Source organism: Staurois parvus, unplaced genomic scaffold (assembly GCF_062004578.1).
Source record: "Staurois parvus isolate SC_StPar_1 unplaced genomic scaffold, SC_StPar_1.0 ptg000124l, whole genome shotgun sequence".
NCBI classification, from domain to species: domain Eukaryota; kingdom Metazoa; phylum Chordata; class Amphibia; order Anura; family Ranidae; genus Staurois; species Staurois parvus.
This window is the reverse complement of record NW_028317920.1, coordinates 418087-562265: the sequence shown is the minus strand read 5'-3', so window position 1 is coordinate 562265 and position 144179 is coordinate 418087. Positions and strand designations below refer to the sequence as shown.

General features: G+C 43.8%; 4 protein-coding genes and 2 pseudogenes across 15 annotated transcripts in view; 3 read left to right on the top strand and 3 right to left on the bottom strand.

The window, feature by feature from the left end:
* LOC149467065 (uncharacterized) overlaps nucleotides 1-22634 on the top strand; it is a 53609-nt gene extending 30975 nt beyond the window's left edge. For 5 of the 11 annotated variants that reach the window (XR_016312023.1, XR_016312019.1, XR_016312020.1 and 2 more), the window contains exons 3-7: nucleotides 2250-2319; nucleotides 3057-3255; nucleotides 3328-3416; nucleotides 3499-3713; nucleotides 21295-22634. Coding sequence is in view for 1 of the 11 variants with exons in the window: in XM_089672265.1 (XP_089528391.1) it covers nucleotides 2039-2063; nucleotides 2250-2319; nucleotides 17082-17191; nucleotides 21295-21413 (324 nt within the window). In the remaining 10 variants the exon portion in view is untranslated. The other 6 variants (XR_016312022.1, XR_016312025.1, XM_089672265.1 and 3 more) reach the window with 6 other exon arrangements.
* LOC149467066 (U2 spliceosomal RNA) lies at nucleotides 14061-14223 on the top strand (annotated as a pseudogene).
* A 22195-nt stretch (nucleotides 22635-44829) lies between the features above and the next one.
* On the bottom strand, nucleotides 44830-87967 carry EIF4E3 (eukaryotic translation initiation factor 4E family member 3). Of its 2 annotated transcripts, none has more exons than XM_089672249.1 (7): nucleotides 87576-87967; nucleotides 60108-60180; nucleotides 59465-59563; nucleotides 59232-59288; nucleotides 56575-56641; nucleotides 54416-54571; nucleotides 44830-47670 (listed from the first exon to the last, which is right to left on the bottom strand). In XM_089672249.1, the coding sequence occupies exons 1-7, from the start codon at nucleotides 87650-87652 to the stop codon at nucleotides 47624-47626; spliced, it is 576 nt and encodes a 191-aa protein (XP_089528375.1). In that variant the 5' UTR covers nucleotides 87653-87967; the 3' UTR covers nucleotides 44830-47623. The 2 variants fall into 2 exon arrangements, with proteins under 2 accessions (XP_089528375.1, XP_089528374.1); XM_089672248.1 differs by lacking the exon at nucleotides 87576-87967 and adding an exon at nucleotides 74688-74899.
* Nucleotides 84297-84413, bottom strand: LOC149467064 (U2 spliceosomal RNA; annotated as a pseudogene).
* LOC149467062 (putative G protein-coupled receptor 173) lies at nucleotides 87523-96487 on the top strand. Its single transcript, XM_089672247.1, has one exon. It carries the CDS (start codon nucleotides 87804-87806, stop codon nucleotides 88896-88898), a length of 1095 nt encoding a protein of 364 aa, XP_089528373.1. The 5' UTR covers nucleotides 87523-87803; the 3' UTR covers nucleotides 88899-96487.
* Nucleotides 96488-100632: 4145 nt separating this feature from the next.
* On the bottom strand, nucleotides 100633-140131 carry LOC149467061 (uncharacterized). The gene is made up of 2 exons (XM_089672246.1): nucleotides 139866-140131; nucleotides 100633-102778 (listed from the first exon to the last, which is right to left on the bottom strand). The coding sequence occupies exons 1-2, from the start codon at nucleotides 139947-139949 to the stop codon at nucleotides 102557-102559; spliced, it is 306 nt and encodes a 101-aa protein (XP_089528372.1). The 5' UTR covers nucleotides 139950-140131; the 3' UTR covers nucleotides 100633-102556.
* Nucleotides 140132-144179: the final 4048 nt, after the last annotated feature.

Below are 144179 nucleotides of genomic sequence, written 5' to 3'. Positions count from 1 at the left end.
CAATCTACGGCAGCCGTTTGGCATATTTAAATGACTGTTCATTGATGCTCTGAAAGACGCGAGTGTCCATTTGGTATACATTAGCGAGGAATTTAACTGCAGACTGACATATTGTTCATTTTCAACACTGTCACGTTGTGTTCTTGCCGAGCACATTTTAATTTCTTGATCAGTAATCAGGCAGAAGTTTCTTTTCAGCATATTAAAGACTTATCTGTGGCTTTCTACAGAGGCCAAAAATACAAGGGCATGGCGCCATCTTGTGACACAATGTGGGATATCACTCCATCACTCTTTCCTAAAGTGTGGGATGGGGGCCATGGCAGGCTCACATGTTCACTCTGGATGGTGCAAAGCAGGTGTCAGTATTAAAGCAATATTAAACCTCAAAGCAAATATTTATTATATTGAAGCTTACCAATTCTTAGATGTGATGGCTGCATTAGTTTCCTTTTTTAGACTTTTTCTATTTTCATCTGGTGATCCAGCAAGTAAATCTGTTGTTTTTCAGTAAAAGCTCTCTTGTAGTTACAGGAATGAGAAAAACCATGTAACACTGACATGAGTTCTTACAATGATCAGCTTTTATTTATGTAAAATATTTGTCCCAAAAAGTAAAAAAAACTGTGTGTTGTAACTGATTAGAAAGTAATAGCTGGAGTTCAGCTTCAATTTTTTAGTGTATCTAAATCTAATAGTCCATCTAGCACTTCCCTCCCCTCAGACTAACAATGCTGCTGTCCAAAGGTGCCCGCTGTGCTCCTTCATCCAGAGTGATGGCACTCTAATACAGAAGGTGTGTTACTGACCAGATCACCAGGTTAAAACAGAGGGGAAAAAGTCTAAAAAAAAAAAAAAATGAATGCAGCCACCACATCTAACGACTGGTAAGCTGTAATATATTCCATTTTTTGTTTGGGGTTTATTACTGCTGTAAAAAAAAGAGGACAGATTCTATAAAAAAGGGCACGTCTGCTCCAAAGTTTAGATCTATGCCTGTGTGCAGAGGTGCAGTGTTATCATGTGTCAGTTTGTGTTTCCTTTTGTGAGTTGACATGCGTTATTGATACATGTTCCCAAAGCATTTATTTTAATTAAGATCTGGAGTGGATAGAGTTAATAGCCATCGACTAAGACAGCCTTTTCCAACCTTTTTACCCCTGAAGAACCCATAAAATATTTTTCAGGTCTCTGGGAACTCCTGCTAAAGCCTATTAAAACAGCGATCGGTTGAAAGAAATCCTCTTATATTGGTGTTTATTTGGAAGAATACAACCCTTACAATGTTGGTCTGAATACCATTCCTAGGGTCAACATACACATTACACAATAACCATACAATCTTTATACAATCAAACCAAAATTATGTAATATGAGGACATACCTAACATTCCAATAAATTTTTATCCAATCAGGCAGGCCCTTGCACTAAAAAGTTGTTGGTAGATCTAAAATCGATTGTACAATCATATTGGTGACCCTTTCAGGTCGGTAAAAAGATCAATGGTGCTAGCTCTGCCAAGTGACATTTGCCCTACAACTATGCAGGCACCATCAAATGGGAGGTCAATCAGACACAGCTCAAGAAACCCCTGGACACCTCTGGAGGAACCCTAGCTGAGAATGTCTGGACCAAGGCATCCAAGCATTGAACTCCCTGTTATCCAAGCATCAAAATGCATGTTATATGGGTTTTGATGCATTGACATTGACTTTTAAACTGCAGTAAAGCTAGACATGTTATATTTTTCTGGCAGTGGCGCTCAGATTGGGAGAGGGAAAGGCAGCAAAAAGAGCCAGTTGGTTGCACTGCTTTTTTCAGTGTTAACAAAGAATGTGATTATAGATGAATAGAGCAGAGTGTCAGAGAGATTAGCTCATCAGTCTGCTGCTTTTTCTTTACACTGTCCTGTAACAGGCTGAGGAAGGAAAAAAACCTGTAAGTGTTGTTGAACTGCAGTAGAAACAAAAATCAGGTCTCCTTCTCTGCTAGACCAGACTGAGCTATGTGGCAGAGCTTTGAAAATCCCAGGACCGTATGGACAGAAATACAGATTTTTATGGTAAGTCAGACATCTCCCATATATATATTTTATCTGTGAATTTAGCTGGAGTTAACACTTGAATTGTTAACTGGCTGTATTTTGTGATTTCAGCAGTTCTTTATTATTTGCAGTATTCTGCTTTGTTGTAAGGCCAGAGTTCTTCTTTAAAGGATAATAATCAGTCTTGTTCTCATCCCACATTAGCCACCAACTGTCCATTCAATGATGAAGAGTGCTCGCTGGACGTGAGTGATGTCACCAGCATAATCTCAAGGTAAATTATCGCGCAGAAGTGACAATTGTCGCCAGGGAAAGACGTGTGAATTATACTGTTATTAGCAGCCGCCACACACCTCCTAAGGAAATTTTACCATGTAATTACATTAAAGTTGACTATGTATTTGATTTGTTCTGTGGAAAGGGATACTGTAAGACAGTGATGAGTGATCGCCCATGCAGACACGTTTCTAAGACACACTTATGAATACATTTATAAACACGTTTGTCCATGGGAGATATTTTTACAGATCAGTATCTATTATCTAGAGACAGTAATGCGTATCATACTTTTTCTTGCTTGGGCACAGGCTTACCCAATAACACATGGAATGAGATGAAATGCTAAGAGCAGCGATTTACTGTAAATCAGCCAATCAGATTTCACCATTCTCGAGTCGGATAAGTGAAGATGAATTTTGGTTGCTATTAAGAACTGTACATATTGATCTGAATTGTGAATGTATTAAAGTAGAATTCCACTTTTATTTTTATTTAACATTCAAGAGACGAGCATTTCGTGCTTCAATACGTATGTAAATGTGAATGAAGGGTGGATTGTACCTTGAACACCGCTGGGTATAATTTTACTAACTAATCATGTGTGACATTTAAAATATTTATCTATGGTCCAGAGGTGTTCCCTGCAGTAATACTTTTTCATCACTAGTTGTCCTCAGTCTTCTGGGGGTCAATGACGACTAATGTGTTTCTCCCCTCTTCCTCAAAACCCAGGGTGCCATGGACCCACCCCCTGGGAAAGTATCATCATGCAGCCTGGGCTCAGAGCATAATGCACTATGTTACATCATTACACTAAGCACTGTACAGCAGTAAGGACTGCCCTTGCAACATCTGAGTGTCTGCACCCAGTAGAAGACCAACAAGGACTCATGACCTCAATGGAATGCTTAGTATACCCTTGGAAAAAAAGGTATATATAAAAAATGCTGGTGGTATGTCAGAAAGGTCGTTATCATGTGCTGAAAGAATCCTTCTCCTACAGTTCAGTTTTGGATACAATTGATGAATAATAACTTGCCTCTGTACAAAGCTACATACAACAATAGGGGTTGCCCGAGGAAATTTCAAAAGGTATGCTTCTGCTGGCTAAATAAATTCTGCACGGCTACGCCAGTGGACACCTGACCTTATTTTTTGTTTCTTTTTATTTCAGCTCAGTATATTTCTGACTGATATTCTAATACTTTAAGGGCCAGTTCACACTACATGCAGTCCAGTGTGATTTTCTTCTGCATCAAAAATGCATGGAAAGTAGGTTATATGGTTTCCAATGGCATAATTCACACCAGTGCTGTCAGTTCCAGGGCGTTACAGTTCCAGAACAAGAAGAACATGCTGCATTTTCCCTGCACTGGACTGTATTGAAAGGTAAAACGCATCAAAAACGTACCGGAATGCATTAGAAATGCTCCAGACCCCAATACAATGACAAAAGACAGGAAAAAAAAAGAGAAAAAAGTATTTGAAAAAACTTAGAGCATTAAAAAAAACAAAAAACACACCAGAACACATCAAAAACACATTATTATTATTATTATACAGTATTTATATAGCGCCAAAAGGTTTGCCCAACATTGTACATTATAGTGGGGGACAGAACATGAGACAATACAGTAACAAAACAATCCGCGAGGGGTTCGAGGGCCCTGCTCTTTCGAGCTTACAATCTAGGAGGGAGGGGATAGTGGTACAGGAGGGGATGGAGTGGTAGGAGGAGTGGAGGAGATCGGCTGTTAAGTGAGGGTGGGGTAGGCTTCCCTGAAGAGGTGGGTTTTCAGGGTGCGCTAAAGGTGAGGAGGGTAGGTGACAGTCTGATGGATTGGGGTAGGGAGTTCCAGAGGATAGGGGAAGTCCTGGAGAAGTCCTGCAGTCGGGCATGGGAGGAGGAGCCCAGGGAGCTAGAAAGTAGGAGGTCTTGTGAGGAGCGAAGAGTATGGGTTGGGTGGTGTTTGGGTATCAGGTCGGTGAGGTAGTTTGGGGCAGCGTTATGAATGGCTTTGTATGTCAGTGTTAGTATTTTGAATTTAATGCGTTGGGCAATCAGAAGCCAGTGGGGGAATGACAGAGGGGGGTGGCAGAAGCGGAGCAGTTGGTAGGGTGGAGGAGTCTGGCCGCTGAGTATAGGATAGTCTGAAGCAGGGATAGCCTGTGTTGGGGTAGGCCGGTGAGAAGGGAGTTGCAGTAGTCCTGAAGTGAGATAATAAGGGAGTGAACAAGTTGTTTAGCATTAAAAATGCGCATGCAGAAATGCATCCGGAACTGATCTGGAGTGCATTTTTATTGTATGAGTCGACCTCAAAATCTAGTATCTCTGCATCGTTGTCCTTGTGCTAGAGCCAGGCACATGACACTATTGTATTTATTGATACAGTGGTTTTAGCTAATCGTTTACTTTGTTTTTTCCCCTTGCTGGACTCTGCCCTGCGTGGACTGGTAGTCCTTTGTTATTTTGTATTTTTGTATTGCACCTTATACAAATCAATAAAAAAATGCAGGTGGAGCTTTAGAGATGGGTTGGGAAGATAGAAATCTCTGGTAAAACTCTTGTCCAGCTACTGAATAAAATAAGGAAAGGATGGGGGTACATGCCCAGTGGCTTATATAGAGGAAACCAATGACAATCAAACTAAATTTCTAGCCTACCTAACCAATTGTCCCAACACAAGAGTGGTTTGGCTAGCAGTACCTGCTGGATACATATACATGAGACTGTCATCCAATCCAGCCTAAAACAGCCAGATTATGTAGTGACTTCCATTTTATAGGACTATTATCAGCCAAATGTAACAATGCAACACATATTGGTAGTCACCAACAGGTGCTGTGGAAAGGAAACGGGCAAGATTCATTAAGTCAAGTAAATGTTTTAACAGGGTACATACCTTTGGTGACCAAAGATATACTGTGATACTGTGATTGTTGCTGTATTCAAACCTTTAAGGTTAGATTATAACGTCTGTATGTCCAAGCCTCATCCAACAGCTATCCAGCACCTGTAAAGGCAGAGCACTTAATAAACATGGACGGTCATGTTGGCTAAATGTTCCTATTTATGTCAGTGGAGAGGAATTGGAAACAATTCCAGTTAGCACCTGTTTTTTAGCATGTCAGATTGATGTTTCCCATGAGTGTAATTGACCAACAGGAGTCTTCCAGACTCCTTAAGTGCCTGTTCACATATATGCGGATTGGATGCGGTTTGAACCGCATCCAATCCACATGACATGTGAAATACCATTGTTTCCTATGGTGCCTGTTCACATATGTCTAGTGCTTGACAGGTTTGGATTCAGTGTGGTTTGAAAAGAGTCATGTGCGATTTCTGAGCAGTGGCTTGAGGTTCAGGTGCGGATTACAGGCTATTGACTTCTATGAGAACCATTCCTAAACTGCATATGTGTGAACAGGATAAGATCCTGAGCTAATCCTGTCCTGAACCTGATGTAAACCTGACATGAACCTGTGAACAGCTACTGTATCAATTAACTGTGAAACCTGAGCTTCAATCCGCACCGCACGTGTGAATTTGCTCTTGGACACTTTAATCCGTTTTTGGTCTGGCACTCCTTTTTGTATTTCTAAGTTGTTGGGTGCCCAGTGAGGGGAGCTTGCCTGTGTGGGAGTCACTTTGCCAGGGCTTATGAGCTTGTTTACATTTTCCTTTATCTGAATGCATGTACAAATTGTTGGTCTGGCCAATGGTGCAAATTTTGGTATGAGGCCAGTAGTCATCCCCATCTAGAGCAGTGGTTTCCAAATTGCGGCCTGTACAGCCCTTTCCTTGTCTTTATCTGGCCCATGGAGCACTTGTCTTCCCTCTAATATGAGCCACTATTGCTCCCCTTGACATGAACAATGAGGCAGCAATCCTTCCACTGACATCAACATTGGGGCATAATTTATCCTACTGATGAAACAGTATTCCTCCTAATGACAACAGCAATGGGATGCTATTCCTCCCAATGACACCAATAATGGGTTCCTATTCCTACAGTTGACACCAGTGATGAGGCACCATTCCTCCCAATGACACCAGTGATGGGGTCCTATTCCTCCCACTGATACCAATGATGGGGCACTATTCCTAACATTGATACTAGTGATGAGGCACTATTCCTCCCACTGAAAACAATTATGGGGCACTATTCCTCCCACTGAAAACAATGATGGGGCACTATTCTTCCCACTGAAAGCAATGATGGGGCACTATTCCTCCCACTGAAAACAATGATGGGGCACTATTCCTCCCACCGACACCCAATGATGGGGCACTATTCCTCCACTAATAACAATGATAGGAGACTATTCCTCCACCCACCAAAGCTAGGGTATTCTCTACTCCCACTCACCACAGTCGTCCCCCCTTCCTCCCCAAAGTCTGAAGGACAGTAAATTGGCACTTTGTTTTGAATTTTTGGAGACCCCTGATCTAGAGCAGTGGTTGTAAACTCATGAGGTATAGAGAGCCTAAGCTGTGGCCCTTGACATTGCCAAACACCATCATGTTCAGCATCAAATACATAAAGTACTACAAAAGACCATCAGTGGACATACCACAGAAAATGGTCAGAGACTGTGGACATGCTACAAGCGTGCTTGGAGACTGGGGACGTGGTGCAGGATACAGACAGAGTTTGGGAACCTGCTACAAGAGACTGCTAGACATCAGTGCCATTGCTGTCCCTTTACAAATCAATTCTCACATTACTGACTGCTGGGGTCAGCAAGTACCAAAAAGCCACATATGGCTCTTGTGCCACAGGTTTGGTATCAAGGAACTAGAGGCTGTTTTTTTTTTCTTACTCACACCAGGAATTATTTTCTACAGGTAAATTAATTTGCATTTAATTGTGTGTTTCCTGGGTGGTTGCAGCAATTCAGTCAGCCCCTGTGCTGTACCTCTTCCCTGTAGATAGTAGTTAGTAGCCATTTTGTTCTGCTGGAGCTAGGCAAATATCCATGAGAATGAAGCTTATCAGCTCCCCATGAGCCAGTATCTCATGAGTGCTATTCATGTCAGATTTCACGTTTCATGAATATTAGCTCTTTTATATCGCTTCCCATTGTAGCGAGTCCTTGTTCCTCTTCTACCGCGCTGCCAGGCGCACAAATCCTGCGCTGTTTGTGATGTATTATTTAGAAAAAGCCCTTGTTATTGTTTAGTCAATACGTATAAAAAGGCTTTGTGTCCTTTATCGAGGTTCATGTTTAACAGCGCGGTCTGTGGGAGCCGCGCACGTCTCGAGCACCGACTCCTGCAATTGTCTGGCCCGTGCATTTGATACTATTGATCTCCTGCTAAAAGATGTTCCTTTTCCTTTTGGGTTTTAAATCTTATTCAATTATTCCCCTGGAGCCGATAGGTCTGAAGCTCTCTTAGCATTAACTCGCACAGCAAGGGGAGCGTCAGGCGGCTGTGTAACCTGGCACCGAGCACAGGGGTTACCACACTCTCTTATACCTCTGGGGGCCCCGGCGGGCTGAGTGTGAAAGACGATCACATGTCGACGTATCTCATGGATTTCTCTCTAGCTTACACCATCTCATTCATCCAGAGACATTGAAATAAAACCAACTTTCAAAGGCGGAGAGTACTGTCTCTGCTTTATCAAAATGTCTGTGGTGCATGTTACCTCAGAAGTCCTGTGTTGCCCATAGCAACCTGAGCTTCCTGTGTAATCTTCCGTAGCAGAATGTGAATGGGGGAATCCGATCTGTTGTTATGGGCAACACAAACTGTGTGGGGCAGTTCTTCCTGTGGAGTTTCCAATAGCAGAATATGAAATCTACTTTTTTTTGGCAGAATGTGAAATAAAACTAACCGTCAAAGGTGGAGGGTACTGTCTCTGCTTTATCAAAATGTCTGTGGAACATGTTACCTCAGAAGCCTTGTGTTGCCCATAGCAACCTGGGCTTCCTGTGTAGTCTCCCATAGCAGAATATGAAATAAAACTGGCAGAGGGTATTGTCTCTGCTTTGTCAAAGTGTCTGTGGAACATGTTACCTCAGAAGGCCTTTGTTGCCCATAGCAACCTGACCTTCCTGTGTATTCTCCATAGCAGAATGTGAAATAAAACCCACATTCAAATGCAGAGGGTACTGTCGCTACTTTATCAAATTCTCTATGGTAAATGTCACCTCAGAGGGCCTGTGTTGCCCATAGCAACCTGAACTCCCTGTGCAGTCTCCCAAAGGTGAGTGTGAATGGGGGAATTCAATCTACTGCTATGGGCAACAGAGATTGTGTGAGGCAGTTCCTACCTCAGAAAATTTGAATAATGACAGTATGTTTTTTTTGTTTTTTTTTTTACAAATAGCCATTACTGCATTAAAATGTATCTAAAGCCAAAAAACAAAATTGTATGTATAGGTATATCCGCTTACCAGTCCTTAAAAGCAGGGGCTGTGGTACACGTTACCTCAGAAGGCCTGTGTTGCCCAAAGCAACCTGTGAACTCCCTGTGTAGTCTCTCATAGCAGAATGTGAACAGTAGAATCCAATGTGTTGCTACGGGTAATAGAGACTGCATGAGGTAGTTCCCCTCTGAAACGATCATTAATGAGGATATGTTTTTACCTCAGAAAATTAACCTCCCTAGAGGTCTGATTATGTCCATATTTCTGTGCTCAAAGCGGTACATTTTTTTTGCATGGAAATATGTATTTTTTTAATTGTAGGCCTGTAATTTTTAGGAATAACTCACTGAAATCTGTCCGAACAAGAGTCTAGTAAACATCCCGGGTATGTTACAATTTGAAACACGAAATCATAAATTATAATTTAATAAATAATCATTAAAAATAATAATATAATAATAATACATTTAATTCAATAATATAATCAAACCAAAAACACTGAAATTTGAAATATAGCGCCAAGTTCGCACATCACTGAGCAAAGTCGCAAAATCGTTTTCAGTGTCTGATGATGAATTTCCCCCACGAATCATTATCACTCAATTCTGCAAGTGGTTCTAATTTACTATCGCTGTTCTCTAGCTGGTCTAAAACCGCTTTTGACCTAAAGGGACGCTTTTTGGACGCCATGGACATTTCTCATTTTCCAGGCAGAAAGAACGGCAAAAATGCAGGCAGGGCACAGGACAAAGCACTCGGGACAAAATATATGTGAAATGGTTGGATACAGTAATGTTTTACTCTGTGATTTTAGTGTATTTAGTGAATGTCACTTTTTGTCATTTTCAAATTTCCCGCTAGTTGCGTCCCCCGTACGTCCCGACGCTCGCAGGGGACAGAACCCAGATGACAGATGCTGGCATCCACTGGAGGACATTGCCGGGGACACTGCAGGAGGGACATCGCGGGAGCGCAGGACAAGGTAAGTGATGAACAGATCCCGGAGCAGTGCCGCATGGTAAGCCCGAGTGTAGCTCGGGGTTACCGCTTTTGGTACTGAAACTTTACCCCGAGCTACACTCGGGAATACCGCCAGGGAGGCTAAAGTGTTACTAAACCCCGGACCCTGCATTCACTATATCTGGTCTCCCACAGAACACACTGGAAATGCAATTATTTTGGTAAATATAAACTGCTAAATACCTTTTCTCATCAGCGGTTAGAGCAGTCTTGTGACTTCTATCAGTGTCCAGCACAGCACTGGATAAAGCTCGTAGGAGGAGTTTTCTTCCTGCATTAGGAGGATCCAGAACCCCTGTCTTGACAGTGCTGATTGGCCCTGTGCTAATCAAATGCACTCTCCCAAGAAAAAAAAAACCCTCCATAGCAATCCCTCCCTACACACCAAACCGAGCATGTGCAGAGTGTCTCCACATGATATGTCTTATCAGGAGATCAGAGGGGGGCACCGGAAGAAGGGGAGGATTGGAGAAGACAGGAGCAAGCAGCGATTTTACACAGTGCAGAAGATTAACCCCTTAGGTTTCACAGCGAGTATAACAAGCATGCTTTGCTGCATATACAGACTGATTTCACTGTTGTGGGTTTAGTAACACTTTAACTTTTTTGGTAACAGGAATATTGATGCACCAATTTTTTAGATAAATAGCTTTTACTGCATCTAAAGCCAAAAAAGCAAAAATTGTAGGTAAAGGTATATCAGCTTACCAGTTCTTAGAAGAGGAGACTGAGGTACAAGCTACCTGAGAAGGCCGTGTTGACCATAGCAACGTGAGCTTCCTGTGTAGTCTCCCATAGCAGAATGTGAAATTCAGCTGGCAGTGGGTGCTTGACCAACATGTCTGTGGTACATGTTACTTCAGAAGGCCTGTGTTGCCCATAGCAACCTGAACTTCCTGTGCAGTCTTCCATAGGGCAGCACAGTGGCTAAATGGTTAGCACTTCCGCTTGGCAGTACTCGGCGTCGTTGGTTCGAATCCCAGCCACGGCACCTCCTGCCTGGAGTTTGCATGTTCTCCCTGTGCCTGCGTGGGTTTCCTCCGGGTATTCCGGTTTCCTCCCACCCTCCAAAAGACATGCTGGAAGATTAATTGGCTCCTGTCTAAATTGGCCCTAGTATATGAATGTAAGTTAGGGACCTTAGATTGTACGCCCCTTGAGGGTTAGGGCTGATGTGAATGTACAATATATATGTAAAGCACTGCGTAAATTGATGGCGCTATATAAGTACCTGAAATAAATAAACAAATAAAATAGGAGGGATACCAGTATGTTTCTATGGGCAACACAGACTGTGTGTTCTTTTCCCAGAAACTTTGATTAATGGCAGTATGTTTTTACCTCAGAAAATTAGCTATTTGTTGACAGTACAATTGACGCATGAATATTTGTGACAAACAGCTTGTACTGCGTCTAAAGCCAAAAAACAAAAGATGTATGTACAGGTACCTGTATATCAGCTTACCAGTCCTTATATGAGGTGACTGTATTACCATTCTTTTTTTCATTCAGCCAGAGATGGTGAAAGAAAACCAACTTTCAAAGGCAGGTACTATCTCTGCTCTAAGAAATGCCTGTGGTACATATTACCTCAGGAGGTCTGTGTTGCCCATAGCAACCCAAACATCTGGTGCAGTCTCCCTTAGCAAAATGTAAATCAGGGAAATCCAATCTGTTGCTATGAGCAACCCAGACTGCGTGAGGCACATTTTCCCTTGGAAACTTTGATTAATGACCGTATTGTTTGCCTCTGAAAATTAGCTTTTTGGTGACAGGAATATCAGTGCACATTTTTTTGTAATAAATAGCCTTTTCTGCATATTTAAAGCCAAAAAGCAAAAAAAAAGAGTTGGCTGAGGTACATGTTACTTCAGAAGGCCTTTGTTGCCCATAGCAACTTGAACTTCCTGTGTAGTCTTCCATAGAAGAATGTGAACAGGGGAATCTGATCTGTTACTATGGGCAACACAGACTATGTATGAGGTAGCTCTTCCCTCAGAAATTTGATTAAGGACAGAATGTTTTTGCCTGCGAAAATTAGCTTTTTGGCTACAGGAGTATCAACACACATAATTTTGTGATAAATAGTTTTTACCGCATCTAAATCCAAAAAACAAACATTATATGTACAGATATATCAGCTTACCAGTACCTAGATGAGGCAGCTGTATTATCTTTAATTTTTTTCAAGCCTTTTTCCTTATTATCACGAGCAGGGCTTTCTTAGAGCCATAAGCAGATGCTTTTCTCTATCAAACCTTAATTTAGATCTTATAGTGCATTTCAAGATGATTCGACTAACTGCCATTGCTCAGGCCCTGAAGAAGGGGGAGGCTTTTCCACTGAAACGCGTTGGTTATATCTGATGCCATTAATCAATAAACTTTTTTAAGTGAATTGAAAAAAATGGTGCTGCGCAATACAATTCCCTTGTATTCTATCCAGGTGTATAGTCAGGTGACAGCTGCTTCCTTATCTTAGATTATCATATATGTAAATTTTGGGTAGCGCAGGTGGTTCATATACATACTTTTTTAAGTGATATGATCTAGGCATTCCAAAATATACATCTTAGGGCTCATGCACTCTAGGCTTAAAAAAATGCTGTCTTTTACAGGCGTTTAGATGTTTTTTTTCTGCCTGTAAACGCACCCTCCATGTTAGTTGTGTCCATGTACACATACACACTATATTGCCAAAAGTATTGGGCCGCCTGCCTTTACACGCACATGAACTTTAATGGCATCCCAGTCTTAGTCTGTAGGGTTCAAAATTGAGTTGGCTCACCTTTTGCAGCTATAACAGCTTCAACTCTTCCATGAAGGATGTCCATAAGGTTTAGGAGGGTGTCTGTGGGAAGGTTTGGCCATTCTTCCAGAAGCACATTTGTGAGGTCAGGCACTGATGTCGGACGAGGAGGCCTGGCTCACAGTCTCAGCTCTAATTCATCCCAAACGTGTTCTATCGGGTTGAGGTCAGGACTCTGTGCAGGCCAGTCAAGTTCCTCCACTCCAAACTCGCTCCTCCATGTCTTTATGGACCTTGCTTTGTGCACTGGTATGCAGTCATGTTGGAACAGGAAGGGGCCATCCCCAAACTCTTCCCACAAAGTTGAGTGCATGAAATTGTCCAAAATGTCTTGGTATGCTGACGCCTTAAGATTTCTCATCACTGGAACTAGGGGGCCAGGCCCAACCCCTGAAAAACAACCCCACACCATAATCCCCCCTCCACCAAACTTTACACTTGGCAAAATGCAGTCAGGCAAGTACCGATGTCCTGGCAACCGGCAAACCAGACACATCCATTGGATTGCCAGACAGAGAAGCGTGATTCGTCACTCCAGAGAACATGTCTTCACTGCTCTAGGGTCCAGTGGTGGCGTGCTTTACACCACAACATCCGACACTTTGCATTGCACTAGGTGATGTAAGGCTTGGATGCAACCATAAAGCTCTTTACGCACTGTTGTTGTGCTAATCCGAAGGCCACATAACTTGGAGGTCCATTGACTCTGCAGACAGTTGGCGACATCTGCGCACTGTGCGCTTCAGCATATGCTGACCCCGCTCTGTCATTTTACATGGCCTACCACTTTGTGTTGCTGTTGTTTCCAGTTGCTTCCACTTTGTTATAATACCACTAACAGCTGACTGTGGAATATTTAGTAGCCAGGAAAAGTCACAGATGGACTTATTGCACAGGTGGCAACTTATCACGGTACCACGCTGGGAGTCACAGAGCTCCTATGAGTGACCCATTGTTTCATAAGTGTTTGTAGAAGCAGTCTGCATGCCTAGGGGCTTGATTTTATACAGCTGTGGCCATGGAGGTGATTGGAACACCTGAATCCAATGATTTGGACGGGTGTCCTAATACTTTTGGCACTATATTGTAATTTTACAGGCGTACAGTATTAGAAGAGGAACATTTACAGGCAGAAAAAAAAACCAGCGCATTCAGGAGCAGATCTTTTGGATAGAAAAAATGCTAGACATGCCTGAACACATGTAAATGTGTCTAAACATGTCTAAACGCATCTAATGTTCCTAAACACTAGGTGCCTTTAGCAGTTGAGTGTTCATCCATTCCAATCGCCAGAATAAATTAATATTCTGGACAATGAAATGAATGAATACCCAAACTCTTGACGTGCCTAAACGGGTATACAAAATGCAGTTTTAGGCATGTTTTTAAGCAGTTTTTCTCCTGCTAGGAGCTGAGCAAACTCTAAGTGTGCATGAGGCCTAAGGCCTGGCTCACATATATGCGAGTGGTTGTGGATGCGATTCCCACACCACCAACCACCTGCAGTCAAAGCACTGTTTGAAAATTCACTTCGCTTCTCGGCCTTTTGGCTAAGATCAAGTGTAGTATCTGTTCTTATCAGTGTCCAGTAGGGGTGCTCCACAGTCATTCTAGCTTTGCGGGGATGACTGGTTGTATAGTACCCCTGCTGGTATGATGGGGGTCCTGAAGGCTAGTATCGGTTGGAACAGAAACCGAGGCGCCCACAGGCTGTTGGGGCCCGGGAGTAATTCCCCCGGGAAGACCGGAGGGGCCCAGTTCCTCCTGATTTGAACGGATCTACCTTGTCTGGCCAGGGGCCGGGAAGGCAGAAAGTCCGCAAACCAGTGCCCCCTGAGTGGTCGCCTCAGGGGTGCTCTTAGTAACACTTGGGTGTGGGACCCAAACGTCTGAAAAGGCACATGGTCACTGTGTTCAAACACTTTTTCTGCACAGCGCCCTCGGGACCAGGCCTTCTGGCTAAGTTCGGGGCAATTCTTGCTACAGGCCTCAGGGCCTGGTTTGTGCACAATTGGCACAACCACTTTTTATTTATTTAATTTATTATTTCTCCCACATTTGTCACTTTCACTCTTATGTGTGTGTTTTATTTCCTCACAGGATGGAGGGTGTGGGTCCTCGGGCCTACCCTGAAGTCTAGGGGGAGGATGTGCAGCCTTTTGGTTCCTTCCTCCCCTGTCCCTAGGGGGTTTTCTCTTCGGGAGAACCCCCTGGCCAAGTACTGAGTGGCTGGCTTCGGCTGGCCACAAGGAACGGTGGTCCGCTAGGCCTTTTGGCTAGGTGGACCAAATGGGAACCTTGTCCCTGTCAGGAGCTTTGTGCCCCAGGGGATCAGGGTAGAGGTCCATCCCCTTCGGGGAAGACCAAAGCACACCCCTAAGTGCACTTTTTTGTATGGTGTTTTGTACTTGCACATTTTTTGTGAACACGTACGGGTTTTTTCGTTTTTCGCACGTTCGCGGACTTAAAAAAAAAAAAACAACTGTTTGAAAATTCACGGGGCTGCCATTCATTTAGAAATGCAGCGCATTTGCGGGTGCAGAAACCACAGGAAAATCACATGGTGCAAAAGCAGCATGTGATTTCCTGGCCACTGTATTTTTAGAAAGGAGCAGGAACCTCTTTCCTGTAAGAAACGCAGGCACGACAACCTATTCAAATGAATGGGCTCCCGTGTCTGCGCAGACGCGGGCTACAAACCTGCATAGGTGTGAACCAGGCCTAAGAGATGATCGTCTGCTGAATGATTTGTTTATTGTGATAAGAAAGATAGCAATCTTTGGCCTCGTTCACACCTGCACTATGACTTTTAGATGTTCTAAATGCAGGAGAAATGATCTGGGAAGCAGAAACTACATTTTTGCTTCCGAGTTCAATTTTTCGTGCATTTAGATGTTCATGTTTCAGATATATTTTCATGCACATTTTCATTTTTAGGCATTTTCATGTGCTTGGCAACGTTTAGCCCCATGAACACTGGGATGATCGGGGCTCTGGTGTTTAGCGGCAGGTGGAGGACACAGGTGCACCATCCAGCCCCATTGCTGCCGACAGCCTATAAAATTCTATGAGAGTCTGACAGCTGCTGCGACTGGACAGTGCAGCTAGTGGTACCTCTATTACGGCAGTATGCACCCAAGGACGAAAGCACTGACTCCTTGTGTTCTGGGCGTTTGTCTCTGGGCGCACACTGCACTAAATGTAAGTACAGCTATGTGCACCTTCCAGTCGCAGCAGCTGTCAGCCTTTTATAGAATTTTATAGGCTGCCGGCAGCAACGAGGCTGGATGGTGCACCTGGCAAGTTTGACAGGCTGCTGGCAGTAGGGCTGGGCAGTGCCCATATGTCCTCCCAGCACACTTATAAACAGCAGGAGAGTCAGAACACAGTTGCTTAAAGTGTTTTATTCACCATCGTGGGGAAGTGGCCAGTGTAGTGGCACGAAATACTTTGACAGTGTTTTATACTATTCTGTGAGCAATAAATATTGAAACAATGAAGAATCCATTTCTCAGCTTTTCCTTCACATTCGTCGCCTCTTCTGACACTACATTCTAATTTTTTGGGGGGCTCAAAGACCTCTCCCTGTATCCTCCATCCATGGGTAAATGCCAGAGCCCCATGCACCAAGGCTAAACACCCCGTGTGCATGAGGTCTAAGGGTGTCTAATCAGATCTTGGTTGAACGGAATTCTATTTTCTCTAATTGCAGGGAAACACAAAGGGGTTGATTTACTAAAGGAGAATAGACTGTGCACTTTACAAAGTGCAGTTGCATCCTTAAAGTGCAGTTGCTCCAGAGCTTAGTAAATGAGCAGAAGCTCTGCTGACTTCCATCATCCAATCATGTCCAAGAAAAATGCTAGGTTTTTTTTTTTCATTTTCACTTTTTCACTTGCACGTGATTGGGTATTCTTTGCAAAGTGAATCCTTAACCTCCCTAGCGGTCTGATTATGTGAGTATTTCTGTGCTCAAAGTGGTACATTTTTTTGCATTGAAATATGTAGTTTTTTTATTGTAGGCCTGTAATTTTTAGGAATAATTCACTGAAATCTGTCCGAACAAGAGTCTAGTAAACATCCCGGGTATGTTAAAATTTGAAACACGAAATCATAAATTATAATTGAATAAATAATCATAAAAAAATAATAATAAATTTAATTCAATAGTATAATCAAACCAAAAACGCTGAAATTTGAAATAGAGCGCCAAGTTCGCACATCACTGAGCAAAGTCGCAAAATCGTTTTCAGTGTTTGATGACGAATTTCCCAACGAATCATTAGCACTCAATTCTACAAGTGGTTCTGATTTACTATCGCTGTTCTCTAGCCGGTCTGAAACCGCTTTTGACCTAAAGGGACGCTTTTTGGACGCCATGAACGTTTCTCAGTTTCCAGGCAGAAAGAACAGTAAAAATGCAGGCAGGGCACAGGACAAAGCACTCGGGACAAAATGTATGTGAAAAGGTTTGATACAGTAATGTTATACTATGTGATTTTAGTGTATTTAGTGAATGTCACTTTTTCACATTTTTAAATTTCCCACCAGTTCGGTCCCTGTACGTCCTGATGTTGCAGGGAACGGAACAGATGCCGGGATCGGCCGGAGGACATTGCCGGGGATGCTGCAGGGGGGACATTGCGGGAGCGCAGGACAAGGTAAGTGCAGAAGGAATCCCGGAGCAACGCTGCAGGGTATTCCCGAGTGTAGCTCGGGGTTGCCGCTGTGGTGCTGAAACTTTACCCCGAGCTACACTTGGGAATACCTCCAGGGATGTTAACTCATTTATTAAGCTCTGGAGCAACTGTTTTTGCAGAGTGCAACTGCACTTTGCAAAGTGCATAGTCTATTTGCATTTAGTAAATCAACCCCAAAGTGTGAATGGCGCCATTGAAAAAAATCATTACATGCATTTAAATGCATTTAGAAATGTCCTCTAAACTCATATAAGGGCAGTTTGACATTCCCAGTGTGAGTGAGGCCGATCTGAACAAGCTAAGGATAGAAGCTAATTGGGTACTGTGCACAGATGCCCCAGTTTTAGTAAATTACGCCCTTTATAGTTTTACCAAGGATCTGCTTCCTTGAAGAAAAACGCCCTTCATTGTATATTCATCAAAACCAATTCCCACTTCCATCATTCCAGCAGTATTATACACACATTAAAATTTATTTTTAACCTGGTGATTCTGCCAGTAACATCCTAGCAACAGGGCAGGACGGGTGAATGCTGGCTATGGGAATTTTTCAGGCAGGCTTCTGGAGGGGTGAAAATGGTTTAAAGCAACAGCAGATACATTATTTAATATTGTTCATAGAAGCACAGTTAATTTTTATCCACTGGCTGCCCTTAACTGCAAAAGTACAACGTAGTTGCCAACTCCTGGCTCTCCCTAAAGGTCCCCAGTGCCTATTTAATGTTTTATGTTTTTAGAATTTTCTCCAGTTATATAACACACAGGATCCCCACCTATATGTTAGTACCACTCTCTGTGTCATTACAATGTGACTGCAGGGCACCGTGATGATGCCCCCTCAGTGGGCGGATCCATGACACCCTGTACTCAAAACATGAATGAGGACATCTTGTGGCAAAGAAGAGGTACTGTGGGGGAGACATCTCCTAAGTCAGCCTTTCTCAACCAGGGTGCCCAGGCACCCTGGGGTACCTTCAGGCTTCTTCAGGGGTGCCTTGGCAAAATGCCCAAAAATTGTATACAAGTCAGCAGGTGGATCAATTCTGCCTTTTAGTACACAAAGCCACAGGTTTTCATTGTGAAAACTGCCTGCATGCTAACAACCAATGACATCATCAGTTGATAAGGAGGACGGACATGGGGTGAATGCACATCATCCTTGTTTGCCCCTCCCCTGCCCCTCTCCATCGCCACTGGAGTCACATTAGCTGAGTGATTGAGAGAAACAGAGCAACACATTGAAATACTAGTCAATACCAGTGTGCAAAGGTGTATTTGCTTTGGAAGAATAAATCACCTCTAACGTTGGGTGTAGTGGATGTGTGTAGAATAGCTTTTTACATTTTAGATTGGGGTTCCTTAAGATTGTGCAGAATTTTAAATGGTGCCTTGAGTGAAAAAAGGTTGAGAAACACTGTCCTAAGTGAACGTGAGTACTGCAAACAGAACGGATTTAGTTTTTCACAAGTGTTCGAAGACCCTTTTCTATATGAAACAAATTCCTCAATAAACATAAGCACCCTTAAAATTCTGTTGCCCCTCTGCACCACAATTGTTTTTGTTAGCTACAGATTCTATTAAGACAGATAGACTATTGGGAATGGGTACATGAATTTATCGCAGGAGTTGGCAGTCACTGAGGCTCAGTGTTTTAGAGCATCCAAGAAGTTTAATTGTGGAGTGGTTGGAGCCTGATGGGGAACTCTGACAGGCTAGTTGTCCATCAGGTTGGACTTGTCACTTGTGTGGATGCAGGAATCTGTAAGTGTGTACCCAGCTTTAGTTGGCATACAGAGATGATCGAGAGTTATCAGGGGGGTGTTGTGTGTTAACTGTCTTATTGTGGAGAGGTAAGCTCGAAAGAGCAGGGCCCTCGAACCCCTCGTGTACTGTATTGTTACTGTCTTGTCTCATGTTCTGTCCCCCTTGCTACTGTACAGCGCTGAGCATACCCTTTGGCGCTATATAAATACTGTATAATAATAATTGTGCTTTTTATTTGCTTCATTGGTTGCTAGGACGTAGGCTGCAAGCATCTTAGCAACCAATGATGCAAGTCTGAACTTGGACAGTAGGCCTGATGGAAATGCTGGGAGACAAGTTCCCCATCAGGTGCCCCTTCCTTCAACCGTCAGAACACACTGATCAGCGCTGCAGCAGCTATTCCAGGAGTCAAATGGCTTTGGTCTAATGGGAGGGCTACACACAGATCAAAATTCGGCCGGTTCTTGCTGAACAATTGGCCTCTGTTGAACAGAGAAAGATAGACACAGTCGAAACTTGACTGTTCCCTGATGAACTGGACAGATTTCAATCAGTGTGTCTTAATTACCTCTAGTTTTTTTATCTGCATGTTGTCAAAGATTTAAAAAAAGAAAAGCCTGTTCACTTCCTTTTCACCAAAATTGACAAACAGTGATAAAAAATTGTTAGGTAAAGTTTTATGGAAGAAGGGACTCATTTTTGCTCATTTGACTCATTTGCCATAAAACCTCTTTTGATCTTGTCTTCTCTGATCCCCCCTTCTTCTCCTGTACCCAATCCATCTGCTGATAGAACAGAGCCTTGGAGGCAAGCTGCACATGCTCATTTTGGTGTCTATTACTAGAGAGGTTTTTTTTTCTTGGGAGAGTGCTTGTGATCAGCACAGGGCCAAGCAGTACTGTTCACACAGAGGGTCAGGGGTACTGCAGCCTCATAGGACAGTCAGGGGAGAATGAAAACTTTGCCTACAAGTTTTAACCAGTACTCTGCTTGATACTTATAGAAGTCACAAGACTGCTCTAACTGCTGATGAGAAAAAGTATTTAGCAGTTTATGTCTACTAAAATAATTGCATTATCATGTTCAGTGTACTGTGGGAGACCAGATAAAGTGTTACTAAACTCAGGACCCTGCATTCACTATAAGTCACATTGGCAATTCAGACCCTTGCAGCATCTCACTGGTGACACCTTGCCAGCAGCAGAATTAAAATACTACAGCTACAATTTACCCAATGGATGTCCCTCCTTTGCTAACAAGCGAGATTGTTTCAATCAGCGAGAGAGAACGGTTGCTCCTTTGCTGTCCAGAATGTTGCAAAATCTCAATTACTAGCAAGTGAGTGGCCTTATAGGAGAAAGTTAGTCAACTCATAGTGATTCTTTTAATAGTGATTGTTTCTATGGCCCTTAGGAGCTGTGTTGCATTGTGGGAGGTCAAACAGTTGACATGGCAGCAATTTTCAGGCTTCAGGTGACCTATGACCCCTGACTCTTACACCCCAGTCACATCGGGGGCAACTTGGCATGACTTGCAAATCGTATGCCAAGTCGCACCCTATTGTCCGCTATTAGAGTGGTCATATCGGTGCGGTTCCGACTTGGTCAGAGCTGCACCGATTTCTAAAGTACTGCATGCATTACTTCTGTTGCGATTTGCATAGACATCTGTGTCAGATGTCTTGCAAATTGCAACTGAAATCGGCTGGTCACCCAATTTTTTAATCGTGCTTCTTCACTGTAAATCGCACAATTTTAAAATCGGCTTTGATGTGACCAGGGGCTTAAGCTGAAGAGTCATGCTCAAACATGCAACAATTTGCTAAGAACTTGACTTGAGGCCAGTCCTTCTGAGCTTGTACGATCGACAGCCCTCTGAACTCTATAGGAAGAATATAAATCATTTATAAGTAACCCCACAATTATAATTGAAAACTGAATATTCAGATTCTTACAAAACCCATGATTCATTTTGCTTAAAAAAGCCTGACTGTGTAGTGATTGAATACAAAGATGTTGATTATATACAACGTTGTAGCACACAAATATACTCCATAAAAGTTATAAAGTACAACAAATTTTTGTTAAGCTTAATAAACCATTTATCCTTAGCAACTTAATTAGAAAACTTTTGTGGTGCTTGAACATCGATGTTGGACCAGGCTTGGCCCCCAGGCTGACAAACACTTTGAATTGTATGAGATTTTGCAAGGCTTTGGGTTAAAAATGTCTTGGCAGATATTAAATCTCCTTCAACAGGTCTGTTTTGCTGTGTTTATATTGTGTTGTGTTTACCTCCAGGTAATTTCCATCCAGCAACTGACTCAGAGCACAGAAGTTATAATTATGTGTACAAAGTCACTTTTGTTACATGTCTGCGGAGCTTAACGTTTTGTGGAAGAAGATCCTGGTCTAACTAATGTCCCTTTGTGCTCTTTCCTAATCCTCTTGTTTATTGTATACCGCTGAGAAGAAAACACTTAAAAGCTTTGAGACACCATCCTTATTTTCTTATTGTATTTATGTGATAATTAATAAAGAGGTTGTTTGACCTGTCTGCTATACCTATGATCTAAAAAGGCATGTGCAGCCACTGGCAACTGACCAAGGGAGGTGACATTAATGTAGGCTTTGCTGCAGTTATTATCACCTGGCACTCAGAGAGAAAAAACTCATATGTAGGGTTTACATATTGGCAAGAGCCCTGCTGCTTAATGGGCATAAGACCATACCAGAGAACGATGGCAGGTCAGACCCTTTTTAAGGTATAGATGCACGGTCTCTGTTCTTGTTGCTCGTCCCTGATGCTTCTATGACATTTATATGGTGATGGGTCCTCTAGTACTGGGGGGGAGTCTGGCACACTCAGGAAAAAAAGGGCTGTCAATAGCTTGACTTGTATGATACCCGGTCAGTCCCTGCTCCTGCATCTACATTGGTGCAGTGGGTCCTGGGTGCAGGACAATGCCTGGCCTTATGTGGCGAGAGTATGCAGGCAGTTCCTGGAGGATGAAGGAATTGATACCATTGAATGGCCCCCATGCTCACCTGACCTAAATCCAATGGAGCACCTCTGGGATATCATGTTGCGGTCCATCCGACGCTGCCAGGTTGCACCTCAGATTGTCCAGAAGCTCAGTGATGCCCTGGTCCAGATCTGGGAGGAAATACGCCAGGACACCATCCGTTGTCTCATTAACAGCATGCCCCGATGTTGTCAGGCATGCATACAAGCATGTGGGGGCCATACAAGCTACTGAGTACCATTTTGAGTTGCTGCAATTAAATTTCAGCAAAATAGACTAGCCTGCTGCATCATTTTTTCACTTTGAGTTTCGGGGTGTCTTTGAATTCAGTCCTCTGTAGGTTGAAAATTTCATTTCCATCAAATGATGGGGCATCCATACATTCCTAACACATTTCCCCATCCATATCAGTATAGATATCCAGCATGATATTTTCCCCCATTGAGATCTGATGTGTTTTCAAAATGTTCCTTTTAATGTTTTTGAGCAGTGTATTTCCTAGATTGAACTCAACCAACATATTCAGTAAGTGATGTAAAAATACACATTGGTCCATTATGTGCTATATGTATATTTTTAGTTTTGTTCAATAAAATATTGTATTTTTGACTCTAATGGTGTTGTTGATTGATATCTAGAGAATCCCACCCTTCTTTTATTTTTTATTTTTATTACAAGTCAGGAAGTAGGGCCCCTCTCATGCTGGAAAGAAGCTGCCTGAATTTAAAGAATACTTGAGCATAAATGCCTGATGCCCTTGCATCCATACATCCCTGTGCTTCTGATTGGAAGGGGACAGCTCTGTTTTGAGAGCTTTGATGAGCAGAGTAGTTTTGAAGCCACTTTCATAGAGGTGGTCAGCTCTCCTCAGCTCTATGCCATTCTGTCTTGGAAATCTATAGCTACTTGCTGCACAAGTGCAGTTTGGCATACAAAACCAATTAAAATATAATTTGATATCAAATAATGGGTTGTGTTGCACCAGCGAAAGTATATCGGTTCCTGGGGGATATTGACCTTGGAGCTTGTTGATAATGTTAAAAGAGCACATGGGCCAGGGTTCTAAATGGGTAAGTTTCCTGTCACGTACCTTGGTTGAAGGCCGAGTTGACGAGAAGGCTTCCCTTCTGGCTCTGGTCCGAGCACCCCTGAATGTGGTGACAGAGGTACAAGGCTCAAAGAAGCACAGATGCTGATAGCTTGATAGCAGGTGATTGCCACCGTCAGGGGTGTAGTCAAGGTGAGCCATGGTCATACACAGTGAGACAGCAGTGTGGCCAGGAGGCAGGCCAGGGTCAGTACCAGGTTAGCAAGCAGAGCGAGGTCCAGTAGCAAGCTGTGGTCAGCACCAGGAGATCAGGTAGAGAATAGTCAGAGGTAAGCCAAGGTCAGCACCAGGAGATCAGGCAGAGAGTAGTCTAAGGCTAGCCGAGGTCAGAATCCAGAATCCACAGAGCAAAGTCAAGAGCAAGCCAGGTCAGCAACGGAAGATCAGTCAGTACAAGCAGGAACACGGGAACATGGGTCACAGGAAGCTGAAGAACATCCAGCAATTAGTACACAGCAAAATCTCCTTTAAATAGGCAGCTTAGCGCCAATGCTGGAAGACGTGCATGCAGATGTGCGAGGGTGCATAGAAATGCGCCTACGTGTCAATGCACGCTGGATATTAGCCTGGGCTTGTCTGCGTGCTGGAACACGTGAACAAGCTTTAGCTTAGATTGTAAGCTCCCAGGATCAGGCCCTCCTAACCCTCTTGTATTGAACTATATTGTTGCTGTGTTGTCTCCCGTTATATTGGAAAGCGCTGAGCAAACTGTTAGCGCTATATAAATCCTGTATAATAATAAAAATAATAATAACTGCACGGGAATTAGCATTAGCTGCACGGGAATTACAATTAGCTGCACTAGTTTCCTGACATTTCCATTTTTCACATGAAATTAGAAAACCTCTTTCAAGAATTACTGTACAGGGACCACTATTTGTATCTAAGCTGGTCACATACCACTACCCCAGCTCAATTACTGAAAACAACCCTCCATGTGAAAGAACTTTGTTTATGAGGTTCCCCTGGTTCAAACCAGAAAGACCTTAGCTGAGCTGGTCTGAACCAAGAATATAAGTGCAGCTCCATACTGAAACAGGAGCTACCCATCCTTGAGATATGACCTGTTGTCTGTAAGTGTGATTTGCTGGAAGAGCCTTCTGCATTTGCTTATTTATTTATCACAGGTACTTATATAGTACTGTCAATTTATTCAGCACTTTACATATTTATTGTACATTCATATCCATCCCTGCCCTCAAGGAGCTTACAATCTAAGGTCCCTAGCTCACATTCATATACTAGGGCCAATTTAGACAGGAGCCAATTAACCTACCAGTATGTCTTTGGAGTGTGGGAGGAAACCCATCCAGTCATAGGGAGAACATGCAAACTACGTGCAGGTAGTGTCCTGGTTGGGATTTGAACCAATAACCGTATTGCTACTATGCAGAGGTACTAACCACTTAGCCACTGTGCTGCCCTTAATGCTGCCACTTAGTGCTGGTTCATTGACACTTTGATGGTATGATTTGTATTAACCTTAATGGATAGGGCTTTTAATGCGTCTAGCAAACAGCTTTGTTAGGAATATCAGCAAGGACATCTGAATTTTGCTGCTCTGTGGTAGATGGCCCTTGCGTTTTCCCCTCAGGGAGCAACAGATACAGTGACAGGAAAGTAAAGTGAAGACCTCAATCATCAGGCAAGAGTACGGTGTAAGAATAAACAGGTTTGAGGAAGGACACAATGGAGGTTATTTACTAAATTTGGAGAGTACAGTTGGTGCAGCTGTGCATAGAAACCAATTAGCTCCCAGATTTTATTACCAAAGCCAAAGCTTAATGACCTGAAGCTGAAGTTAAAAGCTGATTGGCTACCATGCAAAACTGCACCATATTTTGAGCGCACCAGTTTTAGGAAATATCCCCCATTCTGGAGGCACTATACCACAAACAAGCAGTAGCCAAATACAACAGGAACCTGTGGGCAGGTGTCATAACCAGAACAAACCTCAGAGTACAGACAGTAGGATTCGGACACCTTTATAAAGCCACTTTCCCTGCATACTGAACAAAATCTGCTGCTGAATGATGTCACAGCACATGCTGGATCCTTTAGCAAGGGTGTAAAGAGAAGAAGAATGGCATAATGGAGATAGCTGATAGGAGGGACTGCTGCCTGCTGATGGTAACACAGATGATGACCTCATGGTGTGCAAGAGGCCTAGCTTATTATATCTATCCCTCATCCTGATGACAACCAAGGTGAATATTTTTTTGGAAAACAAAATATGAATGTGATATATTAAAATCGGTACAATTAATAAAACTAGAAAAAAAAACAAAATGAGAGGGACAAAATTAGTCAACTATCATTTAAATATAAGGCAGGCCATAGATGATGCAATTTTCTTTCCCGTAACCACGGGTTGCAGGAAAGAAGATTGCTCAATTTCCCCATCAACACAACTAGTGTTGATGGGGGAATCCTTCCCACAAAGTTATTGTGTTCTTCTGGTGAAGGCGGGGAGGGACCGTCCCTGCTGGGAGAACACAATGATTATTGCTAGCAGCCATACCTGCTGACAATAATTGCATGCCAAAAATCCAACATGCTGATTGTAACCAAGTCGATCGGTGGATCGTCTTTGGTATAATCAGCCTGCCCATTGATGGATCCCTGTTGAGCCAGCAGAGATTCGATCCATCTATGGCCAGCTTAAAGCTGTCACAAACTTTTACAAATCAAAATAAGCATAAGATAATAATTACAGTTACTTTAGAGGTTACTTTCACAAAGACCAGTAAATCCAGAGATGTAGGCATCTGAAATTATATGCAAATCTCAAAAGTCAAAGTCCAGTTCAGTCCGAAGGCCCGGGGTCAGTAGGGGGCCTCATGAGATGTCCCTGGTACCTTTTTCATAGACTTTTTTGAGTTTGGACAAGGACACAGAGGCCCCATGATCCCCTATTGCCCGGGGGCCCCATGAGTTGTCAGTCCGCCCCTGCTCTAAAGCCTTCCTGCTGGTTGTTAAATAGCCAATAGGGTGTTTCAGGACACAGGGTCAAGTTCAAACCTACAGGAACAGTTGAGCATTTGATGTCCACCTATATCTCCAGATTGATTCATCATTTTGGTATGCAATTCTCAACACTTATACATTTTGCAATCACTTTTGAATTGCCCCTGTTTTGACAAGTGTATTTTAAGGATATATCAGTTACATGTTTTTTTTTTTTGTTTTTACATAAATGCATGCCACATATATAAGGTATATATATATTTGTATACAGGTGTGTGTCTAACTTTGTGAACTGTGTGACAGAGCTGTTGGAGCTTGCCACAGACAAGGGGTCGCATACCATGACCTCCGTTCTGTTGATTTAATTAAATAGCTGAAGGATGGATTTGGTTAGCTCCAGGCACCAGCAAAGAATCAAAGGTTTGTTTGCACGTGTTGTTCTGCAAGAGGAAGAACAGGGACATTTTTATAATGTCTCAAACAAAATTAATTTTCATACACAAAACATAAGTCTTTCCAGCCGGGCCCAAGGGGCCGATCCCAGGCCGCCTCTCACAATATATCACTGTGATCTTCCGCTGGATTATTAGGTTTCAACTCGCAGGGAAGAGAACACCTGTTGATCAATTCTTATTTAGAAGTTTTTCTGTGTACATATATGAACAATTGTATGTGTGATTTCTATCAAGGATTGCCCCTGACCCACCCAAGCTCCACCTTCTGTTTAACCCTTAATTTGAGGATCAAGCCCATAGCTTTTAGAATGCAAAAAATCATGACTGTTTTTAAAACAGATTTTTTGGTTGAAAAACAGCACAGTCAGTGCCATCTTAACAGCATCATAGCCCTCTAGAAAAAGTAATGCACTGGGGCCCCTACCAGTCTGCATTAGGTGTCCCCCATCAGAGTGCCCCCTTACATCAGGTGTCCCCATCAGAGTGCCCCCTTTATATAAGGTGTCCCCATCAGAATGCCCCAATCCATCGGGTGTCCCCATTACAGTTTCCCCATACTTTAGGTGTCCCCAGCACAGTGCCCTCATCCATCAGGTGTCCCCATCACAGTGACCTCTTACATCAGAGTTGTGCCCCCCCCCAGTACTAACAAATCACAAATGCTGCTCCCACCTGCAATGAAAACAGCTTCTCCTTACTCTCCTGCACTGAGACTGAGGTGAGTTCTCAGTCTCAGCACTGGCTCTCTTACGCCTCATGCAGCAGGGAAGAGAAAGCTGTATCCTCTCTCCAGCAGAAGCAAGCCACTGCACCTTTTGACAGGAGTGACATTACATTTACTCCTGTCAAAAAGGAGCACAAGCGGCCAAATTCCCGGTGCACCCCCCCAAACACAGCTCCTGGGAACCCCTTGTCCTGGCCCTGATCATAGGACCCCTATGCATCTTAGGCCCCTAGGCAGTGCTCAGGTGTGCCCATTAATTAAGACGGCCCTTCAGAGAGTTCCTATTTCACAAAACTGGCTAAAGCAGTAGTCCTAAAAAAATCCCCTGCCTGGATGTAGCGTTCCAAGGTCTCTTATTCGTACTCAGTCTTACTGACCCAGGAGGTAGTATGCCCTGCACCCATCGTAGTTCTGGTAGCAGTGTTCTTAACATAGAGCTATGGCCTGCCATTAAAAAATACGTCCTGCAACACTTAACTATAAGTGCACCTGCACTTACAGTTTTCTCCAAGTTCCACTGCAAAGTCCCTTTTTTTTTTTGAGCCTGCAAATGCAGTCCACTTTCTGTGATGGTGTGGCATCAGTGCTGCACTGCTCCTGAATTCAGAGCAGAGTTGCCACTCTCATGTAGGTTGTGACTGCTTGCACTACAGTGGGATAAAAAAAATGTTGCTTGTTGGGCCTGTACCTTGCCAATCATCACCTGCCCACATCTAGTCCTGCCCACTGCCCTCTGAGTTTGCAGCACTGTCACTGAAATGCCTGCACTGTGAGCTGCAGTGCCTGAGAGGGGGAGCATGTGAAAACGCAAATGAAGGAAGATTTGGCTCAGTCAGGGAAGAATAAAGAAAATGTTTGACTTTATGAGGCTTGTCCATCATTTAGTAGCAGGATTTGGTACTTGTTTAGACTGTTATTCAGAAGCCTTTAAGCAATGTGTGGTCTTTTCAAATATTTTTAAATAAACTGTACACCTAAAAAAAACAATCCAATGTAAATACTTCAATATGTGTTAATGTTTTTAATACCTTGTTTTGTTTAGTTTGTAAATACATGCTGTATGTATATTTGTTCAGCTATATTCACTTATTACATACACAGGGCTTGATTTTTCCTGCTTTGAAGAACTACACAATGGTTGTGTTTCTCACAATGCAAAACGAAGAATCCGTGCTACTCTCTATGTGGCTGATATCTTTGGACTAAAATGCTAAAAGACTGTAAATTGTTCACGCGATAAATTGTGTGAAAATTCACTTCACTTATCCAATCGTGTGAAAAGACAAGCCTTGTCTGCGTATTTCATATACACATGATTAGATAAGTCAAGTAAATATTCACACAAATTATTGTGTGAACATTTGTGTAGAGGTTGAAAAATACAAAGTCAATGAGAGAGCTCTCTCTAGAGTAGGGGTGTCCAAACTGCGGTTCACAAGCCGCATGAGGCCCATGACCACTATGAATGTGGTTTAACACAAAATCGTAAACTGCAGAGCTCAATCTCAGTCCCGTGAAGGCCGAGACTGAGCTCTGTAGTCACTTTTGCAGCAGTTGTTTTCTTATTTTGGGTCAAAATCCTGCAAAATGCTATTTTGTCTCTTTCGGTCAGTTGACCACGTCAACTGCGTTTGTGCTCATCAGACAACATTTTCCTGGAAACTGTATCTGCCGTCATAACCATTGATACTGTACCTCACGACACCGCAAATAAATTGGCAACTTCAATCACAGAGGCACCACCTAAGTGGGCATCAACAATTTGCCCTCTTTGAACCTCAGAAAGCTCTGACAGGACTTCGTATTACTAGCAGTACAGGCAGTGAATGACGAAAGTGAGACTTCCCACCTGTTAGCAAGGTGTCTCATCACACAGTGGAAGCAAGAGTGTTACATCACTTTCAAAGTGAAACATGGTGTCACTTTAACACCTGCAAATCATGTAGTGTTGCCATTTGCTTTGTCTAACACCTATATACAGTAAGTGATCTTTAACTTATCTGCCTGACTTTTTCTGCTCATCAGCCTTCCTTATTGTTAGTGTATTTTTTGTGTGGCCCAAGACCATTCCTCATTTTTTTTAATCTGGCCCAGAAAAGTCAAAAAGGACAGTCCTGCTCTAGTGGTTAATTTGCAATTTTCTATATTCAGAACAATAACAAACATGAAAAAATGTAAGTAATTTTAAATGTGACCATAAATAATAATCTCACTAAAAATACATTTTATTAGCCCTTTATTATATTTATTGAGGCCACTGGCAAATGGTCACACAGTTCCATGGATGATCTCTTTGGAATTCTGTCTCAATGCAAACAGGACATTTCATAAACACAACTGCAATTTTTAAGTATTGTTTAGAGTAGACTACTAATGCTATCTAGAAACAGAGACTATACTTAAGTCAGAAATCTACTCAAATTCATTTTAATACACATTTTATATAATCCACTGCACATGTGAACAATGCTGCAGCCTCATTTCCCATAGTTCTGTGCTGTGCAACTTTCTCTCTGAGAAGTATAGGGTGTCAGAGATCAGAATTTGGGGAAAGTTTAGTTTCATTTAGACATTAAGAGTACCAATGTAGCACCCTCCTAGTGTAGTGTAGGCTGCAAGGTAAAGTTAGTTGGCACCTCTGATTACAGTGGAGCTGGGGTTGATTATTTAGAGCTGCTCAGTGTCTCATAAGCTGCTGCTCTGACTACCTCCCCCTGTGATCTAAGCTTATATTAGGAGGAAGAACAGCCCAACTATTTACAGACCTCCAGACAATCCCTGGGGAAGCATACCCAGTAGGTGGAGAGAGAGAGAGAGATCCTGGGTTTAGTCCTGCTGAAGGAGATCCCTGTGCAGGAGCCTCTGCCCCTGAAGTGGAACACTTGAAGGAGTCATCAGCAAAGCATAAAGGTCCCAGCAAGGCTTAGGTGGGGGGCCTAATCATAAGCTTGAAGTCCTAGAATCAAGTTGGGTCTGGAGGAGCTCACTGGAGAGAGCAAGGAGGAAGTTGGTGGGAAAAAGTCCACCCATCCTATGGTGATGGGAGTCTGCATTGCCCTTACTAATAAGGGCCTGGTGAATATTGGTAGGAGGAAATTGATGATCCTTTGGCTGTGTAAGTAAATGACCCCAGTGCTGGAAAGTCAGTGACTATGTGTGCCTTTTGTCTCTGGAAGGAGTAATAGTCGCCATCAGCGTAGAAAATTTGTGGGACATTCCCTTTTCACAGATTAGCAATACTCTATATTTAAAGTGTCCTCAAGTTGTTCAGTTTTGGGGTATCCTATGCTTCCCTCATCCCCATCTAAGTTCCAATTAAAAAAAAAAAAACAACTCCTAGATTGCCAGTGGAAAAGTGAAGAAAATGCTGTGTGCCTGGCTGTGAGTGCTGTAACTGGGGGAATAGGACTAAGTTCACCAGCAGTTCCCTAGGGGCTGTGCTACCCCAATAACAGGATAGAAATTAGAGATACCCAGCAGGTAGACTATGTTACCTTAGGCATTTAAAACTGAGCTCCAAGCAACCAGAAAACACTTTAATTCAATTATGTATTCATTAGAAAATCAATAATTGTATTTTACAATTTTACTTATGGCTCATTAACACCAACCCTGCTGGGCTGCCTTGTGCAGTGTTACTCAAAGCAAAGATAAGACAAAAAGCCTTGATATGGATAGGGCCTGTTCACACCAACATGCTGCATTGGTGTGTGCTGTGATAAAATGATGGAAGTGTATGTGTGGCAATGTGTCCCAATGTTCTGCTCCACTTAGAGTTCCTTATAGTATCATTTAAATCAAGTTAAAAAAAAAAAAAGCAAACACTTCAATCCATTTAACAATGCATTGCAGTGTACTTGTACAATGCAGACTGGCATCCAGTGCTGTGCTCAAACAGGCCCTTATAAGTGTCTAAATATTGAGATCAGTGTTCTCTAATCCCCTGGACAGCAGCACTTAGACTGGAAAAGATGGGGCAACACTCAACCAATAAGGCTTTACTGCTTTACAGAGTATGTTAACATGTTAAAGGGGTATAATTATATATATATATAAAAAATAAAAAATTGCAGAGCTATTGATCCTGTGAAACCGCATTTCCATTTGTTCTGTGAAAATGGAGGCATAAATGATAGTAGGCTGCTTTATCTCCAGATCAAATGTTATTCATTTCTACAAATCAAAGTGAATCATGAAATACTGCACTATGGCCACTAGTAAATAAGTATGAACAGGCCTGTCCCTTACCAATTGAGAGTATTAAATAGAACCTGTCACCTAAAAAGCACCTATTATTACTATTATAAAAATGGAACTGTATTTATAAACAAAATCCTTCCCCCACCCAAATCCTCCACTATCCTGATCTAATTTGTAAATGCAGTGACAGATCACAGATGTTGGCAAATGCACCCTTGCCAAAAGCTGCAGTGTTGAGTCCAGGGGTGGGCAATGTCTACATTCTTTTTATTATCAATGCAGTCAATGTTTAAAAATGAGGGACAGACATTTGCCACGGACAAATTCCACAAACCTGATACCGATCCTGAAATTCAGGACGGTTGCCAACCGCATATAATTATGCAAGAGAATTGTAATTGCTGTGAAAAACAAAATGTGTTTAATCCATTCTCTGAAATGCATAAAATTGGATCAAATTATATACATTACTTGGCGATTCCCACTGTACTCACTGGATAAAATAAGAAGGCATTCAGGCTGGTCAAGGTTAAAATTAAAAATTTCTGATATCCAGTCCAATAATAATAATAATAGGGATCTGTGAAGAGTTTATAAAATGCCTTCCTGCTGTCTGCAAATGCCTGGTCTTTGCTGATATGCCAATTCATCATCATGGGGATAGCTGTTCTCAGCTCTGGAATATTGATAAATTAGAAAATGATGAGATTGCACAGTGAGAGCCCTTAAGAGACGGCGCTGTCCTGCCAATGATTGTTTGGAGCATTTAGTACAAATATGATTCCTTCCTGCCGTTTCATACAGTGATAATGTTCCTTTTTTTGCCCTCTGGAAAGCCCTTAGCAGGTCTGTTTTTATTGTTTATTTGCATTTTAATTGTATAGCATCTATAAGGTCTTGGGGGAGGGTGATGTTTTATAATTTTTCCACTAGATGGCAGCAATTGATACCTTTTCATTACAGGATCACTGTAGATAGAACGTTTACCTTCATTGGCTTAGAGAGGAACTTCGCCCGACTTCCTAAAATTACCACTTTCCCTCCAGAGCATTTACCCCCTTCCTGACCAGGCCATTTTTGGCGATCTGACACTGCCTTACTTTAACTGACAATTGCATGGCCATGCAACGCTGCACCCAAATGAAATTTATGTCCTTTTTTTCCCCACAAATAGAGCTTTCTTTTGGTGGTATTTGATCACCTCTGTGTTTATTTTTTACGCTATAAACAAGAAAAGACTGAGAATTTTGAAAAGTATATTTTTTTTTATGTTGTGCTATAAAATGTATCCAGTAAAAAAATAAAAAAAAAAATAAAAATTTCTTTATAAATTTAGGCCAAAATGTATACTGCTATATGTCTTTACTAAATAAAATTTAAAAAAAATCCCCATACGTGTAAATGAATTGATTTACGTGAGTTATAGCGTCTACAAATGGTGGTATATATACATACTGGAATTAAATTTTTTAACTGTTATACTGGTAATGGCAGCAATCAGTGACTTACAGTGGGACTGCGGCGGGAATTCTGACACTGGGGGCAACTGACTAACTGCCATCCCAATGACACTAATACAGTGATCAGTGCTAATAAATAAAAAAAAAAGCGCTCTAAAACTGTACTAAAGATACTGGGCAGGAAGGAGTTAACATCTGGGGCAATCAAAGAGTTAACAGTGTGCTTTACAACATGTGCTATGTGTGCTTTACTTGGTAAACATGCTGCTGTGTATTTCTCTGCTGCATGTCTGACCATATAATTGACTTTAAAGCTCGTAAGACGTATGCGGCTCAAGGACGTGCCTAGATGGAATACACCTGCCTAGATGGAATGCAGTTTAATTGGATCATTTAGTTCAGTCATCCTATTCAAACAACTTAAGATTTACCAAAATTATTTATCAGATTGTAATGTGCATTGTTTGCCTAAGGCAGCTGTCCGAGGAGTGGTGGCTGAAGGTTGGCACTTCGTGCAAATAGGGACTGGGTATGCAAGAATGAACGTGACTCTGGCTTAACCAGCAGTTGGAGTTAACATACCAATTATCCGCTGGATCCATCAAAATGTGTTTTACTTTTTCAATACTGTCATTGTATCAGATAACTACAATATTAAACAGATGAACACTGCCATCTACAGGCTGAAAGCTTGTTTTGTCAATGGAGCCCATTTATGATAACCATGTCCTAGTAAAACACAAGATTGGGAACACTACAATTGGTTCATAATTGTCAGCAGCAACCAGAGCCATCAGTGACTGCTGGGATTGATAACCACCACCAATGCACCAAAATGTTGGGTTGGAAAGGGGGGGCGTACAAAAAGTCAGACATTATTAGATATCTCCAACACAATACCGTTTTAAATGTACAGATTGCAGAAGGCATGAAGTTAAAAGGTGTGTGTGTTTTGTAGCAACTATCTTCATCCTGCGCTGGAGGTGAGCAGCTCCTGCATCCTGCAGATATAAGGATCCATAAAATGATGTGGCAAAATTTTAATAGTATTCCCTGTGAGCCCATGGCACCCTTGACACTTTCAGCATACCATGACCCCTGGTTTAAGGCCTGTACACACCAATGCGGTGCATTACCATCCATTCTTTTGGATGTGTTGCCTTAAGATAAACCATTTAGCCAGGCCCTAGCCCTTTTTGGTCCTATTTAAGAATATATTGAAAACGCAGTTATTTACCCATTAACCATTTCCAGGACAGCTTCACATAAGAGATAGGCTCCCCGCAGGAAACACCCAATCCACTTTCTTTCCCATAAGCAGCCTCTCTCCATAGGAGACCCTCAGTACAGGAATAAAACCGAAGGCCTAGGATAAAGCATAACGATAACAGTAGAAACAATACATGTCCAGTCCATGGAATGACAGAACGCCAGTGTATAACTATAGAGTAATTGGGAGGGAGCTACGCTGTCCTGGAAATACAGTCAACATGTAAATAACTGCGTTTTCCCAGTCATCTTCCAGGACAGCGTCACATGAGAGGATTGCATAGGAATACGTACATTAGGGGGGGGCTGCTACTTGCAGGACCTTCCTGCCAAACACCTGGCCCTTATTGGCAATCAGGCTCAACCTGTAGTGCCTGGCACAGGTGCTGAAGCTGGACCATGTTGCGGCCCTGCAGATCTGTCCGGGGGAGGGGGCACCTCTCTGCCCAAATAGCTGCAGTGGCCCTAGTCGAGTGCGCTTTCAAGCCAGGTGGTGGTGCCAGTGACGCAGTTTTGTATCCTTCAGAGATAGCTTCTTTTTTCCATCTTGTGATGGTGCCTTTAAAAGGCATTACATCCCGTCATTGTAATAAAGACGAAGAGGTTGGATGAGAGTCTCCATGCTTTAATGCACTCGATTAGGCATCTTCTTACATCAATTTTGTTGTAGCCTCGATGTTGCTCGGGCTCCCGTAAAAAGATGGTATTACAATTTCTTGTGATCTATGGAAATGGGACATGACCTTTGGTAAGAATGCTGGGTCTGTCTGGAGGATATTCCTGTTCAACAGGATTGTGTAATAAGGCTCTATTACTAACAGAGCTTGCAGTTAGCTGACTAGGGCTATCAAGAAGGTGGTTTTAAGGGTCTAGTGCCTGAGAAAGCATTTGCCCAATGGTTCGAAGGGCTTCTGTTGGAAACTTTAAGACTGTGCTTAGATCCCAGAGAGGGTATTTTGGCACACGCAGGACTCTAGAGATGGCCCTCAGGAATCTGACCACCAGGGATCTTCCACCAATTACAGCTCCAGGAAGTTAGACAGAGGAGCTACTTGCACTGTTAGTGTGTGTATTGGCAGCCAAGTTCTTATCTGCCCCATCTTGAAGGAATTCAAGTACTTTATTTAGGATAGGAGCTCCTTGTGACTCGTTCCTCTTTCTCCAGAAGGAAAATGTCCTCCAAATTTTGTCGTAAATGGCAGTTGTAGACTTTCCATCCGTCCAAGATGGTGGCTACTCTCTAATAAGCCTTTTTTTAGCTAGCCTGCTCCGCTCAGAAGCCATGCAGTCAGAGACAACATTTCTGGGTTTGGGTGTATCACTGTCCCCTGCACTAGTAGGTCGTACATGGGTGGTATAATCCACAGGTCCGTTAGGCTCAGTTTCCTCAGGAAGGAGAACCATGACCTTTTGGGCCTGAAAGGAGCGTTCCAGATAACTCTGGCCTGAGACTATCTTCTGTACCACTCTTGGTAGTAGTGTGAATGGTGGGAAAGCATAAAAGGAGGTCCCCCTCCCATGGCTGGCCCAGTGCATCTGTCCCCATACTCTGGGGGTCTCTGAAGGCAGAAGTACTTTCCTAGTTTTGCATTCCTTCTGCTGGCAAAGAGATCTATGGAGGGAGTGCCCCTTGTGCTGCAGATTTGGGCAAACGCTGTGCGGCTGAGGCACCATTCTGACTGGTTGATTTCCTCTTGGCTCATCTGGTCCGCTAGCAGATTTAGGTCTCCCTTCAGATGAACCACCGTGACAGATTTTAGGTTTCTCTGTCCAGCTCAGGAGAGTTTCCACCAGTTCCATTAGTTTTGGGAACCTTGTGCCTCCTTGCCTGTTCAAGTATGCAACAGCTGTCATGTCGGACAGGATCTGAATCTCTTTTCCTTCTATTTTCTTCTGAAAGGGCATAAGCTCTCTGAAAATTGTCAGTAATTCCCTGAAGTTTGATTACCTTTTTGCGGTTTCCAGATCCCACTTGCTCTGGGTCAGGCAACCCTCCGTGTGTGCAACCCACCCCCGCATACTTGCGTCTGTGGTGATTTTTGTTGGGTTGGATTGCTTTCATCTTCTCCCAGATGTTTCCCCACCACTCCAATAACCCTCACTTTGTGCACAACGCAAATTCTGGCAGCCAGAGACGCTTGGCTGCCATCCCAGTGGGAAAGGACGTGATTCTGTATCGTTCTGGAGTGTAGTTGCACTTATTGTACCCCCGGTATGGCTGCCATCATAGCCGACAAGCTTCATGGCATTTCTGATTGTGCAAGTTGCCATCCCGCAGAGACTTCTTGTGTCTTGTTGTAGTTTAAGCGCTTTTTCTGGAGTCAGGTATCAGCAGGTGTTGGTGGAGAATATATCCCAAATATGTGATTCTGTTGGAAGGGACTAATTGATTTCTCCATATTTATTAGCCACCCTAGTTTTTCCAAGAATGATATTGTATGTTCCACATGGCATTTCAGAGCTCTTTCCGTATCTGCAAACAAGAGTAAGTTGTCTAAGCAGGGGACAACGTTTATCCCTTCTAGTTTCCACTAGGATTTTCATAAATATCCTTGGTACTGAAGATAGACCTTTATCAGGATAGGAAGGTATACGTCTTTTAGGTCTATTTATGCCTTGAATACCCCAGGCAGAATGATTTCTTTCGTGGTGTAGAGTGTCTCCATGTGGAATTTTTTGGGTTTTACGAATTCGTTCACTTTCTTTAGGATGAGTATCGTTCTGTATTTCCCAGATGTCTTCCTTCTTAGAACAAAATGGAAGTAGAATCCTCTTCCCATCTCTTCCTCCTCTAGCTGACTCACCACATTATGTTGGAGCATTTCTTCCAGGAGGTTCACAAGTGCATCCACCTTTCCCTCCTCCCTTGGCAGTGGAGTGATGAAGAACCTGTGAGGGCAGAGTTGTAAAAAATTCTATCCTGTAGCCATTTCGAATTGTGTCTAGGATGAATGAGTTCTAGGTAGTCTGTAGCCATTGCGTATGCAAGTGTCCCAGTCTTTCTCCCACCTGGCTCCACCAGTAACTTGGACTGAGTTTTTGCTTTGTCATGGTTGGGGTTGAAGAGGAAACCTCCCTTCTCCTTTCCTCTTTGGAGACCCAGCCCTTCTGTCCCTGAACTCTGGCCTCTCATTGCATGTTGCCTGTTGAGACAAATACATTTGCATGCTGCTTGCCTGCTGGGGACTGGAAATCCTGTCCTTTTGTCGGCTGACCTCTCGAGGACCGAAGTCAGTTTTGGCCCAAAGAGGAGCTTTCCCTCAAAGGGCAGGGCATAGAGCCTGGATTTAGAGGCAATGTCCTCCTGCCAGAATTTTAAACAAATAGCTTTTCAGGCTAAATTTATCAGCACAGTTGATCTTGCTGCATATTTGGTTTCAGCCGACGGATCTGCAATGAAGGCCACTGCTTTTTCTAAAACCGGTAGCGATTTAAGGATTTCCTCAGCTGGCGGACCTTGTTCAAAAAGGTGAGAGCGGAACTGGCCCAGCCATACATCTAGGGTTCTGGAAATGCAGGTTGTTGCTATTGCTGGTTTAAAGTTTACTGCAGATGCTTCCCATGCTCTTCTGAGAAACGTGTCAGCCTTGCGGTCTATTGGGTCCTTTAGGGAACCTCTGTCTTTGAAAGATAGATCCGTGGATTTCAAGATCTTTGAAAGGGGGGCAACAGGTTTCGGGCAAGACTCCGACATAAAAGGCTATTTCCGTTTAAGAAGGAAGATGCATCTAAGAAACAAAAAACATTCTTCCCATTGCCTCTTTATGGTAGACCATAGGGTGGAATGGAATGTGTGGCCGCTTCTCTTTTGTAGCCCCACATATAGCTTGTCGTGCAGAGAGATCCGGTTGTTCCTCTTCTAAGTCCAGAGTATCGTAGATTACCTCAAGGAGGCCTTCTGTATCTTCTACTGGATGAAAGGAACCTTTGCGACCTGTGATCCTGGACTTCTGTCTCGCCTTCCTCTGCATTGGAAGTGCCAGACAGTTCCTTTTCTCAAATCCTGTTTCCTCCTAACCTGTAGAGAAATGCCTGAGGTGCTGGGTTGAGGCTTGTCCAGGGCTGGTTCCTGCATCTGTTCCCTAAAGTTCTGAAAGGTTTTGGACATCTCCTGCTTCTTATCTTTTAGAAAATCTTTGCAGGTACCTCATTCCCTATCTCACAGAAAGCCTCCTTTTTCTCTTCAATCCTCCTGTGGGCTCAGCTAAAAGGACAAGGAGACACAAGGTATAGGCCTCCTGTAAGCTGGGGGACACTCCCCACAATGCACCCACTGGCAGACCTGAAATCCCCACAGTGCTGGAGAGGATAGAGGTGAGAAGAGGGGGAAGGAGAGCCTTGTACCTTCTCTGAGATTCAGATAGGAAGAGTATGAGGGGTATTGGGGGGGGGGGGGGTCATGGCAGCTGACAGGCTCTATCTTGCTGCTGGCCTCCCCTAGCTCAGACAGATCTGCCTTCATTCTATCAGTATCCCCACCCTGTGTTTGAAGGGGGGCTCTGTACCCCCCCCCCCCTTGGGTCCAGATGCTCCAACCTCCCCTCATAGCCATAGTGGATGAAGCATCCATAACATGGAGCAAACTTACGACCCACCGCCCATATCCAAAATAACGGCGGTCCGCTTCCTGTTCAAGTGCTGGAAGTGATGCTTGCAGGTCCTGGAAATTATGATCCTGGGCATGACATCATTAACCTGCACCTCGTTAGAAATGTCGGCATGCAGCAGAGGAAGGTAGGCTTTGCCCCACAGGGTAGCGGTCCCTTCTGAACAAGTCGGCAGGGCAGGCTCTATTGTCCCTGGACAGCCACACAGGATTATAAAGAAGGGTGCTGTCTCCCCCAATCAAGAAAACCGCTTTTTAGGGAACCCTGGTTAAGGGTGCACCCCCCGCCTTGCTAAGAGGAAGGAAGGGATAGCCCCATCCAGGATGCCTCTGTACTCTACCCAACAGCCCAGAAAATTAACAAAAATTGAGTAGTTTCTGGGCTGGAGGAAACACTAATATCGAGGGTCCCCTGCAGAGAGCAGCTACTTATGGGAAAGAAAGTGGATTGGGTGTTTCCTGGGAGGAGCCTCTCGTGAAGCGGTCATGGAATATTACTCAGGCAATCTGTTATATTGTTCCTAAAAGTACAAACTAGAAATTGCTTATTATTATTCAGTGTTTATATAGCGCCAAAGGGTTTGCTCAGTGCTGTACATTACAATGTGAGACAGTACAGCAACAATACACGAAGGGTTCGAGGGCTCTGCTCCTTGAAGCTTACAATCTAGGAGGGAGGGGGATAGTGGTACAAGATGAAATAGCTGTGGGGGATGGAGTGGTAGGAAGAGTGGAGGAGATCGGCAATTAGGTGAGGGCGGGATAGGCTTCCCTGAAGAGATGCGTTTTCAGGGTGCGCCTAAAGGTGAGGAGGGTAGGTGACAGTTTGATGGATTGGGGTAGCAAGTTCCAGAGGATGGGGGAAGCTCTGGAGAAGTCCTGAAGACGGGCATGGGAGGAGGAGACCAGGGAACTAGAGAGTAGGAGGTCTTGGTAGGAGGGGAGAGTACGTTTTGGGTGGTATATGGATATCAGGTCGGTGATGTAATTTGGGGCAGTGTTATGAACACAATGACCTCTAACTGCTGGTACTGTACTGTGGCATAATTAACCTAAAAACAAACTCTCAAAATCAGATTTGGTTGGGTTCTTACAATATTAGACAGAATCCTGACAGCATTTTAATGTAAACAGGAGATGCTGTAACTACCTGGTACAATTATATTAAAAAACCTGTAAATGAGCATATAGCATTTTTGGCAGCATATAGTACAATAGTGCATAGACACTACTTGCAATGCACTGAAAACACATCCATTGACAAGGCGTTTGTCTGCATCACACCAACAAGCATTACCACAGCCGTGTGAATAGGTCTCTAACACATTACCAAGACAGCTTGAACCAGCACAACCCCCGAAATTTGACAACACCAAGAGCAGGATAAACATTTAAATGGAAAAAAAAAGAAACCCCACACAAAATAAAAGCACACACTAATGTAGTTTTCTCTTTAACCACTTGCTGTCTGACCGCTGTATATCAAACGGCTGGATGGTGGCAGTCCAGCGGAAGGGTTGCCGTTCATAAACAGCACCTCCCATTTTGGACTGCGCGCTCCCTGGCAGCACCGCGATCCGGAAACCGCTGTCCTCCAGCCACAGTGGAACAGATAGTCGTACAGGACCTCTGTGCGAGGTCCTGATCATGTGATCACCGATTGGCCAATCAGTAATCACACGCACAGTAGTAAGCAAGATGTCACTTCTTACATCATTGCTTACTACATGTGAAATTTGTGAATGATCACAGAGGTCACATAGTACAAGGCTATTCACAACAGCCTTGTGCCATGTGACAAGCTGTGACCAATCACAGCTCACAGCATTTCTCAATGGCTGCAAGAATGCAGCCAGAGGGGAGAAATGATTGCTTTTACAGCCTTGATGGGTGTAAAAGTGTTAATAAAAAAAATCACCCCCACATGTAGTAGTGTCACCAAGGTGACACTGTACTGCTAGGGTGACAGTATGTAGAAAAAAAACTTAAATTTTTGGTTCTAAACAAATTTGGGTTTTTTACTAAAAAGAAAACTGAATGTGCCAAGATTTATGATGAAATATTTGCAAAATTTTATAAGAAAAAAAATTCAAAATTTTTGGACTTTCATTTATATAGCAAAAACATAAAAATCCAAGCAGTTAATAAATACCAAAATAAAGTAGTCTAGAAAAAAACAAACAAAAACCTAACAAATTCATATGGGTACAGTGTTGTATGACCACGCAATTGTCAAAGTGTAATGGCGCTGAAAGCTGAAAATTGGCCTAGACCAGTGGGTCGCAACCCCTTTGGGGGTTGAACAACCCTTTCACAGGGGTTGCCTAAGACCATGGAAAACACATATTTCCGATGTGTAAAGAGCAGCTACTGTGTAGAAAGCAGCTACTGTGTTGAAAGCCTCTGTATTGGAGGTAAAACGACACTTCATGAATTATAATTACTGGGTAAATAATTTTATGGTTGGGAGTCACCACAACATGAGGAACTGTATTAAAGGGTCACGGCATTAGGAAGGTTGAGAACCACTGGTCTAAACAGAAAGGGGGTAAGAGTGTCCAGACTTGAAGTGGTTAATTTATAAATGTGTAAAAGAAAGTTAAATTGTTACCAGCAGATGGTGCTCTGAGCACAGAGATCAAAGTAATTACATCAGCTTTCAATTCATTGTTAAAAAGCCAAAAGGCAGCTGGTAACTGACTGCAATACAATACAGAAATTTAAAAACATGACTGGCGTGCAATTCCACGGTGTCCAGGAACTTGTCTTTATTGCCCTAAACTGCACAGCTTCAAATTTGAGTAGTTCATTTGGGACAATGTAAACAGAATAAAAAGACAACCACAACTGCTTGTCCTGTTTTGTAAAGCGCTGCTCAAACTGTTGGCGGTCTATAAATCATGTAGAATGCTGTAAAAAGCTTTACATTTCAATTATGTATCTTGTAGATTTTCATTTGCAGGTCCCAAACACTGCTAAAACTGGACTTTACATCTTAAAACAATTTGCTACTAAATGCAAAAATTACTGCGAAGGCCTGGCAGAAGTAATTTATGAAGGTCAGTCAACATGGTCATTGAGAAGTTTGATGCCCACAAAAAATGTCCCATTGTGTGGACTCCATGGATTGAATATGCCCATGCCTCACTTCCGGCCCCCCAAAAAACCCCCCACCAATTTGGAAAGAAGAATATGAAGAATTCTGGTGTCGCCCCACCCTCCTATCTCCCCCTTCATTACTCCCACTATGGACAGGCCTCCTTTTTCCACCTTCCAGCACTCATTTCATGCCCTTCTGCCAGGCAACTACCAGGCTGATTTATAGCTCCATGATGGGATAAAACCCAGAGAAAGATGCTCTCAATTTTAGAACCTGCAAGACTATGGTTTGGTTTTTCTAAATCATAAGGTCTAAACCAGATATTTTTGGATATATACTTTATCACTTATAACGGTTTATTTTGCTATTATAGCACTGCATTATTATATGTGATTTAGACCTTATGGTATAGGATAGGATGCTAGCTGCTTCTTAATTCTCTTAAATTATAACTTTATACATAAGAGCGCAGGGAGATCTTCATATATTTTTTTACCTATTGGTTTTTCTACAGTCACTTTCCATACCAAGGTAGCACTCAATGTTAGTGTAGATTTGAGACACTGGTCCTGTAATTAAGGTACATTCAACTTGCAATAAAGAAAGTATGGGGTTTTTATTTTTTCCCCCCAGCTATACTAATCTAGGTGGATGCAGCATTGGTCCCTCCCACTGGCTCTAAGTGTGAACTCAGAAATAACATGACCACTGATTGCTGTACAAGCTGTTCATAATACTGCCACAAACTACATCACCGATCTGATATCCAAATACCACCCAAAACACACTCTTTGCTCCTCACAAGGCCTCCTACTCTCTAGTTCCCTGGTCTCTTCCTCCTATGCCTGTCTCCAGGACTTCCCCATCCTCTGAAACTCCCTACCCCAATCCATCAGACTATCACCTACTCTCCTTTAGGCGCACCCTGAAAACCCATCTCTTCAGGGAAGTCTACCCCGCCCTCAGCTAATTGCTGATCTCCTCCACCCTTCCTACCACTCCATCCCCCACAGCCATTTCCTCCCGTACCACTCTCCCCTCCCTCCTAGATTGTAAGCTCCAAGGAGCAGGGCCCTCGAACCCCTTTGTGTATTGAATTTTATTGTTACTGTACTGTCTCCCATTGTAATGTACAGTGCTGAGCAAACTGTTGGTGCTATATACTGTATAATAGCAGACAGCAATGATAGTCAATGTCTGCTCAGCCCCCCCCAGTGCTTACTGGAGCATTGGACTGTGGAGGGAGTGGTTGCCTAAGGCTGGCCATACATTATACAATTATCTGCAGATTTTCTGCCCAATTTCCTTTAGATTTACCTTCAACTGTGTAGTGCAAGGGCCTGCCTAATTGGATACAACAAAGTGTTGTTTAGGTTTGTCCTCCTATTATATGGTTTTTGGTAAATCTAAACCAAAAATCTGCAGATAATTGTATAATGTATGGCCAGCCTAAGGCTCTCAGCAGCTCTGAGTGGCTGAGCCAGGTGTGGCTCCAGACTTGGGGATGGATCCCAACTTTAAAGCCTGCTGAGTGACATCAGGCTTCAGTCTGCTTTCAGCTAAAAACGGGTCACAGGAGTCCAGAACGAACTGCACTCCTGTGATCCACAGAAGTACAGGCAAAAGAGCTTTGGCTGTACCTAACATGCATCACTTTAAATAAGTTTAATGTTTACAAAGTGGAAACTGTGCTGAAACACTGTCTTTGTTGTATGACCATCATGCACCTATATGTAGAAGAATTTATGTATTTAACATCTGTAGCTGGAAATACTGTGGAGTAATTAATCTCCAATATAAGATTCTTTATCTGAGCTTGTTTTTACAGCACTTGCGCTAGTTAGATTAGAATGCTGCTGTTATACAAAAATCAGGGGAGAAGAGCTGGAATTTCAGTACCTCTGTTACAAACTTTGAGGAAGATTCATTCTACAATGCCTATAGATCAGTGTCTCAACTCCAGTCCTCATGGACCCCCAACAGGTCATGTTTTCAGGATTTCCATTATTTTGCACAGGCGATTTGATCAGTTTCACTGCCTTAGTAATTACCACAGCTGTTTCATCTGAGAGAAATCCTGAAAACATTACCTGTTGGGGGTCCATGAGGACTGGAGTTGAGAAACACTGCTATAGATACAAGGAAAGCAACATCACATGGCCCATTTGCTGAAATTCCAGTGTTGTAAAGCTTCAGGTTTATATCCTTTTGTAAAGTTCAGTCAATTTAAGCTAGCATTCAGATTCTTGATTGGAAGAAAAAAAAAAAAAGTCCCTACAGCACTACCAAAACAGGAAAGACTGCACATAAGTAAATATACAGGTCATACACTGAAAAGTTTTTAAAGCCATTAATACTTAATGTTTCTAAACCCAGGACTCTGTATTTACTATATCTGGAATCCCACAGTACACATGGAAATGCAATTATTTTAGTAAATATAAACTGCTAAATACCTTCTCATTAGCAGTCTTGTGACTTTAATCAGTGTCAACCAGAGCACTGGTTAAAGCTTGTAGGATTTTTCATTGTCCTTAGAGATTGTCCCTATGGAGCTGCAGTACCCCTGACCTTGTCTGGCCAGTGCTGGTTGGCCCTGTACAGGTCACATACTCTCAAGAACAAAAAAAACCAAACAAACCACAACACTAGCAATAGACAAAATGAGCATGTGCAGCATGTGCCCAAGACTTAGCAGATGGATTGGTTTCACAGCGAGAATAAAGCATGCTTTACTGCATATACAGACTGATTTTACGGTTGTGGGTTTAAAATCCTATTGGTGCATTTGCATTGCAAGTAAAACAGCATTTAGTGTTTAAACAGGGCTGTGTTTTACTGCAAAAGCAGTATTTGACAACATCCCTCCATCTACATAGGCCCCAATGTGACAGATGCTTAAATAAAATGATTACAAGTGATGACTTAAGAAAAATCTTTATTCACAATACAACTGAATACACATAAGCAGTTTATAAATACAGATGAAAAGCATAAAAAGGGTTTAAAGAAGAAAAACAAAAAAGATAAATTAAGATCTGATGGCTGGATACAGTGGATGTCAGTGCAATCTTTTCCATACTGATAACAGAACGGTCTTCGCACAGCTGAATGCATGTATAACCAGGAAAATGATAAAGGGATCATTTTAGAAACCATACTAGGATAATGTAAAGCCAAGTAAACCTGTCACGTGACCAATGGTAGCCATTTTGCGTAAAAAGATTGCCAGTACTAGTTTTCACACCTCTCCATGAGCTAGTCAACTAATGGCCCAGTTTAAAAATGAAACAAAATGACTCCTATGATCTATGATAGGTCCGCCTAAAGTGATTGAATTCCTGTACATTTGCAGCTAAACTTTTGAAGAATACTAAATCTTTGGTTCTACAAGATTAAAATTTGAATCCTGATGAGGTGGCCAAAAATGCACTCAAAGCTTAACATGTACAGTTAGTGATATCTAAATTGTTAAGACTGACATTACACAATGGTAATCATGGTGACTTAAATTATCAGGAGTCAGACTATAGCCAAGCAATGCCAATGCTCTCCTTAGATAAGTGTTAAAAAAAATATACATGAATACAACAGGATATATTGCAAATAGAACAATGTGTAAAGAAAGTGACTTTGTACTGCATAAAATTGTTGGGCTTGTACATTGGCTGCCTTCTGTGAGGTTACATCATTCATCCGCTAGGTTACAATCATACCATATAAATTACTACAAATGAACATCTAAGGACAAAAAAAAAAAAAAAAGAAAAAAAAAAAAGCAGTGTATGAAGTGCAGTATTAACTCATTTCATTGCTGTTAACAGTAGACGGAGCTATGATTGGCTGCATTGATTACCTGCACGTGGCTGTATTAAAAAGCTTAAGAAAATATTAGCTACTTCATTAATGCAGAAAGGATTCCAATGATTTATAGTTCTCAGTTTAACCACAGAGCTGGGAGGCCATGTAAAACCTGGGTACTTATCTGAAACCATCTACATTGAGAAGGGCTGGTTGCAATTACACTGCTGTTAAAATCAAATTCAATGTTTTGGTACCAGGCCAGGGCATCCCTCAATGAGTCAGCTTAGGCTTTGCAGATTTCAGGTAAGGGCTCATTACTGCAGCCTTCAGCTCTAGTGGATACAAACAGTGGATGGCTGTACATCAATGAATGTCACAAGTGAAATAATGGGGTTCCATTCTCCTGTTTTAAAAATGCTAGCTGGCAGGTAGTATGGCTTTAATACCTCCAAGTCAGAGACCAAGAAGGCAACAAATGCAAGTCAGAATTCCTTATTTTAATACTTGTTCAAGGTCAGACGACCAGGAAATCATTTTCAGAAAGGGTCAGCAAGAACCTTCATATTTCTCTCATGGCAGGCTTCCTTAAAGTGAACACATTGAAACTTTCTGAAGAACATTTTAAAGCAAAGTCTGAAAACGGCTAGAACTTCATAGAATGAGGCCAAGTACTGCCAAAAACCCAGTCACTACATGCTGACCACCTGAAACCTATTCCTGGGGCCAGCAGTGTATAACCTGAAGGGAGATGTGTCAGCTCTGAGAAACACCACCAACACATCCCACAATGCTAAGCATTTTTAAAAAGGCAGTACATCAGTGAAGAAAACACTGAGAAAGGTCCTCAGAATCTGTTTCCAATGGTGGCAAGGACTCACTGCAAACATCCATGCTGCTGGGGCTTCCTGCAGTGACAGGTCCTCAAATATCCAGAACAATGGGCACATGGCAGTGCCTTAGCTTCATCTATAAAAAGTTCTAGCAGTTGGTACGGACAAGTGAATTTAAACTGAAAAAAGGAGTTAAAATACCAAATAGAAATGTTAAATAGCTACATATCTTCTGGCAAGGACGCCATCATAAAATTACACGTCAGGATACATGACAGGTAAAAACAGCTCAACTACTGACTGAAACATTAAAAATCATGCACTTTTGTGCAATACAGTCCACACAAGATGAGATCATTTCATTAAATAATTACAGTGCAGTGATCTGTTGGGTGGGAAGAGGGGAGGGTGGGACCGTCACAGGAATGTCAGAGCTGGAAACTTCCATGTACTGCAACATGATTGTACATACAGACCTCTGCATGCTCAAAATTCCATGTCTAAAGAAGTTCCATCTATTACTGCAAAGCATTGAGGAAGGGGGGGGGGGGGGGGGGGGGGGAGAGAGAAAAAAAAAAAAAAAAAAAGAAAGTGCTGGGTTATCACAGTACTTTGTAGAGAAAACTGGTTCATTCTTCTTGGAAACTTATGTGCAGGAAACAGTTCCAAAATAACCATTTCTTGTTTTTAAAAGGAAGAGACAGCTTTACAAACTTCACAGAGATGGCCCTGAGTTACTTAACAGATCAGAGTCTGTTTAAAGATTTGTAGGGCAGCAAGATTTGTTCTTTTATAGCAGCAAAGCCATCATACAGTTTCCAAAGCAAGTAAAAACACAAAAAAAAAAAAAAAGGCAAAAATGAGAATTTGACTGAGCACTATATTGCCAACTCAGAAGCAGTTAAAAAAAAAAAAAATTCTAAAAACGACCAGTGTAGTTCAGCATTAAAACCAGTTCTAGGCCTTTCTTGCTGTGTTCTAACCCTCTTTACTGTACGGTGGTGTACCAGCAACATGGATTTGTGGTTTCCCGTCTGGAAGTTAAAGGGTTAAAAAGGTTTGCAATGTTAACAGGTCGCTGCTAGTGTCTTGAACGGCCACCTTCGAATGCATGGTGCTCTTCGTGAGCTGCAAAAAAGACCAGGCTGGTTTGAATACAGGTTTTAAATGAAATAGCAAAATTTACACACATTTCAGTAAAAATGCAAGACCCCTTTATAATGTTAAGACTGTCTGAATACATATTTAAAATAATGCTCTATCACTTTACCCGCTATAGAGCAGCAGAATTGGTTAGTCATGTGATGACAAGAAACTGTTGGAAAGCAGATTTGTCAATTAAAAGTTACTATAGGAAATTAATAGTACGCAATTTGAAAAAAAAAAAAAAAAAGAAAAAAAAAAAAGGGGGGGGTAGGGGGAGCCAACTGATCACTACTTCCTTTATGCACACTATAGCAGAAAGCAGTGGATTGTTGGTGAGAAGGGTTGAGCGTGAGGACAAGTGAGCTACAGCACAAAAGCTGGGATCAGACTGGCATACTATGAAGTCAGTCTGCAGCCAGAGCTACGGGTCTGACAGCAGGTATTGAAACCTCACCCTCCTCCCGGACAGTATATGCATGTTGTATTTACAGAGCAGTCTGCCCAGTGATTATTGCAGAGTCTGGTATTGTCAGGAGGAAATACAGATTTTGTGAGCAGTGGGCAAGCATGGGACTTTTTGCCGCTGAGCTTCCCAGCTGGAACATCCACATTACAAGTCCAGGAACTTAAGGATTGACAAACCTGCTTTTCAACAAAATTGTGTTGTGAAGGTTTTTGTTGTATATTTGCTCTGTGTTAGCATTTTGAGATGGAGGGGAAGGAGCAGTGGGGATTGCTTGAAGGCTGATCCAGTGGATCCAATAAACCAAAGTTAGACAACAAGTATGCAGATCAGGACCGACTTTCACTGGCTGAAAGCTTTTGGTTAGCCTCAAAACCCTGGCTCAAAGAAACTATAGAATTTTCACACTCATAGCTTGAAGTGGCTATAAAAAGCTAAACTTTTTTTGTTTATACCTTTAGCCCCCCCCTTCCCCTCACACACCTGAGCCTGATCTCAATCTAGTGATGTGCATGAGAGCAGCAGCTCTCCTGGCTCTCACCCTCATCAGCTCAGACAGCAGCCTGAGCCAATGGCTTCTGCTGCTGTCAATCAGCCAGTGAGGAAGGAGCAGGGGCAGGACCAAGGCATGATCAGTGTGTCTCATGGACAGAGCAGGCTGAAGATTGAGCACACAGGGTGGCCCCCATAGCAAGCAGCTTGCTATGGAGCGCTTGGCAGAGGGGAGAAACCAGGGGCCTCAGAAGTGGATTGGGGCTACTCTGTGCAAAACCATTACAGAACAGGCAAGTATAACTTTTTTTAATCTACCTTTACAAATCACTTTAAAAAGTTGTATATTCCCTCCATTATAGCTCAGCCGGTACTCTAAAAGCAGCTTAGCATGACTTACTAGCCCAGGGGTGGGCAAACTTTTTGACTTGAGGGCCGCAATGGGTTCATATATTGGACCCGGGGGCCGGACCAAGAGTAGATGAATGATGTGTATGTGTCATCCATAGTAAGTACAGTCATGGCCGAAATTGTTGGCACCCTTGATATTTTTCCTGAAAATCAAGTATTTCACACAAAAAAGGTATTGCATTAACACATGTTTTGCTATACACATGTTTATTCCCTTTGTATGTATTGGAACAAATATAAAACAGAGGCAGAAAAGCAAATATGACATAATGTCACACAAAACCCCAAAAATGGGCTGGACAAAAGTATTGGCACCCTTAACTTAATATTTGGTTGCACACCCTTTGGAAAACATAACTGAAATCAGTCGCTTCCTATAACCATCAATAAGCTTCTGACACCTCTCACCCGGAATTTTGGACCACTCTTCCTTTGCAAACAGCTCCAGGTCTCTTATTGGAAGGACACCTTTTCCCAACAGCAATTTTAAGATCTCTCCACAGGTGTTCAATGGGATTTAGATCTGGGCTCATTGCTGGCCACTTCAGAACTCTCCAGCGCTTCTTTGCCATCCATTTCTGAGTGCTTTTTGACGTATGTTTGGGGTCATTGTCCTGCTGGAAGACCCAGGATCTTGGACGCAAACCCAGCTTTCTGACACTGGGCCCTACAGTGCGACCCAAAATCCTTTGGTAATCCTCAGATTTCATGATGCCTTGCACACAGTCAAGGCACCCAGTGCCAGAGGCAGCAAAACAACCCCAAAACATCATTGAACCTCCACCATATTTTACCGTAGGTACTGTGTTTTGTTCTTTGTAGGCCTCATTCCGTTTTCGGTAAACAGTAGAATGATGTGCTTTACCGAAAAGCTCTATCTTGGTCTCATCTGTCCACAAGACGTTTTCCCAGAAGGCTTTTGGCTTACTCAAGTACATTTTGGCAAACTGTAGTCTTGCTTTTTTATGTCTCTGTGTCAGCAGTGGGGTCCTCCTGGGTCTCCTGCCATAGCGTTTCATTTCATTTAAATGTCGACGGATAGTTCGCGCTGACACTGATGCTCCCTGAGCCTGCAGGACAGCTTGAATGTCTTTGGAACATGTTTGGGGCTGCTTATCCACCATCCGGACTATTCTGCGTTGCAATCTTTCATCAATTTTCCTCATCCGTCCACGACCAGGGAGATTAGCTACAGTGCCATGGGTTGCAAACTTCTTGATAATGTTGCGCACTGTGGACAAAGGCAAATCTAGTTCTCTGGAGATGGACTTGTAACCTTGAGATTGTTGATATTTTGCCACAATTTTGGTTCTCAGGTCCTCAGACAGTTCTCGTCTCCTCTTTCTGTTGTCCATGCTTAGTGTGGCACAGACAGACACACAATGCAAAGGTTAAGTGAACGTCTCTCCTTTTTATCTGCTTTCAGGTGTGATTTCTATATTGCCCACACCTGTTACTTGCCCCAGGTGAGTTTACAGGAGCATCACATGCTTGTAACATTCTTATTTATCCGCAGTTGTGAAAGGGTGCCAATACTTTTGTCCAGCCCATTTTTGGAGGTTTGTGTGACATTATGTCGAATTTGCTTTCTTTCCTCCCTTTTTTTGTTTTGTCCCAATACACACAAAGGGAATAAACATGTGTATAGCAAAACATGTGTTAATGCAATACGTTTCGTGAGAAATACATGATTTCCTGGAGAAATATCAAGGGTGCCAACAATTTCGGCCATGACTGTATAGTAATATTCCCCCATAGTAATTCTTCCCCCCATAGTAATTCAATCCCCCCCATAGTAATTCAATCCCCCATATTAAGTCCCCAAGTCCCCCCTGTGTCAATTCACTTACCTTTGCTCCGCGCGTTCCTCTGGCCGTGTTCCCGCGCCGTTCCGGTGTAGCATGAAAATCTGTCTCCTATGAGGATCTGTCCCCCTCGAAGTATCTGCACATGTGCCAGTTTCAGGCATTAGCAGCCGATCGGCGATCTCCGGCACATGCGCAGATACGTCGAGGGGGACAGATCCTCATAGGGGACAGATTTTCATGCTACACCGGTCTTCAGGGCGGACTGAGAGGAGCCTAGCGGGAGCCTAGCTCCGCGGGCCGGATTAAAAGGTCCGCCGGGCCGTAGTTTGCCCATTGCTGTACTAGCCTGTTGTGTATTCATGAAGGAGAAGGCACATTCTAAGTATTTGTGAGGTGCATGCAGCATTGCTACTTGCACAAAAGCACTAATTTCAGTAACACTAAAGCCTACTGAGATCGGCTCAGATTTAGCATGCATGCACCATTTTTATCCATCAGAGGCGGCAAAAAAAGGGTAACCAAGAACAGCACAGCGTGTCACAGCTACCAAAAGACTGTACAAGTTTATAACTTTGTATAATCCATTCAGCGCAAACTCTTGCTACAGTTAATTTGCTTCTAACAAAGGTTACAAATTTCCATTATGAACGGTTTTCAGCCTTTTGAAAGCTTACACTAGGTTTCTTACAAAGCATGCTGGGCTTCCTAGATTAGAAAAACAGTAAATATAGTTATGTTTGCTGATGTAGCTATAGCCATTTATTCTAGTTTTGAATAAAGTGTGAATTTACTGCTATCTGGGGCCTGTTCGAGAATTCCCCCTCTTCCAAGTAGAAGCTTGAACATCTGTGATCTTGTTAGCACAGTTTCCCTGCAGCAGACTTTCCCTTGTTTTCTGCAGCAAAAAAAATGCATCACCAGGACAGGACAAAGTGAAGGGAAATCTTCCAGACCCTGACAGCAGTAAAACCTAAAAAAAAAGGGTCTCATATCCTTCACACTATATAAAGATAGCTAAAGGTTTTTTATATCCATTAATCTTCTAGTTCAGATATTATGGTCTTTGCTAGCAGGAGTAAGGGGGTATTCCCCGGTGATCATTTTAACCTAGCAGCTGCTTGAAAGGTTTTATGAGAGGAGACCTTGATTACACCAAGCAAACTAAAAAAGTAAATCTCTGCAACACAAGCCTTTTTTTTTACAATGCCGCTGCTATAGCTCCCAAGAACTGTTTTGTATGAAAGGGATCTTGAGAGATTTAGTTCTTGGGTTGATATCGCTCCCCTGCAACTGTAAACCTGGTGATGTCACAGGGAATACTGTTTCTTGCTACAGGAACATTCCTAAAATCTTTGTGCCTTTTCATTATCCCTCTTGCTTTGTGGTCACACAGCCTCTACAGCGACACCAAGTCTCGTCAAGATCTGACAACACTGCAAGACCTGTGCTAAAGCTACAGCAGCACTGTCATTCACTACCCACCCCATCTCCTCCCGAGTAGAAGCAGGGGGAAAAGTGCTTTGTAAATGCTTACCAACAGCTCAGATCTTAAAATCTGGAGGTGTAGCAGTCACATAACACGCACAACCCCCCGCCATAGACAGCAGTGCTAAGCTATCAATACAGTTCAGTATTCAAACAGTCTGATGCTTTTGGCATTCTAAAGCTCCCAAGGCCACATACTAGTTTGGGGTCAGAAGTTGTGGGAATTCAACTGAAGGTTTAGCTTTTATTTTTTTAGTATTCTTTTTGTACATGTATTTAAGCTATGATGGATATAATCATGCACACACATATATTTGTTTTTAATCTTTATGGGTGGAGATTTATGAACAGAATAAAGGTTTGTTTTTATACATCTCCTTTAGGTGCACTCTGAAAACCCATCTCTTCAGGGAAGCCTACCCCACCCCGTTAACTTGCCGACCTACTCCACTCTTCCTACCACTCCATCCCCCACAGCTATCTCCTCCTGTGCCACCATCCCCTCCCTCCTAGATTGTAAGCTCCAAGGAGCAGGGCCCTCGATCCCCTCATGTTTTGCATTGTATTGGTATTGTTCTGTCACATGTTCTGTCCCCCTTTGTAATGTACAGCGCTGAGCAAACTATTGGCGCTTTATAAATACTGTATAATACATCAGTATACAGGGTAAGTTGGATTTATTGCCACTGTTCATAGACATGGCCACTAGATATCTCCACTTACCATTGTACCATTTACTATATGGTGTACATGGCAAGTTTTTATAGTAATGATCTTATAGTACGAGTACAGATACTTTTACTCAAGTACTCGCCAATACCAATGCCTTTGTGGTACAATTCCTGTCCGAATCATATGCAGTTTCCCTGTGTGAACCCAGGCTGAAAACACTGACGAGCCTAGGTTCACAAGTACTGGGGAAACCACATGATACAGACATAAAATCGCACTGCATTCCTGTTCAAAACTGCATGCCATTCTTTGAAGTGTGATTTGAGCCCACTCATTTTCTATTTCTGTACTGGTTTTAGGCATTGGAGCATATGCATGAGTACAAGTACATGTGCAAATGCTTAGTATTCGCTCAGATACCAGTATTGGTATCTGTGCAACTCGATCTAGTGTTTGATGTGTTATGCTGGACAGTTCGATTTTTAATTCAGCCTGCAGCCGAATCTGACAAATTCACTGGTCACTATAAAGACTTTATTTCAGGTACTTTATAGCGCTATCAATTTACACAGAATATGCATAAAAATTGATCAGCATTTCAATTTTCATTTGGGTTCAGTGGCTCTCATTAACCCCTTTGCACCGCCTCCTGGCCCTTTAACTGAGATCTAAATGCCGGGAGGTGGAGACCGGCATTCTGATTATGTGACCACTGATTTGCTGTCACAGCAGTCACATGATCATAAGCAAGCATCAAGAGCTTTCCATTACATGTTAAATGCTATGCTGGGAGGATTCAGGGAATGCTCTCAACATAGGAACTTAACATATGTGGCTGTTCAGTGTTAAAGCACACCCACAGAGGATGCATATATATGCCACATCGGGGGAGGAGTGTAAGGCTGGGGCTGCACAGTGTAGATTGAACTGTATCTCCTAGATTGTAAGCTCGAAAGAGCAGGGCCCTCAATCCCCTCATGTTTTGCATTGTATTGGTATTGTTCTGTCACATGTTCTGTCCCCCTTTGTAATGTACAGCGCTGAGCGAACTATTGGCGCTTTATAAATACTGTATACTAATAATGAGGCCCCAAAAATCAAAGTCCTAAAGCAACAGTAAAGTTAGAAACAATAGGGTTCCCCACAAACATATCTAATGTAAGGGGGCCTGCCTTACTGGGAGGGTTAATTCATACCAAGAAATGGGTTTAAACCCCCCCCTTCTCAGGCCCTTAACCTGGCTAAAGGCAAATGGGGGAATTATATATGGCAATAAGTGAACCATGTGTTTTGGTCCAAAACCCAGCTAGTCGTATCAATGACACCTAAATCACAGGATGATGTCAACTGAATACATCGGATTGGACAAATACAGTAGATGACCGTAAACACTTACGCTTATAAAATACAGCTTTAAAAGATGTGTTTGGCAGAAGCTCGTAGATCTTTTCTAGGACTGTGGCTTCACCAACTACACCGGCATTTCCATTCCACACCTGGACAACATCTTCACGGTCACGTACACTCACACTGACACCAATTACCTCATCCTCTAAAAAGTAGAATCACAGAATAGTTAAAAACAGTTACAAAAAGGGATCACTATAAAAAAGGCGCAATTAAAAAGTTCTCTCAAAGACAAAAACATCAGTAGCCTCCAATACAAAGTGCTGTCCATACTTCTGAGCTACATACTATTAAATATTGACAATGAACTGACTCAACTTTGCAGTGAATGGAGTTAGCTCTTAGAAACTGGCACCAAGACAAACCCCAGGAGTCAAGTAGTCAAAAGCACCTAGAAAGTCCAATTGCACATTGTGAAGTTGATTTTAATCAACTCCGTACACATTTACAGATTGTCACTCATTTAGAATAAGGGATATATATATACATTTATATATATTAAAAAAGTACACAAGTGTTATATTGATCAATGCTACAGTGTACAAAAGGTATGGCAGAAGAATGGATTTAAATCAGTTCACCTTAAAAAGTTCTGCACAGATGTGTAGGCATTTATGTGCATCTCAAAGAATATTTAAATTTGAAAATACAGTTTGCAATCTATTGTCAGTAATTTAATCAAATTAAGCATCACCTACCAAAGAACAGATGGACAGGGATTGCTCAGAGGCCATGGATGACAATTTTCTGGCTCATTCACTGCTTTCAGGTCCCTGTAGCAGGGCTCCACAAGACTAGCCTAACAGCCATATCTCATGGCTCCATGCATGGAATTCACAGCCAGACCTTTAAGGCATTTGAGAAGTCAAACACCTTCATTTGATTTCTCCTCTCCTTAATACACAATGCCAAAGGGAAGAGTGCTGTGTAAAGGCTACTCAACTTGTCCAGGAATCCAGGTTTGCGTGTCCCACTGGTTTAGCCCAGAACCAAAGCGGCCAACCAAAAGTCTTCAGGCTCCAAACCTACCAGCAGTGATGCCCAGGGTCAGTCAAAGAGGTGCAATGATAAATGCAGATCAGCAGAAAAGACCTGCCACTCCTAAGGGGGTGGTGCCCTGGGGGGGGGGGGGGATGCGGGAGAACCAGAAGGCACCCTAGCTGCTCATGCAAGTGGTCCAGGGGCATAAATGTTAAAAAAAAAAAAAAAAAAAAGTTCTGCTTTACCACCCAATCCATGGAGGTAAGCACTGAAGACAAACCTGGAGGGGAAGATCCCAAAATACAGCTTCTTCCTGACCACACAAGTATTTTTCACATAATGCAGAAACACATACATGACTGTGGAACATGGTTTATGTACACAATTCAAATTTTATTTTTTTATGGAAAATACCTTTAAAAAACTGTTGCTAAACTGAATAAGGGCCCGTTTTTATTGGCTTTTGGTTGCATCAAACAGGTTTTGCATTCTCATACAAGTCTAATCCCGATTGAAGCATGTCAAACGCAAGAATGTTAAGTGCATGTCAAATGCACCCATGAATTCTGAATGATTTTCAGAACATCTCAAAGGAGGTCATTGACACAAGACCAAAACCAATCCATGCTTACCCCAAGATCTGTACCTGCAAAAGAAGCCAGTATATAACTGCTTCTCCCCCTGCCCACACCACCAAATATTGCTCCATGGAAGAGAAATAATCCATAAAAGTCTGCAGTGAAATCAACACTTCTGAGAGTGATGATCTGATCACTTGCTGCACTCTGATGGTCCTTACACCAACCTCAGTCACTACAGGACAAAAAGTACAGATACCATGGAGGTCTGTGGGAGAAACCAATGAGCCCAGCATGGAACAAAAAGCATAATTATACCATCTGGAATTCTTGGTTTCTTTGACTTTAGAATATTTTACACAGATCAACGTTCAGGAGAGACAAGTATACACTAAATTCTTTACAGGTACAGCTGTTTCAGTTTAACACCACATACCCATGTACAGCCGTTGCCATATACTTACTGAAATAAGTAATCTAATAAAAAGCTGGTGATGCTGTCAGCAGGAATAGAAGGCTTTGCCTTACTGTCAAAGTTTTAGAAACATCACCACCACAAAGATGTGTAGTAAGATTGGGTCTTATTTACCTGCTGAACAACGATCTGTAAACTGCTCTCCAATAGTAGCTAGCAACAGTTCTTTCCAAACCAATGCCTGTAAAAGAGAAATGGATAAGGATAAAACTGGCAACACCCCTATGTGAAGGGAGAAGGACAATACAAAAGATAGTGCTAAAAGCTGATATCCCATATGAGCTCATTGCTGCATGGCGTCCAAGGAATTGCCATTCTATTCTTATTTATAAGATTGTATTCCATGGTGCTTCTCAGACACCAAACTCGTCCCTTTTGCAGTGAAGTTAACAACCCAATGTGCCTACAATGGTCCTTGCAACAATTTCAAGTCAGAAGCTGTTGACCTTTCCTTTATGAACTTTGACACAAAAAAAAAAAAAAACCCTGGGCAAGAGACCAGACAATTCCATGAGGAAACTTGTCTTGACATAAAGTTCAGTGACTGTCTTCACCTTTTTGGAAAGGCGAGGTGACCTGCTGTACTGCTGACCCTGGAGTGAATACTTTGCACTGAAAGACATATGTAGCCTAACCCACTCCCTAGCTTTTTACTACTATACTTCTCCCTTTGCTGGCACAGCCACTCCTGGCTCTTAGGTTTACTGCTCTGTCCAAAGTCTCCAGTCTTGGGACAAAGCTGATGGCATACGACATGGGTACAGCCAGTGCTGAGGATTACAGAGATAACTATTGAGGCTTATCAGCTAGTGTGACCAGCACTGCAGAAGATTGACCAATTAGCTTGTGAACAATGCAGCAAGTTGTGTGTTCTACTTCTTGCCAGTGGGTCCAACTCCTGATCACTGTCCTGACCTTGATGAAGTCACAGGGTTTGTGACGAAATGTGTGGGGAGGAGCAAGATGTCAGAGCTGGAAAAACGACACATTACAGGACGCTGAGCACTAATTATCTAGAGTGACTGCTTGTGATTTAAGTGAGCACTTATACATTATAAAAAAATAAATAAGTTGACCTTCTTAATGCACTACACCAGGGGTCTTTTAAATTGTGTTAAATTTACTGTCCTTCAAACTTTAGAAGGGCCAAAATGTAGCTAGCGGGTGTAATGTAATCAGCAGAAGTAAACCATGCCTCAGAACATGGTGGTCAGCAGAAGTAAAACATAGCATTTGTAGTCAATAGGAGAAATAGTGCTCCATAATTGGTATCAATGGGAGAAATGGTGCCCCATAATTGGTGCCCTGTTCCAGTGGGAGGGATAGCACCCCAAGGACCACATAAAAGGCAACCAAAGGGCTGAATTTGGCCTTGGGCCACAGTTTGGAGACCACTGTACTAAGCAATGGGCAAACATTTTGGAGAATGCTTTTTTCCTTGCAGGTAAACTAAATTTATCAGTTATTGCTTTGCAAAAAAGGTAATCACAGGCAAGGATATTGCTGCTAATAAGATTGCACCTAAATCAACCATTTATCAGATCAAGAACTTCAAGGAGAGGTTCAATTGTTGTGAAGGCAGCTTTAGGGCCCCCAAGAAAGTCCAGCAAGCGCCAAGACAGTCTCCTAAAGTTAATCCAGATGCAGGATCAGGGCAGAGCTTGCTCAGGAATAGCAGCAGGCAGGTGTGAGTACATCTGCACGCACAGTGAGGCGAAGACTTTTGAAGGATGGCCTGGTGTCAAGAAGGGCATTAAAGAAGCCACTTTCCTCAAGGAAAAATATCAGGGACAGATTGATATTCTGCAAAAAAAAAAGTACAGGATTGGACTGAAGAATGGGGTAAAGTAATTTTCTCTGATTAATCCCCTTTCCAATTGTTTGGGGCATTTGGAAAAAACCTTGTCTGAAGAAAAGCACTACCATCAGTAAAGCATCCCGAGACCATTCATGTGTGGGGTTGCTTCTCAGCCAAGGGAATGGGCTCACTCACAGTTTTGCCCAAGAACACAGCCATGAATATAGAATGGTACCAAAAACACCCTCCGAGAGCAATTGCTTCCAACCATCTAACAGTTTGGTGACAACAAATGCCTTCTCCAGCATGATGGAGCACCTTGTCATATGACAAAAGTGATAGCCAAGTGGCTTGGGAAAGAAAACATTGAAAATGTGGGTCCATGGCCAGGAAAATCAGTACAGTGTTTAACAGGACACATACCTTTGTATGGGAAGCGGAAGAGGGAGACTAAGAACCATTGAAACACCTGCATTGATCCCCAGGGAAGGAGAGTGTTGCTTGACCTGTTCTAACCAATACATCAATGCTGGAAGGCAAGAGTCCAATCAAGGGTGTGGTGATGCACATGAATGTAAAGGTTTAGAGGAGTGGGAAAGTGGGCTCACTTACCAGTAGGAGGATCAAATTGTTCTGAACTTTTCTGCATTTGGAGTAGGAATGTTTTTGGGACTATCACCTTTCACAGATAATCTATATTTGCATGTGGATTCACGTGTGATTAGTATTCTGCAAAGGAGTACTTTGATGGTGTGTATTTTAACATAGTATATGGGGTTTTTTTTATTTTGTGGCAGCAGCAGAAACCGCACATCACTGCTGGTTTCACTTTAAACTAAAGCGTTTATAAAGAATTTTACAATAAGGGAAAGTTATAATATACATTTTTACATGTTACATGTAAAAATACATGTTGATGCTACAGGAAAAGTTATAAGACTTCAAACTACTTTTGTAGACAGGTCATACGTACTGTGCTTTCTTTAGGGACTTTCATTTTCCATACACCTCCCTTAGCGTTGCTTTCTTCCTCCCTAAAACAAAAGGTGAAATTAAGAGGGGACACCAGACAAAGCAGAGAACCAATCACAAAAGATATTTCAATTGTCAACTGAGTATAGTATGAGATCACTTTGTAGAGAACCCCTTTAAGCTTCAGATATGCTGCTGTGCACAGACACCAGAGAAGAGCAAATCATAAAACACTTGCCATAGTGGTTTCCTTTCTCCCCTCATTAAGTGGTAGCTACATCTTAGAGGTAGGTTTGTCACAGGAGGGATGTTGTTATACACACTCCAGAAACGCTGTAACAGAACAGAGAAAAAAAAGAAAAGAGTTCATGATTTTGTTACAAGGTAAAAACTTTCTAAAACAAACCTAACTTTTGTATCAAGCTGCAACAAACTTAAAGTTAAGGGGGTCTGAATACTTTATGAATTCACCGAATATCATTTAAAAAGGATTTTTGTCATATCTGTGAAATGGTTTTGCACAAAGCAGCCCTGATCCTCTTCAGGAATTCCATGCCTGTGCTCTGCTCTAGGCTTCACCCCTTCCAATTGCCCTCACAGCAAGGTGCTTGCTATGGGGGCACTTGAATTGGCTTGATCACAAGGCAGGGTCTGTGTCCATTGACACAGCACATCTGCTTTGCCCCAACTCTTCACAGGCTGCAATTGACAGCAGAAGGAGTCAATGGCTCCCACAGTATGACATTTTTAACAGTGATTATGAAAAAAAACCCATAATACATGTCCGGTGAGGAAAGTGCAAAAGATGAAGGTTAAACAGTCACATCAAAAAATTTGTGCCGAAATGGTGGTACAAGATTTTCCTGTCAATACCCACCTGTACCGTGTGCACCGTGTATATCTTCTTCAGGTTTGATTCACATTCTGCTGCGGTTGTCCCAGGAAGAGACCTAAACAGAGTTAAAGATGTCAGCACAGACCACACAGCAACTTTTTATAAAAGTCCAACTCAGATTTTTCAGATGAGCATAGTTAGCACATTTACAATTCCCAGAGCTAAAGGGACCTTGAGGGCATATTTGTCAAGATACAGAGGTATAGCTGGACTAAAAACAATCAAGACAATGAGTGGGATTTACTGATTAAACACCTGGAAAGAGACAATGGTTATACTTAGAATGGCAGACATTTGGACAGTCCCCTGTTGAACAAGCCAAGAGAGGAAAACAAACCCAAAAACTTCTCAAAACAATGGTAAATTTACTATCCAAATATACCCAAGGCTGTTTATTGCACAAGCCCTGTCCCCACGCTCGTCACAAGAAACTAGGAATTATGGTCTTTGCTGCTCAGGTGGTCTCTGCTAACAAACTATGGACATTTGGTGAATTATTGACAGTCTGAAAATCTGCAAACATCTTCTCAGGAGGATAACAGAAGGTTAAATAGGGAACATGACTTCATGCCCTCATGAATCATCAAAATTTGGAACAGAAACCTGATAAGCCTTCACTTCCTGCAATAGTATTTTAGGGTAGAGTATTGTAATAAAGTTATTGATACATGTGTATTATGGTTCTTTTCATAATAAAAGGAAGATTGAAATTTAGGAGATGTGATATTATCCAAATATCGTTAGGTATAACTAAAGGCAAAATTATTTTAGTTCTGAACGGAGTGGAGACTAGTTAGAACACCTGTCAGGTTTACTGCCACCTGTGTTCCCATTAGGAAGGTTCACCTTCTATATTTGTTCTGTTATCAGAAGTGAAGGCAAAAAAAAACCCCACAATTTGGGGTGTGCCCATAAAAAGTAATGGAGGGGGAAATAGGGACTAGTTCTGGAGACCTGGGGGTCCCCAAGGAACTCCCTTAGGGATTTTCTCAGATCCGGTTTTGGCTATAGAACAGGAAGGGAGGGAAAAAATTCCTGATTTGACAGACAAAATAAAATTGACAGGCGTTATAACCTTACGCCAATATAAAATTTTGGCCTATAGTTCTACTTTATCTGATAATCAATGAACTTTGATTTCTGGATAAAATCATGCATGGGGGGTGTACCAATACTTTTGGTACTCGCTGATGAGTACCAATAACTTCGTCATACAAAATGAATGGGCTTAAATTCAAACGGCTAACTCTGACCTGCAAAGCCATTCACAACACTGCCCCTACCTACCTCACCAACCTGATTCCCAAGTACCACCCTACTTGTACCCTTCGCTCCCCACAGGACCTCCTGTCTTGCTCCCTGGTCTCCTCCCATGACTGCAAGACTTCTCCAGGTCCTCCCCCATCCTCTGGAACTCACTACCCCAATCCATCAAATTGTCGCCTTCCCTCCTCACCTTCAGGCGCTCCCTGAAAACCCACCTCTTCAGGGATGCCTACCCCACCCTTACCTAAGAGCCGTCCTCCTTCATTCCTCCTACTACTCCACCCCCCCCCCCCCCCACAGCCACTTCCTCCTGTACCACTACCGCCTCCCTCCTACATTGTAAGCTTGAAAGAATGGGGCCCTCTAACCCCTCGTGTGCTGTTTGTTGTTGTACTGTTTCATGTATTGTCCCCCCCTCTATTGTACAGCGCTGAGCAAACCCTTTGGCGCTATATAAACTCAAAATAAATAAAGTGGACTGCCCCAGACATCACTTCCGCCCTACACCCACAGGGCTCCCAGAATTCTCTACATCTCCTCCAGCCCTGTGGGAACTGCAAGCAGCAGTGGTTTTGGATTTGACATGCAAAATATTATGCATTTTTAACATGCATGTTAAACGGTTTTGCCCATTGCTGCACTTCAATGGCGCTCTGTTTTATGGGGATCACACAGGAGCACTGAGGGTAAGCGCATGCAATTTGAACAGGAACCACACCGCATTCCTATTCAGAATCGCATGTGATTCTTTGCAGTGCGATTGGAGCCCGTTCATTTTATGAGCTCAAATCACACCACAAACCGGTATCCGTTTCAGGTATCAGGATCATTTGCACAAGTACTGGTACAACCCTATCATGAATATTTAACAAATGCCAACTGATTAAAATTAGATTAATATCACAAATAGTACCCACTTGGAGATTACACTTATACATCCTATAAGATAAACACATTATTTGAACCAAGGGATAGAATGTATCTACATTGGATGGAGTAAATTCAATTTATTCCCAGAAGCCCTCAACAGGTATTCCTAGTCTTAAAACAGCTTTGTTCACAGATTCCCCTGCTGATTGGAGCAGAGCAGGACAGATGTCACAGCCGTCTATGTCTAGCCATCAGTCTATGCGGAGCAGTCATTAGCAGACCCCTCTGTGCGTCTGGGTATAAACAGTTGCTGTCCGTTTACATCAAGCTACAGCCAAACTGGTCCACAAAAACAGAAAATTTTTGTGTTTTTTTTTAAACCAGACTTGATCAGACAGAGGAGGTAGGCCTGCACATAAGGCTCCATGGACCTTCCAATCAGGTCCGTTAGTTTTTTTTATAAGAGAAAAGACTGTAATGCTCCTTTCACATGGGCATTCTGAAATAACTACCTGTCAGTACTTTTTGAAAGAAATTTCTACATTTATATAACCGATTAAACTAATTTCAAGGCACTAATCTGAGAACAGACATGTCATCCCAGATCCTACAGCGATAAAGACCAAACATAACTACACAGGAATTTATAAACTAATTTAGCACTGGAAATTAAGGCAGGGAGTGACTTAATTTAGGCACTCCACCCAAAACTAAAAATACCCTTGGATGAAGTCCAAAAGGGTTAAAGTGCCAATATAGATTAAAAGCACAAATATGCATTTTTAACTTCCCACAGATATACAAAACGTTCAACATGTGCAGAGCAGCTGAATGTAAACTGCTCACTGCAGGAGGCTGGTATACAGAGGAGCTGCAACAGTTTATTTTACCCGTTCAAACTGAACAAAGGCCACAAGCTCTGCGCTGTTCTTGGTTTCTGTCAATAGCAACACAGGCATGTCTCCACACCAAGACCTTTTTAAATGATCAATTGCAATTCTGTGACAGTAGACAAGCATTTCAGAACAAACTGAACTCATACACATGAAGGGCCATTCTCCTGCAGGTAACTAGACAGAAAGTAAAGTTAGCTATACAAGGGTGGTCACCCAAGTATGTCTACAGTCTGGTTCTCTTGTCATACAGCCCTGATTAACCTTCACTACTGCCAGTTTTAAATGGTGGCATAATGTACATTCTTTTCTGGGGTTCTGTTTATAAACAGAAACTTGAGAAGACAGGGGTGCCCATGAATGGCTGTAATCTGAGCCATCAAGACAGCCCAGATAATAGACCTGTACACAATGGCTCTGTACCTTGTGATCACAGTGAAGGACAATCCCTCTAATCACAAATGTAAACACTCCAGTATTTTTACATGTGTGAAGCCCCCCCTTCCTCAGTTGGGAGAAAGAATTGAGCAGCAGCAGATTCAAGTTGTATTGAGATTGTTCAACCCCACTCACTGTACATTTCACCTCCATCCTGCCTCCCTATGTACTTGTATATCAGCTACTTCACCTCCCTTAACCGGCATATTAACCCTTCATCCCCACATTGTATGACCTTTACATTGATCCTTTCAACTCCTCCTTTGTATGACCTGTACACTAAGGGTGAGCTGTATCTAGTGTACCATTACCAAGTTTCAGGTCCCAACTGCCTCAGTACCAGCTTTAATTTCCAAAGACTTAAAGAAAATAAAATCACTTTGAGGTGTACTTTCCAAAAACGATCATTTAGGGGTGTTCACGTTGTCCTGTCATTTATACATTTAATACTAGATATTAAGGAAACTTTGTTGAAGTGCTTGGTCTTTTTACAATAGTTAAAATTCAAAAATTCACCAATTTTGGGATTGGTCTTTTTGGTATTAAAGTGTATAAAATACAGTGCGGAGTACAAATTGAGTAGTGTTAGACAGTAAGGGGTTTATTTACTAAAGCTGGAGAGTCCAAAATCAGACTCCCTTCTGCATAGAAACCAATCAGCTTCTAACCTCAGCTAGTTCAATGAAGCTTTGGCAATGAAACCTGGAAGCGGATTGGTTTCTATGCAGAAGGGAGTCTGATTTTGGACTCTCCAGCTTTAGTAAATAAACCCCTAATTGTCAAACTATCACAGCACTGAAAACCAGCCTGGTGCTGAATGGGTATATAAAGGCCGTGTCTGACCCGCTTTCTCTGCAGCTCATATCCACCTCAATAGAACATGCTGCATCTGAAGAAAATGCAAAACAAGTCAAAGATTGTTAAATCTTAATCTACACTACTCAATTTAAGTCAATTGATATTTGCAGTCCTGTTTGGTTTATGTAAAATGCAGGAAACCCCAGCCAACCTGAGCCCTAAACAGGTCTGGTAGCCTCATACATATGGGTTTATGCAAATAGAACAGGAAGGAAGGGGGGGTGGGGGGGGCAGGCAGACATGTTTAATCTGCATTATCTTCGGGGTAAAGCAAAGTTCATAAAATGTATCCAAACCTGTTTAACTGATCTCTTCAGAGAGATTGTCCAGGGGGAGTTTACTGCTGTCATAGACTAAAGCCTATTTACAGACAGCTAAAATTGTCAAAACTCTTCTTCTGAAGACCCTAGCTGCCATGGTAATGCCCCTTTCAATACAATGACTCCTATACACAAGCAGGCAGATGAAGGTGACAAGAGTTTGACCATCTGCATACATGTTCCAGGCTAAACGTTTTGGAGCAGCATGAGACCTGCAACCAACTTCAAGAAAGGGCTGCAATGGAAGGCTCAGTTTCTCATAGGTTCCCTTAAAAATTAACCTAACTTGGCCTAGACCAACTCCAGACAATGCCCCCATTTCATTTTGCACCCAAGGAATCTTCGTTGCTAGGCCACAAACGTCCAGTGGTGTCGTCACCTTAGATATTCTGTTACCTTGAGACACATGCAAGCACCTGGGCCAAGGTTCCAAACTACACAGGATTGTCAAAATCTGAGTGACTTGCACATGCATTATGCCCTCTCCATTTAACCCTACAGAGCGTTCATCCTCAGTCCCTGTGGAATGAATGGATCATAGGCACAAGTTTCAACCTCCCCCCAAGTCAAGATAGGATCATGTCCCTATTCATTCAACAGTCAAATGCCAGACCCTCATTGGGCAGGAGTCTGACATGTCAAAGCTGAGCAAAAAGAGGGGGAGGGGTAAATTTTCAAGACTTGACAAAGCGCAACTGCGCGAAACATGTCTTGGTAACCCTACATATGCTCCCAGCTGAAGCCAACGCCGGACACTGCCTTCGTTTGCCATGGTGACACCACCCAGGACGCTGGTACGCTGACACCACGTGATCTGAAGCAGACAGGAGCATTCTCTGATCTCAGCTCCCCTCAGAGCGGACGGGCCATCCATTGGAGTCACATTGTCCACTTCAGGCTGGTCAATTTTATTATATTTGCTACTTTGTCTCACCCAATAAAGATGCACCTTCACTAAGGTGCTTGTCTGAGAGCATTTTCCACAGCGCCTTTTTTTCCCAGTTCTCTTCGTAAGTTTTCAAGTGCAACTGTAAGCAGTCAATACATATTCCGCAAAGGGTGGCAACATTGCCACACTATCATTGTGGATATAACCGGGGGCAGACTGACAACTCCTGGGGCCCCCGGGCAATAGGAGATCATGGGGCCCCTGTGTCCTTGCCCAAACTCAAAAAAGCCTATGAAAAAAAAGGTACCAGGGGCATCTCATGGGGCCCCCTACTGACTGCGGGCCCTCTGGCAGTGCCCGAGTTTCTAAAATGGTCAGTCCGCCCCTGGATATAACTGCATTGTCACCCTAGCAGAGAAGTGGAAAACTAACCAAACTACTGGCAGGATCACTGGTAATAAAACTGATGGGGGAATCAGGAAAACAAACTGCAGCATGTTTTTTTTGTTTTAGTTCACCTATTGCTTCACTTTAAATATCAGCATGTCAACACATCCATATTACCGTAAAAGCTTTCCTATATGCACCTTGTTTTTCGCCTACATAAAGATGTGCATTGATCATGTAGTTTAAAGGAGTTTGCTGCCCTCCTGTACACAACCTGTAGTGGAGTAGATCTTCACTTTCCTGTGTCAGCAGTTTGTGCAGAAACATGAGGCATACTACATGGCACAGCACAGGTTACTGCATAAGGCGTCAGTCTAAACTAGTATCAGAACTATATATCCCACAATCCCTGGGTATCTTGGTCTAGTTCAAGCTAATTCGATCTGGCAGACATGCCATTTATAGGTAAAGTTTATCCAGGGAATATCCAATTGCCTCTTTATGGTTGAACTGGATGGACTTAGGTCTTTCAGCCAGACTAACTATGTAACCAACAAGCAGGTAGAGCATGTGACCCAGAACAGAAGTGGTTTCCTCCCTTTGGTGATTAGGGGCAGACTTGCAATAGCAAACCATGGACATAAGGAAACCGATGAGCCATGACACTGCAGCCATAACATGTGAGAAAGTCATTACAAAGTTAGGCTCCATGTACACTGCAGCTGATAAATGCACATTTAGAAGCTTTTCTGCAATTTTTCTCAGCAGCCCCTGAACTCTCCCTAATCTTTTCCTATGTGTCCTTGTACACTGTTTCCAGGCAGTTGAGTTTAGTTTGTTTGAACGCACAAAACTTGCATTCAGGAGTAGATTATCAGTGTTTTCAAACGCCAAACACTTGTAAATGCAGCCAACCACGTTTATAAGCGTTTGGAATTTTTTTTTTTTTTAACAATTCCATTTCCAGATGCTGTCCAGAGCCTTTTCTCATCATGAAAAATGCATGCAAAGCGGTTTCCCGGTACTCAAATGGACCTGTACACCATACTGCGGTTTTGCATGAAAGAAAATGTTAGACACTGCTGCAATACTTTCTGCACAGAAATTAGTTAAAAACACATCCAACCACAAAAAAAAAAAAAAAAAAAAAAAAAAAAAAACACAGCTAAACAAATACTGCTCTCTGCTTCTACTCTATCTGAAATCATTAATTAACCCTTTTCCAGTGCATTCTGGCCATTTGGGAGGTTCTCCTGTGCGGATCTTTAAAAACGCTTCTGAATGCAAACGCTCACAAACGCGGCTAAAGGCAGCAAAGCTGACTTTTATTAACCTGTGTTTTTATGCTGTCAATTCCCAGCGTTCAGAAACGTTCTCCAAACGCACCGCACCGTGTACATGGAGCCTAAAGGCATACAAACAGCACAGTGAATGTAACTACATCAATACCTAGTTAAAACAAAGTGTACAATGCCCTTAAGCACTTCCAAGGTCAGATCTTGTTTTAAACACGTCAGCATTATGGGTTTAAGATACCCAAATCCTGGAGTTTGTATATGCTCCCCATGATTTGACTCCTCTGGCATCCTACAAAGGAAACACTGGCAGGTTATTGGGGATACAAGTTTTGTAACCAAGACTGCCAGTTCTCAGGTCTGTATTCTGCAAGTTATTTCGAAATGGGTCAGTACCAAAAAAAAAAAAAAAAGTAAATATTGCAGACAGCAGTGACTTTGGAATGCCAGGATGGGCTATTTTTAGCTGCATAACTATGGAGTGAAGGAGTGCCTGCTCACTGACACTCACTACCTATCCTGGACATGTCATTGTTTGCAAACATTACTCCTGAGAACAAACCGGGTGTATACAAACAGGACAAAACCCCTGCTCACATTTTACCTGCAGCACTATGGGTCTAATACCAAAAGTGTTATCCATACTGACTAGACTAGCCCTGATGCAGATGCATAGTAATGGACTAACTACAAGTCCCCATTTTCCTAAACAGTTACATATTGGCTTCCTTTGTTTCCATCCTTCTCACAAGTCATTGGCTCCCAGATGGGGGGGGGGGGGGGGGCATGTGCTACAAATCTCTATAGGGGATGAGTGTCCATGCTGAATATTCTCCTATATATTGTTCCAAGGTACATTAAGCACAGAGGTGTCAGCTGCCAGCACACCATAAAGATCTAAGGCCCCCCAGAGTGCGAACAAAGCATGCCAAGGCCCAATAAGAAAAGTAGTTGGTAAACAGTTTCCTGCCAAACAAAATTGCAGATTCAGCTTGTGCCCACTGGAATTCTCTGATCTCTCCTTCAGTTTTAACCACTTGCCCTCCAAAGGATTTACCCCCTTCCTGATCAGGCCATTTTTCATTATGGTGCTGCATTACTTTGACAATTGCGCGGTCATGCACCGCTGCACACAAATAAACTTTACATCCATTTCCCCCCCACAAATGGAGCGGTTTGTCTGTGGTATTTGATAGCCTTTGCATTCTTTATTTTCTGCGCCACACACTTTTGCTATTAAACATGTCCAAAAAAAAAATTTTAAGTTATAGTGTTAACAAATGGAAGTATATATACACTGGGAATTGAATTGTTTTACACTAGTAATGGCAGCAATCAGCAAATTACAGGACTGCAACAGGCATTCTGACACGGGGGGAACTGACTGTCACTGACATACCCATGGACACAAATACAGTGATCAGTGCTAATAAAGAGCACTGACTGTACTAATGGCACTGGGCAGGAAGGGTTAATGTGGGGTGATCAAAGGGTTAACTGTGTGGTTAACACCCCCTACCCAGACCTGCAAAAAAAAAACACATGTGATTTTGCACACCTGTGCCACCCTGCAGCAGTACTTCTGCTATAGGGCAGACAAGACACAGTTAAAATGGACATTAAACCAAAACAATTGCCATTTTCTAGGGAACATCTGGAAATGTTAAAATGGTTCTAAAGTGTTTAGGTTTTTACCCCTGTGCATTAAAGTGAAAGTCTTCTGTGCCTGGGATCCCCCCCTTATACTTGAACCCCATTGCGATACAGCACTGTGCATGAGTAGCAGCAGCTCTCTGCTCTGTCCCTTCTCACAGGGCAGAACCATCACAGTGGAAGCCAATGGCTGATAAACTAAGGGAGCAGGGCCATGCCGCACTGTGTCTAGGGATGAAGGCTGCACAAGTACCCCCATAGGAAGCAGCTTCCTATTGGGGCACTAGATGGAGAATCCAGGAGCGTCAGCATGAGACCTGAGAAGAGGATCAAAGCTGCTCTGGGCAAAACTATTGAACAGAGCAGGCAAGTATGACATTTTTTAATTCTAATTATGGCTTCGCAGTACCCTGAAAATCGTATCCCATCTTGATTTCCTCCAGGAAAACAGAACACTGTACCTAGGACATCCTGTGTCTTACGCTTCATAGGGGAAGTGTGAGATCATCCAAGACACTGACTGAAGTGAGATTTGGAGAAGTCACTACTGTGCTGCTTTTCCTTACTGGAGAGAAATCTGTAACAGAACCTCGAGTGCAAGATCTCCCTGTTCTGCTTCGCTCATTTTGTGCATTCTTCCACCTCTGCGACTTGATTAACCTGCCCATCAGTCTTGAGGAAGCAAAGATAGCACCACCAAAAAGTCTACCATCACACAATGACAGGGTGTGGAATTCAGTCTGCAAATTCCAATGCTGTTGAAATGGTCCATCAAGCTGAAACCCAAGTCTTCTATTGCATCTCATCATGATTCTATCATCTACTGCTCAGGCACTGAAGGAAGTGGCTCACATCCCACCAGCCTCCCAAGTACACTGACTATGTGATGCTCATAACCAATAAATGTATCAAAAAGACCTTTGAGTGAGAGGATTTTCAATAGGCAAGCCTCGGTATCCCAGAGTTTAACATCTCATACAAGGCATGGTGATGGGGAAAAATGTGGTACAGGCAATACTGCCACACAGGTCTTTGACCTCTGCTTGCTTTTTTTGGGCAGAGTTTCCACAACACAGGTCCCATTAAAAGGTCACTGACTTCTTACATTGTTAGACCTGCATTTCTCAATCAGGGTGCTGTGATCATAGGATCTTACAGGTGAAACTCAAAAATTTAGAATATTGTGCAAAAGTTCATTTATTTCAGTAATGCAACTAAAAGGTGAAACTAATATATGAGATACTCATTACATGCAAAGCAAGATAGTTTAAGCCGTGAATGTCATAATTGTGATGATTATGGCTTACAGCTCATGAAAACCCCAAATCCACAATCTCAGAAAATGAGAATATTGTGAAAAGGTGCAATGTTCTCGGCTCAAAGTGTCCCACTCTAATCAGCTAATTAAGTCATAGCACCTGCAAAGGGTTCCTAAGCCTTTAAATGGTCACTCAGTCTGGTTCAGTAGGAATCACAATCATGGGAAAGACTGCTGACCTGACAGTTGTGCAGAAAACCATCATTGACACCCTCCATAAGGAGGGAAAGCCTCAAAAGGTAATTGCTAAAGAAGAAGTTGGATGTTCCCAAAGTGCTGTATCAAAGCACATTAATAGAAAGTTATGTGGAAGGGAAAAGTGTGGAAGAAAAAGGTGCACAAGCAGCAGGGATGAGCACAGCCTGGAGAGGATTATCAGGAAAAGGCCATTCAAAAGTGTTGGGGGCTTTCACAAGGAGTGGACTGAGGCTGGAGTCAGTGCATCAAGAGCCACCACACACAGACGGATCCTGTACATGGGCTTCAAATGTCGTATTCCTCTTGTCACGCCGCTCCTGAACAACAAATGTCAGAAGAGTCTTACATGGGCTAAAGAAAAACAGACCTGGTCTGTTGCTCAGTGGTCCAAAGTCCTCTTTTCTGATGAGCAACATTTGCATCTCATTTGGAAACCAAGGACCCAGAGTATGGAGGAAGAATGGAGAGGCACACACTGCAAGATGCTTGACGTCCAGTGTGAAGTTTCCACAGTGTGTTGATTTGGGGAGCCATGTCATCTGCTGGTGTTGGTCCACTGTGCTTCATTACGTCCAGGGTCAACGCAACTAATGAGATTTGGGAGCACTTCATGCTTCCTTTGACACACGAGCTTTATGAGGATGCTTACTTCATTTTCCAGCAGGACTTGGCACCTGCCCACACTGCCAAAAGCACCAAAACCTGGTTCAATGACCGTGGGATTACTGTGCTTGATTAGCCAGCAAACTAGCCTGACCTGAACCCCATAGAGAATCTATGGGGCATTGCCAAGAGAAAGATGAGAGACATGAGACCGAACAATGCAGAAGAGCTGAAGGCCGCTATTGAAGCATCCTGGTCTTCCATAACACCTCAGCAGTGCCACAGGCTGATAGCTTCCATGCCACGCCGCATTTAGGCAGTAATTGCTGCAAAAGGGGCCCAAACCAAGTACTGAGTACATATGCATGCTTCTACTTTTCAGAGGTCCGATATTGTTCTATGTACAATCCTTGTTTTATTGATTACATGTAATATTCTCATTTTCTGAGATTGTGGATTTGGGGTTTTCATGAGCTGTAAGCCATAATCACCACAATGACAAATCACGGCTTGAACTATCTTACTTTGCATGTAATGAGTCTATCTCATATGTTTCACCTTTTAAGTTGCATTATTGAAATAAATTAACTTTGACACGATATTCTAATTTTTCGAGTTTCACCTGTACTTCACTTTGTGGCCGTTTTTCAAAGTGATCCCCCAACAAACAGCATTGAGTCATGGGGGAACATTTGCTACAACCTATTTTACAGCATGCTGGAAAATACCTTTGGAAAACCCCTCTGATCAAACCAGAACTGGGGTATATTAGTCTTCAATATTTGGAGTTGGTGCATGCATTGAGAACACTAACATATGGCCAGCTGGCAGAGGTTTGCACATCATGGCCAACTCAACTTTCCTGCTCTGCTGGGTTGATGCTGAGCACTGCTGAAAGGAATGTGAGAACAATTATGAGTCTGTTCCAAGGATCTTCTAATTTGTTGGAAATTTGTATACAATATAACCTCAAACATTTGTGTGTCAAATAATATTAACAAATACAGCACAGGATGGGAAATAAGGAAAAAGGAGCTGGGAGTACAGACTGATGCTGGGAAACAGGACAAAAGAATAAGTGAGAGAACGTTTAATAACCAAGGATACACAGCACTGGGATACAGGCTGGGACATGGGAAATGGGGGAGGGGAGCAGTAAAGATAAACAAGGTCACAGCAGGGGAAGGGGGACATGTGAGAGAAAGCAGCACATATTGGGGTAGATAGCTGGCACAGCAGGGCACATACAGCAAGAGGAGAAAAGTGCAAAGCAAGGCAGAGCCACTGAAAGCGGCACAGAGGGGGCCCAGGCAGCGGAGACACAGTGGCACACATAGCCAAGGGGACACAGAGGGACAGAACTGTACAGACCAAGCAAAGGGCACAGAAGAGGAGAGCTAGGGCATACAACATTGCACAAAGTGCTGGAGGGGCCACAAATACAAGCAACATGGGCCACACAAGGGATGAACCTCAGGACACAGATATGGGTAAAAGAATAGGAGGGGGTGGGGGTTGGATTTTAGGACACAGATTTGTATACGTGGAAGAGGGGTAGGAGGGTTGTGAGGACACCGAGCGATATGGGTAAGTGAAAATTGGGAGTTCAGGATACAGAGGGAGGTGTATGGGTGGACACCTTACTGGGTTGCACAGTGGGGAAGGTGATTTCAGGACACAATGCAATGGGTTGCATAGTGGGGGAGGGGATGCCCACATGGTGGGGGGGGGGGGGGGGGAACATTATTACATTACATTACATTGAGTTTATATAGCGCCAAAGGGTTTGCTCAGCGCTGTACAATAGAGGGGGGGGACAATACATGAAACATTACAGCAGCTACGAACAGCACACGAGGGGTAAGAGGGCCCTACTCTTTCGAGCTTACAATCTGGGAGGGAGGGGGTAGTGGTACAGGAGGAAGTGGCTGTGGGGGATGGAGTGGTAGGAGGAATGAAGGAGAGCAGCAGTTAGGTGAGGGTGGGGTAGGCTTCCCTGAAGAGGTGGGTTTTCAGGGAGCGCCTGAAGGTGAGGAGGGAAGGTGACAGTCTGATGGATTGGGGTAGTGAGTTCCAGAGGATGGGGGAGGACCTGGAGAAGTCTTGCAGACGTGCGTGTGAGGAGGAGACCAGGGAGCAAGATAGAAGGAGGTCCTGTGAAGAGCGAAGGGTACGGGTAGGGTGGTACCTGGGAATCAGGTCGGTGAGGTAGTTAGGGGCAGTGTTGTGAATGGCTTTGTAGGTCAGAGTGAGTAGTTTGAATTTGATGCGTTGGGCGATAGGGAGCCAGTGGAGGGAGAGGCAGAGGGGGGTGGCAGAGGTGGAGCGGCTGGTGAGGTGGATGAGTCTGGCAGCTGAGTTCAGGATGGTCTGAAGCGGGGAGAGTTTGCACTGGGGTAGGCCGGTGAGGAGGGAGTTGCAGTAGTCAAGGCGTGAGATAATCAGGGAGTGCACAACATTAGGGTGTTTGTTGGGTAGGAGGTGTCAGGACATAGGGAGAAGATATTAGGTGAATGTGCAGTGGGGGAGGGGATGTCAGGACATAGGAAAAACATTATGCGAATACAGTGGGGGAAGAGGATGTCAGGACACAAATAAAACACATTAGGGGGTGCACAGTGGGGGGGGGGGGGGGGGGGTGTCAGGACACAGGGCAGCGGATGTCAGGACACAGGTAAGAGCGCTTATGGAGATGCAGTGGGGGACAGGGGCACACATTAACGGGCTGCACAGTGGGGGAGAGGAATGTCACGACACAGGGGGACACATTATGAGGGTTGCACAGTGAGGGAGGGGGAATGTCAGGGCACAGGGCAACGCATTGACAAAGCGGATGTCAGAACACAGGTAGGACCCATTGTGGAGTTGCAGTGGGGGACAGGGGCACACATTAATGGGCTGGCATATTAAGAGGGTTGCACGGTAGGGGAGGGGGCTGTCAGGACACAGGGGGACAATGGGCTACACCTTGGGGGAGAGGAACGTTAGGCCACAGGGGGACACATTAAGAGGGTTGCACATTGGGGGGGAGGGAATTGTAAGGACACAGGGAGACCACAAAAGGGACTGCAGGGGGGGGGGGGGGGGATTGTCAGGACACGGAGGGGGGGCACATTAGAGGGTTGCACAGTGGGGGGGGGTGTCAGGACACCAGGGGGCACGTTAGAGGGTTACACAGTGGGGGAGGGGGTGACCGGACACAGGAGGTTTCACAGTAGGGGGGGTTTTGTCCGGGTACAAGAGGGAAAAGGGGCTACATAGGGGGGTAGGGTGATGCAAGGACAAAGGGGGACACATTAAGGGGCTACACGGGGGGGGTAGGGAGATTTCAGGACACGGGGGACACATTAAAGGGCTACACAGTGGGGGATGCAAGGACACAGGGGGACACATTAAGGAGCTACACAGGGGGGTAGGTGGAAGCAAGGACACGGGGGGCAAAAAGGGGGTTGCACAGTGGGGGAGGGGGAACGCCAGTCAGGTCGCTCAGACATCACAGAGCTCGTCCACCATAACAGAGCTCATACACGTCACTGAAGGAAGGGATCCTCCAACCCCGGCCTCCCCCGGCTACCTGTCCAACCAGAAGGTCCACGGCGTGTGGAGAGGGATGCCCTCGCTCTCGGCTTCCTGAGGCAGCTCCAAGCTCCCCAGCTCGCTCCGGTGGTTATTGAGGCGCAGCTGCTGCTCGTCGTTGTCAGACTTGAGCCGCCGGTCCGCAGCCGCGGGGAGCGCCATCTTCCTGTGGACGCGCCGCTTTAGTCCCGCCCTCGCTGGCATCGTCATCAACCTAGCCGCCGCGTGCTGACTCATTTACCTGACGCTGCGCGCGGCCTCGGCAGCTATAGCAACACGGGCGCGTGACGTCACCGACGCCCGACCCATTGAGCGGGAAGGATGCTGGCTTCACCCTCTGATTGGCTCATTATTACTTTTATTGGCAGCCTACAAGTTCAGTTTAAAGGAGCAGTGAGCATGGAATGGAAAAAAGCTAAACAAACCTGAACAAAGCCCAGTACACACGTGTAAACACAAACAGCAGAGTCTTGTCCCAAATAATCAAACATTAGGATTTAAAGGATTAGTTCACCTTTACCAAACAACTGCCTGTGCAGATAAGAGGCGTCCAGGGGCAGACTGACCATTTGGAAACTCGGGCACTGCCCGAGGGCCCAGGGTCAGTAGGGGGCCCCATGAGATGCCCCTGGTACCTTTTTCATAGGCTTTTTGGAGTTTGGGCAAGGACACAGGGGCCCCATGATCCCCTATTGCCGGGGGGCCCCATGAGTTGTCAGTCTGCCCCTGGAGGCATCTGTAGATAAAAACGCTGAACCACTAGAAGGCCAGGCCTATTCCGACACGTTTTGTTTACATGTGAAAATCTGTATTTTTCTTTTTTATTCCAATTTTTCTTTATTTGAAAAAGAAAAGAGAATATAACGATGACAGTATGACACACGTGACCGTCCACAACTTTAACAGATAACTCTCCACGTATGGCATACAAAACAACAACAACCCAATATATAATTAGAAATCAACTTCAAAATATCAATTATAGTCTAACAAGTCTAGACATATGATGAGAAATATTATGGAATAGATTTGTAATTTATAGATTAGGGGAGGGACAAATAGTAATTGCATTGTAATTATTATTATTATACAGGATTTATATGGCGCCAACAGTTTGCTCAGCACTTTGCAATATTAAGGGAGACAATACAGCAACAATACAGTTCAATACAAGAGGGTTAGGAGGGCCCTGATCCTGGGAGCTTACAATCTAAGAGGGAGGGGCTGGTTGTACAAAAGGTAGTAACTGTGGGCTATGGACTGGTAGGAGGAATAGAAGATTCCATTATTAGCTGAGGGCAGGATAGGCTTCCCTGAAGAAATAGGTTTTCAGAGATCGCCTAAAAGTGGGCAGAGTAGGTGATAGTCTGATAGATTGGGGTAGAGAGTTCCAGAGGATGGAGGAGGTTCTGGAGAAGTCCTGGAGACGAGCATGGGAGGAGGAGAAAAGGGAGCTAGAGAGTAGGAGGTCATGCGAGGAGCGGAGATCACGGTTTGGGTGATATTTGGAGACAAGATTGGTGATGTAATTTGGGGCAGAGTTATAAATGGCTTTATATGTTATCGTTAATGTTTTGAATTTTATCCGTTGGGCAATGGGAAGCCAGTGGAGGGATTGGCAGAGAGGGGTGGCAGATATGGAACGGTTAGTAAGGTGGATAAGTCTGGCAGCAGCATTCATGATAGACTGAAGAGGGGATAGCCTGCAATAAGGTAGGTCATTGAGGAGGGAGTTACAATAGTCAAGGCGAGAGATAACAAGGGAGTGAATAAGTTGCTTAGTAGTTTGCAAGGTTAAGAACGGTATACAGTGGAGGTCCGGGTGGGTATAGGCTTTTAATAATTGAAGATAAGGAAAAGAGAAGGCCGAGGTCAAAAGTGTTAGAAATCAGATGAATTGACTAAAGCCGCATTTCTGGGGAGTGCGAGCCAAATGGCCCATGCGACATAACATTTTTCAGTGTTGAGATTAGCTTTGGCAAAGGAAAATTCCATCTCAATATTTGGATGACTTCGGATAGGGATGGCGGTTTAGGTGTTTTCCATTTCTTCCTTAATCCCAGATGAGTAGCTATTATTACAGTGAGTGAGCCAGGGTGTGGAAATCTTTAGGCCAGGTAGGGATCATCACACCCATCAGGAGATCCAATGAAGTCAAAGTGAGGAGGAGTAGATAAAGGGATGTCAGAAACCCAGAAATTGCTGCCAATAGCTTTTGAAGATGGGACAGTCCCACCATATATGGAATAAAGTCCCTTGGAGACCACCATTCCTCCAGCATTGGGATGAAGAGTTGGGGTAAATGGTAGCCAATCTGGTCAGGGTGTAGAAACAGTTTCTGCAAGGAAAACTGTTCTGTGGAACCTTTTCTCTGGAGGACATTGACGGCGCCTGGCGGGTGCTGTGCTGTTTTAAGGACGCTTTATGGTGCGCCAGAAAGCGCCTCATCCACCAGCGGGAGAGGATGTCCATTGAGGACTGCCGCAGACTGATCCTCAGTCTGCTCAGAGACTATTCCTTGATGGACTTTAAGGAGGAAGAGGACATCTGAAGATTTCCCCCTTCCCCCTACTCCCCCTTGCGTGTCTTTGTCTTTTCAATAAAGCTTCGGGCCTGTGTTTCCCCCTTTCCTCCCCTTCCCCCCCCCCCCCCCACACACCCGATGCCTATTGTGAATCGTGATTTTCAGTTTATCGTTTTTCTGCATGACATAGTGACTAGGAAATGTATTTTGTATTAGGATGCTACAGTTTTTGGGGTAAGCGGCGTCATGCAGGACGTGGTGGTCCGGGGGATTCATCCTCCGCGCACATCACGTCAGGCATCATACCGCTGAGCGAATGTATTTATTTCTGAATGTATTTATTGTATGCTTGGAACTGTATTGCTATGTGGTGCGCTGCGTCGCAGTACAGGGTGAGATGCACCCCGATTACACGTATCATGTTGTTTTTGATGCTTCTGCAATAAAAGTATCTTTTCAATCAAAAAAACAGTTTCTGCAAGGACTCCCAGTGATTGTTACAGCAAGATATTTTTTTTTGTCATAGTAAGAGCTTGGTACCACTGCTTATTAGGGGGAGCATCATTGATGAAGGATGACCAGTAGTTGATGGGAGCAAAAGACGAGTCCAGAAGGGGAATTGCAAGTAATTTGTAAATGATGGAGATTCCTTTAAGAGACTGGTTGGGTGTTATGTAGAATTTCAATAAAGGTTCAATTACAGTGTTTCCGTTAGACCACTGAATTTTGGAAAGTAATGATCAAATCCGAAGGTAAATGAAAAAGGTTTTGGAGGATAAACCAAATGTATCTTTGAGGTACGAGAAGGAATACATTCCAGTATTTGAGTAAAGGTTTCCAATGGTGAAAATACTTGAAGTGACCCAAGATTGTAGAGATAGGTCCAGCAATAGGAATTCAAGAGATTTGAGAGGAAGTGGAATACCATTAGACTTTTGTACTCATGCCAACCATATCCATTTTTTTTTTACTAGATAATTACTTAAAACCCCCAAACATTATTTATTTTTAAGTAAAGGCCCTAGAGAATAAAATGGTGGGTGTTGCAATTTTTTTTGTCACACGGTATTTGTGACATAATTTTTCAGTTTTTTTGGAAAAAATACACTTTAATGAATTTTAACACACAAAACAAAATATAATACCAAACTTTTGGATAAAATATAAAATATGATGTTACGATGAGTAAATAAATACCTAACATGTCACACATTAAAACTGCGCACACTCGTAGAATGGCGCCAAGCTACAGCACTTAAAAATCTCCATAGGCGATGCTTTAGAAGCCTTTACAGGTTGCCAGTTTAGAGTTACAGAGAAGTTCTGGTGCTAGAATTATTTCTCTCACTCTGCTGTTCACGGCAATATCTCCACATGTGCGATCACTGTTTATGTATGCGTGCAGGCCGGACGTGTGTGTTCGCCATTGCATCCGAGCACTGTGGGACGGAGACACTTTTATAAAATGTTATTATTATTTTTTACTTTGTTTTATTTTTACACTGTCTCTTTAACAAAAAAAAATCACTTTTATTACTATCACAAAGAATGTAAACATCCTTTGTGATAGCAATCAGCAGTGACAGGTCCTCTTTATGGAGAGATATGGACTGATTAGCTGCCAGGATGTTTTTTACAAAAAAAGATCGCCAGCTCTAAAGAACAATACCGGGATGATGCCTGTAGTTGCAGGCGTAATTTCGGTATAACCACTAAGCCCGGACGATGTACATGTACGCTATAGATGTAGACCATTTACTTACATCATGAAGCCTGGAAGGAAAACTTCTAGGATGGTAAAGGTAAACAGTAATAGCTAGGAGTCTCTTAGCAACGTCCTTAGCAACATCCTAGATGTTTTCCAGTCAGGCTTCATGAGGTAAGTAAATGGCTTATACCTATAGAAAAAATGCCTCTGCAGGCAAGGACTTCCTGTAGATAAAAAAAAGCTGTGCAGCTTTGACCAAAGTTGAATATTGCCCTTGCTATAGGTGTAATTTATTTACGTACTTCCTGAAGCCTGATTGGAAAAACTCCCAGAGGCGGCATCATCCAGTCCTGCTTTGTTGCTAGGATGTTACTAAGACACTCTCATCTTATTCAAATCCCTTTGCATGCACTTTCTCTCCCTTGTTGAAGTAGCTCTGAGCTCAGCGATACTACGATGGAGGAGATAATGGACCACATATGTTTGGGGGTTTGAGAGCTCACTCCTGTGATGGTGGGGGTGAGCAGTAACATCTGGGAATGTCTTAGCAACATCCTAGCAACAAGACAGAATGGTTAAAGCTGTAGAGTTTATATTTTATCTACAGGAGCCCCTTAGCTGCATAAGCAGTTTTGTGGTAAAGGTGAACTAACCTCTTAAGGCCTCTTGCACACAGGTACTTGCAAGGTAGATTATGAAATATTTCGCCTACCCAGGAGGCCCAGGTACTGTGTATGGTCACCCAAAGACATGAATGGATGTGCACAGCTTGACTTACACTGGTGCTCCCATTAAAGCGCATATGGGCATATTACAAGAAAAGACTTTTTTTTTTTTGTGGCCACACCCATACGCTGTATTCATGTTTATCACAGGCAGATGTAAACCCGCAAACAACCATTCATGTCTATGGGCGGCTGTAGACACCTCTGGAGGAAATACACCAGAATTTACATTGCATGGGTTCAGCTGCCTGTGAGGGTGGCTACATTCGCTCTACAGGGCCTCCCGTGTATAAAGAATGTAGCCACCCTCTTCAGCATGCTCCCAAGATGAACTACAGTTAAACGGGTTAAGGCAGCCAATAGCAGAACATAAAAGCACAGGAAACTGACCGTTAATAAAATCCTCGATGGCAGATGGAAGGTACCAGCCTCAATGATGAATGAAAAATATGGGGACACATGCACAGTACAATTGTCACACACACTGAATACTGGGGATTAGGCTCCGTTCACACCAATGCGTTTTTTAGTGCTTTTTGCAGAAACACACTACAGTCCATTTAACATGGTTTCCTATGGAACATGTTCACATCTAAACTTTTTTGAGCTGCTGTGTTTTTGGAAAGGGTCAGGGAATTTTTTAAAAGCAAAATCAGCATTTTTGCTACAATAGAGTTTAATGGAAAATCCGCTAAAATGCATGGTAGTGTGTTTGTGTCGCATTTTGCATTTTTATTCTGCCCAGCAAAAAAAAATTCCACTTAAAAAAAAAAAAAGAAAAGCTGAACAAAACACAAAATGCAGAACAAACGTGTCAAAAACAGAAAAATGCAAAACGAACTGCGAAACGCACTGCAAAACGGACAAAAAGCAAACTGCATAGGTGTGAACGGAGCCTTATAGTTTAGGTAGAGCGGTGAAGGTGACTGCAATATATGAGCACTGCTCGCGCCTCAGCTTGGGTTCAGACCACACCTGGAAGGGAGCTGTTACTCCCATGGAATCAACTCACAATCCTAATATGGCCATATTAGGACAATGATGTCACAAGCATCCCTGCCCCTTTGTGCGCCTGCCGCTGCAGGGTGCGGAATGCCCTGGCAGCAATTGGTTGATCTGCAGTGGGTGGGAGTGACAGCTTCCTTCTGATACCCAAGTTCAGACCAAACTAGCACTCCTCCTTATGCTGGCCTTGCACATTTAGATTTTCAAATGAGAATATTAATAGGATAGGTAGTGGGGCATTTGTTATCTTAAAGTGTTACTAAACCCACAACAGTAAAATCAGTCTGTATATGCAGTAAAGCATGCTTGTTATAATACTGTGGAACCTAAGGGTGTGATCCTCCGCATTGCGTAAAAAGGATGTTTGGTCCTGTCTTCTCTAATCCTCCCCTTCTTCTACTGTCCCCAATCCATCTGCTGATAGAACAGAGCCTTGGGGGCAAACTGCACATGCTCAGTTTTGGTGTGTATTACTGGAGAGTTTTTTATTTTCTTGGGAGAGTGCATGTGATCAGCACATGGCCAATTACCACTGTCCTGACAGAGCGTCAGGGGTTATGTAGCCTCATAGGACATTCAGAGCAGAATGAAAACACCTCCTACAAGTTTTAACCAGTGCTCGGCTGGACACTGATAGAAGTCACAAGACTGCTCTAACTGCTGATGAGAAAATGAGATAAGGTATTTAGCAGTTTATATTTACAAAAATTATTGCATTTCTATGTTCTGTGTACTGTGGGAGACCAGATATAGTGAATGCCGGGTCCTGGGTTTAGTAACACTTTAATGAAGGAAATGCATTAGTGTCCGTTCACATATATGTGGATTGGATGCGGTTTGAACCGCATTAAATCTGAATGACATGTGAAATAACATTGCTTCCTATGGTCCCTGTTCACATATGTCCGATGCACGGATGGTGCAGATTCAGTGCAGTTTTAAAAGGAGTCATGTATGATTTCTGAGTAGTGGTTTCAGGTTCAGGTGCAGATTACAGTCAATTGAATTCTATGTAAACCGTTTCTAAACTATGTGAGAACAGGAGAAGATCCTGAGCTAATCCTGTCCTGAACCTGATGTAAACCTGACATGAACCTGTGAACAACTACTGTATCAATTACCTGTGAAATCTGAGCTTCAATCCACACCGCATATGTGTGCATCTGCTCTTAAGGTAAAAAAAGTTTTAGGTTTAGAACCACTTTAAAGTGAAAGAAAATCTCAAACATTGGGTTGTCACCAGAACAGGAATACAGGGAAAATCTTCCAATGTGGACACTAATTCTAGCAAGGACTAGCAATGATTTCTCCACTCTTGAGGGATTTCCTCTTACTTCCTGTTTTGCCTATGGGACAGGAAGTGGAGGGAAATCTCCCCAAGAGGACACAGCTGTTGAAACCTGACAGGGGTTATAACCCTTCCTTACTCAGACGTGTTCCAGCACCTGCAACAACAAAAAAAATTCTTAATGGCACCCCCATGCACTGGAAATCACAACGTGTTTTCCCTGTGGCTGCAATTTTGGAGAAGGCACAGGAACATTTTCTCTGCATCTTCAGTAAGTACAGCAGCCCATTCAAATTGTAGGGCTACCATGGCCGTCCCCTGCACAAATGCAGCCGCAGGGACATTGCAATAATGTGAATCTAGAGTAAAACAGAAAGCGGGGTGCATGGTTTTTCAATTTTAGGTGGTGGATCAGCATCATTGATATGAATGGAGTATAATTGAAAGAACCACTAGAAATTTAATCTTTTCCTTTTCAGGAAGGAATTTTGTCCCCTGCAGGAGCAAATTGGATCATGCTTTGCTGTGGGTATAGGATTATAACGTTTTTTTAATGGTTGAACTGGATGGACTTTTGTCTTTTTTCAGCCAGACTATATAACTATGTAACTATATCTACACTGGATACTTGTCTGAACTGTGGCAAAGAAGGATCGATTCATAAATTTTGCAACATTTGTAACTAAACATACACTGGATACAATCAAGGCTGCATTTTTTGACATAAGGAGTTTATTTTATTTATATAACACTTGGGAATATTTTTACACATGTTTCTGACATAGGAAGGTTTGATACACACATTGGATATTGCTATTTTAGTGGTGTGAAATGTGTTTCCCTGTGTTGAATTAGAGCACTACATTCATAATTTAACATTTTCACTTACATTGCAAAAGGGCTTGGCACAATTGAACGCAGCAGCTGGGGATTAGTTAATCATTACTAATTTCAGTGGTAATTAGAGTTTTTTTTTGAGTGCAGGAAAATTATTATAATTATTCAATAACTGAAGGCAAGGCTGCTGTTAGAAACCACGGGGCCCCATACAGCCAACCTGACAGGGCCCCCCCCCAAAAAAAAAACACAGTTTACTATGCTTCGGTTATGAATGAACACAGTGAGTGATCAATACCGAGCAGTCATTATGTTCATCCAGGGCTGGTAAAATGTGACTTATTTATCAGGCCCTTCAACCACTCTCCATCCTGAAGGATCCTATTGTGTGCTTTCAGCTGCTGGTAGGAAGAAGTGCCCAGGCAGCTTGGTGAATCAAATGTGGGCAGGTGATTGGCACGGTGGGGGTGCAATTACTGGTTAGGAGGGGAGGATAGCTGGCAGCACTGTAGGGGGGGCACACAGGGGGCCTGAGCAGCATGAGCAAACATATGGTGCACAGGGAGGGTGACAGGGGGGCAATTACTGGAACCAATCCCCTATATGGCTCTCTCTGCAGTAGCTTAAAGCCAGTGGGAGGGAGAGCTTCAGAGAGCGCTATACAGGGGATTGGTTCCAGTAACTGCCCCCCCCTTTTTTTTTTTTAAGTCCGCGAACGTGCGAAAAACGAAAAACCCTTAAGTGTTCACAAAAAACGTGCAAGTGCAGAACACCACACAAAAAAGTGCACTTAGGGGTGTGCTTTGTCCTTCCCCCGAAGGGGATGGACCTCTACCCTGATCCCCCGGGGCACGAAGCTCCTCACAGGGACAAGGTTCCCATGTGGTCCGCCTAGCCAATAGGCCTGGCGGACCCCGTTCCTTGTGGCCAGCCGAAGCCAGCCACCAAGTATTTGGTAAGGGGGCTCTCCCGAAGAGAAAACCCCCTAGGGACAGGGGAGGAAGGAACCAAAAGGCCACACATCCTCCCCCTAGACCTCAGGGTAGGCCCGAGGACCCACACCCTACCATCCTGTGAGAAAGAAAACACACACAAAAGTGAAAAGTGACAAATGTGCGAGATAAAATAAATTAAATAAATAAGTGGCCGTGCAGATTGTGCACTGGCCAGGCCCTGAGGCCCGTAGGAAAAATTGCCCAAGACTTAGCCAAAAGGCCTAGCCCTAAAAGGCGCAGTGCAAGAAAAGTGTTGAAACAGTGACCATGTGCCTTTTCACACGTTGGGGTCCCACACCCAAGTGTTACTAAGAGCACCCCTGAGGCGACCACTCTCAGGGGGCACTGGTTCGTGGACTTTCTGCCTCCCCGGCCTCTGGCCAGACAAGGTAGGTCCATTCAAACCAGGAGGAACTGGGCCCCTCCGGTATTCCAGGAGGAATTACTCCCGGGCCCCAGCAGCCTGTAGGCGCCTCGGTTTCTGTTCCAGCCTGTACTAACCATCAGGACCACCCATAGTACCAGCAAGGGTACTATACAACCAATCATCCCCGCAAGCAGGAATGATGGTGGAGCACCCCTACTAGACACTGATAAGAACAGATACTGCACTTGATCTTAGCCAAAAGGCTGAGAAGCAATGAATGCCTTTTATATTTATGGTCATTGAGAAGAATGCTCCTTACATTGGTGGCCAGTGGGAAGAATTACACTCATATCGTTGGTGGTCAGTGCGAAGAATGACACTTATGGGTGGCCAGTGAGAAGCATGTCCCTTATACTGAGACATTGGGATACAGAGCCTTCTGCTATGCCCCAAGACTCTAGAATTCACATCCAAAGAACATCAGAGAATCATCTTCTCTAAACTCATTCAAATCAAATCTAAAACATTTTTTCTTTAGACAAGCTTTCATGTAACTTTCCCTTTTCTCCCCCTCTTTTGTTTTATCCTGTGTATTTCTTGTGTTTTGTTTCTTTTGTCTTTGTAAAGTGCTTTAAGACGCTAGCTTTAAAGGCACTACATAAAATAAGGTTTACTATCATTATTTATTATATTGGTAGTCTGTGGGAAATATGCCCCTTATTTTGGTGGTCAGTGGTAAGAAAACACCTTAGATTGGGTGGTCACTGGGAAGAATGCTCTTTACCTTGGTAGACAATGGGAAGAATGCTCTTTACCTTGGTAGACAATGGGAAGAATGCTGTTTACCTTGGTGGACAATGGGAAGAATGCTTCTTACATTGGTGGTCAGTGGGAAGAATCTCCCTTTCATTGGTGGTCAGTGGGAAGAATGCCCCATACATTGGTGGTCAGTGGGAAGAATACACCATAAAGTGTTGATTAGTGGGAAGAATCCTCCTTACATTGGTGGTCAGTGGGGATAATCTTCCTTACAATGGTGGTCAATGGGGAGAATGCTCCTTACATTGTTGATGAGTAGGAAGAATGTTCCTTACATTGGTGGTCAATGGTAGGAATGCTCCTTAAGTTGAAGGTCGGTGGGAAGAATTTCCCTTATATTGGTGTTCACTGGGAAAAAAATCCCCCCTTATGGATGGCTAAAAAAAATGTTTGCTAGGGTTACTGATTTTACTCATTATCAAATGTAATGATGAGACTTTTAGTAAGAATGTACAAAACTACCAGCGTGTGACAGCTTTACATTGATGATCATTGGAAGAGGGACCCTGTGGTCAGTGGGAGAAAAGCCCCAGAGAACTTGTGGTCATTGGGAAGAAAGCTTCTTACACTGGCAGTCATTGGGAAGAATGCCCCTTGCACTGGTGGTCAGTGGGAAGAATGTTCCTTACAATGGTGGTTAGTGGGAAGAATCCTCCTTACACTGGTGGTAAGTGGGAAGAATGTCCCTTACACTGGTGGTCAGTGGAAAGAATCCTCCTCACATTAGTGGTCAGTGGGAAGAATGCACCATACATTGGGGATCAGTGGGAATAATACTCTTTACATTGGTGGTTAATCGGGAGAATGCAGAAGAAGAGGGACCCTGTGGTCAGTGGGAGACAAGCCCCAGAGAACTTATAGTAATTGGGAAGAATGCTTCTTACACTGGTGATCAGTGGGAAGAATGTCCCGTACACTAGTGGTCAGTGGGAAGAATCCTCCTTACATTGTTGGTCAGTTGGGAGAATCTTCCTTACATTGGTGGTCAGTGGGGAAAATCTTCCTTACATTGGTGGTCAATGGGAAGAATGTCCTTTACAATGGTGGTCAGTGGGAAAAAATCCTCCTTACATTGGTGGTCCATGGGGAGAATGCTCCATACGTTGGTGATCAGTGGGAAGAATTTTCCTTACATTGCTGGTCCATGGGGAGAATGCACCTTACACTGGTGGTCAATGGGAAGAATCCTCCTTACATTGGTGGTCAGTGGGAAGAATGCACCATACATTGGGGATCAGTGGAAATAATACTCTTTACATTGGTGGTTAATCGGGAGAATGCAGAAGAAGAGGGACCCTGTGGTCAGTGGGAGACAAGCCCCAGAGAACTTGTAGTCATTGGGAAGAATGCTTCTTACATTGGCAGTCATTGGGAGCAATGTCCCTTACACTGGTGGTCAGAGGGAAGAATGCTCCATACACTGGTGGTCAGTGGGAAGAATGTCCTTTACAATGGTGGTCAGTATAGGAAGAATCATCCTTACATTGGTGGTCAATGGGAAGAATGTCCCTTACACTAGTGGTCAGTGGGAAGAATCCTCCTTACATTGGTGGTCAGTGGGGAGAATCTTACATTGGTGGTTAGTGGGGAGAATCTTCCTCACATTGGTGGTCAATGGGAAGAATGTCCTTTACAATGGTGGTCAGTGGGAAGAATGCACCTTACATTGATGATCAGTAGGAAGAATGTCCCTTACAATGGTGGTCAGTGGGAAGAATCCTCCTTACATTGGTGGTCCATGGGGAGATTTCTCCATACACTGGTGATCAGTGGGAAGAATTCTCATTACATTGGTGGTCCGAGAGGAGAATGCACCTTACAATGGTGGTCAGTGGGAAGAATGTCCCTTACAATGGTGGTCAGTGGGAAAAATCCTCCTTACATTGGTGATCAGTAGGAAGAATGTCCTTTACAATGGTGGTCAGTGGGAAAAATCCTCCTTACATTGGTGATCAGTAGGAAGAATGTCCCTTACAATGGTGGTCAGTGGGAAGAATCCTCCTTACATTGGTGGTCCATGGGGAGAATGCTCCATACACTGGTGATCAGTGGGAAGAATTCTCCTTACATTGGTGGTCCATGGGGAGAATGCTCCATACACTGGTGATCAGTGGGAAGAATTCTCCTTACATTGGTGGTCCATGGGGAGAATGCACCTTACATTGGTGGTCAGTGGGAAGAATGTCCCTTACAATGGTGGTTAGTGGGAAGAATCCTCCTTATATTGGTGGTCTGTGGGGACAGTCTTCCTTACAGATGGCTAAAAAGAGCTAATAATTGTTAGTGGTTACTGTTTGTTTTAGAAGACATTGCTCATTACTCAAGGAACCCCTAGCAACTTCTGGGGGATCCCTAGTTGAGAAAGGTGGATTTAAATAATGGAAATAATGTTGTTTAATCATCTTTTTCAAAAATGTGAGGTACCAAGCCCGGTTTAGCCCTATTAGTCATCTCTAGCTCAGTATTTTTTTTATATGCCTTGTTCACCGAGGAATACATTAGCAGTGAGATGATGTCATTTGACTGATACACAAGAATCCTTGCATATACAGTCCATAAATGAAACCAGTCACCTAGCCTGAGCGGTCAGCCATATCCCTGACATGTCATCTATGTACCTGCTATATGCCCGACTCCTGGAGACTGTCTTCACGACACAGACTGCAGCTCTCCATAGACCAGCGATGGAAGTCATAGCAGCTCTGCATTCAGACGTGGTCTCTGTGCATGTAGCACGCAGCTCGCTGTGCCTTCACCTTGCATATATTACTGGAGCTGTCTGATCACATCCTTGATCTGCACATGAGTCGGAGGGGAATCCTGCTTCAGCAGCAGCTGTTGTCTCCATGGCTGGCCAGGAGCTGGAGAAAAGCAACGCATCCCTTCTCCCCACCGACCTCACCAAGCTGGCATCCCTGGGCATGATCGCCTGCGTCAGCCTGCTTGGCAATCTCCTGTTCGCCTTCATCACCCTGCGAGACCGGAGCCTGCACAGAGCCCCCTATTATCTCCTGCTGGATCTGTGCCTAGGCGACTTCATGCGCTCATTGCTTTGTTTCCCTCTGGTGCTGAAATCCATCAGCAGCGGCTCCCATTGGACCTACAGCAAGAGGAGCTGCAGGGTCATGGCCTTTGGCACGGTGCTCCTCTGCTTCCACGCCGCCTTTATGCTGCTGTCCATCAGCCTGACCAGGTACATGGCCATAGCCCACCATAGGTTCTACTGCAAGAAGATGAACGGCTGGGCATGTGCCCTGGTCATCTCCATGGCTTGGATCCTGTCCATGGCCATGGCCTTGCCTCCAGTCTTTGAGGTGGGCACCTACAAGTTCATCAGAGAAGAAGACCAGTGCACCTTTGAGCACCGTTATGTCAAAGCCAACGACAGCCTTGGCTTTCTGCTGATGTTGGCCTTCATCGTGGCTGCCACCCATTTTATCTACATGAAGCTTTTGTTCTTCATCTATGACCACCGGAAAATGAAGCCAGCTCAGTTGACCCCAGCCATCAGCCAAAACTGGAGCTTCCATGGGCCAGGGGCGGCTGGCCAAGCAGCTGCCAACTGGATCGCAGGTTTTGGAAGGGGACCCACACCACCCACCTTGGTGGGGATGAGGCAGAGCACCCAACATCAGATCAAGAGGCTGCTGGTGCTGGAGGAATTTAAGCAGGAGAAGAGGCTCTGCAAGATGTTCTATGTCATCACTTTTCTGTTCCTCCTTTTTTGGGGCCCCTACTTGGTGACTTGCTATCTGAGGATCTTCTCAAGAACCTCCTTGCCTCAGGGTTTCCTTACTGCTGCGGTGTGGCTGACGTTTGCTCAAGCAGGTGTGAACCCCATTGTGTCCTTCATGTTGAACAAAGAGCTCAGGATGTCTTTCAGGGCTCATCTGCCTTGCAGGAACACTCAGACCCAAAGGGAGCCCTATATCGACACCTAACTATTGGGAGCTCCTTATAGACACCTGGACTTGGGATATGCAAAGTTCTGGTTGCCATGGAGATCGAATGCCTCTTCAATTAGAGGCAACCAGGGTTTAGGTGAGACAATAGCAACGTTCAACTGTATCTTGCACTGATGATGTATTTGGGTGCTTTTCCCTGGCAAGGTGGCCCCAGTGTTATATGCAAGCAGCATTGTCTCAATGTAGAGCAGATCAGACAACATATTTAAATGGGAATAATTACCTTATAGTAATTTAAGTTGCTAATATACATGTTGCTGTTGGACACCTCCTGCTCCTGATGCTGACCTATCATTCATAAATATTCTTCTGGCAGGGTCACCCAGATGATGTAGAATAGGCACTGGATGCATATTGACATTAAAGTATAATGCATGTCCCAGATTTATCCAGGCATTTTATTTGAAGTTAATGATTGCTTTTGTTTTTGTTTGAGGGCCCAATTATTTTTGTGCATGCTTTATTGCGCATTAGGTCACAGGTTAACGTGCATTGCATTAGTGGAGTCCATTGAAATCAATGGCTGCCAACAAACCGAAATGACCCAAATATCAGATATGTCACAAAATGTTTGCTGCAATGTGCTATGGTGGCATACGGCATTTTCCAGCACTGGTAGAATGCATTGCCATGTGTTCACAACAACTCATTGCATTGTGGTGCATAGGGGAATAAAAGGCCTTTTGCATTTTTGATATGTTGACCTGCATTTTTCCATGCAAGTCAGTTGAATGAGGTCCCTTATGTTGTGTAAAAATGCAGCACAGAGCAGCAGAATCACACATTAATGCGCACATGCCTATATTGTGAATCCGGTAAGGAAGGTATTAAAGTGTATGTTCAAACACCTGTTTAAAAAAATTTATGTTCAGACAGTTTTTTTTTTCTTGTTTCAAGTAGCGTGGGAAATAATTTGAACCCCTGTCTGGTTTTACTGCTGTACGGATCTCTTCTCATAAAGGTTTCATTAGGAAGTGAAGATAAATCTCCAAGGGCTACACAGTTTTTTTTGTTAGTATACCAGGGAAGTCTTAAACCTCAGTCAGACTTGTTTTCTGTAGATAGCTGTAAGGGCACTATACCAATGGAAATACAGTCTTGAATAAGAAATAAGAATAAGAAAGCCAACGTGTTTCAGGGGTTCATACACTCCTCCTTCATCAGGGATTGTGTTTTATGTCCTTCAGGAATGCTTGGGCTCAGAAAGGTTTGAAAGTGTTTGAAGATTTCCCATCCAATAACTTCTGGCTGTATTACCTGCTGGTGCTAGTACTGGATGTGAAATCTTTTTTGAGTCCCAACATTCCAGAAGCACATAACATACAAACCTTGATAAGGGGAATTTAAGAATCCCTGAAGATTGTTGGCTTTTTTGTCTTTTAATTTTTTAATAATAATCTATTCTGGACTCTATCTCCATTGGTTTGGCACACTAACTATCTACTGTATTTCCCTCAGCACCTCCTCTTTCTTTTGGGGGTCTTTGTTTTATGGCCATAGTCCTCATATTCAGCTCAACTAATAGGATGGTCATAAGCAATAGTGACAATTAGCAATAGAGGATCTTAGAACCTCTTATGTATGCCCTCCAGATTTTTATTACTGTCTGTGGTACAGATTTTCCCTCACTTCCTGTTTGATGAAATCATTGTCAGCAAAACAGGAACAAGTCTCTTGAATAAAGTCAAGGGCTAGTCTCTTGAATAGTCATGGATAGTAGTAAAACCCAATAGTTATTCTTATCATTCCCCTCTCTATCCAGAACTAAAACAAAAGTTTTGGCTGCAGAGGCACTTTAAAGGCATCTTTTTTTAACTATTGTTTTTCTCTGGACTATTAAATGATGGTGTATATAATTTTTATATGATTTATGATGATATTCATGAAGATATTCCTTAGTAGACATCACAAAGTTGGAGGTTCTGGGTACTGAGATTTGTACCTAGACGTGTTTTTTTTTTTTTACAACGATCAGCATGCTAATGAAATCTTGATTTACAGTCAACGCTGACTGTTCATATTTTCACAGCTTTGTAAAATAACATTTTAAAGAATATATTTGTAATGTACGAATTTTTTGGTACCATCCAGCTCCATAAATATCCCTTCATGGGGTTGTTGTGGCCAATAGAGTTTTTTGGACCAGCACTATTAATGCCTAGCTAGGATACTCAACAGCAGACGGGTTTTAACATTATTTTAAATGCTGTCAATGCTTTCATCATTGTGTAAAACTCCGCTTGAAATATAGACAATTAAATATTAAAAGCCACAAAATTTGTGCTTGTTTTGTAACATCTTTTTTACTGTTCGCAAAAGGACTCTTCTTCCTTTATACATACTAAAAAAATGTACTATATAATGTAATGTAAATAGATTCCATTTTGAAAATGTGTAACCATTTATTGTAACAATTCATGTGCACAGAGGTTTCATCATTAGTGACTTTGTTTTGAAATATCTTATGGGATTTTTTGATAAAAACAAAAATCTTTTCTTTTTTTTGGGGGGGGGGTCAGGACAGTCGTTCTCAGCTAGGGCTCCTCCAGAAATTGCTAGGGGTTTATTGAACATTTCTTCTAGGGTGCAGGACAGCCTTTCTCAGCTAGGGCTCCTCCAGAAATTGCTAGGGGTTTATTGAACATTTCTAGGGGTTCAGGACAGCCTTTCTTAGCAAGGGCTCCTCCAGAAATTGCTAGGGATTTCTCAAACATTTATAGGGGTTCAGGACAGCCTTTGTCAACTTAGGTTCCCACAGAAATTGCTAGGGTTTCCTTCAGCATTGCCAAATTTTCAAGACAGCCTTTTTCAACCAGGATTCCATGGAAACCTAAGGTTCCTCTAGAACGTCCAAGGGGTTCCTTGAGCAATGAGCATCTTCTGCCTCTCAGTTGAGTAATCACTGACACCAACCATCTATTAGCTAACTGTGGGATTCTTCCCAATGACCACAAATGTAAGGAGCATTCTTCCTACTTATCATCACGCTAATATACAGTTAGCTATAGTTAGATATAGTGATTATTAGCTAAAACCTAAAACATTATTTCAAGGGTTCCTTTGCTCTGAAAAAGATCAGCTAGTTTGTAAATTAGCAATTGTCAGATTTTTGAAAATTAGACAAAATTGAGTCTTTATTTAGAGTTTTAAACAGCTCTGACATTAGAAAATATAGAAAAAATGTTTAGGAATTGCGCTTTAAATATTATTATTATTGTACAGTATTTATGTAGTGCCAACAGTTTACGCAGCACTTTACAACATAAGGGCCGACAGTACAGTTACAATACAGATTAATACAGTAGGAATCAGAGGGCCCTACTCAGTAGAGTTTACAATCTAAGATGGAAGGTCAAGAGATACAAAGGGTAAATATTGAACATTTTTAGCTTGCATTGAAGGATTGTAGCAAAATATTTCAGATAAAGCGGTGAGCCACTTAGAGCCTAAGGTTACACCAGCCTACCCTGACCGCTGTCACAGGAAAATGCAGCAAAAACACATGTAAATGTGGTACTGCATTTATATGTGTTTTTATGCGTTTTGTGGTTTCCTGTGGCCGGTGTTCAAAATATTCCTATCCTTCTTCTGCGTTCAGGAAAGGAAGGTTTAACCTTATCTAAATGTGGCAGCTCATAAACCGTGCTAAAAGCCTACACATAGGAGTTGATTTACTAAAGGCAAATAGACTGTGCACTTTGCAAAGTGCAGTTGCACTCTGAAAGAGCAGTTGCTCTAGAGCTTAGTAAATGAACAGAAACTCTGCTGACTTCCATTATTCAATCATGTGTGAGCAAAAATGCTGTTTTATTTTCTTGCCCGTGACTGGGTATTCTTTGCAAAGTGAAGCATTACCTCATTTACTAAACTCTGGAGCAATTGCACTTACAGAGTGCAACTGCACTTTGCAAAAGTGCACACTCTATTTGCCTTTAGTAAATCAACCCCATAGGCTTTTATGGAGTTCATGAGCTTTGGGAGAAAAAGACAAAAAGCTCCTAAACTCAAGTTTAGGAGCTGCCAGTGTACATGAAGTCTAAAAAGGGTTTTAATTGTAAAGATCATGTTGCTAAAAGAGCTCTATTCATATTAATGCTGAACTATTGAGACAAAATGTACATATGCAGTGGGGCCCTCCAGGCTTGGAAAAGTTAAAGTTTTGACACAAAAAGTACACAAAAGGCTCTCAGGCTCCTTTGAATCTGTACATTTTTGCTGCTGCGATCCAAGTAGAGGATGGTTATGTTTGTTCTCTATGATCACACTGTACGTAGCTATCCTCTCTTGCTGACTCTAGAAATGGAGTAGGGTCTATGGGATTTGTAGTGTGCATAGAGTAGTGTATGTAACCCCAACTAACATGAAATGCATGTTTCAAACAATCAAAAGCGAAGGGGAAAGGAGAAATTAGGGAGCGCTTTACAAGGACACAGAAAAACACTAAGAGATGACTTCATGAAAAACAGATTTTAGGACCGTAAAGTAGTGAATGTCTATGGATTATATTTAGAGAATAAGCATATCTTTCAATGTCACTTTAAACACTTGTTTAGTCTAGGGTTGCATTGAACTCCAGGCTGTGGGTGGTTCCTTGGCGTCATCAGATACAGTGCAGGGCTATGAACCCTGCAATGTACATGATGGGTCATGCCTGCAGCCATGGCCCGAAGCTGTTTAGAGATTATGCTTCAGGGGACTACCATATGGATTGATGCCAGAGCCAGAATAAAGGTGGGAAATACATCTTATCCCTGTACCACTAGACTAAAAGGAGAATTTAATCCTTGCAGTGTAAGGGGCTCCCAAATAAAGGGTAGATTGCAGCTAATTCCCAGATTTCATCTTTAGGTAACCCCTTGTGATATGAGATCTTCTAAGGAAAAAGAATATCTGCATTAGTGATCTCAGGCTCTAACCTACATTACCTGTTTCTTTAAACAACATGGCCCCATTTATAGTCAGCAGATATATTTTTGTTGTCTTTTGAAACTAATCAGATCCTCTGTTTGTAAGAAAGGAGGCATCCCCTTGGCTGCTATGGGCAATACAGAAAATTCTCTGGTTCTGGCCCTCTCATCCCCAGTACAGAAAGAGAAGCTGCTTAACATAGAGTTAAGTAACATAAGCCTTCACAGGGCCCACAAGAAGTTTGAAAAACTAGCACAATGGTCGCAGGTGATAAAAAAATCTCTAATTAAATATGAATTAAGTGGCTTTGTGATCATTAACTTGGATAAAGCGTTTTCTTCATTGTATCAGTGATCCACTAACTGAATGTAATTGTCTGGAGTGGGTCTTTAAAGCTTTAATCTCTTTGATAAAGATAGCTAGATACAGTAGATAGATACAGTAGATAGATAGATAGATAAACATCATTTGTTTAGAGTGGGTCATAGATAGATAGATAGATAGATAGATAGATAGATAGATAGATAGATAGATAGAGCTCTAAGCGGATATAAAATCACCTGTCCACCAGTAATGTATTCATTAAAAAAAATTCTATTTATACCTACAATTGGCATTAGTACCTGAATCTGTTTTGATATTATTCCCCGTATTCTCCTGCACAACTTTGATAGAGAGATGACCAGCACCATGCACTAATCATGGCCCCACTTATTCGCAGAGTGCTGTCATTTTAAAGATGGCTATCAGTCAGTTTTCTCGTTGAGCTGGGTTGTGCCAACAGGGCCGTGCACAGCTCGAATTTCAGCCAATTCAGAAATTTGCCAAAGTGTGGCTGTGCATGGCTAGTAGAGATGAGCTCAGGCATGTTTGGATACCCACATGACCTATCCTACCATGAAGGCGTCACTGCAGTCAATCATAAGCGACAGGGAAATTCCCCGTCCCGCAGCTGCACATATCCAAAGGGTGTGTATATGTGTGGCCACAGGGCAGGGAATGCCATGGCCACTTATGAGTGGCTGTCTGCAAAGACAGCTTCCTGGCATGATAGCTTATGTGGGTTCAGACTATTATCCAATCATGCCTTAGCTCATCCCTAAAGGCTACCATAAGGGTCTCTGTTGGTGGGCTTTGGGCTTGTGTCAATAAGCAAATGCAAGCTTGTTTTTAATGTATTTGTCTTGAATTTGACATTAGTTTGAGATGATTTTGAGATCATTCTGAGTTGTAAAGGCAAATGTTATTTTTTATTTTATTTTAAACAAACACATCATACTTACTTGCTCTGTGCAATGGCTTTGCACAGAGCAGCCCTGATCCTCCTTTTTTCAGTTTCCCCATTGGTGATCCTGGCTCCTCCCCTCTACCGGGTGCCTCCAATAGCATGCCACTTGCTATGGGGGGCACTTGTGCAAGTTTGCCAGGTTTGCTCCTGAGTCGGCTCTGTGTGTCCATTGTCATGCAGTGTGACTTGGCCCGCCCCCACTCCCTGCTCACTGGTTGTGATTGACAACAGCATGAGCCAATGGTTCCCTCTGCTGTGCCTGAGCCTATGAGGAGGGAGAGCGAAAAGAGAGCCAATGCTCTCAGCCCAGTGCTGGAACGAGATTGGGCCCAGGTAAGCATAAGGGGGGGCTGCATACAGAAGGGTTTTTTTTATTTTTTTACTTCATGCATTCTATGGGTCAGCCTTTAGAACCACTTGAAGTTCCTCTTTAGGTCAGTGAAGCTCTAAGAAGGCTGTGATTGGATAGTGAAGGAGCACCAGCTCACTGATGAGGTCACCTCTTGAAAGCTCTTTTTTTTTAGATTCATAGCACTGTGCATTGCTGTACATCCTGATTGGCTTACAGTGCTTTCTTGATATGCAGAGGATTACATCCAGCCTACATGGCGATATCATACTGGTTAAAAGCAATCTTCTGTGGGTTTGGTGTTGAGTTAATAGTAGAAAGGGACTGGCCATTATTCCCTATCATTTCAGAACACTCCACACCTTCAGTGTCAGGTCCCTTTGGGATATAAGGCACTAATGGTTGATCCAAACTGAGATGTTTTTGGATAGGGGTGATTGACTCCTTTTATTTGATAGAGTATTTAAAAAAAATACTTTCAGCTGTTTTGTAAGGAACTGATTTTAAATTATGTTTACTGCCTTTAAAATATTTGTACCATATATATGTGAGTATTTTATTTAGAAAAACCATAAAATTGTGTTGTGCAATGTGACCTGTTGTGACTGTAAATGTGATATCTATTCAGTACAGTGATGCTTAAAATTTTGCAGATATGTTTTTGAAAACTGTAAATATGTAACTGAGTGTATATTAGTGAACATTACATTGAAGAACATTGCAAATATTTTTCACTTGTTGGATTTCAATGACTTTTTCCTCTTTTCTCTTCTACTTTTATGCATTGTTATAGGGGAAACCACGCCTTGCTGTTTTCTAAATGATATTTGCTAATGTTTTTAGAATGAGTTGACGTTTTTTTTATAAGCTGGAAATATATTCTCCTGAAATGTAACTTATTACCAGGATCACTTTTTGAGTATGAAAATCTTTTTTCAATATTATAAGCAGTACATAATAACTGTGCCATTGTAATGCTGTTTCATATTTATGCATTTTCAATAAAATGATTTAACAATATACACATTTGTCTTGGTATTGAGTGACTTATGATGATTAAAGTGTGTACGGAGGGAATTGTTTTTGGACCTTTTTTTTTTTTTTTTAAGTTGAACCTTAAGAGAGAGATAAAATACAAATATGAATGCTGTTCTGTATTCTTTAATACATTATTACATTTATATTCTCTCATATGCAACAGTTTACCTGGATTTGACTGGGTATCAGCCTCTTGCAGTACCTGTATAGCAGAGCTCTGAAAGGGAGAGGAAGAAGAAGCATACGTGGCCAATTATTCGTGTTCTGGCAAGGAGTATTCTCATAGGTGGAGAAAGCAGAGTGATGGGGGGATGAGATAATCACTAAGCTGCTTCTCTTTCAATGTCCTGTGATGGGCTGGTCCATGGGCTAGTTCCAGATAATGATGATGATGATGCTTGCTGTCACTCAGCCCCTAGGGCATCTAGTGGTGGAAAAGAAGTATTGCATCTCCCTGTGAAGAATTGACACCTTTGAGGAGGGGGGGGGGGTTGGGGCGGTAGTGGGTACCCGATTTTGACAGATACCTGCTCCCACTTCCACTCTGACCACCTAGGTGACCAGAAGCAGAAGTTCTCCCTACAGTTTTTGTAATTGCTGACTTTTATTTTTTTCAGAGAAGACGGGACAAGTGCTTTAAATATCACAGTAAAAGCTGCTTTTATTTTTTAATGCGCTATTTATTTTTGTTTTATTTTTTACAGGAGTTCTGCTTTATGCTGTAAAGCAGGGATCTCTAAACTTTGTGAACAAAGGGCCAGCTTACTGGTCTTAAGACTTTAGGGGGGTTGGACTGTGACCATTGGGAGTAGAAATTGTCCTGGCATCAGTTGGAGTAAACAATGCATCTTTCGTATTAGGGGGAGAAAAAGTGCTCCATTGTTGGTGTCAGTGGGAGGAATAAAGCCCCATCATTGGTGTCAGTAGGACAATAGCATCCCATCAGTAGCGTGAGTGGGAAGAATAGTGCCCTGTTGTTGGCGTCAGTAGGAGGAATATGTTCCCATTGTTGGTGTCAGTGGGAGGGATACTGGCCCATTGTTGCTGTCAGTAGGAGAAATAGTGCCCCATTGTTGGTTTCAATGGGAGGAATAGTGCTTTCTGCTTGGTGTCAGTAGGAAGCAATAGTGCCCCATTATTGGTGTCACTGGGAGGAAAAGTGCTTGTTGTTGATGTCAGTAGCAGGAATTATGCCCTATCATTGGTGTGAGTAGTAGGAATAATGCCCCATTATTGGTGTCAGTGGGAGGAATAGTGGCCCATTCATGGTATCAGTAGGAGGAATAGTGCCCTGTTGTTGGTGTCAGTAGGAAGAATAGTGCCCTGTTGTTGGTGTCAGTAGGAAGAATAGTGCCCTGTTGTTGGTGTCAGTGGGAGGAATTGGGCCCCATTGCTGATGTCATTAGGAGGAATAGTTCCCCATTGTTGGTGTCATTGGGAGGAATAGTGCCTCACACTTGGTGTCAGTGGGATGAATAGTGCCGCATGCTTGGTGTCAATGGGAGGAATAATGCCCCATCGTTGCTGTCAGTGGGAGGAATAGTACCCGTTGCTGATGTCAGTAGTAGGAATTATGCCCCATGTGTCCTGTATCAGTTGGAGGAAAAAGTGCCCCAAGGGCTGAATAAAGACAAGCAAAGGGCCTCATATGGCCCCCAGGCCACAGTTTGGAGACCACTGCTGTAAAGCATTGTGTGATCAGTCCAACATTATCTGCCTGTTGGCCATACACTGAAGATGGAGATATATGTATTTAAAAAGCAGTGCTTAGACACAAACACCAGAAATGTGTTAAAATCATGTGCTGGTCTCTTTTGCTATGGAGAATCTATTCCTGATTAGTAGTCTAACTGCCTGATTTCAAAATAAGCAGTTCTCAAAGATGAAAACTACTGAAAGTAGAAATAGTTTATTTCATAAAACTGTATGTGGTTCCTATGCAGGACATTAACACTCAGTTATCACCAAAGAGCAAGAGGAGGATACATGCAGGGCACAATTTTTAAGTAGAATTGTCCTTTAATGTTCCCGTATTTGCCTTGTGCAACTCAGCAGTATCACTGTCAGTAACAACCTGCAACCTGCTGAACACATGAACTTTGTTTTTCTGTAGAAGTCCCGTCGGATGTGTACACTCTCAGTTATGTTCATAACCAAGGTCCTTAGTTCAACTGGTCAATGGTCAAGTTTATTTTGGTCACAACCCACACATGTAACTGCAATCATTTTTTTAAACAGTGTTTATATAATATATGTTCTCTCTATCTCTATCTCTATCTCTCTCTTATATATACACAGCCAGGGGCGGACTGACAACTCATGGGGCCCCCGGGCAATAGGGGATCATGGGGCCCCTGTGTCCTTGCCCAAACTCAAAAAAGCCTATAAAAAAGGTACCAGGGGCATCTCATGGGGCCCCCTACTGACCCCGGGCCCTCGGGCAGTGCCCGAATTTCCAAATGGTCAGTCCGCCCCTGTACACAGCTTTGAGTATATACACAGCTAACCTTGAAAATGTGTTTGCACCAAGGATTTCTATATTTCTAGACTTTATCTGCTGATTATCTGCTCATGTATGGCTATTCTGACTTATGAAGCCCAGTGATACCGTAAGGCTGAAAGGTAACAGTTTTTGAAGGCTTGCATATGTGGCACTTAAAGTGGAACTGCCCTGCATTTGAGCACCGCAAACCACAAATGCTATTTAATTCATTGTTAATATTCAAAGAAAATTTGCCCATCCATCCATGTCTCCATGCTTTATTTTGCTGGAAATTATTTTGGAAAAAAACACCCCCTGGTATTTCTGGCAGTCCCCGGAGTCCATCTACCCTTAGCTCAGGCATTGGCTGAGCTGAGAACCCACCCTCCCCTCCTGAAGGCTCCTGGGATAAGTGACATCATTTGCCTAGGCATGGAAACCAAGAAGTAACTGAAGAAATGTAAAAACAAAAAGTTTGAAACAAGTAAATATGATATACTTTCCTATCTATTTACGAATGCTAGCAGCATGAGGTTTAAAGCTAGTCATTGGTGATTGAGAAAGTGAAGTTCCACTTTAACCCCTTCGTGCTGACGTCACAAAAATATGCGGACTCATAGAACTTGTATCTCTCTCCTCAATTTATAGGGAGAAACAAAAACAAGGGGGGGGGCTGGGTTATACAGTGACTGATCATTGTGATAGCCAATCAGAGGCTATCACAGCTATCATGTGACCCGGAATCGGGAGTTCCGGGTCCCGATCGTCAGAACGGGACCCGAGGCTCTCAGTGACACCCAATCTTTGTGCTGGGAGAGCGCTGTGCGGCGCATTCCCAGCAGAAAGACAGGTACACAAATATGCAGCCCAGAAATGTTCCTGTGCGATTCATATGTGAGTTACAGTGTGAACCGGGGCTTAAAGAAGAAAAGTAAGGAAAATGACTAGCTCTGCTGCCACCTGTGCAGAAAGTGTTGATTTCTGAAAAATTTCAGCTGGGCATTTGTTTTCAATGTACCGCATCCAACACACCTTCTTCTTTACACTTTATTGTGGATTTCAGTTTGATGACTGAGTGACTACCATCTCTGAATGGGACTAACAGATTCCCCTTTACTTCCTGCTCCAGTGTCAATGGTGAGATTTCCTTTTTTTTCATATAATTGCAAGTAATGCCTTTGTAAAGGAAATTTGTAAATTCTGTATAAAACTGTATTTTATTTTATATGCTTTGCCTATGTACTACGCACGGCACTAAAAATGTTTTCATTATATGTTTGCATTCTTTTGAATCCTGATTAGAAATTAGTCTGCCTATGTAACGCCCGTTGTTACCATAAAAGTACAATTGTAATATTAATGTGATACCTATGTGATCGTGTATATAAAAAAATTTCAAATGTGCTGAATAAACAGAACAGTTATTTGGAAAGATGCTGAGTGAAATTTTTTTTTGTGTCTGTTCCCTACTGCTGTAGTTATTAATAATTTAAAACCACTAATCAATATGAGGATAGGAGTTGCCTGAAAGGAATGATTTTCTTTTCCCCTCAGAGACCCCCGGTCTGTGGAGAGATTCCTGGTTTATCAGCAGAATTCTGGGAACACCCGTTGAACACGGAAATCACGACAGCTTATGTTCAGAGATGTTCAAAGTTTATTAGACATTAATAAGATTATATAGACTACAGATAAAATAAAGGAGGGGTGAGCGAGTTTCAAAACTGTAACTTGTAAATTTCCATCATGAGCTAACTACATGAAACATGACATATACATTTCTTGGTACAAATTGTTTTGGCTAACTTTCTGGAAAAACAGCCAGACAAAGACATTGTCAGGGTCATGTTAGCTTCTGTTGATACATCCTTGAACAGCCAAAAACAGTTTCATTAAACTTCTAATATCTCTACAAAAAGCTAACTTAATACTTAAAATGGCGTACATAATACAAAATGGAGGTTATCCAGATCCTTTCAATCCCCTCTGAGATCATGAACATGATCTCAATTCTTTACTTCATTCATCTTTTTGTACATAGCTAGATAACCTTCATTTGTATTTTGCAGCTTTGTAGCTCTGTAGCTCTAACAATGCAATATAATGAGCATTTAAAACATAGATATAAAGATAAAACAAAAAACAATATCATGACTATGCTTACAGCGATACCTTTCATCCATGAAAAGATGGAACCAAATCCTGATCCTAACCAATCAAAAGGAGTCCATCCATCTTTCCCTATAGCTCTAGCTTCTTCCATCAAACCATCTACCTGTTCCCTGTGTTGCTTTATTATTTCATAATAATCTGGAACAGTCATTGTGGTATTATATATCCAAGTACAACATTCATAATCCTCTGTCATCTCACACAAACCTGTCAGAGCAGCACTCATACTTTCAATAGCTAATTCTTGCATCTCCAGCTGTTTTCTAATAGCTCTGGTCTCAGTATTTAGCAACCCTATGTCCTTAGAGTTCCTCTCCAGTATGTCATCAATAATGTTTGTGTAATTATTTATTTTGTTCATGAGTGTTATTCCCCATCCAGTGTAAGTAGGAAACCATGACCAAACCTTATCCCCTGTAGAGAAAAGATCTACCTTTTCTTGTTTGGTTTCCCTTCTCTGTCTCAGAGTTAGTTGGTGTTTTGGGTATGTACTGGCTTTTACCTGGTGTTCCTTTTGGTCTATAGCTGCCATAATTGGCACTAATTGGGCTACATAGCACCAGCCCTGGACATTACTCGGTATCCAAGGGTAACAGATCTTACCACAACAGATATAGGTATTGTTTCCCAAGGAGATCGGCAATTTTTGTATTGCAGAGCGAAGTTCAGGGGTGACAACAAGTGTAAAATAAAAAAGAAGTTTTCCAAACATAGTTTTCCCCACATTATCTTGTATCCCTTCTAAACTTTCATTCAGGGTTTTACCATTTACTTGCCAGAGTTTCACAGAAGAAGTTCCATCCCTCCTTCCAGGATCAGATATGTTTAATATGGACGGAGAGCACATTCCCCTTCCCTTGTGGGAAGTATTCCCCAGTCTAAAACACCAATCGGGGAGTTGAGTGACTCCCAGAGTTGGAAAAGATATGGTGGCATTAGAAGTAATATTGGTCAAACCAATACTTACATTCCCTTTTATTAACAAAAATATTTTGACTGGAGCGGCCAGAAGAGGAATTTCATATGTGCTAGGATGTAACTTACTACATATCCAACATTTATCATAACCTGACTTTTGAGCATAAGCATATTTAAACTGCATCATCAACATTTTTCCTGAAAAAGATTGTTCTCTTCAAAACTTTCTTTTTGACTTTCTTTCACTTTTGGTTATCTGGGTCTCATTTAAAACTAGTCCTTGACCACAGATACCTTTTATTAGGCCCAAGTCCTCAGGGTGATAAATACAGTTAGTTAGGATCCATACTGGCAGGAAAAAGAGCACAGTCAGTGTGCCCAATAGGACCCAGAGCTTCAAAGCACCATGAGGGGCAGTAAAAAATTTAATCTTCAGGGCCTTTTTCACTTACTTCACCCACTCTTCGAGGATTTTTCTCTCATACTTCACCTCCTTTTTCCATCTCATGTTTCTCAGGTGTTTGGTTCACCTTCTTCACTCGACTAGCATGGATCCAGGACTGGGAATTCTCCACCAGAACAGCCGTTCTGGTAACCGCTATCACCGTAGTAGGTGGTCCAAAGGGGTAGCCTTGCTTCTTGTCTTTAGCGAGTTGGCGGACCACTACGACATCTCCCACTTGGAAAAGGTGTGTTGGTTCCTGAAAAGATAAAGAAAAAGTGCGAGCAACATTTCTTTCAACCTTATCTAAACTCTGAATCAATTTTCTCACATATTCTTGTTGTACCAGGTCAAGGTCCCCTCTTTCTAACATAAGTAGCTGTCTAGCCCAAGGAGTGGGGAACGGTCTTCCCATTAATATTTCAAAAGGGGATAACCCTGTAGTCTTATTAGGTGTCATTCTTACCTCTGCTAGAATTGCAGGTAACATCTTCTTCCAGTGGGTATAGGTTCCTCCAGTGGCCTTCCTCAACTTATCCTTGTCCTGTTCACCCTTTCTACTATACCCGAACTTTGAGGATGATAGGGAATATGAAACTTCCAATCTATCTTAAGTACTTTTACCAAATCTTGACATACCTTGGCCACAAAAGCTGGTCCGTTATCAGAATTTATCTGCAGCGGACATCCCCATCTGGGTATTATCTCCTGTGTAAGAATTCTGACTACAGTCTGCATCTTCTTTATTAGTGACAAATGCTTCCACCCATCTGCTAAACATATCCACCATTACCAACAAAAACTCTTGCCTCTGTCCTGTTTTTGGCATGTGGGTAAAATCTATTTGTAAATGGGTGAAAGGTGTAGTTGGGTACACTAGATGCTGGTGTTTTCTTTGGGTTCTGTGGATTGTTCCTTATACATGTAATGCACCTGGAAACATATTCTTTCACCAACCTAGATAAGCCTGTAATGTAAAAATCCTGCAATAATGTTTCACATGTCGTTTTCCATCCTCTATGTCCTAGACCGTGGTACTGTGCAATGAACAATGGGGCACTTGACATGGGAATGCATGGTTTCCCCTCTAAGCACACTAGACCAGAAGCTGGATCTAGTTGTGCTCCAGAACCATTCCAGTCTGCTAAATCGACTTTTGTAGCAAATTTTTGTAAATCTGCATACATCTGGTCATGTGGGGTGGTTGTGATGCCTGAAGTGAGCAAAGGCATCTGCTCACTGGCCACCTGTTGTAATGCGGCTTCCTTTGCTACCTTATCTGCTAATGCATTTCCTTTGGCAATATGATCTCTGTGATTTGTATGTGCCCTGCAATGTAGAATGGCTAATGTTTTTGGTAACTGTATGGCTTTGAGTAGATCAGATATCAAAGAAGAGTGAGATATGGTTTTGCCATCAGCAGCAATGAATCCTCTTCTCTCCCAAATGACCCCAAAATCATGTACAGCACCATGGGCGTACTTGGAGTCTGTGTAAATGTTGACATCCTGTCCTGCAAATAATTGACATGCTCTTGTAAGGGCAATCAGTTCGGCTGCTTGGGCTGACTGATATGGGATTGGCTTTGCCTCGAGTATTTTGTCAGGAAGTTGCACAATGGCATCTCCTGCATGGTAAGTATTATCATTTGGCCTAGAACATGAGCCATCTACAAACACATCTGGGGCCCCATCAAGAGCCACAGCTGACATGTCGGGCCTAGGGGAAGTGTCTTGCTGTATGTGGGTTATACAACTGTGTTCTGGTGCCACTTCATCCTGTTCCCCCTTTAGCCCCAGTAGGGCATTCAAAATTGGAGCAGGACCTGAATTTGCTGAAGAATATTTAATAATCAAGTTGGGATCAGATAGAAGAATCACTTCATATCCGCTCAACCTTTGTGCTGACATGTGTTGAGTGTGTATGTTTTTCAGTAGTAAGGACACTTGATGTGTGGTCTGTAGGGTAGTTTCATGTCCCAATGTGAAAGAAATAGCCATCTCCACCAGAATTGCACACGATGCAACAGCTCTCAGACAAGCAGGCATGCCCTGAACCTGAGTTGGCACTACTTTGGAAAAAAAAACTACAGGGCGGAGCTTGCCTCCATGTTCCTGAGCCAGGACCCCCGCCATGGTTGTACAATTTTCCCTAGCATACAGATAAAACATTTTCTTATAATCAGGTAGTCCAAGACCAGGGGCCGTTACCATAGCATTCTTCAGGTACACAACGGCATCAACCATTTCATTTGACCATGTGAGAATGTCAGGTGATTCTGAAAGTGTGGCAGACCTCAGAGTGTGATCATAGAATGAACAATCAGGTATCCATTGGCGGCAGTAACCAATCATACCAAGAAAAGTTAGCATGTCCTTTTTTGTTTGTGGGCGGGGCAGACCCACGAGAGCCGCAGCTCTTTTGTGACTGACATTCCTCTCACCATGACTTAGAATAAAACCAAGGTATTCAACCTGTTTTTGGCACCATTGCAATTTCTTTTTAGATGCTTTGTGACCATTCCCTGACAACCATTCTAACAGAGACCAACTATCCTCCTGACTTGAACTACAAATCAATAGGTCATCCACATATATAATGAGGACCGAACCATTGGGAGGGGTCCAGGACCTCAGTGTGGTCTGGAGGGCAAGTGAGTAGACTGCAAACAAATCTACATAGCCCTAGGCATTCTACACCAGGTCAACTGGCAATTTTCAGAATATAAATACAAATAGCGCCCTTGTCTGGTGGTCCACAGGAACCGAAAAAATGCATTTGCTAAATCAATCACTGTAAAATATTCTGCATCGGACGGAATGGAGGCAAGGAGTGATGGCACATCAGGCACTATTGGGGCTAATGGAACTTCCAAATTATTTATGGCCCTCAAATCTTGGACAAACCTGTAAGAGCCATCCGGCTTCTTAACAGAATTGATAGGTGTGTTGTAAGGAGAAACAGTTTCTTCTACCTTCTGTTTACATGCTGTAGCAATAGGGAGGGAAGCCTTATTCTTGAAAACCCTTTTTAATTCTGTGTCAAGCTCCCCCCACATAGTTTCTCTCCCTTCTGTGGTATTTAATTTATAGGCAGTAGCCTGTGTATTACTTGGTTCTATGTGACTAATGCTTTTTACATTTATCCAATCCCAAGCTGGATTATTTCCCAGAATACCATCAATGATCAATCTCATATCTTCCTGTGTGTAATTTCTTCCTAAACATGCCTTTTTTAAATAAGCAAGTGTACCTCCAGGAGATACTGTAGGCTTGGGACAATGTTTAACAATCTTATTAATATCTTCTAATTCTATGGGTTTTTTTAGAATTAGTTCTCCTGCTGTGAGAAAAGGTAGTGTCAATATAGCCAACTCCTTTCCTCCTACGGCCCCCTCATCTTCTCTTTTTCCCTCTTGTTTCTTATCCATGGATCTAAGCTGCATTCTAAATTCCTCCACATCTCTCTCTGCCCTTTCTATGACTGGTGTCACTTCTTCTCCATTGACCATCCTTTTTCTGTAATTTTATTATATTTACCTGTCCCTGTTCTTCGTATTCCAACTCTCCTTCATTGTCATTATTCTCTGTAAGGATGCCTTGAACTTGGCTACCCACCTCTGGTGATTTTATACTAATAATCTGTTTGGGTCTAGTGGAGGGGCCTGGCTGTATTGGTTGTAGATCCGGGACGGGAAGTGGCGCAGGGACAGGGGCAGGGACTGGAGCTGCAGAGACAGGAGCAGGGGCTGGAGGGGCATTAGGCTGGGGAGTAATCATCCCCAAACTAATCAAAAAATCATCATCAGCAGCATTTTTAAAACAACTTAATGAAGGATATATATTATACGGAGGGGGTGGGGTTGGTGTCTGAACTGTTTTCAGTCCAATCTTGGGTCTGCATGTCTTTTCAGATTGATGCTTTTCCTGGCATATTTTTAATGTATCCAATTTCAACTTCCTCTTTTGTTTTAAAGAGAAAATCAAATTGAACTTTCCCTTGCTATTATCAACCCAATACGGTGACCATTTTAACCAGTTTTCTCCCCCTTTCTTGGGAATGGGTCTGTACTCCCCATAGCTTCTGTCCAGCCTGCCATACAATCCACCCAGGGATTTATTAAATAATAGTCCGTTCCACAAACTCTAGCAACATAATCCTTACAATTTTCTCCCTTTTCTGGGGGACCTGGTGGGTAACTACCTCCTTGACTCATATTTAGACAGTGGATAAGACAATTTTAGCTTAAAATCTTATTTTGTTCCACATAACAAATTATCTTATACTTCTACGCAACAGAAAGAAAAAGCAAAAGACAGATAAACCAGAATCTGCTCCACAGACTTATTAACCTCTTGATAACTTCCCAAAAGTTATCTCTTCACTGTTTTACCAAAAACAGTGTGTTCTACCAGAGAACTGTGTTTACCAAAAACACCTTTTTTATATAGTGCACTATTTTGTAACTCTACCAAAGAGTTAAGTCTGCTTTACCAAAAGCAGCTACAGGTTATCACGGGTCTATATAGACAATACAGAATTATTCAAGACCTTCCCTCAACACAGGGCAAGAAAGAGCTTTTAGTCATAAAAAGACAAAAGGTTTACTTACCAAGTGAGGTGGGTGGTCATCCTGGGCCGAGCCCCCAGCTGAAAGGAATGATTTTCTTTTCCCCTCAGAGACCCCCGGTCTGTGGAGAGATTCCTGGTTTATCAGCAGAATTCTGGGAACACCCCTTGAACACGGAAATCACGACAGCTTATGTTCAGAGATGTTCAAAGTTTATTAGACATTAATAAAATTATATAGACTACAGATAAAATAAAGGAGGGGTGAGCGAGTTTCAAAACTGTAACTTGTAAATTTCCATCATGAGCTAACTACATGAAACATGACATATACATTTCTTGGTACAAATTGTTTTGGCTAACTTTCTGGAAAAACAGCCAGACAAAGACATTGTCAGGGTCATGTTAGCTTCTGTTGATACATCCTTGAACAGCCAAAAACAGTTTCATTAAACTTCTAATATCTCTACAAAAAGCTAACTTAATACTTAAAATGGCGTACATAATACAAAATGGAGGTTATCCAGATCCCTTCACCATTAATGTCCAGAAGAGATAGCGAGCCAGCCAGGAGGGAATTTATAGGTGACCCTGAGAATGCAAAATGTGGAGCCTGAGACAATTTAGGAATTTCTGATAATAAGCCGGCTGAGGTAAGCCCCTTGCTTACATTGATTTATCAGACTTCCTTGATTGGTAAGGCATTTTCAGGACAAAGGGTACCTATTTTACTCTTCTTAATCGAACTGTATTGATTGGTGGTTAGATGTTATGTTGTCACTGTCTACTGTTAATTGGAGTGTTATAGATATGAAAAGGAAGAATAGAGCTGGTTAACAGGTTATATGAAGCACACATCTGCTGTAATAGATCTAGAGGCAAGAGGGGACAGGTACATGTAGAGAAAAGAAGACTGGCCAGTCATTATGGGCATTAAATTATGTTTTAAGGTAAGAGGGTACCCTAAGAAAATGCCCAGCGCAAGAGGAGCACTTGAGAACCGAAGATGTGATTCCGTCTATACTGAGCTCCTAGATCAGGGGTCTCCAAACTGCGGCCCACGGGCCAGATGTGGCCCTTTGCTTGCTTTTATCCAGCCCTTGGGGCACTTTTCCTTTCACTGATATGAAGCACTATTCTATCCATTGACACTAAAGATGGGATGCTATTCCTTCCACTGGCACCAATGATGGGGCTCTGTTCCTCCCACTGACACCAACGATGGGGCTCTATTCCTCCAACTAACACTAACAATTGGGTGCTATTCCTCCCACTGACACCAATGATGGGGCACTGTTCCTCCCACTGATCCCAACGATGTGGTACTGTTCCTCCCACTGACCCCGACGACTGGGCACTGTTACTTCCACTGACTCCAACGACAGGGCACTGTTCCTCCCACTGATCCCAATGACAGGGCACTGTTCCTCCCACTGACACCATCGACGGCATACTGTTCCTCCCACCGACGGGGCACTCTTCCTCCCACTGATACCAGAAATGGGGAACTAATTACCCCACTGGCATCAACGATGGGGCACTGTTCCTCCCACTGACCACCAAGCCTAGGGTATTGTTTACTGATGCCAGGGCATTTTCTACTCCCACTGGCCACAATCCGGCCCCCCTAAAGTTTGGAGGGCAGTAAACTGGCCCTTTGTTTCAAAAGTTTGGAGACCCCTGACCTAGATAAATGGTTAAAGTGGACAGGGATCCACAATGAGTAACAGAGTTACCGATTCCACAGGGACCAATGATCATGCAGATTAAACAGCTATCTATGTGAGCAGGATGGATAAAGGATAATAAACAATGTAACAATAGATATAAGAGGAAATTTTGATGTTAAATTGAGGAATGAATTTAGAGTAAGGCACCACAACTAGTAAATTCTAAAACATGGGAAAAAGCTAAAACAGAGAGATGAGAGTCAAATTGTATAGAAATAATAAAATTCTTGTCCCTGGCACAAACAGAATACTTTATATGTGGTCAGAGAAGGAAGATGGGATGAGCACTTGGCTGCCCATCTGATCATAAGAGCTGGAGTAAATTGAGTACGGGATTACAGTACATGAGATGAAGGGATATCAGAGAACAACATAAGGAAAACTAATTTAAGCAGGAAAATTTTGAAGAGAGTTAAAAGAAAGTGAGAGAATGATTTGCATGTGTTATGTAAAAATGGGGAAAATGTAAGTGATTTTACAGAGAGATAATTGTGTATGTGTGTGAATGGGTCTGCTGGGGTTTTTAGTCCTGTAGGTCTGTGTAGATTTCCCCCCTCCTTCCTTTAATCTCTCCCATGAGAAGAATGTGCTGGGACAAGACATCAATGATAACTGGTAAGGACACATATAATATGACTACGAGTTTTCATAACATTATGTTCCGGCTTAATTAATCTGATAAACAATGTGATCGTAGTAATCATGGTAAAGTGAAAGTTACATTTAAAAGTGCATATAGTATAAAATAACACAAATTAAATATCCTTTGATAGTGGAAACAATGCATTTAAAAAGGTGAAATGAGGTAAAGCATCTTCTTTTAAGGAGATGTATCTTTGTAATTGAAATTATAATTAATTGAATTATATAAATATTTTGTAATTGGTTTAGACAACCTTTTGGTTGGAAATATACAGGTTTTTGGGAACATTTGTAATATGGGATTACTTTAGATTAGGATGAAGTGCATACTACAGCTGCCTTAACACCTAACAGAGCCTAGATGGACGGGATACATGAGAACTATTTCATTGAAATAAATCTAAAGGTCTGATAATTTGATGTGCAGTCCATGATGTGAGAGTATTAAATAAAATAATAACTAAGTCCATGCACACTGTTAGGTTAGATGCCACCTGCAGCCGGCTGTTTTATAGTTTTTTGATCTGGCTGATGATTTTCTGTTCTTTTATATACAGATTGTTGGTACTTTTTATTTATTTTTATTTTTAAATCCAAAGCAGAATGTATAGACTGTGAAATGATGTGTCTCTTTTCCTTGTAAGTGTGGTGGTAAACTAAAGAAAACTTTGTGGACATCTCTGCATGACTGCACGATATTGTTATCATATATTATGTTGGGACTTTGAAAAAATATGTAAGATGGAAACTGAGGACTTGTATTATTTAACTAAAACTAACAACAGAGCAAGCAAAGAGAAATTATAATATTTTCATGAAAAGGTTATCTTTTTAGAATGTGAAACTGGAGTTTTCACACAAAGAGCATGATAGGAAAATACAAGCCATTGAGATACATTTTAAGTAAGCTGGACCAGCTAATGACGGGTTCACTCGGCTATATCAGAGCACTAGCTGTGTGCAAAGTGCTACTAGACCAGCAATGGGCAAACTACGGCCCGCGGGCCGTATACGGCCCGGCGGACCTTTTAATCCGGCCCGCGGAGCTAGGCTCCCACTAGGCTCCTCTCACAGTCCGCCCTGAAGACCTGTGTAGCATGAAAATCTGTCTCCTATGAGGATCTGTCCCCCTCGACGTATCTGCGCATGTGCCGGAGATCGCCGATTGGCTGCTAATGCCTGAAACTGGCACATGCGCAGATACGTCGAGGGGGACAGATCCTCATAGGAGACAGATTTTCATGCTACACCGGAACGGCGCGGGAACACGGCGAGAGGAACGCGCGGAGCAAAGGTAAGTGAATTGACACAGGGGGGACTTGGGGACTTAATATGGGGGGATGAATTAATATGGGGGATGAATTACTATGGGGGATGAATTACTATATGGGGGATGAATTACTATGGGGGATGAATTACTATGGGGGATTAATTACTATATAGGGGATGAATTACTATGGGGGATGAATTACTATATGGGGGATGAATTACTATATGGGGGATGAATTACTATATGGGGGATGAATTACTATGGGAGATGAATTACTATAGGGGGGATGAATTACTATATGGGGGATGAATTACTATATGGGGGATGAATTACTATGGGGGATTAATTACTATATGGGGGATGAATTACTATATGGGGGATGAATTACTATGGGGGATGAATTACTATATGGGGATGAATTACTATATGGGGGATGAATTACTATGGGGGATGAATTACTATGGGGGATGAATTACTAGATGGGGGATGAATTACTATATGGGGGATGAATTACTATGGGGGATGAATTACTATATGGGGGATGAATTACTATATGGGGGATGAATTACTATATGGGCGATGAATTACTATGGGGGATGAATTACTATATGGGGGATTAATTACTATGCTTACTATGGGGGAATATTACTATACTTACTATGGATGACACATACACATCATTCATCTACTCTTGGTCCGGCCCCCGGGTCCAATATATGAACCCATTGCGGCCCTCAAGTCAAAAAGTTTGCCCACCCCTGTACTAGACAAAGGTACAGACATTATTTTAGTCAATTATTCAACTTTAATGGTCCCACATTCTGTGCAGCAACTATTGCAAAGAGCCCAACTAAATATTTGTCTAATGCAAAGTTCACAAAATATACATTTATATTGTTATTTATGTACAAATCTAACAATGAAAAGGGTGTACCATTGAACCCAACCACCTTATTGCCTGTGGTGGAGGAGGCTGGAGACAAAGAAAAACCACGTGTTAAACTGATGTTGTAGGAATCAGCTGCTGTGAGCCCAGTGCAGGACACACTCCCTGAGGACTCAGATATTTGATTTTTGTAGATTCGATCCTAGTTTTATATTGAGGATGGTTAGACCCATACTGAGTATGCAGTTGTCACCCAGAAGGATGCTCTACATTCAGAGAAACTGGATCCTTCTTCTCCAGCTCAAGAAGCAGAGCTCCATGCTTTAGCAAAGCCTGTGAGCTATCAAAAGAGTATACAGTTATATAGATAGTAGGGAATTAGAGAGCTTTTGGCGTGGTGCATGATTTTGGATCCATTTGAAGGACTAGAAGTTTTTTTACATCAGCAGGTAAAGCAATCAAGCATGCTAAGTTAATTGGTTGGCTGTCTTCAGTCACCCAGCCTCTTGATGTGGTAGCCATACTAACATTGAAACTTACACATTGGAAGCAGACCAGGCGACTAAGAATGCTGCATTACAGCCCCGGACACTTTCTGGCTCTTTACAACTCACAGATTTCACCCTTTTTCTGGCCCAGTAGAGCTGGGATTGATAACTTTGAGGACCCCAGAACAAGAATAACAAGTGATCCACAGTGGAGACAACTTCTTATGACAGGACTTTGGAAAAAGGCGATCTTTCATGTCTGCCAGCCACTGTGTCATCATTCAAAAGCAGTTATGGCTGCCTTAGTAAATGAGCCTGCGACAGCACCAGGGTTCACCACAGTTATTTTGAATATACCATTTCTTGTTTTACCTGTTACCAAAGGTGTTTCCAGAAACCTAACAACCCTTCCAGAGAAAATAAAAGGATATATCCAGATGCCCAAGTCAGGAGTATGCGCTGGTCTGTATGGACATGTTTTCTGAATGGTCAGAAGTTTGGTCAGTGGTGAATGCTACTGCAAAAGCCACAGTAAAGAGAGTTATCAGAAATAGTTTATAAGTACAGAGTCCCAGAAGCCACAGAGAAACTCATTTTATAGGAGAGTTCTTACAAGAAGTTTGAGGTTTTATTTTACACCCCCTACCATCCACAAAAGTAGAGTAAGTAAGGCAAATGGCAGTGTCAGGGATCCCCTCGATCCCTGCCGCGATGGTCCCAGCGCAGGCGCACTGCTCCGCCCTGTACACGGGCACTAGGTCCGGGCCGGCCGCGGCGTTCGAGTTCGCGCATGCGCAGTAGAAGCCGCGGCCGCCCGCTGGGCACCAATGGCAGCGCAGGGTGGGATATTTAAAGGTCCCTGAGCTGTCATTTCGTTGCCTTCTGGTCTTACCTGCTTCCTGTGATTCTGTACCTGTGCCTTGTAAGTTTATTGACCCGGATTGTTCTTGACCTGCTGATTTCTCCTGCCCAGACCCTTGCTTGCCTGACCTCTCTCCCTGGATGCCCCTCATTAGATCTGACCTCCTGTTGCTGACCTGGCGTGTGACCCGACAATTCTCTGCCTGCTCCCTTGTACCTTACCGTCCTCTACGTTACCGACTCGGCCTGTCTGACTTCGCACTTGCTCAGCCATCCATCCATCCATCCCATCGGGGTCACCCGACCTCCTCACATCTGGCTCTCCCTGGTTGGAGCCCCTGGCGAACACCCCTACCACTGACAGGTGTGCTCAGTAGTGGCGACCTGGTCTCGGGGTACTACAAGTCCATCCCCACCATCAGGGGCCCTGGTGAACAAGTACCCTGGGGCTTAGACTCCGCGCTCTGGGCACGCCTGACCAGTGGAGTGCTAGTGGTGCCGCTCGGCGGTCCCTCACAGTACCAGAAGGCCATGACTGAGCCTCGAGGAGGACCCTCCCCGATGGAGGAGGTTTGCAGGCACCTGGCTACCCTGACGCAAGCAGTAAACTCTTTGCAGGACAGATGTTTGCAGATTGAGAATCGGTTTCAGGCCTGCACCATATCTGAACCCTGTTTCACAGGCCCCGGCTCCTGCACCTCCGGTCGCAGCAGCCCACGATCCGGCTCCTGGGCCTTCCACATCACTCCCTATGGCGGAATCCCGAGTACCCTTACCTGAGCGCTTCCACGGGGATCGCACACGCTTTCGGTCATTCCGTGACTCCTGTCTGCTCTACTTTGAACTGCAACCACGGACCTTTTTGACAGAATCGGTGAAAGTGGGGTTTGTTATCTCCCTGTTGCAGGGTGAACCCCAAGACTGGGCCCACCGACTAAGGGGAAATAATGATCCCCATCTGGTTACGGTTGACAACTTCTTTAACGCTATGGCCATCTTATACGATGACCCACAACGGGCGGCCTCAGCCGAGGCCACATTATACGCACTCCGACAAGGTCGGCAAGCGGCTGAGGAATACGCCTCTGACTTTAGGCGCTGGATGGGAGACAATCGCTGGAACGAGTTCGCACTTTTGCACCAGTTCCGTATGGGCCTATCTGAGGCTCTGAAAGACGAGCTCGCCCGGGTAGAGGTGCCCGAGACATTAGAGGACTTGATTGCACTCACCATTAAAATTGACCGTAGGCTACGGGAGCACAGATTGGAGAGGTCTGGTCAGGGTCGCGGAAATACCTGGGGGTCATTCCCAGGATCCAGTCAACATACTAGGCCAAACATCCAGAACCTGCCATCTGAAGATGCTCCCGAACCCATGCAGCTAGGCCTGGCACGGCCTAAACTACCGCCAGAGGAACGCCAGCGCAGACGCTCCCAGAATCTGTGTCTCTACTGCGGTGAAGCTGGTCACATGGTATGTTCCTGCCCGCAGAAACTGAGTAAGTTCACCTCATCTTCTTTATCTATTGGCAATATGAATCCGTCCCAATACTTAGTTGTTCCCCTCTCCTTTCAGCTTTCAGAAAGGACCGTGGAGGTGACGGCCATAGTTGATTCGGGGGCATGCAGCTGTTTTGTGGATATCAATTTTGCTCACCAGCAGGGTATCCCCCTCCGTCCAAAGGAGAAGGGGTTTCACATCTTTTTGGCTGATGGGTCCCGGATAAAGTCAGGGGTGGTTAACCAGGAGACCCCTTCCATTGTGACTTCCATTGCCGGTCAGCACCGGGAACTCCTCCGCCTGGATGCTATTGCATCACCCCTTTTCCCAGTCATTCTGAGGCTCCCATGGTTGCGGGCCCATAACCCCCAAATTGACTGGGAAACTGGGGTTGTCTCGTTCCCTTCCCCATACTGTCTGGAACTGTGTCGAACTTCGGGCCCGGAGGTCCCCAAGGTCCTCCTGTGCTCTGAAGGGGATGCCAGCCTAAAACAAGTGATTCCTGCAGCCTATCATAAGTTTCTTGATGTGTTCAGTGAACGGGGAGCAGATGCTCTACCCCCCCACCGCCCATATGACTGTCCTATTGATCTGTTACCCGGTTCTGAAATTCCTTTCGGGCGAATTTTTCCCCTTTCTGAGCTAGAATTAGGGGCCCTGAAGGATTATATTGAGGACAGCCTCCGGAAGGGATTCATCCGTCCCTCCACTTCCCCAGCAGGTGCAGGGATCTTCTTTGTAGAAAAGAAGGACAAGACTTTGAGGCCATGTATTGACTATCGGGAGCTGAATAGGGTCACAATTAAAAATCGTTACCCATTACCACTGGTACCTGAATTATTCCAGAGCTTAAAAGCTGCAGTAGTATTTACCAAGCTGGACTTAAGGGGAGCCTACAACTTGGTTCGCATAAGGGAGGGGGATGAGTGGAAAACGGCCTTCCGCACCCGTTTCGGCCATTTCGAATACCTGGTCATGCCTTTCGGGTTGTGCAATGCGCCGGCCACCTTCCAGCACTTTGTAAACGACATCTTTAGGGACTTCCTGGACATCTTTGTCATCGTCTACTTAGACAACATTTTGATTTTCTCATCCTCCCTGGGGGAGCACAGGGTACATGTAACAAAGGTGTTGGGGCGGTTGCGGCAGCATGGGTTGTACGCTAAAGCAGAGAAATGTTGCTTTGAACAGGCTAGCGTTACATTTCTGGGTCTGATTATCTCCACCACGGGGGTCGCAATGGACCCTCAGAAGGTCTCTGCGATCCTAGGTTGGCCTGAACCCACGGACAGGAAAAGCGTCCAACGTTTTATTGGGTTCGCAAACTTCTACCGGAAGTTCATCAAGAACTTCTCGGGTCTGGTCTCCCCCATCACTCAGTTAACCAAGCTTGGGACGCGATTCAGATGGACGCCAGAGGCACAGGAAGCTTTTGAAGCACTAAAGAAGTTATTTACCTCGGCGCCCATTCTGGGTCATCCCGACGCCTCCCTGCCCTACATCTTAGAAGTAGATGCGTCAGAAAATGCGGTTGGCTCCATCCTTTCCCAGCAAAAGGGCGCCAAGGAATTACTTCACCCAGTAGCATTTTTCTCACGGAAACTTACCCCTGCGGAGAGGAACTACGACATTGGGGATCGAGAGCTACTGGCTATCAAGACCGCATTAGAAGAATGGAGGTACCTGCTGGAAGGTGCCTCCCATCCCATCCTGATATTCACGGACCACAAGAACCTGGAATATCTGAGGACGGCCAAACGTCTGCGCCCACGACAAGCAAGATGGGCATTGTTTTTCTCGAGGTTCCAGTTCCACATCACATACAGGCCGGGTTCAAAAAACACGAAGCCAGATGCGTTGTCGCGCATGTACGAGGACACCAAGGAGATCCCAGTACCTGACACTATTCTTCCTGCAGGAAACTTCTTGGCCCTCCAGACGAACCTTCGCTCCGAGATCCTGAGAGCGTCCACAGCGATGTCTACCTCCGATGGGGCGCCCCTCCAGAACAAGGGGGGACTCCTATGGAGGGAGGACCGGATTGTGGTGCCGGAGGATGCCCGAACCTTAGTCTTGGGACATTGCCATGACCACTCGATGGCAGGACATTTTGGCCCGGTCAAGACCCTGGAACTTCTCCGACGTTCCTTCTGGTGGCCGGACATGGCCAAGGATTGTAAAAGTTACGTGGGCTCCTGTGCCATCTGCCAGCGGAACAAGCCTTCAAGAAATAAGGCGTGGGGCCTGCTACGTCCATTACCCATCCCTGAACGGCCCTGGCAGAAAATCTCTATGGACTTTATAGTCGAGCTTCCACCTTCACTGGACCACACAGCAATTCTCGTGGTCGTGGACCGCTTATCCAAGATGGCCCATTTCATTCCTTTATGGAAGACTCCATCAGCAGCCGAGACGGCGCAAGTTTTTATTCGAGAGGTCGTTAGACTGCATGGGGTTCCCGAAGACATCGTCTCGGACCGAGGGGTGCAGTTTACCTCGAGATTTTGGAGGGCATTGTGCAAAGCTCTGGATATCAAGCTATCCCTTTCCTCGGCATTTCACCCTCAGACCAATGGTCAGACCGAAAGGACCAATCAGACCCTAGAGCAATACCTGCGATGCTACACATCATTCTCTCAGGACGACTGGGTGCCACTTCTCCCTTTGGCGGAATTCGCGTACAACAACGCTTGCCATTCAGCAACTGGGCAGTCCCCGTTCTTCTCCAACTATGGGTTTCATCCTGTCTTCCTCCCGGATTTAGTCCCGGAATGCCCAATTCCAGCGACACAGGATGCACTAACCTTTTTCACTTCAAACAATAAAAAACTACAGGAAGCCATCCGTCAAGCCCAAGAAGACTACAAGAGGGCTTTTAATAGGAAGCGAAGAGGGGATCTGGTGTTGCAGCCCGGAGAGAAGGTTTGGCTGGCTACATCGAACTTGAAGATGCTCTGCCCGTCAAAAAAGTTGGGACCTAAATTTATAGGCCCTTTTTGCATCAAACGGATGGTCAATGAAGTGGCCTATGAACTTGTTCTCCCTGAGACACTCAATATCTACCCTGTCTTCCACGTGTCCCTGTTGAAGCCGGTAGTCCCTGATGCCTTCCCGGAACGGGAATCCAGGCCCCCGGAGGCCGTAACGGTTGAAGAGGAAGAAGAATTCGAGGTGGAGGCAATCCTGAAGTGCCGACGAAGGGGGGGGCCAGACCCAATTTCTCATCAAGTGGAAGGGCTACGGCCCTGAGGACAATTCGTGGGAACCAGCCCGTAATGTCCATGCACCTAGACTTGTCCGGAGGTTTCTTTGTGATCACCCGTGGTGGAGAGATTGGGTTGCCCGTAGGGGGGGGGGCAATGTCAGGGATCCCCTCGATCCCTGCCGCGATGATCCCGGCGCAGGCGCACTGCTCCGCCCTGTACACGGGCACTAGGTCCGGGCCGGCCGCCGGCCGCGGCGTTCGAGTTTGCGCATGCGCAGTAGAAGCCGCGGCCGCCCGCTGGGCACCAATGGCAGCGCAGGGCGGGATATTTAAAGGTCCCTGAGCTGTCATTTCGTTGCCTTCTGGTCTTACCTGCTTCCTGTGATTCTGTACCTGTGCCTTGTAAGTTTATTGACCCGGATTGTTCTTGACCTGCTGATTTCTCCTGCCCAGACCCTTGCTTGCCTGACCTCTCTCCCTGGATGCCCCTCATTAGATCTGACCTCCTGTTGCTGACCTGGCGTGTGACCCGACGATTCTCTGCCTGCTCCCTTGTACCTTACCGTCCTTTACGTTACCGACTCGGCCTGTCTGACTTCGCACTTGCTCAGCCATCCATCCATCCATCCCATCGGGGTCACCCGACCTCCTCACATCTGGCTCTCCCTGGTTGGAGCCCCTGGCGAACACCCCTACCACTGACAGGTGTGCTCAGTAGTGGCGACCTGGTCTCGGGGTACTACAAGTCCATCCCCACCATCAGGGGCCCTGGTGAACAAGTACCCTGGGGCTTAGACTCCGCGCTCTGGGCACGCCTGACCAGTGGAGTGCTAGTGGTGCCGCTCGGCGGTCCCTCACAGGCAGAAACTAGAAAACTATGCCTTGAATGTCTTCATATTTTTTAGATATATGGACTCTCTCCCTATGAGATTTAGTTTGGAAGTGTGTTCCTCACTTGCTTATATTTTTCTTAGCAGCTGAAGATCTCAGAGAATGTTGCCGATCTTCTAAGGTTTATTACAAACTCATATATGTGTTTCTCCCCAAATTCCAGATCCTAACAGTTTGGAAGGATCTCATAAACTAAAGCCAGGTGACTTGTGGATTGTTAACAGACATTTATATATATATATATATATCAGGAAATGTTTAGAGACACAATACTGCATCTATTTCATGTACAGTTTACAAAACGTGAAGGATAATCCACCTGGATCCTCACCAGACACTGCAAAAATGACTAAATGAAATTATCGCTGTGTTTAATTTGATTTAATCTTGGAATCAGTCTGGGGTACTATTTAAAGTGCTGAGAAAACTGTTGGCACTATATAAATCCTGTATAATAATAATAATTATTCAAACTCTTTAATATATTAGTAAGGGATATACAGTATGTATATTTAATGTGATTTGAAAAGTAGTTCAGTCAGTTTGAAGTCATATTGTCTATTAAATGTCTTTCATATTATATTTCATATTATCACCTACTACTGATCTCTTAACTCTATGTCACTTTCAACTGATCTCTGACCTCTGTGTCACTTACTACTTATCTCTGAACTTTGCATCACCTACTACTGATCTTTGAAGTCTGCATAACCTTCAACTGATCTCTGAACTCTGCATCACTTACTGCTGATCTCTGAACTCTGGGTCACTTACTACTGCTCTCTGCTTCTCTTTTGGCCACGGCCAATATTTGGCACAATAAAAACCACACCCATGTCTTGCCACGGCACACGCCACACTCTCTTTCTCCTGCACGGGAAGGCCCAACTTATGATCCTGCACACAGGCCCACTGCTTGCATAAAACACAATAGTAAGAGGAAATCCCCACAGACAGTATGTTCCCATTAAAAGATACTCCTGTTGAATGCACAGCTGTAAAAATTTGTGTTTACAATTGCCTTCTGTTCTGGTGAAAATGGACACCAAGACAAATAGGGAAGCTGATTCTCCCCAGTGGGGACACAGACATCAAGAAAGACCTGTCTAGGGTTTTATTAATATTATACAGGATTTATATAGCGCCATCGGTTTGCTCAGTGCTTTACATTATAGTGGGAGACAATGCAGTAACAATACAGTTCAATACAAGAGGGAGTTGAGGGCCCTGATCCTGGGAGCTTACAGTCTAGGAGGGAGGGGTGAGTGGTACAATATGTAAAACTGTGGGGGAAGGAGTGGTTGGAAGCGTAGAAAATACCAGTATTAGCAGAGGGTGGGATAGGCTTCCCTGAAGAGATAGGTTTTCAATGATTGCCTAAAGGTAAGTAGAGTAGGTAATAGTCTGATAGAATGGGGTAGGGAGTTCCAGAGGATGGGTGACGCCCTGGAGAAGTCTTGGAGACAAGCATGGGAGAAGGAGATAAGGGAGCTAGAGAGTAGGAGATCTTGTGAGGAGCGGAGCGTACGGTTTGGTGATATTTAGAGATAAGATCAGATATGTAAATTGGGGAAGTGTTGTGGATGGCTTTATATGTCGTTGTTAGTGTTTTGAATTTTATCCATTGGGCAACTGGGAGCCAGTGGAGGGATTGGCAGAGAGGGGTGGCAGATACCGAACGGTTAGTAAGGTGGATGAGCCTGGCGGCAGCATTCATGATAGACTGGAGTGGGGATAGCCTGCGATGAGGTAGGCCAATGAGGAGGGAGTTACAATAGTCGAGGCATGATATGACAAAGGAGTGAATAAGTAGCTTAGTGGTGTCTGGGGTTAGGAACGGGCGTATCTTGGAGATGTTGCGGAGGTGAAGTCTACATGATTTTGTCAGCGATTGGATTTGGGGCTGAAAGGACAGGTGGAAGTCTAGGATTACACCTAGTACCCTGGCATGGGGGGATGGACTGATGATTGTGTTACCGATATTTTAGATATGTCACTTAGTAGGTTAGTGATGCGAGTGGAGACTGAAGTGGTGAGGTGAGGGGTAGACAGATAGATTTGCGTGTCATCAGCATAGAGATGGTACTTGAAGCCATGGGAGTTTATCAAGTGACCAAGGGAGGAGGTATAGATGGAGAAGAAAAGGGGTCCAAGGACAGAACCTTGAGGGACCCCTACAGAGAGAGGAAGTGAAGAGGAGGTGGCAGCATTATAGGTAACACTGAAGGAGGTTTTAACCTCTCCGATCGAAAAATATATATTTTTACAGTGGAATATCCTGTTATTTCTTGTTACATTTGCAACAAGAAAGTAGACAACCCCCTGGCGCAGCTGCAAACTGTGCAGGTGTTTGGTGCAAAAAAATGAATTACTGCTACATCATGCCTAAAATTTATTAGCAGTTTGGAACATCTATTATTATTATTATACAGGATTTATATAGCGCCAACAGTTTGCTCAGCGCTTTACAATATAAAGGGAGACAATACAGCAACAATACAGTTCAATACAAGAGGGTTAGGAGGGCCCTGCTCCTTGGAGCTTACAATCTAATTCAAATCCCTGGCAGGAAACTCTGCATGGAACTTGCATGTTCTGTTTGTGTGGGCCTCTGCTGGGTATTATGGTTTCCACCTACACTCCAAAACACATACTGGTAGGTTAAAGAGGTTCTTCAGTCTGTTTGAAAAAATTAAAAGTCAGCTGCTGACTGTTAATAAAATGATACTTAACTGTTCTGGGATCCAGCACTGTCCTCACCTGGGCCAGTTCTTAACCGGTCTTTGGGTCCCTGGCACTAGCATGTTTACTGTTGTAAGCCAGGTGTGACTCCTTGTTGCTTCACAGCCAGCTCCTGACTGAGCATGTACGACCCACGCTGCGCTGTGTGAATGTGCCCGCAGCCTTCTGGGACCTGTGACGTGACTCAGTACACTAGGCGATTCCAATGGCAGTGACAAAACTAGGTACCGACCTGCCCAAAACATTTTTTAAAAAAGTAGTGGTGGTGGGGCATAAAGCGGAGCTTCCCTTTTAGGGTGAAGTTTCACTTTAATTGGATCTTGTCTAAATTGGCCCTAGTATGTGTATGCGAATTAGGGATCCTCGATTGTATGCTATTTGAGGGCAGGGAGTGATGTGAATGTGCAGAAATAACTGCGCAAATTGGCAGTGCTAAATAAATATCTATATAAATAATAAATACATAAAAATCTTGGTTTGAGGAACCAATACACTTTGACGTTGATTGACTTAAAGCAGAAAGACTGCAATTTGCAAATGCAGTTGACCCAGAGCTTAGTAAATGAGGCAAAGCTTCACTTTCCAATGAATACTGAATCACAAGCAAGGAAAAAAAAAAAAACAGCATTTTCGCTTTCACATGATTGTATGATGGAAGTCAGCAGAGCTTTACCACATTTACTAAGTCTGAAGCAACTGCACTTGCAAAGTGCCGCTAGTAAATCAACCCCCATATTTCACTAGCAGATAAGCTAAGCTACTCTTCCCCCTCTGAGAGCTAAGTTAGCTTTCTATCAGACGTAGAATACTTTGTATTTTCAGATTGGCTGCTAATTTTGTGGCTAATTGTGAGAGATGACTAAAGACAGTCCATGTAGTTTATGCTTTCTTATTCCTTTTTTTTTTAACATAATCCATCATAAATATTTAAATAAACATGGATGATTTCACAGAGCAGTGTTTGGTTTGCAGCTTCTCAAGTTTCTATCACTACAAGCGTTATACACTATTTCTCTAAGCAGTTTATTGTGGATTGATGACCATTTTGGCTAATTCAAAAGCATAAAGAAAATGTATCACCAGAAATGAAAAATCATTATTGAATCCCCCAGTGGTTGTTGAGCTAGCATGGTTCGTGTCATGTTTCCATCCCCAACCGCTGTCCGACCACACTGCTCACAAGGAGATAAACATATATTTGGTTCTGACTAACAGGCACAAAGAGGAGAGCCCACACAAACCCCACTGCTGCCTCCTTTGAAAGCTGTCAGGACCAGGGGCAGACTGACAACTCATGGGGCCCCCGGGCAATAGGGGATCATGGGGCCCCTGTGTCCTTGCTCAAACTCAAAAAAGCCTATGAAAAAGGTACCAGGGGCATCTCATGGGGCCCCCTACTGACCCCGGGCCCTCGGGCAGTGCCCGAGTTTCCAAATGGTCAGTCCGCCCCTGGTCAGGACAGAACATTCTAGCACCTGCAGCTCTGATATATAATCTTCCAGCCCAGTGCCTCTCCTGCTTCTTCCATGCATACCCTTCTGCCATCTTCCATGCACTGAAAAGATATCCCTGTATTGAAAGGAAAGACTGTGCTCAGACCCAGCCACCAGCCGACAGCTATTCTCTGGAAAGAGACTAGTGTAGTAGCTGGTGGACTGTGTTGAGAAAATAGTGCCTTCACAACATATACCAGCTACTAATCTAGTCTCTCTCAGACAGCTGAGCTCAGACCCACTGGCCTGATTTTTTGGAGAAAGAGACTAGAGTAGTAACTGGTGTGCGTTGTTGTAGCCTGGACCCGCCTGCTAGTCTTTAATTCTAGACTCCTGAGGAAAGCTGGTGGCTGGCGGGCAGGACCAAGCTCAGTCTTTCCTGTTTCAACATTTTTTATTGTTTTAAGAATAGAAGATAGAAATAGGTGTACAACAATGGCCCAATAGAGCCTCAATGGCTGTACTATATACACTTGCATCAGTCTTTCCTTTCAGTATATGAAACATGGCAGTGGCTAAAGCAGAAAGCGCACAGGGCTGGAAGATTAGATGGCAGCATTTGTTAGAATGAAGAGGGGGTTGGTGGCTTGAGTACTGGCTGCAACTCCTCCATAAAAATGTGTATAAATTGGGCTACAGCCTGGGGTGGAGCTACAGCCAGCAAACAGAACAGAAATGTCTTTTTATTAACAAACCACTGCATGGGTCTGAACAGAACTATGTGCTTTATGTACTGTATCCCTTGTGTTCCTTGAGGGGTTCAACAAAGATTTTACCTTCTGGTGATAATTCTTTAAATTTTGGAGACAAAAGGCTTTATGGTTAAATTAGCTTTAGAACTTTGTTATCTAAAGTAACAAATCAGATTCTCCCTTTCTTGTTCCCTGTGAACAATGGAAAAAAATGATACTAAGCACAAAATATTGGGATTTTCAAGGTACCTACCCTGAAAAGAGAAGTATTGTTTTTTTTAAAAATCATATTTACCACGGTGGATGCAGCATCGATCTGTCTCCCACCAGCTCTAAGGCTGAGAACTGAACAATCAAATATCACTGATTGTTCAGTTCTCCCCACAGCTCTGAGCAGATTGTCAGTCACCACTGTCTGTTCTGCCCCCCCAACGCTCACTGGAGTGCTGGGCTGTGGAGGGGATGGGAGCAGCTGACTCAGGCTCTCAGGTGCTCACTGAGAGGCTGAGTCAAGTGCCAGTCCAGGCTTCTGGGTGGATCCCAACCATATGGTCATGATGTTTCCCCAGCCTGGACCAAGTCTGGGATGTGAGCTGCAACGGGCTTAAACAATATAGTTTAAAAACTCCTCAAAATATTTATTTCATATAAAGTATTCAGAAACAATTGAGTATTTCTTTCCCAAGTACACTAATACGGCTACAATCACCTCAATACAAAGTATTAAAATATTAAACGAGCATAAAAGTAGACTACCAGCCAGCTGCAACATTTAACATCTATACATCAGAGTACTGTATATGTTTTTGCCTCTGTGCACCAACTATCACAGTTCTAGGGCTTCCTTAGTTTAGTATAGCACAACCATTCTGTACACAAACCATATTGTGAGTGTGGTTCAGTTTAATGTGTTTCACAGTTAAACTTCTTCAGGAACCCAGAGGTGTTTTCTATGTACACATACCATGCATGTAGCTGGTGCTGGAATCCAAAGGCCAAAAACTCCAAACAAAAACTCCCAATATTTTGTGTTTAGTATCTTTGTTCTCTAATGGGTGTGGTGCCATTTGGGTAGTTTTTCAATTTTAGGGTCATTTGAACAGAAATTCTGATTGAAAGCTACAGTAAGGGCAACAAGAGCTCATATTTGCTAATTTTTGGAATTTAGCTTACAAAAAAAGTTTCAAGAATACAATCTGAGAGTATAAATTAATCCTTCCCAATAGCTTTTGTTGAAATCTTCTAATAAAAATAATCCTTGCTTTTTTAGCTTGGCAAGCACTGGTATCTGCCATCGGAAAACTTCTTACAGGCAAGGTTTGATAGGCAAGGACATGAGAAATGCAATCTTTGGCCAAGAAACAGTTCCTAAAGAAAAAAAGTACAATAAATAGTTAAGGATAGGCAGTTTACGTTTCTTTTTTTTAACCCCTTTCTGTCCACAATCTGTATATAAATTATCCCTAGCATGCTGGCCTATGCTAGGGATACATTTTTAAACACCCCAACTTTAAGGGCCAGCAGATGATACTTTTGTGTTTGGTACATCTTAATCCCAGTTGACGACTTGTGTCCTTTCTGATCAAAATGGCAGACGTGATCATTATATAAGTTATGACCTATAGGCTTCACTGCATATAAAAAAGTCTTCAGCTTACCGTGTCATCTGTTTAATACTGTAATTGTAAAAAAAAAAAAAATTCAAATGTATTTAAATTTTTTCACAATGGTCAGCTTTTAATAACAAAAAGAAAGCAAGAACTTTTTTAAACAGTATACCAAAGAATAGCCTTATAGGCCCTTAAAAATATATAAAAGCTATTTAGGTATTCGAGTTAGACATTGTCAGCTTACCAGATGCATGCTAATACCTCATACGCTTGAACTACTGTATGTTGGAGTTTGCTACTGAGCCTCCCACAGTCCCATAGGCCCATCACAATTACTTGTCCATGTGCATGAGACAGTACGCCTGTCAGGATTAGACCTTAGTGGAAGGTATCGGGAGGCTGTTGCAGGTATATGCAGGTACCCTTGAATGGTTGCACTTTATACCTGCAACTGATTTTTTTTATTTTATAAAGGATTTTTTTTAACCGCTTCCAGCCCGGAAGCCATATATAGGAAGCAGTTATGTAACTGCAGCCATTGTCCTGGTAGCATTTTTTAGAGCAGGCGATCGGCTTTATTGTAAAAGTGATCCAAATAGCTATAAAGCTACCCAACCACTTTTAAGTGATTGGGTTGGCTGCGCACAAAAGAAATGGAGGAACATCCCTTCCCTAATCTCCTCTGTGCAAATAAAGCTATAAGCAACAAGGATTGCGTCACTTCTGGTTTCGGTACTGTGTTTCCATGGCCTGTACAGACAGGGAAGCAGTCAATCAAACAGAACTCTGTTTGATTGGCTTTCCTTGGAGGACAGAGGAGGGATCAGGGGTCTGACAAACCCCTGATCCAGGGGCGGACTGACCATTTGGAAACTCGGGCACTGCCCGAGGGCCCGGGGTCAGTAGGGGGCCCCATGAGATGCCCCTGGTACCTTTTTCATAGGCTTTTTTGAGTTTGGGCAAGGACACAGGGGCCCCATGATCCCCTATTGCCCGGAGGCCCCATGAATTGTCAGTCCGCCGCTGCCCTGATCTCTCCATAAAGAGGACCTGTCACTGCCAAAGCTATCACAAGGGGTGGTGTTCACCCTTCGTGATAGCAATAAAGTTACATTTACAAAAAAAAAAGTGTAAGAAAAAATAATTAAAAATGTTTTTTTAAAGTACTCTCATCCCCTTATGCTCGCACGCAAATGCAAATGTGCATTTAGGTCCAACATGCATATGTAATTGGTGATTGTACCACACATTTGAGGTATTGCCATGAATGTTGCAGTGAGAGCAATAATAGTAGGGCCAGAATTCACATTTAAAGTACTACTAAAATCAACAACAGTAAAATCAGTCTGTATATGCAGTAAAACATGCTTGTTATACTAACTGTGGAACCTAAGGGGTTAATCCTCTGCATTGTGTCAAAGGATGTTTCATCTTGTCTTCTCTGATCCTCCCCTTCTTCTACTGTCCCCAATCCATCTGCTGATAGAACAGAGCCTTGGGGGCAAGCTGCACATGCTCAGTTTGGTGTGTAGTGCTAGAGTGTTTATTTTCTTGGGAGAGTGCATGTGATCAGCGCAGGGCCAATCAGTGCTGTCCAGACAAAGTGTCAGTTGTTATGCACATAGGACAATCAGTGGAGAATGAAAACTCCTCCTACAAGCTTTTAACTGGTTCTCTGATGGACACTGATAGAAGTCACAAGACTGTTCTGAGATGAGAAAGGGTATTTAGCAGTTTATATTTACTAGAATTATTACATTTCCATGTTCTGTGTATTGTGGGAGACCAGATATAGTAAATGCAGGGTCCAGGGTTTAGTAACACTTTAACTCTAAACTAGTTACCTGTAAAGACTTTTAAAATGTCACTTATGAACAATTTTATGTACAGTAGTTTGTCGCCATTTAACAGGTATGCTTAATTTTAAATCTGGGTTCTGCAGAAGAGGAGCATAGGGATACAGAAACCTCACAGGAGGTCGGCTTGTCAAGTAAAGGGTTACCTTGGTTTTTTTTTAGTAACCGGGGGTAAGTTTGTTTTAAGATACCTATAGTGGGCATGAGTTTGCTCATCATTCAGTTGAGTCTTACAGTGCCATCTTAATAGCATCATGGGACCCTGGGCAAAGTAATGCACTGTGGTCCCTTCCAGGGAGATGGTGTGGTAAACAGATGGTGTGGCAAACAATGGGTGTGGCTAAATTATGTTACATGTTGGGCGTGGCTTTTTATTCGGATAAGGAATTTTAGTTTGATTTTTTACATCTGTTAAATTTATGCATTTATTTTTTTCACTTTTTAAAAAAAGTTTTAACATTTTTTTTACAATGCTGTTGTTTTTTTTTCTAAGATATCAGAGGTCTAAACATCCCTAAAGTCTCACTTTTGAGCCAGAGAAAGGGACTGAGGAAACACATTCCTAAGTTCCTTTCTACAGCCTCAACTGCACTGCAGATGAGTGAACAGGAGACAGAGGCTCCTGTTCATTCATAAACTGAAGCATAGTAAACACAGTTAACTGTGCTTCAGTTATGAATGAACACAGAGAGTGACTGGTACCGATCACTCACTGTGTTCATTTAGAAACCGAAGGGGACATATTTACCAGACCCTTCCCTCGCTCTTCATCCAGCTGCTGGTGGGAGAGGAGAGAAGCCGGAAACACATAGTGGGTTCTGGGCAAGGAGGGAATCCGATAGTGGACAGAGTGGGTGATCAGTGCAGTGAGTGGGGGAAATTACTGGAACCAATCTTTTATGGCTCACCCTGCAGCAGCTGAAAGCCGGAAGGGGGGAAGAGCTGCCAGGTTTCAGCTGCTGCAGTGAGAGACACACAGAGGACTGGTTCCACTTATTTCTCCCACCCACATATTAATCCCCTGCTCTGTTCAGTGTCCACATGCAATTCCCCCTGTTGGGGGGAGTGCAGGTGCCCCAATGCACGGAGGGCCCCTGAGAAGTGTGATAAGATGACCCTGCTACCAGACCAGTAATAAGGTATTGATTTTTGGGTGAATTGATTTTTGGGCTTGCTATGGCAGCTCAACTCATGGGGGAACCTTGAGGTTTCAGAACTCATCCATGAAAATAAACCACAAGTTTGCAACTCTGCTTCATCCAGGGCAACCCACCCTTGTTACCAAGCCATACTACATCTGTAATACAGGTTTGGTTTTATGGCCCTGAAGAAGTGAGAGGTTCCTGAAATGCGTTGGCTATATTTATGGATACCGAAAAATTCAAGCATGCTTGCAGTCATATAAAGCTTTTGAGACTTGTTTATGTCTTCATTAATCGTCATAGCTGCCTCCAAAACCTGTGGCTATCCAAATGTTGCCCCTTTCCTGGATCTAGAAATTTTGGCCATACTTAAAAATGAACAAATGTGTCAAAGACAGGTTAGCCGAAACTTAATATTAAGTCTCACAGATTTTAACATTAAGATATTCTGATAAACCCAATGGACATTCCACAATAAAGAGTTTATTTGTTCCCAAGCACTCACAGTTTATGCATTACGAAGCTACTCTGACCTACTCTTTCAGTGCTGCTTTCCTGAACTACCTATTGACTAAGTTAACATGGGTCCAGTCTCAAGGGACAGTGGAGTCTCCAACTACTGTTAATCAATTAACTTGAAGGTCAGAGCAGGGGAGCAGGGATATGGCTTGTGTGTTTGAGGTTGTGTGTTTGTGTTGACACACAAACGGCAAGGATGGCTCCATAGGACCCTGCAAGGCAATGAAGCCACCCTAAAACAGGTAACCTGCGTTGGTGATCTTTGGATCAGCTCAGTTAAGAAGTCGTGAAATATTTAGAAGAAGATGAAGCAGCAGACAAAGTAAGTGCTAATGTCAGCTGCTGTAACAACTAATAAAAATTAGGATTTAATAACACTTTGATCAACCTAATCGATTGGTGTGGCTTTAATAAGCTGATCAAAATATTCAGTTTACCATGAATGCAAAAAAAGATGAATATGAAAAAATATATGCCTTTGGTACCATTCCAACATTCTGTTTTGTGCAGGAAACATCAAAATATAAATTTGGAGTTATTAACAGCAAGGGCTTACTTTATAACTTAACGGATGACATTCTTCACCTTCTCTTCTGAGTGGAGTACATATACGAAGGGCTTGCATCCAAAGGTTCTCTGTGCAACACATCCCTTCCCCACACTGAGCGTCCCATTTACAAGCCTCTCAATAAAAAAAAATGTACAAACTTCAATTTCATACAGCAAAAATGTGTAATATTCTTAAAAGGCATAATAGAAGCAACAAATTCTATGGCATGCCATTAGAAAAAGTCATTGCAATACCGTAAACTAGAGATAAGCGAAGTATTCAAAAATTCGATTCGGCTGATTCGGCGAATTCGCGGAATAAATTCGATTTGAGTCGAATATATTCGCTGCGAATTTAACTTATAAAAAGGGTGTTTCTAGGCTTCAGAGAACCTTTATATTAGTGCAGAACACTGTACCTTTAATTTAAATGCCCTTGGAGTCTGCTGGGGAAGAGAAATAATACTGTCAGTCAGTATGACATGCAGATGAGTGCCGTCGATCTTAGAATCACCGCACACTTCACTCATTTGGGCAGTCACGGGGCCAAAACCAGAGTGTGGAGCCACAGTGTGGCGGTGGAGGCAGCAGCAATGGGAGGCCATACAGCACCCTATGACAAAATGGAACCCACCAGCAGTGTGAGGAGACCTGAAAGTGGCACATGGCAGAGTGTGGCGATGGAGACAGCAGCAATGGGAGGCCGTACAGGGACCCATGAGACACTCTGGACCTGGCAGCAGCATGAGGAGGTGGTACGGGGGCCCATGGCAGATTACGGGCCTGGCAGCAGCAATGGGAGGCCCGTAATCTGCCAGCACCCTATGACAAAATGGAACCCACCAGCAGTGTGAGGAGACCTGAAAGTGGCACATGGCAGAGTGTGGCGATGGAGACAGCAGCAATGGGAGGCCGTACAGGGACCCATGAGACACTCTGGACTTGGCAGCAGCATGAGGAGGCGGTACAGGGGCCCATGACAGATTACGGGCCTGGCAGCAGCATGAGGAGTCGGTACGGGGGCCCATGGCAGATTACGGGCCTGGCAGCAGCAATGGGAGGCCCGTAATCTGCCAGCACCCTATGACAAAATGGAACCCACCATCAGTGTGAGGAGACCTGAAAGTGGCACATGGCAGAGTGTGGCGATGGAGACAGCAGCAATGGGAGGCCGTACAGGGACCCATGAGACACTCTGGACCTGGCAGCAGCATGAGGAGGCGGTACGGGGGCCCATGGCAGATTACGGGCCTGGCAGCAGCAATGGGAGGCCCGTAATCTGCCAGCACCCTATGACAAAATGGAACCCACCAGCAGTGTGAGGAGACCTGAAAGTGGCACATGGCAGAGTGTGGCGATGGAGACAGCAGCAATGGGAGGCCGTACAGGGACCCATGAGACACTCTGGACTTGGCAGCAGCATGAGGAGGCGGTACAGGGGCCCATGACAGATTACGGGCCTGGCAGCAGCATGAGGAGTCGGTACGGGGGCCCATGGCAGATTACGGGCCTGGCAGCAGCAATGGGAGGCCCGTAATCTGCCAGCACCCTATGACAAAATGGAACCCACCATCAGTGTGAGGAGACCTGAAAGTGGCACATGGCAGAGTGTGGCGATGGAGACAGCAGCAATGGGAGGCCGTACAGGGACCCATGAGACACTCTGGACCTGGCAGCAGCATGAGGAGGCGGTACGGGGGCCCATGGCAGATTACGGGCCTGGCAGCAGCAATGGGAGGCCCGTAATCTGCCAGCACCCTATGACAAAATGGAACCCACCATCAGTGTGAGGAGACCTGAAAGTGGCACATGGCAGAGTGTGGCGATGGAGACAGCAGCAATGGGAGGCCGTACAGGGACCCATGAGACACTCTGGACCTGGCAGCAGCATGAGGAGGCGGTACGGGGGCCCATGGCAGATTACGGGCCTGGCAGCAGCAATGGGAGGCCCGTAATCTGCCAGCACCCTATGACAAAATGGAACCCACCAGCAGTGTGAGGAGACCTGAAAGTGGCACGTGGCAGAGTGTGGCGATGGAGATAGCAGCAATGGGAGGCCGTACAGGGACCCATGAGACACTCTGGACCTGGCAGCAGCATGAGGAGGCGGTACGGGGGCCCATGGCAGATTACGGGCCTGGCAGCAGCAATGGGAGGCCCGTAATCTGCCAGCACCCTATGACAAAATGGAACCCACCAGCAGTGTGAGGAGACCTGAAAGTGGCACATGGCAGAGTGTGGCGATGGAGACAGCAGCAATGGGAGGCCGTACAGGGACCCATGAGACACTCTGGACCTGGCAGCAGCATGAGGAGGCGGTACGGGGGCCCATGGCAGATTACAGGCCTGGCAGCAGCAATGGGAGGCCCGTAATCTGCCAGCACCCTATGACAAAATGGAACCCACCATCAGTGTGAGGAGACCTGAAAGTGGCACATGGCAGAGTGTGGCGATGGAGACAGCAGCAATGGGAGGCCGTACAGGGACCCATGAGACACTCTGGACCTGGCAGCAGCATGAGGAGGCGGTACGGGGGCCCATGGCAGATTACGGGCCTGGCAGCAGCAATGGGAGGCCCGTAATCTGCCAGCACCCTATGACAAAATGGAACCCACCAGCAGTGTGAGGAGACCTGAAAGTGGCACGTGGCAGAGTGTGGCGATGGAGACAGCAGCAATGGGAGGCCGTACAGGGACCCATGAGACACTCTGGACCTGGCAGCAGCATGAGGAGGCGGTACGGGGGCCCATGGCAGATTACGGGCCTGGCAGCAGCAATGGGAGGCCCGTAATCTGCCAGCACCCTATGACAAAATGGAACCCACCAGCAGTGTGAGGAGACCTGAAAGTGGCACGTGGCAGAGTGTGGCGATGGAGACAGCAGCAATGGGAGGCCGTACAGGGACCCATGAGACACTCTGGACCTGGCAGCAGCATGAGGAGGCGGTACGGGGGCCCATGGCAGATTACGGGCCTGGCAGCAGCAATGGGAGGCCCGTAATCTGCCAGCACCCTATGACAAAATGGAACCCACCAGCAGTGTGAGGAGACCTGAAAGTGGCACATGGCAGAGTGTGGCGATGGAGACAGCAGCAATGGGAGGCCGTACAGGGACCCATGAGACACTCTGGACTTGGCAGCAGCATGAGGAGGCGGTACAGGGGCCCATGACAGATTACGGGCCTGGCAGCAGCATGAGGAGTCGGTACGGGGGCCCATGGCAGATTACGGGCCTGGCAGCAGCAATGGGAGGCCCGTAATCTGCCAGCACCCTATGACAAAATGGAACCCACCATCAGTGTGAGGAGACCTGAAAGTGGCACATGGCAGAGTGTGGCGATGGAGACAGCAGCAATGGGAGGCCGTACAGGGACCCATGAGACACTCTGGACCTGGCAGCAGCATGAGGAGGCGGTACGGGGGCCCATGGCAGATTACGGGCCTGGCAGCAGCAATGGGAGGCCCGTAATCTGCCAGCACCCTATGACAAAATGGAACCCACCATCAGCGTGAGGAGACCTGAAAGTGGCACATGGCAGAGTGTGGCGATGGAGACAGCAGCAATGGGAGGCCGTACAGGGACCCATGAGACACTCTGGACCTGGCAGCAGCATGAGGAGGCGGTACGGGGGCCCATGGCAGATTACGGGCCTGGCAGCAGCAATGGGAGGCCCGTAATCTGCCAGCACCCTATGACAAAATGGAACCCACCAGCAGTGTGAGGAGACCTGAAAGTGGCACGTGGCAGAGTGTGGCGATGGAGACAGCAGCAATGGGAGGCCGTACAGGGACCCATGAGACACTCTGGACCTGGCAGCAGCATGAGGAGGCGGTACGGGGGCCCATGGCAGATTACGGGCCTGGCAGCAGCAATGGGAGGCCCGTAATCTGCCAGCACCCTATGACAAAATGGAACCCACCAGCAGTGTGAGGAGACCTGAAAGTGGCACATGGCAGAGTGTGGCGATGGAGACAGCAGCAATGGGAGGCCGTACAGGGACCCATGAGACACTCTGGACCTGGCAGCAGCATGAGGAGGCGGTACGGGGGCCCATGGCAGATTACAGGCCTGGCAGCAGCAATGGGAGGCCCGTAATCTGCCAGCACCCTATGACAAAATGGAACCCACCAGCAGTGTGAGGAGACCTGAAAGTGGCACATGGCAGAGTGTGGCGATGGAGACAGCAGCAATGGGAGGCCGTACAGGGACCCATGAGACACTCTGGACCTGGCAGCAGCATGAGGAGGCGGTACGGGGGCCCATGGCAGATTACGGGCCTGGCAGCAGCAATGGGAGGCCCGTAATCTGCCAGCACCCTATGACAAAATGGAACCCACCAGCAGTGTGAGGAGACCTGAAAGTGGCACATGGCAGAGTGTGGCGATGGAGACAGCAGCAATGGGAGGCCGTACAGGGACCCATGAGACACTCTGGACCTGGCAGCAGCATGAGGAGGCGGTACGGGGGCCCATGGCAGATTACGGGCCTGGCAGCAGCAATGGGAGGCCCGTAATCTGCCAACACCCTATGACAAAATGGAACCCACCAGCAGTGTGAGGAGACCTGAAAGTGGCACATGGCAGAGTGTGGCGATGGAGACAGCAGCAATGGGAGGCCGTACAAGGACCCATGACACACTCTGGACCTGGCAGCAGCATGAGGAGGCGGTACAGGGGCCCATGACAGATTACGGGCCTGGCAGCAGCATGAGGAGTCGGTACGGGGGCCCATGGCAGATTATGGGCCTGGCAGATGACGACGAGGCTGCCAAGTGCGATCAGCCTCATCATCATCAATTAGGGTCTCCGCCTCACTACTAGCCCCCTCGGCTGCGTGTGGGTCAGGAGACAGACCTGTCTCTAGACCGGCTACCGAGCCACTCTCCTCGCCAGTACTTCTTCGCCTGGCTGCTGAAGAGGCGGATGTCTCCCCTTGTTCCTGACCGCCCTCTGTTAGCTCTTCCTCACTGTACAGTGGGGCTGAGCCCACAGCATGCGATACTTCTCTTGGTGAGGGAACACCAAAGGACAGGGGCAGGTAAAGGACACGTGATTTCAGTGGGCTTGCTCCCGGGCCATGCCAACTAACGGTTGTGTCTGACGTACCCACCGACCATTGGCTGTAGGTGTCAGAGGTGACCTGGGAAGAGGAAGACGACCGAGCCAACCAATCGATGACGGCAGGGTTGTCGGTGGAGACACGACCGCTGGATGACACCGGGAGCACTGGCCTCTGGCTGCGACTAGTGCTGCCTCGACCCCTTCCTCTGCTGCCACGTCTGCTCGCTCCTGAAACATTGCCTCCTCTGCCACTCCTCTGCGTGTTGTCTGACATACTCTTTAATTCAACGATTCTGTGTCCCTGAGTAACAATTCTGTGTCCCTGAGTAACAATTCTGTGTCCCCCAGTAACGATTCTGTGTCCCTCAGTAACAATTCTGTGTCCCTCAGTAACAATTCTGTGTGTGTCCCCGAGTAACAATTCTGTGTCCCTGAGTAACAATTCTGTGTCCCTGAGTAACAATTCTGTGTCTGTCCCTGAGTAACAATTCTGTGTCCCTGAGTAACAATTCTGTGTCCCTGAGGAACAATTCTGTGTCTGTCCCTGAGTAACAATTCTGTGTCCCTGAGTAACAATTCTGTGTCCCTGAGTAATGATTCTGTGTCCCTGAGTAACGATTCTGTGTCCCTCAGTAACAATTCTGTGTCCCTCAGTAACAATTCTGTGTCCCTCAGTAACGATTCTGTGTCCCTGAGTAACAATTCTGTGTCCATGAGTAACAATTCTGTGTCCCTGAGTAACGATTCTGTGTCCCTGAGTAACGATTCTGTGTCCCTCAGTAACAATTCTGTGTCCCTGAGTAACAATTCTGTGTCCCTGAGTAACAATTCTGTGTCTGTCCCTGAGTAACAATTCTGTGTCCCTGAGTAATAATTCTGTGTCCCTCAGTAACAATTCTGTGTCCCTGAGTAACAATTCTGTGTCCCTCAGTAACAATTCTGTGTCCCTCAGTAACAATTCTGTGTCCCTCAGTAACAATTCTGTGTCCCTGAGTAACAATTCTGTGTCCCTCAGTAACAATTCTGTGTCCCTCAGTAACAATTCTGTGTCTGTCCCTGAGTAACAATTCTGTGTCCCTGAGTAACAATTCTGTGTCCCTGAGTAATAATTCTGTGTCCCTCAGTAACAATTCTGTGTCTGTCCCTGAGTAACAATTCTGTGTCCCTGAGTAACAATTCTGTGTCCCTGAGTAACAATTCTGTGTCCCTCAGTAACAATTCTGTGTCCCTCAGTAACAATTCTGTGTCCCTCAGTAACAATTCTGTGTCTGTCCCTGAGTAACAATTCTGTGTCCCTGAGTAACAATTCTGTGTCCCTGAGTAACGATTCTGTGTCCCTAAGTAACGATTCTGTGTCCCTAAGTAACAATTCTGTGGCCCTAAAGTCTCTCTGGCCCTAACTCTGTCCCTAATACAGACAGGTCTGTCTCTCTTGAATGACTGGAGGCTAATGGAGAATTGTAAGATGGCCGCAATTTATAGCTCCACCATTACACAGTGCTGGCTGGCTGGCAGCTGATTGGCTAATGCGATCACATGTCATGAATGAATGCATTATGGGTCAGCGCGCCTTGTCTGCGCGCCTTCCCAGAGATCCCCGCTCCGTCGCCACACATGTCGCCGCCATTTTTGGGAAAATTCGATTCGTGCATCCGAAGTTGGCTAATTTTCGGATTCGGCGCGAATCGAATATTTCCCAATATTCGAAACGAATTCCACTTCACCATGTTCGATTTGCTCATCTCTACCGTAAACATATGATTTTTAAAAAAGTCAAAAGCCTCCTGAGATGCCACAATGAACACTATTGTGCACATTCAATCTGTGTTGGCTGATTCCTCCTAATCAATTGCAAGCAGGTGTCAAGGCCTTAACATGAAGGAGTTTGAGAGAAAGAAAGAGAGCCACTGTGTCTTCAGGATTGGAGCTGAGCAAACGCGATTTGTGTGAGGGACCAAGATCTGATCGTTGGGGACTGCTGATTGCCAAGCCATTGGGACCAGACTAGCCACCTGCCAGGAAGTGGTGAGGTGAACTACATATTCTAAATGACTGTCAACCACTGTTATTCCAAACAGAGAATGTTCCTACTTAGCGACCTATTACCTATCATCCAACCACATTCCTAAAGGGACAGTGCACCACCAAAAGAAGGGCCCCACAGAACGCTGGCCAATGTCAATTACTAGGTGCCAGGTACTTTCTACCACTTCCCCATGTTAGGAATGCATCCATCTGCCTGCTAATGGGGATGAATGCAAAAGGTGTACACCAGGACTCTTTTGATTCTGACCTGGTTAAGGATTTTTAGAGTCTCTAGTTACCCAGTTGTAGTTTAACTTAGTCTTACTGACCCACCAGCTGGTGGGTAATTAACCATTTCACCCTTCATAGCGACCTTACGTCTGTGTAATTACATGTAATTGCTGTCTGTGCTCTCATTAGGGAGATTCACCCTCTCTATTTGTCCTGTTTATCATTATCATCAAAAGTGAGAGTAAAAAAAAATCCTATTGGCAATCTTACTATTGTCTATATTGTGTATTTTGCAATCCCCCATGCTTTTTTACTGTATTTTAATAAAACTTCAAGCAAAAAAAAAAAATCCCACATTTTGGGTTGTCCCGAGAACAGAAAAAAAGGGGAAATCTTCCAACTGGGACACTAGTTCTGGTGACCCGGGGATTCCCAGTGAATTCGCTAAATTTGCATGGATCTCTTCTCACTTCCAGTTTTGGCTATGGGACAGGAAGTGAAGGGAAATCTCTCCACTGTGACACAGATGGCAAAAAAAAAAACAAAAGTTGGTTACTTTATCCAAAATTAAAAAAAAAAGCTTTACCTATAGTTCTACTTTAATACATTTAATTAATTATCCCCAAGCTGTTTGTGGTCTTATTCCTGTGCATTCTTGTAGCGGTAGCCTACTAATCCTTAAAGCGGTAGTAAACACTGCTTGGAAACGTATACCTACAGGTAAGCTTTTTGGGGAACATATCCCTGTGCTCTATTTTGTCAATTGCTCCATATGCGGCTATCTTAAACTTTCAGAGTGTGCGCTGTAGAGTTCCCTTGACAACTTGCATCAGCAGTAATTGGTTGGTCAGGATGACCAATAGCACAGCACATGTGCACCCCCATCATGTCCCTTCAGCATTTCATACAGTCCTTCTTCCCCACTGATCTAATGGTGCATGCAGTCCCTGCCAGCCCTATGCACAGTCCCTCTTCCCCATTGATAAAACAGCGCATGTACACACCTGTCCACTCTACATACAGTCCCCCTTCACCATTGATAAAACAGCGCATGCACACTCCAGTCCACTTTACATACAGTCCCTCTTCTCCATTGATAAAACAGCTCATGCACACTCCTGTCCACTCTACATACAGTCCCTCTTCTCCATTGATAAAACAGCGCATGCACACTCCTGTCCAATCTACATACAGTCCCTCTTCTCCATTGATAAAACAGCGCATGCACACTCCTGTCCACTCTACATACAGTCCCTCTTCACCATCGATAAAACAGCGCATGCACAGTCCTGTCCACTCTACATACAGTCCCTCTTCACCATCGATAAAACAGCGCATGCACAGTCCTGTCCACTCTACATACAGTCCCTCTTCTCCATTGATAACACAGCGCATGCACACTCCTGTCCACTCTACATACAGTCCCTCTTCTCCATTGATAAAACAGCGCATGCACAGTCCTGTCCACTCTACATACAGTCCCTCTTCTCCATTGATAAAACAGCGCATGCACAGTCCTGTCCACTCTACATACAGTCCCTCTTCTCCATTGATAAAACAGCGCATGCACACTCCTGTCCACTCTACATATCAGCCCCTCTTCCCCATCCCCATTGATAAAACAGCGCATGCACACTACTGTCCACTCTACATACAGTCCCTCTTTTCCATTGATAAAACAGCGCATGCACACTCCTTTTAATTTGTGAGAAATGTAGCGCTACTCGCTTAAATTTAAATACACTAATGAGCAAATAAACCCCCTCAACTATAAGTGAATAAATGTGTCTCCTACAAATAAACTCGTGCTTATACTTAATAAAACACAAACAACAAAAACCTCCTACAGTGATGGTGAAAAACAGGTCCTTTTGACTGTTAAATTATTAAACAATGCGTGTTTCTACAAGTGTACAGACATACATCTATATAAATAAAAGAATAGTGCACTAACACATATATATATATATATATATATATATATATATATATATATATATATACCTAAACAAACCCCATATAGTGAATAAAACAAAACAAAATCATGTGCAAATGTGAACTCCAATCCGTGCAATAGCACACACACAAAAGTCTATTTTCATGCGTTTAAAGTCCGACTTAAAATGATCACACTCAGGTGAACAAAACACCTCATGCTGATATCCCTGTGTAAAAGTGGATTGATAGCTGCACAGAGGATCATCCGACCACCGGCTGAATTAGCCTCTCACCTTATAGACTCGACCCTTGCGAGTCAAAGCGTTTTAATAGGATCCCTCTCACAGATCCTCCAGGTCAGTATAACTCCAAACGACAGCTCCCACTGTATATAGATCTCCCTCTAGGGATCAGAACTCCAACACTGGCTCCTTCTCCAAGCAGGATCACATGCTGCGCTAACCACTCACATGGAACATAAAACACAAGCTTCCATTGTGTAATATGTTTATTGCCAAGTAAAATGTAGATAGAACGCGCACTTACATGAACATGGTAAAAATCAGGGCTCCAGCCACATGCCTTTGGATGTCATCTGCATGGGTGTACAGAGTAAATCATCTTAGCACACCTCTATTTACTCTATTTACTCTGTACACCCATGCAGATGACATCCAAAGGCATGTGGCTGGAGCCCTGATTTTTACCATGTTCATGTAAGTGCACTTTAGTTGCATTACATTAAAATGGTTCTAAAGGAAAACCATTTTTTACCTGAAGGCATTCCCAGCAAAAAAATATCCCAGTAGTAGTATGCCCTCCAAATAGTCCAGCGCTGTGTTCATCTGCAGAGGCTCTCTCCCCACTCTCATAGGACACAGAGGCAGCAGCCAGAGCCATTGGCTCCTGCTGCTATCAATCAAAGTCTGTGAGCAGGAGCAGGGCCAAACCACGCTGTGTATGTGTCTATGGACGCACACAGCCTAGCTTGGAAGTAAGCCCACATGCACGCCCCTTTAGCACACGGCTGTCTATGGGGGCACACGGCTCGCTATGGAGGCACACTCAGAATAGGGGCAGCAGCTGGGGTCCCCAGAAGAGGTGATAAGGGGGACTCTACAATACCACTGAACAGAGCAGGTAAGTATAATGTTTATTATTTTAGCTAAAAAAAGTACTTTAGAAAAACTTTAAGGTCATATGACAGCCCATCATTCCTAGTATCATAATGCCAAAGAACATGCACAGCAGTAGGTAAAGGTGGCTCCATGAGACCCTGAAGGCAGCGGAGCCACCCTCAAGATGTAAGAAGAGTTCAGAGAAAAGCAAAATACTAACAAGTGACAGGCTGCAGACAAAGCAGAGAGCAAACACAGAAAGTCCTGCAGTATGAAGCAACTGTATATCACCCTGAAGATTTAGTAAGTCACACAGCTCTGCACTCACCCCTTTAATGACAGCGGCTTCCCCACACTCCAGAAGAAGGAAAACACAGCTCAGGAGAAGCGACACACCGGACAGTTTTCTCATAATGGTGAAGGAGTGGTGGGAGGTGACATCCGCGGGGGAGGACAAGGTTTGCTTAGGCGAGGAGCCGACTGAGGAGCAGATGTAGAAGAGGATCACGGGACTGGAGCCGAATAAAGTCTGCAACTGGCTGCCTCTCTCCGATCTCCGGTGCAGTTATAAAGCTCCGCTCACACTTACCAACCTCCGCTCACTCACTGAGAGCCACACAAAGGTGCGCCAATCACAGGGAAGGGAGCCAGGCGGACACGCCCCCAAGCTGACTGCGCGGGTTCTGCCCACTGGTTTGGTCCTGGAACTCCCAGTTCTCATCAGCAAGGGTACTGGAAATGTGGCCAACTGTGATAGGAATGGAAATAGAAGGAACACAGCACTATACTATATGTAAACTCCTTGAAGATAAATCTCTCTCTCTCCCTCTCTCTCTCCCCCCCTTCCTCTCTCTTAGTATGTGTATCCATGTACACACACACATGTATACATATATCTTTTATTACTAAATGCAAACTTGTCATATACAGTATATATATATATTAATTTTTTAATGAGTGCCCCCATAACAAGCAGTTTGCTATGAGGGCACTCGTTGGGGGGGGAGGAGCCAGGAGTGTCGGAGGGGATCCGAGAAGAGAAGGATCAGGGCTGCTCTGTACAAAACCATTGCACAGAGCAGGTAAGTATAACGTGTTTTTTAATTTAAAAAAAAAAAAAAAAGTTTTTAATATTACTTTAAGCAGAGTGGCAATGGGTTGGATTTACTAAAGGCAAATAGACTCTGCAGTTTGCAGGTGCAATTGCACTAATTTTCCTTAGTAAATGTAATGTGGTAAAGCTTCACTTTGTAAAGAATGCCCAATCAGGTGCAAGAAAAATCATTTCATGCCTCCACATGATTAGGTGATGGAAATCAACAGAGATTTACATTAACTAAACTCTGGGGAAAATAAGTGCACAGTCTATTTGACTTTAGTAAATTCACCCCCGTGTTTCTTAGGAATCTTTGCCTGTTCACAAAGGCTAGTTGTTTCCAATTGCAGCAGCCTATACATTGATTTAAATAGTATGGCTAATATGGGATGGTCTGATTATTTACTGAGTATTACGATACCCCTCCAAATCATTGGGTTCAGGTGATCCAATCCCCTCCATGGCCACAGGTGTATAAAATCAAGCACCTTGGCATGCAGACTGCTTCTATAAACATTTGTGAAAGAATGGGTCGCTCTCAGGAGCTCAGTGACTTCAAGCGTGGTCCCGTGATAGGTGGCCACCTGTGCAATAAGTCCATCCATGACATTTCCTGGCTACTAAATATTCCACGCTCAACTGTTAGTGGTATTATAACAAAGTGGAGGCATCTGGGAACACCAGAAACTCAGCCACAAAGTGGTAGGCCACGTAAAATGACAGAAAGAGGTTAGCACATGCTGAAGCGCACAGTGCGAAGAAGTCACCAACTGTCTGCAGAGTCAATAGATAAAGACCTCCAAACCATTTGTGGCCCTCAGAATATCACAACAATAGTGAGTAGAGATCTTTGTGGAATGGGTTTCTATAGCCAAGCAGCTGAATCCAAGCCTTACATCACCAAGTGCAATGGAAAGTGTTGGCTGCAACGGATAAAGCACGCCGCCACTGGACACTAGAGCAATGGAGATGTATTCTCTGGAGTGAGCAATCACGCTTCTCTGTCTGGTCCGATGGACCTGTCTGGGTTTGGCGGTTGCCAGGAGAACGGTACTTGCCTGACTGCATTGGGCCAAGTGTATAGTTTGGTGGAGGGGGGATTATGGTGTGGAGTTGTTTTTCAGGGGTTGGGCTTGGCCCCTTAATTCCAGTGAAGGGAACTCTTAAGGTATAAGCATACCAAGACATTTTGGAAAATTTCATGCTCCCACCTTTGTGGGAACAGTTTTGGGATGGCCCCTTCCTGTTCCAACATGACTGCGCACCAGTGCACAAAGCAAGGTCCATAAAGACATGGATGAGCGAGTTTGTGGTGGAGGAACTTGACTGGCCTGCACAGAGTCCTGTCCTCAACCCAATAAAACCCCTTTGGGATAAATCAGAGTGAAGACTTCGAGCCAGGCCTTCTCGTCCCACATCAGTGCCTGACCTCACAAATGAGCTTCTGGACAAATGGTCAAGCATTCCCATAGACACCCTCCTAAACCTTGTGGATGGCCTTCCCAGAAGAGTTGAAGCTGTTATAGCTGCAAAAGATGGGCCAACTAAATTTTGAACCTTACGAACTAAGACAGGCCACTTTCTTTCATTGCTCCATGGTCCAGTTCTGATGCTCACGTGCCCATTGTAGGCACTTTTGGCTGTGGAAACGGGTCAGCTTGGGCCCGCTGACTGGTATGTGGCTACACAGCCCCATACACAACAAACTGCGCTGTCCATTTTTTCTGCTTTCAGCACATAGACTTCAGGGGCAGCATGTTTACTTGATGCCTAATATATTCCATGACTTTTATATGCCATTATAATATTATAATCAATGTTATTCACTTGTCCACCTGTCAGTGGTCTTAAAGTTATGGCTGATCAGTGTATACCAACACACCATGGGGTTGATTTGCTAAAAGCAAATAGACCATGCTCTTTGCAAAGTGCAGTTGCACTCTGCAAGAACAGTTGCTCAAGTACTTATTAAATGAGCAAAATGCTTTACTGACTTCCATCATCTATTGATGTGTAAGCAAACAATGCTGTTTTTTTTTTATTTTCCATGCATGTGATTGGGTATTCTTTGCAAAGAGAAGCTTTTCCTCATTTACAAAGCTCTGGAACAACTGCACTTGCAGAGTGCAACTGCACTTTGAAAAGTGCACAGTCTATTTGCCTTTAGTAAATCCACCCTTTTGTGTCCTTGCAACCAATCATCTGCAGTTAACTTGAAAAGTCCATCCAATGCTGTGCTGTGCCTCCTGCACTCAGTCCAAAATTGTCCTGCCGCCCCCCCTCTCCGTGACAGAGACTGGGGGGAAGGAAGTGGCTCCTAAATTGAGCTGGTCCAGATTGGACAGTGGCTCGGTCCAGATGTGAACCGCAGTCCACCATTTAGTGATGCCTGCTCTACGGGTTAGTCATCCAACCTCCACTCTCCCATAGATTACTGCTTCAATTCAAGAGAGACATAAATGAATCATAGTGCTTTCTGTTTTAAAAGCAATTTATGAAAATTAAAAGAACATGATTCAACAGTTGTGTAGCGCTCTATAGCATGAGACATAGAAAAAAATCACAAATCTCCGTCATATACAGGGAAACATACAACTCCTGTGACAAATCTTCCTTGTGGGTAGTTCCACACAGCATGATCTTTGCACAGCACACTACTGATAAATCTCACTAGAATCTGTTGATACTAGCAGTCAAATGCAGCAGTGCCTTAGGGGATCTCACAGAGCAGACACAGTACACAGCCATGAGGCTACAGAACAGACATGGCTAGGCACAGTCACATGTCAGGCAGCACACTGCAATTTTTCAGGAGGAATTTAAAAAAAAAGGTAATTTTTCAGAGTACTGGTTAGGAAAGTTAACATTTCCATATATTCCCACCTACATATCAAATCTTCACTTTTCAAGTCTTCTGTAAGGGATGAGCCATTTAAATATAAATTTCAGGATGAACTACTGAGTTCTGTAGATAAACATATTTTTGCATCAAAAAAACATGAGAGCCCAAAAAGTTTGTAAATGAGTCTAAAGCTTAAACTGCTGGTTTAAAAGGAAAAAGAAAAATATACGATATATTATATACTTGACGAAAAAGTGCCTATTTCTTTTGATTGACAAAAAATAAATGATTTGCAAAAACCATTATGCATTTTATTTAAGGGTAAGAAAATGTCTTGTCTTGCTTAAAGAAAGTTGGAAGTCCCTACAGCTGTAAATGGTCAGCTGTGGTTTATTACTATTACCCAGGGGTGGACTGACCATTTGGAAACTCGGGCACCGCCCGAGGGCCCGGGGTCAGTAGGGGGCCCCATGGGATGCCCCTGGTACCTTTTTCATAAGCTTTTTTGAGTTTGGGCAAGGACACAGGGGCCCCATGATCCCCTATTGCCCGGGGGCCCATGAGTTGTCAGTCCGCCCCTGCTATTACCCCAATTTCCCGTTCCATATTTTCAATATAGAATCCTCCCACCGATCAGTGATCTTTGGCTTCAGTTGTTAGCATCATGTACACCCAAGAGTTTAATGCATATTTAAACCCAAGAG

Bases quoted from the DNA above. Each gene is read 5' to 3' on its own strand.
- EIF4E3 (XM_089672248.1), bottom strand. From the start codon at position 74,899: ATGACGATGCCAGCGAGGGCGGGACTAAAGCGGCGCGTCCACAGGAAG. The intron at 59,289-59,464 runs GTGTTTTATGAT...TGTTTTAGGGAG, and splicing joins AAAGGAAACCACTATGGCAA to GAAGAAAGCAACGCTAAGGG. The intron at 47,671-54,415 runs GTAAGTGTTTAC...TCTTTTTTGCAG, and splicing joins TAAAGCTGTATTTTATAAGC to CTCACGAAGAGCACCATGCA.
- LOC149467062 (XM_089672247.1), top strand. From the start codon at position 87,804: ATGGCTGGCCAGGAGCTGGAGAAAAGCAACGCATCCCTTCTCCCCACC.
- LOC149467061 (XM_089672246.1), bottom strand. From the start codon at position 139,949: ATGAGAAAACTGTCCGGTGTGTCGCTTCTCCTGAGCTGTGTTTTCCTT. The intron at 102,779-139,865 runs GTGAGTGCAGAG...TTATCTTTTCAG, and splicing joins AAGCCGCTGTCATTAAAGGG to GAACCAACACACCTTTTCCA.